Source organism: Dunckerocampus dactyliophorus, chromosome 3 (assembly GCF_027744805.1).
Source record: "Dunckerocampus dactyliophorus isolate RoL2022-P2 chromosome 3, RoL_Ddac_1.1, whole genome shotgun sequence".
NCBI classification, from domain to species: Eukaryota; Metazoa; Chordata; class Actinopteri; order Syngnathiformes; family Syngnathidae; genus Dunckerocampus; species Dunckerocampus dactyliophorus.
Window position 1 is genome coordinate 1,193,219 of NC_072821.1, and position 135,913 is coordinate 1,329,131.

The 135,913-nt window shown below is 47.2% G+C and overlaps 15 protein-coding genes across 39 annotated transcripts; 10 read left to right on the plus strand and 5 right to left on the minus strand.

Annotated features, from left to right (window-relative positions):
• The first annotated feature begins 1,698 nt into the window (after positions 1-1,698).
• Positions 1,699-4,736, plus strand: LOC129178952 (C-type isolectin Sp-CL4-like). The gene is made up of 8 exons (XM_054771661.1): positions 1,699-1,806; positions 1,907-2,155; positions 3,705-3,774; positions 3,836-3,924; positions 3,998-4,137; positions 4,213-4,344; positions 4,414-4,528; positions 4,603-4,736. Exons 4-8 carry the CDS (start codon positions 3,855-3,857, stop codon positions 4,668-4,670), a joined length of 525 nt encoding a protein of 174 aa, XP_054627636.1. The 5' UTR covers positions 1,699-1,806; positions 1,907-2,155; positions 3,705-3,774; positions 3,836-3,854; the 3' UTR covers positions 4,671-4,736.
• A 2,560-nt stretch (positions 4,737-7,296) lies between these two features.
• Positions 7,297-8,342, plus strand: LOC129178904 (C-type isolectin Sp-CL4-like). Its single transcript, XM_054771581.1, has 5 exons — positions 7,297-7,490; positions 7,565-7,704; positions 7,780-7,911; positions 7,990-8,104; positions 8,185-8,342. Exons 1-5 carry the CDS (start codon positions 7,421-7,423, stop codon positions 8,250-8,252), a joined length of 525 nt encoding a protein of 174 aa, XP_054627556.1. The 5' UTR covers positions 7,297-7,420; the 3' UTR covers positions 8,253-8,342.
• Positions 8,343-9,557: 1,215 nt separating this feature from the next.
• On the plus strand, positions 9,558-10,374 carry LOC129179075 (C-type isolectin Sp-CL4-like). The gene is made up of 4 exons (XM_054771905.1): positions 9,558-9,670; positions 9,746-9,877; positions 9,953-10,064; positions 10,140-10,374. The coding sequence occupies exons 1-4, from the start codon at positions 9,566-9,568 to the stop codon at positions 10,205-10,207; spliced, it is 417 nt and encodes a 138-aa protein (XP_054627880.1). The 5' UTR covers positions 9,558-9,565; the 3' UTR covers positions 10,208-10,374.
• Positions 10,375-12,878: 2,504 nt separating this feature from the next.
• LOC129178182 (perlucin-like protein) lies at positions 12,879-56,315 on the plus strand. Of its 5 annotated transcripts, none has more exons than XM_054770152.1 (6): positions 55,302-55,333; positions 55,395-55,483; positions 55,558-55,697; positions 55,773-55,904; positions 55,969-56,080; positions 56,151-56,315. In XM_054770152.1, exons 2-6 carry the CDS (start codon positions 55,414-55,416, stop codon positions 56,216-56,218), a joined length of 522 nt encoding a protein of 173 aa, XP_054626127.1. In that variant the 5' UTR covers positions 55,302-55,333; positions 55,395-55,413; the 3' UTR covers positions 56,219-56,315. The 5 variants fall into 5 exon arrangements, 4 of the variants coding, with proteins under 4 accessions (XP_054626130.1, XP_054626129.1, XP_054626127.1 ...); XM_054770153.1 differs by having other exon boundaries at positions 55,313-55,333; positions 55,400-55,483; XM_054770155.1 differs by lacking the exons at positions 55,302-55,333; positions 55,395-55,483; positions 55,558-55,697; ... (1 more) ...; positions 55,969-56,080; positions 56,151-56,315 and adding exons at positions 12,879-12,904; positions 12,967-13,269; positions 13,345-13,476; positions 13,555-13,669; positions 13,740-13,894.
• LOC129178183 (C-type isolectin Sp-CL4-like) lies at positions 19,576-20,472 on the plus strand. The gene is made up of 5 exons (XM_054770157.1): positions 19,576-19,658; positions 19,729-19,868; positions 19,944-20,075; positions 20,148-20,262; positions 20,337-20,472. The coding sequence occupies exons 1-5, from the start codon at positions 19,595-19,597 to the stop codon at positions 20,402-20,404; spliced, it is 519 nt and encodes a 172-aa protein (XP_054626132.1). The 5' UTR covers positions 19,576-19,594; the 3' UTR covers positions 20,405-20,472.
• Positions 38,563-39,585, minus strand: LOC129178180 (C-type isolectin Sp-CL4-like). Of its 2 annotated transcripts, XM_054770150.1 has the most exons (6): positions 39,542-39,573; positions 39,392-39,480; positions 39,178-39,317; positions 38,971-39,102; positions 38,782-38,899; positions 38,563-38,707 (listed from the first exon to the last, which is right to left on the minus strand). In XM_054770150.1, exons 2-6 carry the CDS (start codon positions 39,459-39,461, stop codon positions 38,640-38,642), a joined length of 528 nt encoding a protein of 175 aa, XP_054626125.1. In that variant the 5' UTR covers positions 39,462-39,480; positions 39,542-39,573; the 3' UTR covers positions 38,563-38,639. The 2 variants fall into 2 exon arrangements, with proteins under 2 accessions (XP_054626125.1, XP_054626126.1); XM_054770151.1 differs by having other exon boundaries at positions 39,392-39,585.
• LOC129178184 (C-type isolectin Sp-CL4-like) lies at positions 45,603-46,517 on the minus strand. The gene is made up of 5 exons (XM_054770158.1): positions 46,435-46,517; positions 46,221-46,360; positions 46,014-46,145; positions 45,825-45,942; positions 45,603-45,750 (listed from the first exon to the last, which is right to left on the minus strand). The coding sequence occupies exons 2-5, from the start codon at positions 46,335-46,337 to the stop codon at positions 45,677-45,679; spliced, it is 441 nt and encodes a 146-aa protein (XP_054626133.1). The 5' UTR covers positions 46,338-46,360; positions 46,435-46,517; the 3' UTR covers positions 45,603-45,676.
• Positions 53,862-66,146, minus strand: katnb1 (katanin p80 (WD repeat containing) subunit B 1). Of its 5 annotated transcripts, none has more exons than XM_054770147.1 (23): positions 65,931-66,146; positions 65,472-65,626; positions 65,182-65,312; positions 64,978-65,095; positions 62,830-62,930; positions 62,704-62,745; positions 62,552-62,635; positions 62,361-62,476; positions 62,202-62,273; positions 61,985-62,135; positions 61,716-61,897; positions 61,502-61,650; positions 61,382-61,432; positions 61,257-61,318; positions 60,942-61,181; positions 60,727-60,876; positions 60,588-60,664; positions 60,442-60,516; positions 60,240-60,356; positions 57,886-60,143; positions 56,530-56,607; positions 54,710-54,743; positions 53,863-54,594 (listed from the first exon to the last, which is right to left on the minus strand). In XM_054770147.1, exons 2-20 carry the CDS (start codon positions 65,509-65,511, stop codon positions 60,002-60,004), a joined length of 2,100 nt encoding a protein of 699 aa, XP_054626122.1. In that variant the 5' UTR covers positions 65,512-65,626; positions 65,931-66,146; the 3' UTR covers positions 53,863-54,594; positions 54,710-54,743; positions 56,530-56,607; positions 57,886-60,001. The 5 variants fall into 5 exon arrangements, with proteins under 5 accessions (XP_054626121.1, XP_054626119.1, XP_054626122.1 ...); XM_054770148.1 differs by lacking the exon at positions 65,931-66,146 and adding an exon at positions 65,686-65,924 and having other exon boundaries at positions 65,472-65,587; XM_054770146.1 differs by lacking the exon at positions 65,931-66,146 and adding an exon at positions 65,686-65,924 and having other exon boundaries at positions 53,862-54,594; positions 65,182-65,587.
• Positions 66,147-66,612: 466 nt separating this feature from the next.
• Positions 66,613-69,276, plus strand: cog8 (component of oligomeric golgi complex 8). Its single transcript, XM_054770149.1, has 5 exons — positions 66,613-67,123; positions 67,344-67,551; positions 67,636-68,457; positions 68,526-68,694; positions 68,811-69,276. Exons 1-5 carry the CDS (start codon positions 66,795-66,797, stop codon positions 69,062-69,064), a joined length of 1,782 nt encoding a protein of 593 aa, XP_054626124.1. The 5' UTR covers positions 66,613-66,794; the 3' UTR covers positions 69,065-69,276.
• A 441-nt stretch (positions 69,277-69,717) lies between these two features.
• nob1 (NIN1 (RPN12) binding protein 1 homolog) lies at positions 69,718-84,541 on the minus strand. Of its 7 annotated transcripts, XM_054771046.1 has the most exons (22): positions 84,380-84,541; positions 83,880-84,014; positions 83,590-83,675; positions 83,348-83,502; positions 83,188-83,285; positions 83,048-83,109; positions 82,731-82,982; positions 82,521-82,668; positions 82,346-82,422; positions 82,068-82,284; positions 81,577-81,897; positions 81,246-81,427; positions 81,047-81,174; positions 80,871-80,959; positions 80,427-80,599; positions 80,045-80,348; positions 79,887-79,964; positions 79,712-79,806; positions 79,489-79,652; positions 79,064-79,422; positions 74,913-75,119; positions 73,639-74,838 (listed from the first exon to the last, which is right to left on the minus strand). In XM_054771046.1, the coding sequence occupies exons 1-20, from the start codon at positions 84,447-84,449 to the stop codon at positions 79,395-79,397; spliced, it is 2,862 nt and encodes a 953-aa protein (XP_054627021.1). In that variant the 5' UTR covers positions 84,450-84,541; the 3' UTR covers positions 73,639-74,838; positions 74,913-75,119; positions 79,064-79,394. The 7 variants fall into 7 exon arrangements, with proteins under 7 accessions (XP_054627026.1, XP_054627025.1, XP_054627024.1 ...); XM_054771049.1 differs by having other exon boundaries at positions 73,632-74,838; positions 74,913-79,422; positions 79,489-79,649; XM_054771052.1 differs by having other exon boundaries at positions 73,633-74,838; positions 74,913-79,422; positions 79,489-79,649; positions 83,048-83,106.
• On the plus strand, positions 73,776-79,396 carry wdr59 (WD repeat domain 59). 4 transcript variants are annotated; one of them, XM_054771044.1, is made up of 25 exons: positions 73,788-73,928; positions 74,440-74,489; positions 74,567-74,702; positions 74,776-74,864; positions 74,929-75,009; positions 75,088-75,125; positions 75,212-75,300; positions 75,380-75,496; positions 75,596-75,673; positions 75,764-75,920; positions 76,002-76,081; positions 76,143-76,272; positions 76,352-76,473; positions 76,555-76,719; positions 76,797-76,892; positions 76,966-77,070; positions 77,176-77,297; positions 77,380-77,533; positions 77,710-77,843; positions 77,920-78,001; positions 78,073-78,185; positions 78,314-78,446; positions 78,530-78,687; positions 78,759-78,901; positions 78,991-79,357. In XM_054771044.1, the coding sequence occupies exons 1-25, from the start codon at positions 73,875-73,877 to the stop codon at positions 79,224-79,226; spliced, it is 2,862 nt and encodes a 953-aa protein (XP_054627019.1). In that variant the 5' UTR covers positions 73,788-73,874; the 3' UTR covers positions 79,227-79,357. The 4 variants fall into 4 exon arrangements, with proteins under 4 accessions (XP_054627015.1, XP_054627016.1, XP_054627018.1 ...); XM_054771041.1 differs by having other exon boundaries at positions 73,782-73,928; positions 75,764-76,081; positions 78,991-79,391; XM_054771043.1 differs by having other exon boundaries at positions 73,782-73,928; positions 76,352-76,719; positions 78,991-79,391.
• A 16,432-nt stretch (positions 84,542-100,973) lies between the features above and the next one.
• Positions 100,974-102,131, minus strand: cebpa (CCAAT enhancer binding protein alpha). Its single transcript, XM_054771560.1, has one exon. It carries the CDS (start codon positions 102,024-102,026, stop codon positions 101,247-101,249), a length of 780 nt encoding a protein of 259 aa, XP_054627535.1. The 5' UTR covers positions 102,027-102,131; the 3' UTR covers positions 100,974-101,246.
• A 3,006-nt stretch (positions 102,132-105,137) lies between these two features.
• cebpg (CCAAT enhancer binding protein gamma) lies at positions 105,138-108,057 on the plus strand. The gene is made up of 2 exons (XM_054771561.1): positions 105,138-105,300; positions 106,025-108,057. Exon 2 carries the CDS (start codon positions 106,090-106,092, stop codon positions 106,552-106,554), a length of 465 nt encoding a protein of 154 aa, XP_054627536.1. The 5' UTR covers positions 105,138-105,300; positions 106,025-106,089; the 3' UTR covers positions 106,555-108,057.
• Positions 108,058-110,659: 2,602 nt separating this feature from the next.
• fhod1 (formin homology 2 domain containing 1) lies at positions 110,660-124,240 on the plus strand. 6 transcript variants are annotated; one of them, XM_054770577.1, is made up of 28 exons: positions 110,791-110,941; positions 111,449-111,777; positions 112,213-112,319; positions 112,931-112,995; positions 115,386-115,453; positions 115,519-115,624; positions 115,698-115,792; positions 115,975-116,086; positions 116,214-116,452; positions 116,530-116,882; positions 117,033-117,140; positions 117,280-117,342; positions 117,447-117,467; positions 117,828-117,878; positions 119,565-119,725; positions 119,806-119,838; positions 119,903-120,046; positions 120,121-120,293; positions 120,446-121,063; positions 121,134-121,289; positions 121,362-121,544; positions 121,612-121,731; positions 121,850-122,011; positions 122,117-122,307; positions 122,419-122,611; positions 122,717-122,876; positions 123,053-123,229; positions 123,723-124,240. In XM_054770577.1, the coding sequence occupies exons 2-28, from the start codon at positions 111,538-111,540 to the stop codon at positions 123,794-123,796; spliced, it is 4,173 nt and encodes a 1,390-aa protein (XP_054626552.1). In that variant the 5' UTR covers positions 110,791-110,941; positions 111,449-111,537; the 3' UTR covers positions 123,797-124,240. The 6 variants fall into 6 exon arrangements, with proteins under 6 accessions (XP_054626555.1, XP_054626552.1, XP_054626553.1 ...); XM_054770580.1 differs by lacking the exon at positions 111,449-111,777 and having other exon boundaries at positions 110,660-110,941; positions 123,723-124,239; XM_054770578.1 differs by lacking the exon at positions 117,447-117,467.
• Positions 124,241-124,532: 292 nt separating this feature from the next.
• On the plus strand, positions 124,533-134,711 carry slc9a5 (solute carrier family 9 member A5). Of its 2 annotated transcripts, XM_054770583.1 has the most exons (16): positions 124,533-124,935; positions 126,303-126,605; positions 126,937-127,100; positions 128,773-128,851; positions 129,369-129,546; positions 129,632-129,852; positions 129,966-130,168; positions 130,432-130,521; positions 130,678-130,748; positions 132,220-132,346; positions 132,430-132,521; positions 132,701-132,827; positions 132,917-133,066; positions 133,144-133,213; positions 133,328-133,447; positions 133,556-134,711. In XM_054770583.1, the coding sequence occupies exons 1-16, from the start codon at positions 124,662-124,664 to the stop codon at positions 134,095-134,097; spliced, it is 2,811 nt and encodes a 936-aa protein (XP_054626558.1). In that variant the 5' UTR covers positions 124,533-124,661; the 3' UTR covers positions 134,098-134,711. The 2 variants fall into 2 exon arrangements, with proteins under 2 accessions (XP_054626558.1, XP_054626559.1); XM_054770584.1 differs by lacking the exon at positions 126,303-126,605 and having other exon boundaries at positions 133,556-134,705.
• The last annotated feature ends 1,202 nt before the right edge of the window (positions 134,712-135,913 follow it).

Consider the following 135,913-nt stretch of genomic DNA (forward strand, 5'->3'; position numbering starts at 1 on the left):
GCCATTTGAAGAGCTTTGCCAAAACAAAGAGTGCTGAATGTGTGCTTTCTAATCATGTTGAATTCACTTCAAGCTAAAACTCCTTTGATACACAAATCCTCCTCATCGGCTCCCTTCCACTCTTCCATATTTCAAAGAGATGAAGTGTTTGTTCATTGTTGTTTATTGTGTATGCTCATGCTGAAGGCGGAGCTGTGCCCCTGACCTCCTCAACCTCTCTTACAATGTGGAATATAATCATATCATGGGGTGGGGTTTACTGTTTTACTGGGTTTTTAATTCATGGTACCTTACCAAAGTCTATATTGTCTATTATTTTAGTGCCCATTGTGAAAAATAAAGCTGGAAAAATAAATAGTAAAGATAATTATCGTCCATTAACTCTGGCAAGTACCTTATCAAAGGTCTTGGAAAGGGCTATGTTGAATAGAATGGAGAATGTTGTAGTCACGATGCTTTACTTTACTTTACTTTACTGTTCTCCTTACTTGTCTTGCTTGCTTGCTGCTGTAACAAGTACATTTCCCCGCTGTGGGATAAATAAAGTACATACAATACAATACAATACAATAATCAGTTTGGCTTCAAATCCAAGCTTGGCACAGATATGTGCATTTTTGCCTTAAAGGAGATGATGGATCTGTACAACAGGCACAATACTACCACGTTTATTTGCTTTATTGACGCCTCAAAGGCTTTTGACCATATAAATCATGACAAGTTATTTCATAAATTGTATAATAGGGGTGTCCCAAAATATTAAATAAGAATGTTAGTTTTGGTCTGCTCAGCAGTCTGTTTTTGTTAAATGGGGAAACTTAGCATCATCTCCCTTTCATGTTGGGAATGGGGTGCGACAAGGCAGCATTTTGTCTCCCTGTCTTTTTAACACGGATATGGATGATCTATCTAAGCTGCTGAATGAATGTAGGACTGGCTGCCGTGTTGGTGATACTCCCATAAACCACCTGATGTATGCTGACCATCTGGTGATCTTCTGTCCATACAGTGCTGGTCTACAGCAGCGGTTAAGGGTTTGTTCACACTATGGCCTACGCTTTGATATTAAATATAATTCAGAAAAGAGCAATATTATGATTGTCAGGAGTAAAGAGGACATTAAATTAACTTTCCCTGACTTCTCACTGGCAGATAACATCCTAAAAGTCTATGATGAGGTGAAATATTTGGGCCATTACATATCCACTGACCTGACAGATGATAGAGACGTTTACAGAGAATGTTGTATGCAGTATGCACAAGCTAACATGCTTGTTGTAAGTTTTCTATGTGCTCAGTATCTGTTAAAACGGCACTTTTTAAAGCATATTGTACTCCTATGTATACTGCCCACTTGTGGCAGCATTATAAAAAAAGCAGTATACATAAGCTTCAGGTGGCATACAAGGATGGCATGAGGATGCTGCTTAAGGTGCCCCGCTGGACTAGTGCCAGTCAAATGTTTGTCCAGGCTGCTGTACCAACTTGTGCTGCTGTGTTACGGAACCTCATGTACAGATGAATGTGTAGGCTAACATCCTCTGCAAACAGCATCATATGTGTACTGACCAACCCTGAACAAAGGTCATTCAGGTTCTTTTCTAGTTTGTGGAAACACTGGCGCCTTAATCTATATAGCAAGAGATAGCCATTTTTAATTGTGTGGATTTTTTTGTTTGTTTGTTTTATATAGTGTATATTGTTCTATGGACAATGCATGTGTCTGAAATAAAGTTGATGATGCTATTCTGCAGGAAAAAAACAAGACAAAAAAAAGTTGGTCAAAGTCAAAGGTGGCACAAGAGAGTGAGTCATGTCTTGTTTACCTAACGTCTTGTAAACATTATTCCACAATAGCGACAAGGCTGCAAAGCTTTATACATAATATATAAACATCTTTTCACAGCGATGTGTTTACTGTGGGAGGCAGCGGCGACGGCAAACATTCGTTGACGTGAGGCCACATGTATAGCCATGAAAACAGGCTATAAAAGCCCCTTTACGCTCACGAACAAGCCAATTTAAAACAATGATTGAGGATACACAACTCCAGAGGAATGTACTTACCATCCTGGGTTTTGAAGGCGACCAATCTTCATCTCCATGTCTTAAGTGTCACGCCTGGCTAGGCACCAGCGTTACATTTTGGGTTCAGGTGATTATTTGTGGCTTATTTCCTTTCCCTTGTTCATTTTTCTGCTTTTGTGTCATCACACAGACCCAGGTGATCTCTAGTTGGGCGGAGCTACAGAACAGGCACAGCTGTGCCTCATTGTCACTCCTTTTTAGCTCACCTGTGGCAACTGGATGGCACTCGGTGATTCCTCGTGGCAGAACCCCCAAGCCAGTCCTGTCTGGTTTTTCCTCCACGGCTTTGTTCGTAGCTCCGCCTGACCAGCTTTGGTGTTCTTTTCTGTTGCATACGTTTCCATTTTTTCGCAATGCCTTTTCCCTTCCATGGCATCGTAGTTTTTTGTTTCTGAACTGTCGTGCAGTAGCATTAAAAAGACCATTTCAATCACGACTGGTGTACCTCTCTGCATACTGGGATCCAGACATATCCTCACATTAAGGCTTAAGTCCATGCGCTGCAAGTTCTCTATTTCATCTCCAAATGTTTTTTCCTCCCCGAAAACGATTGACACATCGCTGAAATCTTCGCTGTAATCACTGTAAACACCCTCTGTCTCGTACACCGCCATGTTTGTTTACCTGTGTGATAGTCCCCGATGATGTCACTTCTGGAAATGAGGCTGAACTGCGAGCACTAGTCCGTCATGGCTGGGGTCATGAACTCTGAATGTACTTTTTGCTCATTTACTGTTCGCTGAAAAAAAAAAAATTGAACAATGTAGAACATAATTATAAACAATATAAAACATATTTAAGCAAAGTTGATGTATCCTGTCAGGGACCCATTAAAGCAGTCTAATCATTATATTGGTTAGACAACAGCAGGAAGCACGCTGTCCAGAAAAAAAACAAGGACCTGCAAAGGTCTATGTTCTTCTATTTATCTTTAATTTGTCTTATTTTCTCTGATTATATCGTCTATGTTGGGTAAAACAAATGTAAAGGTAACTAAATTGGTGTTATTTCATGTCTAGAAGTCTCTAACAATGTTCAAAACTGTATTAAGAAGGTTTACTATACCATAACTACAAAAATATTTAATTTATTAATATCGAATCGTACTTCAGGGAAATGTACTTATCGCCGTCAAGTCTTGAACCAATTAACTGCGATAAACGAGTGTTACTGAAGTGTACTGACGGAAGAATTCCCATTGAGACACAGCCAGTGGCTCATCAGTGGTTGACAGACATCCTCATGCTGAATCTTCTTTCAGATTCACAATTGCATGTTTTCACCCGTAGCTAGCTCTCTGGTGTATGTTGTTCATGTTGTTTTCACCTCTAAATGTGTGTGTTCAGTGCTATTTACTGATTGAATAAGCAACACACCAGATGGTTGCGTGTAAGCTACTGGATGTTATTTTTCCTGGCCTCAAACGGAGAACTGAGTGCTTGACTCCACCAGGAAGACAAATCAGACGTTAACGTTATTTGCCTGATCAAATTTACCAAAGAGTAAAAAAAAGGTGCTGCCATGTTAATGTGACCAATCTTCAAATGCAAATGCTGGCCTGCAGGCGTCATTGAAGGTATTTTTTTTTTTTTTTTTTTTTTTTTTTTTTTTTGAAGGTATTTAAGAGCCCAGATCTTGAGGTGAGGCTGAAGACGGTGGAGCCAGATTGAAAAGGACACATCTCCGGTTAGTAGAAGAGAAACATGGCAGAGGTTGATCAGAAAAATGAGCGTCGTGCTGTTCCCAGGTCAGACTCATCCTGAGACATGCCTTCTGCTGTGACGACTGTCCTCCTGATGGGGGCGCTGATGGTCGCGTCTGCCTTTGCTCAATCTTGTGAGAAGCAAAACTCAAACAATACCGACTCTGACGAGCGCAGACAGAAAGTGACGGTGTTTGTGTGTCACAGACGACTCTCAAGGGGTGAGAGCTATGTGTGCCGACGTGGAGCTGGAAGAATGCGGTGATGAGCCGTGCGGGTTTTACCGCCTGAACGAGTTCAGCTGTGTCAAAGTATTAACCTTGGAAAGGGATTTCGAAAACGCACAGGTGAAACATCAGCAAACACAATCAGCAGAAATAAACACCTTCTGGTTGTAAACGTCTTCACTGTCCACCTATCAGATGGGGTGTGAACTCATCAATGGTAATTTGGTAAAAGTGCAAACTGAGGAGGAGCACAAGAAGCTGCTATGTATGATGATACGGGTGTTCCCGAGGCGAATCCACTACTGGATCGGTGCTGTAAGAAGAGAAGTAAGCAGCCAACACGCTGATGATGACGATAAGTTGATGAAGACATCACAACGGTTGTCTTTGTTTCAGGATGGTTATTTCTACTGGTTTGATGGAAGCGGGCCAGTGGAGTTTGCTCCATGGCGTGAAGGACAGCCCGACAACTATGAGGGCGAAGAGGACTGCGTGTGGATGAACTCTGGCAGTAAGTTGGATGAAACCTCTCGCTAGACGTCTGTCCCAGCATGACACTGAACCTTGTCTCCTGTCTTTGTCCAGCCTGGGGTGCGTGGAACGACGGCGCGTGTTATGAGGCGAGTTCTGTGGCGTGTCAGGTCCTAGTGTGATCGTCGCTCAGTTGGTCTACTTGTGAGCACAAACACACGTTTACAGTCATTGCAATAAATTTCAAGCATCAGATTTGTTCCTGCTTCTGGTGTCATTTTGTTTCACGTGCATCCAACATCAAAACCACTGCTCTTGCATGAACACTTGTTAGCTTAGCTTCATGGCCGTGTCTCCATTTGCCCATTTCCGTACTTAAACTCAGCAGTTTTAGTGTATAAGTGTGTTCACACTTGGAAGTCCAGGAGGTCAGTCCCCGGATGTTGCACCAAAAATGGTCAGTGTGCAGTGCTGGCCACTTGCCCTGCTTAAACAGGACAGTATCAAACAGTATAAATTCAGTGTCCAGGTTTATGATAGCGCAGGCGTATCAAACTTCCAACACTCTTGAAACTACGTTGACAAAAAAGAAAGAAGAGGTGAGATATTTGTGTTTTTAGATATGACGTGAGGTGCATATTAACAAAGCTAGAGACATTGTTATTATTATTAACATTGTTATGACGAACTACATTACTGGCGTATTGACACTTAGCCATACTACATCGGCTAGCGTCACCACAGACTCGCCCGTAGCGCATCAGCGTCGCGCTCTCACCGCCTCAGACACTACCGAAAGGTAAGGCTACATATTTGACATGCTGCCACCGCTGCTGTTTTTATTTGTGAGTTTGGAAAAGCTAGCGCCAGGCGTAGGCGTTCCTTTCTACGACGTTGCAACGTGAAATCAATGCGGCGAGCAAGGATGCTCCGGTAAGGCTGTGTATGTGACGAAGATGCTCGCATCTTCTTCCTCTGTGGAACACACGCGTAAACAAGAAGATGCGAGCATCTTCGTCACAAACACAAGAATGGACAGGCGACAGTGCGCAGGGGTTACAGTACGCAGGGTGATTTGTGAGGTCAGATTTTTTCCAGAAGTTCTTTTTGTGCTGCAAATGTATTACTCTTCTGATTGCATATTGCTTTGAGAAGCCAAACTCCTTACTTGTGTAACCCCAGCGACTACTGCTTTTTTTTTTCTACAGCATATGAACGTGCATTGTGTTCTGCGTCCTGAAGGGCTAAAGGACAGTAGACCATTGTCAATCAAACTCCTCCGCGCCTTCCTGTGCAGTACAGAATGTGTTGGGCTTATCAAATTTACATACTTGCCTAACATGCATGTTTTTGGAATGTGGGAGGAAACCGGAGTACCCGGAGAAAACCCACACACGCACGGGGAGAACATGCAAACTCCACACAGAAATGCCCAAGGGAGACCAGGTCTTCCCCATCTCCAGACTGTGACTGTGTGGCCAACATGCTAACCACCGTGCAGCCCACCTCGTAGGTTGATCATTAAAATTTGAACTTGTCTTGTTTAAACCAGAGACAAATGTGACAAAATGTTATTGCCTGTCTGAGAAAAGTGTATCAAGTGTATGGTGAGGGGTTTTACAGCCTTAAAACATATAGAATCATTGGAAACAAATAAAGTTGGCTGCTTCGCGGGTCTCACTTACTGCGGGCTATTTTGGGAACCCCCGCAATAAACAAGGGAACACTGTCATGCAACTTTTTTTTCCCCACCAGTTCTCTCAATATTTCCACTGAGATCCACTGTTTGGCCCTTCACTGACAAGATTAGCATACAAAAGACTACAGTAAGGCCCTGTTCACATGGAAACGTTCCTCAGATTTTATTTTGGCGGTTTGAAAACAATTTGCGTCCACCCTGTGCTGGATTAGTAAATAGTTGCATCCAGATGAGACCAGATCACTGAGTGAGAACGATGTAATACGCAAGGAACACCTGCATGTGGCGCTGTAAACACACGGACAGAACCACGCGACACACAAAACTGTAGAACAAAAAAAGAACGCGTGCACATAAATCTGCCGTCTTCCGCTTGGCCGGCTTGTCTAGACTTACGACGAAGCGGAATGACTTCTGCGAATGATTTTGTAGCGTAAGACAATATATAGATATTAGATAGATATCAGATATTATGTTGGCTTGTCGTCAAAGCTCACTTCTGGCCACGACGTCATCGTTTTCAGAAAGTAGCGGTTTGCTTGTCTACACGGAAATGACAAGCATGCGCTCTCAGATTTTCCCACTCTGGCAGCCGTTTTCCAAAAAATACAATTTCAGGTCACCCAGAATGCGGTTTCCGTGTGGCCCAAATACGATACTTTGCCGTCTTGACCTGAAAACGTTTCAGTGTGGATAGCCCCTAAGTCACACCAAGTCAGGCAAACTCCTGAATGCGGCGTCTTTGTGTGTCTTGCAGCACCTTGTTGGCACAGGGCAGACTTGCCGACTGTATGCTTTTTCTATACGAAGTCCCGTGCATATATTAACCAAATTAATACTGAGCATAGACATTCAGTGCTATTTACTGATTGATTAAGCAACACAATAGGACACATCTGATGGCCGCATGTAAGCTGCGTTATTTTTCCTGGCCTCAAACGGAGAACTGAGTCCCTGGCTCCAACGGGTAGACAAATCAGACGTTAACGGTATTTGCCTGATCAATTTAACAAAGGAAAAAAAAAGAGGTGCTACCATGTTAATGTGACAAATCAAGCGGTGGGCCTGCAGGCGTCATTGAAGGTATTTAAGAGCCCAGATCTTGAGGTGAGGCTGAAGACGGTGGAGCCAGATTGAAAAGGACACATCTCCGGTGAGTAGAAGAGAAACATGGCAGAGGTTGATCAGAAAAATGAGTGATGTGCTGTTCCCAGGTCAGACTCATCCTGAGCCATGCCTTCTGCTGTGACGACTGTCCTCCTGATGGGGGCGCTGATGGTCACGTGTGCCATTGCTCAATCTTGTAATAAGCAAAGCGTCAGCAATACCGACTCTGGCGAGCAGCAGACAAAGACTGACAGTGTTTGTGTGTCACAGACGACTTCGATGGGTTGAATACTCTGTGTACCAACATTGAGCTGGAAGAATGTGAAAGTGACGTGTGTGGGGTGTACCGCCTGAATGAAAACAGCTGCGTCAAATTATTGACCATAGAAAAGGATTTCGCCAACGCAGAGGTGAAACATCAGCAGACAAAAGCAGCAGAAATAAACATCTTCTGGTTCTAAACATGTTCGTTGTCCTTCTATCAGATGACGTGTCAAATATTCCGAGGTCATTTGGTCAAAGTGCAAAATGAGGAGGAGCACAACAAGCTGCTGTGTATGATGTTACGGGTGTACCCACGACGACTCCACTACTGGGTCGGCGCTGAAAGAGGAGCAGTAAGCAGCCAACACACTGATGATGATGTTGGTGATGATGAGCGGATGAAGAGATCCCAGTGGTTGTCTTTGTTTCAGGATGGTGGTTTCCACTGGGATGACGGAAGCGGACCAGTGGAGTTTGCTCCATGGCGTGAAGGTCAGCCCGACAGATTTAACAATGAAGAGCACTGTGTGTGGATGAACTCTGGCGGTAAGTTTGACTAAACATCTTTGGACGTCTGGACGTCTGTCTCAGCATGACACTGAATGTCTTCTCCTGTCTTTGTCCAGCCTGGGGTCCATGGAACGACACCCCGTGTGGTGCGATGGCTTCTGTGGCGTGCCAGATCGCAATGTGATTCGTTTGCTTCTCCAAGAGTCAACAAGAGCAGCCACTCAGTTTGTCTCCACGTCATCACAAACACACTTTTACAGGCATTGCAATAAACGTCAAGCTCTGATCATTTGTTCCTGCTTCTGGTTTCATTTGTTTCACGTGCGTCCAACATCAAAACCACTGCTCTTTCATGGGCATTTGTTAGCATAGCTTCACTGCTGTGTCTCCATTTGCAGATTTTCGTACTTACACTTTGCAGTTTGAGTGCATAAGTGTGTTCACACTGAGATGTTGCACTCATGATGGCCAAAATGATGAGTGTGCAGTGCTGGACACTTTCCACCCTCAAGAGTCGCCATCTTGGGTTCGCAGCGGAAGGGGAGGGATTAATTTTAAAGGCGCAACCTGTAGCGATGGAAAGCATAGGCAAACAGTATTTCTAGAGCACAATTCATGCACAAGGTCATTCAAAGTGCTTTACAGTCCTATAAATCCTATAAATTATTCCATAAAACAAAAAAAAAAGGATTTGAACATTGCCGAGGTGAGGATAGTCGCACATCTTCTGGAAGATTGTTCCAGACTTTGGTGGCCTAAAACTGAAACGCAGCCTCACCGTGTTTAGTCCTGACTATGGGCACCCACAGGACACCCCTCCCTGAACTTCTCAGAGCCCGAGGTGGTTCATGTGCCTCTAACATGTCAGAGACATACTTTGGCGCAAGACCATGAAAAGAGTTGTACACAAGGAGAGCTGTTTTAAAGTCTATTCTCTGAGCGACAGGAAGCCAGAGCAGAGACCTGAGTACTGGACTAATATGCTCATATTTCCTGGTTCTAGTCAGGACTCGATTTTGGATAGACATATTAGATGAAATACACTCAACAAAAATATAAATGCCATACTTTTGTTTTTGCTCCCATTTTGTTATGACACAGGTGTCAAACTCAAGGCCCGGGGGCCGGATTTGGCCTGTCATATCATTTTTATGTGGCCCGCGAAAGCCTTGAAATAATGCATGTCAAAAGGACAATTATTTTAATATTATTTTTAAAAATATTTCTATATACATTGTAATTTAGTTATTAATATTGATTTTGTCTACTTTTTTAATCAATATTTTTCATGATTTTACTTTTATAGTATTGTAAAATTATATTTATATGATTGCATTTTTATATGTACTCTATGTTGCGTTTGGTCGCCTCGGCCTTTGCTCAATCTTGTAATAAGCAAAGCGTCAGCAATACTGACTCTGACTAGACGCAGACAAAGACTGACGGTGTTTGTGTGTCACAGACGACATGGATGGGTTGGATACTCTGTGTTCCAACATGGAGCTGGAGGAATGTGAAAGTGACGTGTGTGGGGTGTACCGCCTGAATGAAAACAGCTGTGTCAAAGTAATGACCATGGAAAGGGATTTCATCAACGCACAGGTCATCAGCAAACAAGAGCAGCAGCAATAAATAAATGTCTTCTGGTTCTGAACTTCTTCTTTGTCCTCCCATCAGCAATTGTGTCGAACTTTCCAAGGCAAGTTGGTCAAAGTGCAAAATGAGGAAGAGCACAACAAGCTGCTGTGTATGATGTACCGGCTGTTCCCTTTCCGGCTCCACTACTGGGTCAGCGCTGTGAGGGGAGATGTAAGCAGTCAACGCACTGATGATGATGGAGATGATGAGTGGATGAAGAGATCAAAACGGTTGTCTTTGTTTCAGGATGATGTTTTCTACTGGTTTGATGGAAGCGGACCAGTGGAGTTTGCGCCGTGGCGTGAAGGTCAGCCCGACAACTTTAACAAAGAGATCTGCGTGTGGATGAACTCTGGCAGTAAGTTTGACGAAAACATCTCTCTGGACGTCTGTCTCAGCACGACATTGAATGTCGTCTCCTGTCGTTGTCCAGGCTGGGGTGCATGGTGCGACGGCACGTGTAGTACAATGAATTCTGTGGTGTGTCAGATCGCAATGTGATTCTCCAAGAGTCACCAAGAGCAGCCGCACAGTTTGTCTCCTCGATGCTTTTACAAGCATTGCAATAAACTTCAAGCACCAGATAATTTGTTCCTGCTTTTGGTTTCATTTGTTTAACGTGCATCCAACACCAAAACCACTCATTTTTCACAAGCATTTGTTAGCGTAGCTTCCCGGCTGTGTCTCAATTTGCGCATTTTCTCTACTTACACGTGGCAGTTTGAGTGCAAAAGTGTGTTCATACTGAGACGCAGCACTCACAATGGCCAAATGATGAGTGTGCAATGCTGGACACTTACAGTACCATCCTCAAGAGTCTACGTAGCGGAAGGGGAGGGACTAACTGGTAATAATGGCTATCTAAAATTGAATTTAATTAGACACATATTTACATGGGATGCTTGGGAAACAAATATTCCCATTCAAATGTATTTGATTTTTTGTTTGGTGCAAAATAACAAAATTAACAGAATAAAATAAATACCTTTCTTAAATAGACCTCAGTCCTACTTGTGTTTATGTTAATTAAACACGACTAGTGTTTTCAGGACAAGAAATAATCGTTACAATGACAACAAGAAAGCAGAGTTGTGAAATGACACTTTTAAAAAAGTGAGCCAGCATTACTGCTAACTTAGCACGTACCTGGTGAACGTGGTAGCCACTTTGAGCTTCCAAGTTGGACAAAAAAAGAGCAATGAACTAACCGGGGATTTCCCGATCCACATTTTTTGCTTCGGATCAGATCTGATTTTTTTTTTTTTATAGTCTTGCCGATCCCATCCGATAGGGTACCAATCCTTTTTTTTTTTCTTTTTTTTAAATAAGCTTTTGTTTCAAACATGAATTTGTGGAATTGAATATGGTTATGAAAATAGCTCTTCAAAGCATTAAAAATAATGCAACCAAAGCATTGGTGAATTACATTCATTTTTTTGCAAGTTCTTCCTCCTCAAAAACTATCGACACATCGCTCAAATGTTGGCTATGATCACTGTACGCATCCTCCGTGTCGAACACCACTATGTTTGTGATAGTAGTGATAGTACCCCGATGGCGTCACTTCCGGAAATGAGGCTGAACTGCAAGATCGAGCTCGTCACGACCGGCGCGATGAACTAAATAAATGTAATTTATGCAAATTTACCATTCGCTTTCAAAACTCGAACAATGCAGAACACAATTACAAACAAAATATAACATGTTTAAGCAAAGGTGATGAATCATATCAGGGACCCTTTAAGATCCAACAGTACAAAATGTACATTTTTGCAATTTTTCAACTGGTCTCAAAATTTTGATCAAGAGTGTACAACAACAGAAAATCAGAGGACAAAAATCATACGTGAAAACGGTGTTTTAAACGAAAGCAAAACGATAAAGATTGAGATGGGGCCCGGCTGTGTCCAGGCCAAAGAAGCTCACGGGCTCTCCCCTCCGCAGACCCACTAACTGCGGGGGCAAGCATAAAGGTCCGCTCAATCCGTGTTGGGTAGAGGTCGAGGGCGGGTGACTGGGCAACCTGGTCTGGTTCTTGGGACATGGAACGTCACTTCTCTGGTGGGGAAGGAGCCAAAGCTTGCGTGAGAAGTTGAGACATTCCGGCTAAACGTAGTCAGATTCACATCGACCCACAGTTTGGGTTCAGCGACCAAACTTCTTGGGAGGAGCTGAACCTTGCGCTACACTGGAGTTGCTGCAGGGAAGAGGCGGCGAGCTGGTGTGGGCTTATTAACAGCCCCCCGTCTTGGTGCCTCTGTGTTGGAGACATCCTCAGTGAACGAGAGGGTTACTTCCCTATTCCTTTGGGTTGGGGGAAGGGTCCTGACTGTCGTTTGCGCTTCCGCGCCACACGGCAGCTCAGAGTACCCATCCTTCTTGGAGTCTATCAGATGCTCTTCGGCATACCTGCTAGTGACTCTGTAGTTTTACTGTGGGACCTCAACGCCCACATGGGCAATGACAGTTTGACCTGGACGGGTGTGATTGGGAGACAGGCCCACCCCCCAATCTGAACGTGTAATGTTACTGGACTTCTGTGCGAACCACAGTTTGGATATAACGAACACCATGTTCAAACATAAGGATGTCCATAGGTGCACCTGTCACTAGGACACCCTAGGCCGCAGGTCTATGACTGACTTTGGAGTCGTATCATCAGATCTGCGTCCGCATGTTCTGTACCCAAAGAGAGGGGGCTGAGTTGCCAACTGTCACCACCTGGTGATGAGTTGGATTAGACAGCAGGGGAGGATACCAGACAGACCGGGCAGACCCAAACGTGTGGTGAGAGCGTGCTGGGAACGTCTGAAAGAATGAAAGATGTTGTTTTCACCTCTATATGCAGTCTGCACTGGCAAAACCTATCCTAACCAATTTGATATTGAGTGTAGACATTCAGTGCTACTTACTGATTAAATAAGCAACACAATAGGACACACCAGATGGCTGCAGGTAAGCTACCTTATTGTCCCTGCCTTCAAACGGAGAACTGACTCCACCAGGTAGACAAATCAGACGTTAACGTTATTTGCCTGATCAAATTTAACAAAGAAGAAAAAAAAAACAAAAGGTGCTGCCATGTTAATGTGACAAATCAAGCGGTTGGCCTGCAGGCGTCATTGAAGGTATTTAAGAGCCCAGATCTTGAGGTGAGGCTGAAGACGGTGGAGCCAGATTGAAAAGGACACATCTCCGGTGAGTAGAAGAGAAACATGGCAGAGGTTGATGCAGAAAAATGAGCGTCGTGCTGTTCCCAGGTCAGACTCATCCTGAGCCATGCCTTCTGCTGTGACAACTGTCCTCCTGATGGGGGCGCTGATGGTCGCGTCGGCCTTTGCTTAATCTTGTAATAAGCAAAGCGTCAGCAATACCGACTCTGGCGAGCAGCAGACAAAGACTGACGGTGTTTGTGTGTCACAGACGACTTTGATGGGTTGAATACTCTGTGTTCCAACATTGAGCTGGAAGAATGTGAAAGTGACGTGTGTGGGGTGTACCGCCTGAATGAAAACAGCTGCGTCAAATTATTGACCATAGAAAAGGATTTCGCCAACGCAGAGGTGAAACATCAGCAGACAAAAGCAGCAGAAATAAACATCTTCTGGTTCTAAACATGTTCGTTGTCCTTCTATCAGATGACGTGTCAAATATTCCGAGGTCATTTGGTCAAAGTGCAAAATGAGGAGGAGCACAACAAGCTGCTGTGTATGATGTTACGGGTGTACCCACGACGACTCCACTACTGGGTCGGCGCTGAAAGAGGAGCAGTAAGCAGCCAACACACTGATGATGATGTTGGTGATGATGAGCGGATGAAGAGATCCCAGTGGTTGTCTTTGTTTCAGGATGGTAGTTTCAAGAGGGCTGATGGAAGCGGAGCAGTGGAGTTTGCTCCGTGGGCTAAAGGTCAGCCCGACAACTACAACAATGGCGAGAACTGCGTGTGGATGAATTCTGGCAGTAAGTTCAACTAAACATCTGGACGTCTGTCTCAGCATGACACTGAATGTCTTCTCCTGTCTTTGTCCAGCCTGGGGTGCGTGGAACGACACCCCGTGTGGTGCGATGAGTTCTGTGGCGTGCCAGTTGGCAATGTGATTGTTTGCTTCTCCAAGAGTCAACAAGAGCAGCCACTTCGTTTGTCTCCACGTCATCACAAACACACTTTCACAGTCGTTGCAATAAATTTCAAGCATCTGATCATTTGTTCCTGCTTCTGCTTTCATTGTTTCAGAGTTGTGAGATGACACTTTTCAAAAAGTGAGCTAGCATTGCTGCTAAGTTGGCACGTATCTCGTGAATGCGGTAGCCACTTGTGGCTTCCCCGTCAGACAAAAAAAGAGAACTGAAAACTAACCCCATTGCTTCTCTTTTTAAAAGACACATTTGGTGTCTGAAGACCAGAAGCTAGGTGGATAACTCCGGCTTGCTAGCCAGCTGTCAAGACATGATCCGTATCGGAACCACCATCGGTTCTCCGAACGCGTCTACATCCATTTTGCGCAGTCACGTGTTAGGCAACTCTATTTGTACTCCGTGTGTGTAAATTATGTCATCTGTCGTTCTGTTTCATGGCAGTCACGGATCGCAAGCATCAGGCAACACGATTTGTACGATGAGCAGTAACAATCAAAGATGGCGCCCTCCGTGGCAGACGTCTCTGTGACACTCTCCCGTGTTTTTCTATTTTTTGCTATTTTATTGTTCATTTTGGACATTCAACACACTCACGCAGTACATTACAACAGGGAGACACTTTTGAACATCGGCAGGGTTCACCATGAACTTTCATTTAGCCTCTCAGACTTTGCCTTTCTTCTGCGCCGGGAGAACGCAGCAGCCTGCGGGCCTGGTGAGCTGAATACCCGGCGAGCAAAGCATCCGAGGCGTAAACGAGGCAAGCGAGCCGGCCTGCATGCTAGGCTAAAAGCTAGAGCGACTAGGCCACCGCTACCAAGCTTGCTGCTAGCCAACGTCCGCTCTCTTGAAAACAAGATGGACGAACTACGAGCAAGGATTACAGCTCAACGTGAGATCAGGGAATGCTGTGTCCTCACCTTCACAGAAACCTGGCTGACGGAGGATATACCGGACTCGGCGATCCAGTTGGAATCATTTGCTGCTTACCGGGGAGATGGGACTTTAGCGTCTGGTAAACATAGAGGTGGCGGCGTCTGTGTTTACGTAAACAAACGGTGGTGCACAGACGTACAGACGATGGAAAAGCACTGCTCGCAGGACATTGAGCTGCTGATGGTGAAATGCAGACCTTTTTATTTGCCTCGTGAGTTTAGCGCTGTGTATTTAACTGCTGTTTACATCCCACCACGAGCTAACACTGCTAATGCACTAGGCCTCCTGCATGACATCATTGATAAACACGAGACCAAACACCCAGACGCTGTATTCATTATATCTGGCGATTTCAACCACTGTAACCTCAGGACTGTCCTCCCCAAATATTACCAGCATGTGAGCTTTCCGACAAGGGAAAATAACATCCTGGACCAAGTCTACTGCAACATGAAAGGTGCTTTGAAGGCTGTTCCAAGACCCCACTTTGGAAAGGCTGACCACATCTCCATATTCCTTTATCCAACATACAGACAACTTCTTAAACAAGCTCCCCCTGTACGTACAGCAGTTAAAGTGTGGAATGAAGAAACTGATCAAATACTTCAGGACTGCTTTGGCTGCACAAACTGGGATGTGTTTAAAACTGCAGCGGGGAGGGAAGATTGTACTGTTGATTTGGATGAATATGCTTCTGCTGTTACTGGCTACATTAGCACATGTATAGAGACTGTTACCACCACCAAGTATTACAGAAAATACCCTAACCAAAAACAGTGGATGAACTGTGATGTAAGGGCTAAGCTACGTGCTCGTTCGACTGCATTTGTCATGGGCACCGCTGATGACTACAAAAAGGCCAGATATGACCTGAGGAGGTCCATACGGGAGGCCAAAAGACAGTACAGACAGAAGCTGGAGGGCTACTATTCCACCTCAGACCCTCGGCGCATGTGGGCGGGGCTCCAGCACATCACAGACTATCGACAGCAGAGTAGCGTAGCCACGTCCAGCCAAACCACACTTCCAGATGAGCTGAACGAGTTCTATGCCCGCTTTGACACCCAAACTTCTGATGAGCAGAGAGGGTGGCTGGACTTGGGGAGCACACAGGACTCACCTCTCATGGTGACATCAGCTGATGTGCGCAGGGTTCTAAACAAAACAAACCCACGAAAAGCAGCAGGCCCAGACAACATCTCAGGACGTGCACTTCGAGTTTGCTCATCAGAGCTAGCTGATGTGCTTGCTGACATATTTAACCTGTCGCTTGCACAAGCATCTGTACCGACCTGCTTTAAGTCCACCACCATAGTGCCCGTACCCAAGAAGAGCAACGTGACCTGCTTGAATGACTATCGCCCTATAGCACTCACTCCTATTGTTATGAAGTGCTTTGAAAGAATAGTCATGACCCACATCAAAAAGAGCATCCCGGCGGCAACTGTGGACCCTCTACAGTTTGCATATCGCCAGAACCGGTCCACAGATGATGCAGTCAACACTGCCATCCACACAGCCCTTTCTCACCTACAGGGCCAGGACACATACGTCAGAATGCTATTTATAGACTATAGCTCTGCTTTTAATACAGTCAGCCCCCACAAACTCACAAATAAGCTCCTCACACTTGGCCTGTCTCCCTCCCTCTGTAACTGGGTGTTTAACTTTCTCACGGGCAGACCCCAGTCGGTCAGAGTCCACAACCGCACATCCAGCTCAAGAATTGTGAGCACTGGGACCCCACAGGGGTGTGTGCTGAGTCCACTCCTCTACACGCTCTTCACCTACGATTGCGTGGCCTCCCAGAACAACACCAGCATCATTAAATTTGCGGATGACACTACAGTCATCGGACTGATCACTGGTGGTGTTGAAACATCATACAGAAGAGAGGTGGCGGACCTCATAGCTTGGTGTCGTGATAACAATCTCCTTCTCAATACAGATAAGACTAAAGAGATGATCATCGACCCAAGAACAAGGGAAAAGGAGCCGCATAGACCCCTGTTTATTGATGAGACTGAGGTGGAGAGGGTGAAAACCTTCAAGTTCCTTGGCACACACATCAGCGAGGACCTCACCTGGTCTCACAACACCCAACAAATTCTGAAGAAGTCCCAAAGGAGACTGTACTTCCTGAGAAGACTGAGGAAATTTGGCATGTCCACCACAATCCTGAGTTGCTTCTACAGATGCACTATGGAAAGTGTCCTTACCGCCTCCATCACTGTTTGGTACGGTAACTGTACAACACGTGATAGGAAGGCACTCCAGCGGGTGATCAAGACCTCACAGAACATTGTTGGGGCAGCCCTCCCCTCACTGCAAGACATTTATACATCTAGAGTCCTACGCAGAACACACAACCTCATCAAGGACAGCACACATCCACAACACTCATTATTCACACTCCTACCGTCAGGCAGACGCTACAGGAGTTTGAAGTCCAGGACCACAAGGCTGGCAAACAGCTTTTACCCACAGGCCATCAGGCTTCTCAATGAAGCACTCAGACACGCCACACGCAACACACACTCATAGCACTTTATTTATTTATTTATTTATTTGTATTATTTACTTGTATTAATGTCTCTTCTGTTGTTGTTGCTTAATTTCTTGGTATATATGTTTATGTGTTTATGTTTCTTATGTTCTTATTCTTTCTTGTGTTTTTCTTTCTTTTCTTGGGAGAATGAACAGAATAAGATTTTCATTGCATGGTATAACTGCTGTTTTACCATGCACATGACAATAAAACTCTCTTGAATCTTGAATCTTGAATAACAATTATCTCACGATATGGCGATACAGCGATTATCGATATATTGGTCAGGAAATCAATCTACGATAATCTGCGATACCACTATTAAAGAGAAAAAAAGATATTTTGAAATGTTTATTTGGCACCATCACTTTAACACTTCTTGTCTTAACAGTGAGAATATTTTCGTGCAGCATTTCTGTAAACAAATGTCTTCTTAAGACACTTTTATTGCAACATTCCTGTAAACAAATGAGTGTCTTTCTAACACAGTCACTATTGTAGTTCAGCATTTCAGTAACAAACCTACAGCTTATTTTACAAACAGTGACACCATTTCTGTGTAACACTGCTGTAAAATGCATCTGTGTAGGCTCTCAGTCGTACAGGAGTTGTCCATCGAGGAAAAGGCTTCTTGAGACGTCATCTGTACTTCTGTGAAGAAGGTGTCGGACGTTTCGCTCCTCATCCGAAGAGCTTCGTCAGCGAACTAATAAGTGCTGGTAGCCTAGGCCTTAAATACAGTAAGAGTGGGCGGAATTGGTGTGCCAACACCCTCCTCCTATTGGTTCCTTACACTAAGCCTGGGCGGAGTAGTGGTATAATCCTCTCCTGCTATTAACACCTCCGATAAAAGGGAAGTGTCGCTCCCTGAGTTGGGTATGAACAACTCTGATACTGGCTCGTTAGCATCTATTGTTCTGGCTCGGCCCTGGCTTCACCTCATTTGCAAGACTAAGAGCTGTGGGTTTTGGTCTCAGTAACCTGCTGAACACAGGGTCCAAATTAAACCTCAAACCACCGAGGTAAAGATTTTGGCCAAAGAAAACAGATGGTTTGAAAGAGGAGTAAAGGAAGCTATTTTTGTGAAACAACAGAACCCATCATTGAATCGGAATGGTGGTTTGAGGTTTGACTTTTCTGCCGCTCCCACGAGGCGGGCCCCTAGCGGACCGCCAAGGAATTGCGCAAAAGGAACTAATAATGCATGAGGCAGTTTATAGCGAACGTGTGTAAATGAAAATTATTGATACTTGGCTGGCGCATATCGATAATAACAAAATATCACGACATATCGCCTTATCGAGGTATTGTCACACTCCTAGTGTAGGGTGCAGAAAGTTACCACTGTAGGGAAAATTTTACACATGCACACGCAGGCAAATACGTGCACACAACACGCGTGTGCGGACACATAGTTGAGTTCCAAATGTGAAAATTGTGAATAGTTCATGGCATTATATTTATAAATAAATTGTTTTGATGTAAATTTAAAAAAAAAAAAAACGTTGTGTTGTTTACGTTGGTATGGTTGTTTATCTATTTAGCTGCCAGAAAAGCAAAAAATATTTGTGTGAAATAAGTGAAATTCATGCTTGAAATGTATCTTTTCACCCAAAAACGTACGTATGTTCTACTGCTGATTTAAAAAAAAAAACGTAAAATCCTTTTTTTCAGTCATTTGCGGTAATGGTAAAGCAAAACAGTGGAAACTAAATTATCAGATGTTGAATGGCTCGTTGGTCGGTGACAGACTTGCTCGTGCTGAATTGTCTTCTCTCATATTCACAATTGTTTGTTTTGAGTCGCCCCTAGATCTCTGCTTTTCATGTTGTTTTCACCTCTAGATGCAGTCTACACAGGCAAAACCTATCCTAACCAATTTGACACTGAGCATAGGCATCGAGTGCTATTTACTGACTGAATAAGCGATGCAATAAATAGGACACACCAGATGGCCGCAGGTAAACTACATTATTTTTCCTGGCTTCTGAGTCCTTGCCTCCACCAGATGCTAACATGTATTTGCCTGATCAAATTTAATAAAAAAACAGTGCTGTCATGTTAATGTGACCAATCTTCAAACGCAACGGTTCACCTGCAGGCGTCATTGAAGGTATTTAAGAGCCCAGATCTTGAAGTGAGGCTGAAGACGGTGGAGCCAGATTGAAAAGGACACATCTCCGATGAGTAGAAGAGAAAGATGGCAGAGGTTGATGCAGAAAAATGAGCGTCGTGCTGTTCCCAGGTCAGACTCATCCTGAGCCATGCCTTCTGCTGTGACGACTGTCCTCCTGATGGGGGCGCTGGTGGTCGCGTCGGCCTTTGCTTGTAATACGCAAAATGTCAGCAATACTGACTCTGTCGACAAAGACTGACAGCGTTTGTTTGTGTGTCACAGACGACACTGAAGGGGTGAAAGCTATGTGTGCCGACATCGAGCTGGAACAATGTGGTAGTGAGTCGTGTGGGTTTTACCGCCTGAATGAAAACAGCTGTGTCAAGATATTAACCATGCAAATGGATTTCGTCAGCGCGCAGGTGAAACATCAGCAAACACAATCAGCCGCAATAAACGCCTTCAAGTTGTAAACGTCTTCATTGTCCACCTATCAGATGGAGTGTGAAGGTTTAAGCGGTGAATTGGTAAAAGTGCAAAATGAGGAGGAGTACAAGAAGCTGCTGTGTATGATGTTACGGGTGTTCCCGCGGCGACTCCACTACTGGATCGGTGCTGTAAGAAGAGAAGTAAGCAGCCAACACGCTGATGATGATGATGATAAGTGGATGAAGAGATCACAACGGTTGTCTTTGTTTCAGGATGGTGATTTCTACTGGTTTGATGGAAGCGGGCCAGTGAAGTTTGCTCCATGGCGTGAATTTCAGCCCGACAACTATGACGGCGAAGAGGACTGCGTGTGGATGATCTCTGGCAGTAAGTTCAAATAAACATCTCGCTGGACGTCGCTCTCAGCATAACACTGAACGTTACCTCCTGTCGTTGTCCAGCCTGGGGTCCATGGAACGACGGCGCGTGTTATGAGGCGAGTTCTGTGGCGTGTCAGATCGCAATGTGATGGTTTGCTTCTCAGAGAGTCGACAAGAGCAGCCGCTCGGTTTGTCTACTCGTGGGCACAAACACGGGTTTACAGTCATTGCAATAAACAAGTATCAAACAATTTGGACTGTTTCTGGTTTCATTTGTTTCACGTGCATCCATCTCGAGTGGTGATTGGCCGATTATCGGCGCCAATATTCAGAATTTTCACACATATCAGCATCTGCCTTTTTTTCATCTGATGGACGAAGAGATCTTTGCTCTGATGCAGTCGAGCATCTCTGTCTGCAGTTCTGTCTTCAGCATTGTCTCACCCAAAGCACCATCTGATTGGTTACAGGCAGCGCCACGTAGCAAAAGGTGGCATATTTAGTCCAAACAAGCTGACGAGGCATTTTGCGCCAACGCTAACGAGGCTAACTAGCCCAGCAGCTAGCAAACAGCTTGGCGGCTGGAGGTAATAGGCACACAACGATATTACAATATTACCACGGTACAAACAGCGTCTGACATTAAAGGTTACTCACGTTTATAGAAGCACACTGTTGCTTAAAACGTCAAACAAGATCCGTGTGACGACAACTCCTCCCAAAGCCAAGCGGCTGCCGTGACACGTTCAGGTGCCCATCTGGCGTAGTAATTTTGAGCTACATTTAGATACACCTTAACTTGACAGAAAGACCAGAACGGGCACTACTACTAAAAACAGTCGTTTGACTGACTGATGAGTTGCATCAGTGTGGTCATGAGACATGCTGTACTTTGTGGTGACCACTACGTGTCGGTGTTGACGTATTTTGTGGGGACTTTTAACTTTCGAACAACATTTTTGTTAAAATAAAGCCTTTGTTTTATTGCAGTTGCCAGAGAGTGCTTTTTATTCCCTTCAGCGAATATGCCTATCCAATCCAATCCACTTTATCTGTATAGCACATTCTATCAACACTGTTTTCAAAGTGCTGCACACACTAGTGAAACCATAAATAATAAGTAAAAGTACAAACTACTACAATAATACCGTCTCGTGACACCCCTACTAACTATATATCACATACTGTCGATCAGTCGATCTCTAATCTTAAATCTCGGATTGTCAACATCAAAACCAAAGCTTGTTCAGGAGCATTAATTAGCCTAGCTGTTAAATTACATAATCTATGTTGCTGTACCTCGTGATGACCACTAGTTAGCAGTGTTGCCTTATCTTATGGCAAGAGCTTTTGAAGTGTTGGCGTTCCAGTTACCTAATGTCTCAGAGTGCTCATTTGTCCAATGAATATTTAAATAGAAAAGCACAAGGTCAGCGCAGACCTCCATGCTGTACCCTTAGCCAAAAGAAGTATGTAACGGATGCCAGCCTGTGAGGCTGCGCAAGTGTACGTTGGTAAACCTCACTCCCGACCGTCCGAGCTTTTGGCCGTCAGCGCTCTCGTCTCACATTACGAATGTCCTGTGCTAGAGCCCCGGTGGGGCAAGTGCCGAGCAGGGCGAGTTACAATTACGCTTATTTTATACTAAAACTGAAGACGTGTACTTGAAGTTGACTTTTTATGAACTACATTTCATATACTTAAGAATAGTACAGTGTTCCCTCGCTCTATCACGGTTCACCTTTCGTGGATTCACTGTTTCACATATTTTTTTAGTGCTTCTTTTTTGTTATGACAGTGTATGACAGGAGTCACCAACGTTTTTCCTTGTGAGAGCTACTTTTACAAAATGAAAATGGCCAAGAGCTACTCATTTTTGTAACATTTATTGTCAGAGCTTATTGTCACGTTGCGGCAGGTCCACGTTCTGGGTTCCAATATGCAGAGTTGAGACGAGTGCATACAAGAAGGGATTTATTACAAAAATGGTAATGGTACAAAAAATACAACAAAGGGTGCAAAAATGTAACAAAAATACTCAGGGCAACTGCCAAGGAAAAAACTGAAAACACTGCAAAACGGGGAAGCAGGAAAAAGGCTAGAGCTAACAAAAAATATCTGTGATGCAAAAGGTAGCAGTACAAATACTTAGCTGAGTACAAGGAGCAAGGGTAGACCAGTTGGCAGTTAGCAACCCGGAGGGACGGGAATAGCAGTAGCAAATACAGAGCACGAAGGAATAACTGGCGCTGCTTCCTTGTCTGGCAGCGTCTGATAAAGGTGTAGGTCATTGGCTACAGGTGCGCCTCATCAGCGTAATCAGGTCAGAGTGTACTGCAACACATAGCAGAGAGAGGGCAGCAGAGCGACAGACACTGAAACATGACACTTATTTTAAACCCAAACAAAGGGAATATGCTTGTTTTACCAGAACATGAACAAAATGCTGGTGTCAACAACTCACATTTTGTATTTCAGAATGCATTTCTTTCTACTGTTCTTTAATTATTAACTGAAAACCTGAATGAAAAGCAGGCGCGGGCACCTCATGTGGTCGTGGGGGCTACCTGGAGAGATTTGTACTGTGGGAAGTTGAGTATCTCTCTCTCTCTCTCTCTCTCTCTCTCTCTCTCTCTCTCTCTCGCCCCTCTCTGTCTGGACCGCCCATTGTTTTCTGCGTCCTGATTGGCTGTAGATCATTGTCAATCAATCTTCTTTGTGCTTCCCTGCTCTGTCTCCTGTGTCATGCTAGCTTGCTTGCTTGCTAGCTTGCAAATGAATCTTGGGCTCATCTGCAGCAGTATGTTTTTTTTTTTATCAGAAATATTTTTATTGAATTTTGACAAAGTAAAAAACAAATGCACACAATGTTTGCTGGTAGTTTAGGCAGAGAACGAAAGTGTGAGAAAACAAAAACAGCAAAATAACAAACAAAAAACCCCAACACAAAAACACCCACAACGTAAGCCACACACAGCCCAAAAAGACAGAGGTCCGAGTTTGGTAGGACAACCAAATGCAAAACAACCAAAGCAAATACATAAGTGAGTTAAACAACGGATGACAGCAAATAGGCCAGAGCGGGAAAGCTATTGGGGAACTCAGGTAAATTTAAAGTTGTGGAAATATACTAAGAAAGGTCCCCAGACATTTTGGAATTTTTCTTTGGCATTACAAATTGAGTAATGAATTTTCTCCAAATTTAGACAAGACATGACATCTCTCAGCCACTGAGCGTGGGTGGGCGGAGCGGCATCCTTCCCCCTAACAGAATTGCCCGTCTGGCCAAGAGGGAGGCAAAGGACAAACTTCGTTGCTGTGTGGGGGTCAAACGCAAGTCGGGTTCACCTGTGGTGCCAAACAGTGCTATTAAAGGGTTGGGTTGCAAGGGTAAATTGCTAATTACAGAAAGTGTCTGAAAGACTTCCCTCCAATACTTCTCCAGACTAGGACAAGACCAGAACATAAGTGTGGCATCCTCCCTCTTACACTTGTCACAACAGGGATCCACCTCTGGATTATACGGGCTAGTTTGGATTTTGACATATGAGTCCTGTGTACAACTTTAAATTGTAGCAAGCTATGGCGGGCACAAATAGAGGTTGAATTGATCATTTTAAAGATTGTATGCCACATGTCACCTGTCAAAGACATATTTAGGTCTTGCTCCCATGCTGTTTTGATGTTAATCAGAGAGGTCTGTCTTATGTCCAACAGTTTAACATAAACAGTAGAAATTAACCCCTTACGTGATGGTTGCAAGTCCAGAAGTGCATCAACAATGTTCGTACCAGGAATCTCAGGGAAATTTGGTAATCGACTGTAAACATAGTGCCTAACCTGGAAGTACCAAAAGAGATGGGACTTTGGAAGATTATATTGTTCCGTTAATTGCTGTAATGACATGAACGTATTATCGATAAACAGGTCTCGGAGACACAATATGCCTCGTCTACGCCACTCCCGGAACCCCAGATCCAGCAAGGAAGGTTGGAAAAGATGATTGTCTGAAATGGGGCTAAAAAGGCAGAGATCTTCAAAACCAAAATGTCTCCTAAACTGGGCCCACACCCTCAACGTATGCCAGACCACCGGATTATCAATACGTTTGCTTGACGGAAAAGGGAGTGCAGATCCAAGTAACGCTGGAATAGAAACATTTTTAGCCACATTCAACTCCATCTCCACCCATAAAGGCCGGTCTGGACGGTACTGATAGTATGACCAGAATATGACCCATCGAATATTGGCTGCCCAATAATAACAGCGAAAATTAGGCAACGCCATCCCACCCTCTAGCTTAGGTTTTTGAAGATGGATTTTATTCAACCTAGGACGCTTGCCCTTCCAAATATAGGAAGATATGACCGAGTCCAAAGTATCAAAAAAAGACTTTGGGATGAAGATTGGGATGGATTGAAAAAAATATAGAAATTTGGGAAGAATGGTCATTTTAATGGTTCGACCGGCCGAAGTAGTGGAAAGTGGCGACCACTGCGTCAGACACTGCCTCGTGTGGTTTAATAGACTCAAAAAATTTTCTTTGAAAAGACTCTTATGTTTTTTTGTAACTGTGATGCCCAAATAAGTAAATTTATTTTCCACAATCTTAAAAGGAAACAATGCGTACACTGATGCCGGCGCCCCCTCATTGACAGGTAAAATTTCAGATTTATTCAGATTAAGTTTATATCCTGAGAACTGACCGAAATTCTTCAGAAGCAGTAGCAAAGCAGGTAAAGATCTGTCTGGATGTGAAATGAAGCTTAATAAGTCATCTGCATGTAGCGCCACCTTGTGCTGTACTCCATTCCTCCAAATGCCAGATATGTTGTCACAGCTGCGAATTGCTATGGCAAGGGGTTCTATAGCCAAATCAAACAATAAGGGACTTAAAGGACACCCTTGTCTAGTTCCCCGGTAAAGATTAAATGGTTGTGACACCTGAGAATTAGTGAGGACGGAAGCAGTGGGACATAAGTAGAGTAATTTTATCCAGGTAATGAAATTTGGACCAAAGCCGAATTTGTGTAAGACCGCAAATAAATATGGCCACTCTATACGGTCAAAGGCCTTCTCCGCGTCTAAAGATAGCACACACTCCATGGACCCATCAGAAGGGAGGTACAAGATGTCAAACAACCGGCGCATATTGAAATTAGAATATCGATTTTTTACAAAGCCCGTTTGGTCATCTGATATAACCAGGGGTAAAATGTCCTCCAATCTTTTGGCCAGTATCTTGGCCAGAATTTTAGCATCCACGTTTAGTAATGAAATTGGCCTATATGAGGAGCACTCTGAAGGGTCCTTGTCTTTTTTCCCAATAAGGGTGATACATGCTTCATAAAATGAAGCTGGAAAGGTACCGCGCCTGAATGAGTCGGACAGCACAGTGCTCAACTGTACGGAGAGAGATTGGGAAAAAGCCTTAAAAAATTCTGCAGGAAAACCATCGGGACCTGGAGACTTCCCAGACTGGAGTGAGGAAATAGCTTGTGCAATCTCCTCCTTTGTTATAGGTCTGTCAAGTCTACTTTTACTATCGAAAGGAATCTTGGGGATGTCTAATTGGTTCAGAAAAACGTTCATGAGTGCCGAGTTATTTGATTCAGAGGCATAAAGCTGAGAAAAGTAATTTCTGAATGTTTGATTTATTCTTTCATAATCTGAAGTAAAATTACCATCCTCCATTTTGATCTTTACAGTGTGTCCCTTAACTTTAGCACCTCTCAACTGGTTTGCCAATAGCTTCCCTGCTTTCTCACCAAGAACATAAAACAGAGTCTTACTTGCAGAAAGTTGACGCTCAGCGATGTAAATTGAAGCCAGATTAAATTGAGTTTGGAGTTCTACACGCCTTTTGTATAAATCGGGATTCGTAGATTGAGAATACTGATGATCCAATTTCTTAATCTTATCTGCCAATTCTAGTCGCTCTTGGTGGGCCTCCTTTTTCATTTTAACAGAGTAAGAGATAATTTGACCCCTTATATAAGCCTTAAAAGTATCCCAAAGTACTAAGCTAGATATATCTGGGGAGGAATTTGTCTGGAAAAAAAACAATATTTGCTCTTCGATAAATTTCACAAAATCGCTCTCAGAAAGAAGAGTTGAATTGAAGCGCCAGTGCTTGTTAATCCAAGGGCGATTTGGGAGAGCACGGGAGAGTACAACTGGGGCATGATCTGATATCACTGTACCCTGGTAGGTACATGAGCGAACACATTGCAAAAGATCATTATCAAGGAAGAAATAGTCAATCCTGGTGAAGGTATGGTGAACGTGAGAGAAGAATGAATACTCCCTTTTGTTTGGGTGGAGGAGACGCCAGACATCAGAGACACCAGAATTTGATAAAAAGGACTGAATATATGAGGCCGATCTACTGTTTGAAACCGGGTTAGGAGAAGAACGATCCAGCACTGGATCCAAAAAACAATTAAAATCCCCACCTAGTATGAGAGCGTGTGAGCCCAGGTCCGGAAGAAAGGAAAAAAATTGTTCAAAAAAATTCACGTCATCCACATTCGGAGCATAAACATTGGCTAGCACTAACATTTTGTTATAAACCTTCCCTGAGACGATAACGAAACGACCATTCACATCTGATATAACATTGTGATGCACAAAAGGAATGTTTTGGTCAACAAGGATTGAGACCCCCCTGGCCTTTGCTTGAAATGAAGAATGAAAATGCTGGCCCCTCCACTGTGCCATTAAACGTGAACTGTCAGAACCACGAATATGAGTCTCCTGCAAAAACACAAATGCTGCTTTAAGTTGCTTTATATGTGCAAATACCCTCCTCCTTTTAACGGGATGATTTAAACCCTTGACGTTCCAGCTAACAAAATTTAGTGAACTATCCATTGTCAATCAAAGGTGCAAGGTGGTTAGTATAAAAAGTGCAATACTTGGAACATACAAGGTGAATTAAAACAAAAACTGGCTGTGTGTGGCATATGCAAGTTAACCTCTTCAAAGTAAAACAAAAATCCCACCCCACCTCCCCCAACACGGCTGCCCAAAAACAAAGCAGCAAGCTCTTCAAAACAACCATACTTATTCCAATACAATCTTCCTGTCACTCACGAATCTTCAGCTCCTCTGTAAATTATTAAACAGCACTCAACACTCCTAGGAGCCGGGTCCCTGAAAACCGTCTTGTGTACCTATAGAATTGTAGCGGTATGTAAACAAGGTAATACTGGAACTTGAGGTAGAAACTTCCAACGTGAAACAAGGCACTAAGATGTTTCCTTCATAACCAAGTGCGAAAGGGGAAATTCCCTGAAACAAAATAGTGGGACATACTCACATTACAGTGACATCAAGTATAACAAGAGCTATGAAAAAAAAAATGTCCTGTGAATAGCCCGGTAACGGTTACGTCGCTACCAATCACACGTAGGGCACCGTCCACAAAAAAAGTACATTTTAAGATGACTTAGGAAGTCCATCAAGGTATTTCTGCGCCTCGTTAACCGAAGGTAACCACTTTTTGTCTCCACCGGGAAGTGTAATACGGAGCCGTGCAGGATACAGAAGCGATGGTCTGAGGCCTCTGTTGTAGAGCTCCGCCATGACATCCCTGTACTCGGCTCGCTGGCCCAGAACTTCAGGACAGTAATCCTCCACCACTCGAATTTGCTGGCCACGGTACTCGAGCTTCCCTCTGCGTCGTGCCTCACGGACCAAAAGGTCCTTGGTTTGGTAGCGGTGTAGACGAATAATAACAGGTCGCGGCCTCTGCCCCTGAGCTGGCTTAGCCATTAGCGACCGGTGGGCTCTGTCAATCTCCGGCGAAGACGGTAGAGTCTCCTCTCCAAAGACCTCGACCAGCAAGTCAGCGAAAAAGGTTGTAGGTCGACCACCTTCCACAGACTCGGGTAAGCCCAAGATTCGAATATTTTGTCTTCTACTTCGGCCTTCGAGGTCAACGACTTTAGCCGAGAGCTTGGTATTGCTCTCCTGCAGGCCAGAGCAAATATTTTCCAATTCCCGCACACGCTGGCTCAGGTCATCTGCTGCCAACTCAAGGGAAGACAGCCGCTGGCCATGTTCACTCACGGTGGCACAAACTTGGTCAAATTTGTTTTCCAGCTGATTAAACGATTCTTTAAAGTCTCCTGCTAGCGACTGTCTGTGACGGTCAAGTAGCTCGGAGATCGCTTCCATCGTCAGGCTAGTAGGCAAGTCTTTTTTTGCCGCTAGTTTGCCCCGCTGTGATGCCATTTGAAACAAGCCCGGGTAAAGTAGATGTAAACTCTCCAAAAAAGAGCAAAAAGAAACGTCGGAATGAGGAGTGAAAGAGTGAAAATGATAAAATAGAAGTGGAGCTCTCGCTCTTGCGTCTACTCCATGCAACCGTCGACCGGAAGTCTGCAGCAGTATGTTTTAACGGCACCAGGACGAAAAGGCATGGTCACAAGAGTGAAATACGTTTGAGTGTGACGCACATAAAATGTACGGTCACTTTTGTGAGATGTATTTTATTTTGTTTGAGTACAAAAGAGATTGTAATTGTTTTGGGTCATTATTCTTAAAAGCAAAATTGCACTTCCGTTGGAGCAACTTGTTTTTGTCAAATACCTCATAATTAATGGGACATTCCTAGTTTCGTCACTAGGGGGCAGTGCAGCAATTCTCTCTCGCGCAAGGACTGACGTGACTTCCTCATTCTGCTGAGGAGGCTTAATGGAGAAGACACCGCTTGTACGTATCACTTATTTATCCCTGTTTTAACAGGTGGGTGTCCATTTAAAGTGTCACAAACGACATGTACACATTATTAATATGCTTAGGGACAACTAAGGTGTACTTTTGTGACATTTGGGAAAGATTTAAGTGGTTTTGTAGCCATCTTTGAACACTCCAGTATTTCCGTTTTTTTCTGTCTGTTCTTTGTGTAAAATGGCGGATCCCGCTCGTTGGTGTCGCTAATGAACAGAAATGATCCTTTTGGCTCCATAACACGCACATATAAGGTGCTGTTAAGCACTTTGGGAAAAAAATGTCTGTTTCTAAGCCTGCCATTTCATGCACATAGATATTCACTCAGTGCCCAATACATTAGTGGCGATATGCTAGCCTGTTTAATATATAGTTGAATATGCACTATGAAAGAAAATTTCTTTATTAATGCAATTGTCTTATTTTTACAAGAGAAATATTGAGTTTATTTTGGAGAAATTTGATATGATATGTGGTGAGGACTCAGAAGAACCCACTATTGCATGTCAATGTTTATTAATGGAATGGAAATAAATTCTGCTGAGGAGGCTTAATGGAGAAGACACCGCTTGCACGTCTCACTTATTTATCCCTGTTTTAACAGGCCATTACACCCTCCACAACCAGCGGAACTATAATCTCGTTCATGGGATCTCATACTGAGACCTGTAACAGATTTTTGGGAGCTCGTCCGGGATCGGCGCCATCTCATGGTTGGAGTGGAACGTCGATCCAGTGATTACTGAACCAGTGCGCCAACGTATTGCAGCACCAGAGCGAGGAGCTACGAGAGTCAAGGGTGTCTGACTGTTGACAGAGTGAGTGACTGCAAGGGCGTCTGGCTGGTGTTCATAATGGCAGACAATGAGAGGAAGGAGCTGACGTGGACAATCAGAAGGAAGCTGTTGCAACGATCTTCAGCAGAGCTGCTACAGCTGGTGACGGTCATCCCACACACCTCGCAGCAAGCTAAGTTGGACAAACATGATGACGAAAGCTGTACTGATTATGTATATGCACATATAGGAAGTTCTGCTTTGCTGAACTTAGAAGATGAGGGTATGTCACAGTTACTAGAACTGCAAGACATTATTGATAACATGATTGCTAAACATAACAAGTGTTATGATGTTACATCTGTTGTACCATGTTGATGGTTCACCATACTTACCACCGCAGGGTGTTCACACAGCCACCTATGGTACATTTAATGCTCAAACTGATTCTGATCAAATCGGTTCGCTAACGTTAGATGATGAGACGTTATCACAACAAGTAATCCAGGGTGCTGCTTCACGTACCTCACAAACTTCGTCTGACCAACAACACACTCACTTTTTTCAGTCCCACAGTCCACAACTAACACCCCATTCTCCCAGCAACCAGAATTCCACTTACTGTGCTGAAAGTGTATTGCTCTTAAAGACATCCCCTTTCTCCAGAAGAAGGAATTCAAGATTCACAGTGGACAGATTGGCGACAACACATCCGATATTACATATAGCAATATCAGCAAGCAGATTGATCAAGGCCTGAAAGAGATGCATAGAGAGGGCGAAATCATCTGAGCAGTGTTTCGCATTACCAAACCTGGCAGCTTCAAAGATATGCTTTCTAGCAAAGATGACATGACCATTGCAGAGATGAAGAGCTTTTTACAATCCCACCTACGAGAGAAAAGTAGCACTGAGCCGTTCCAGGAACTGATTCACGCTAAACAGCACGAGCATGAACCGCCGCAGCAGTTCCTCTACAGGATGATGGGACTCAAACAGAAAATAATATTCATGTCAGAGCAAACCGATGCTGACATCAAGTCTGAGCCGCAAACAGTTCAGAACGTTTTCCTCTGCACTGTCCCATCAGGGCTTCGATGAGAAGCATGACGACATCAGGCGGGAGCTCAAGCCCTTGCTCTCAGACCTGACCGTGACAGATGATACACTTCTAAGACAAGTGAAGAAGACAACCAGTGAGGAATGTGAAAGGAGAAGGCATTTTGGTTGTAGCACTCGTCCCAAAATGGTTGAAGCTCACAGCAATGAAGTCACCACAAGTGAGTTGAACAAAGAGAAACCTGATGCAGACACAAAGGCTAGAGATGAGCTCATACATCAGCTGAATGCTCAAGTCCAAGCACTGACAGAAGTCCTAAACTCCATGCAGACAACAAGAGCCACACCTAAAGCGACAATTCCTGCTCCAAGGCCAAACTCCCAGTCCACCTGTCAGTGTGCCAATAAACAGCGTCAGGGTCGAGAATCAAAGAATAAACGACCATATGGCCATTCTAACTGTGTTGCCCAGGCCATTACACCCTCCACAATCAGCTGAACTATAATCTCGTTCATGGGATCTCATACTGAGACCTGTAACATGAGCGACTTAATCATTTCTTGTATCCAATCTAAAGGTTGGTCATTAAAATTCAAATTAAGGTTTGGATTTTTTTGAGTGTTTAAACAAGAGAGAAATGAGAGAAAATGTTAATGGATGTCTGAGAAAAGTGTATAAAGTGTATGGTGAGGCCTTTTACAGCCCTAAAACATATAGTAGCATTGTAATTCGCGGATTTCACTTATTGCGGGTTATTTTGGGAACCTATCCCCCGCAATAAACGAGGAAACAGTGTCTTACATGATGCACCACTATTACGTAATGTGTTGTTACACACCCCGACTTGCATGGCTCATATTCACAAAGCATCCTAAGGCTAAAAATAGCCCTTGGTGACGTCACTCTTCGAAAAATCTTAGAATTTCCTGGATTGTAAAATTTTTACTTGCTAAAATAAAAGTTATTCACAAAGCGTCTGAGGCCTTAACAGAGCTCCTAAGGCGGCAAAATTTTAGGAGTGGTGAGGAGGACTTTTAAGAAGCCTAAGAGAGGCGTAAACAGACAAGATAACGGAAAGACGCAGAGAAAGGAGGGATATTCTTAATAACACGCAACCGGCTCGATCGTGCAGGGATAATGTTTGTGGCGGACCTCATAAGGGATGAGCTCACTAGTCCCACCCAGCGTGGTAACAGCACTGCCATACCTGGCCACAGGTAAAATGCAGCATCGATGACTTGGGTCTGTCAGCAGGCCCTTTCACAGCCTCATATTGTTAGCAATCACAGAAATGGCTGACAGCTGAGTCTGCGTCCACCCTTATTATCAAATATATCCATCCATCCATCCATCTTCTACCGCTTATCCGAGATCAAGTCGCGGGGGCAGCAGCCTAAGCAGGGAGGCCCAGGTTTTCCTCTCCCCGACCACTTCGTCCAGCTCCTCCCGGCGGATCCCAAGGCGTTCCCAGGCCAGTTGGGAGACATAGTCTCTCCAACGTGTCCTGGGTCTTCCCCGAGTCCTCCACCGGTCGGACTCGCCCTGAACACCTCCCCAGGAAGGCGTCCGGGAGGCATCCTGACCAGATGCCCAAGCCACCTCATCTGGCTCCTATTAATGCGGAGGAGTAGCGGTTCTACTCTGAGTTTCTCCCGGATGACAGTGGTTCTCACCTTATCTCTAAGGGAGAGCCCAGCCACCCTACGGAGAAAACTCATTTCAGCCGCTTAATATCAAATATACTTAGCAGCAAAATCACCAGCATGGACAGTAAACGTAACAATATAATGGGCATGTGAGTGATGTACGTCCAAGCTGAGTCATAGTTAATTTAATTTTGCTGTGTTTTATCATCATGGCATAAAATTTACGTCATGATTATACATTTATTAATATAGTCCGAGTTATAAGTGATGGGTTAATTTCACTGTCCATTCATTTTCTTTCTTTCTTTTTTGGTCTTTCCCCCTTTTTGTAGCAACCAATCACATCTCTTAGAAGACTGCGCCACACCTAGCAACGGGGTCAACCACCCCTGCTCACTGAGATAAAAGTTCCTGTCCCATCCTTGTTCAAAGTTGCTCCCATGAACTTCCCGAATCACTGTTACGCTAAAATTCCTTGCTCGGAATTTTCAGGCTAAGTTTGCAGCTTTCTGACAGGAAGCTTCGTGAATACGGGCCCTTGTCACTAAATTGTCAGCACGGATCTCTTGTACGGGTTATGAAATTGGTGCTAACGGTACAAAGAACGCGGTAACATGGCCAGTAGTTGTGAATTGTAGATGCCTGGGATGTTTATTGCAATTTCAAGAGCATCTGCTGCCTTAACTTCCCTTCCAGACATACTGTATACTGTATCTGTGCTACCAGTGGCGATTGCTTTAGACTGCAAGGGAAGCTCAGCTTCCCCTAAAATGTCCAGTGGTGAAATATGTACTGCTGTGTGTACATTTCATGCGCTAGAATACCTTCATCTTTTGTTCAGAATCAGCTACTTATCACAGGTAATTGACACGACTTCCTTCTCGTTCATCCCCACACAGTTTCACACAGTTGGAGGCTGAGTGTCTACTGACTTCGGGGGGGAGCGTAGAGTGGGTTGTTCCACTGCGCAAAACTGGACAGTCATTGGATAAATGCTGGGCTTTGTCCGGCCCATCGGACGCTCAGCGTCCCTGGGTAGTCTGTGGGGCGCTCGGCTTCTGCATGGTGATTGGATGATCTGTCCCATTTTGATTGACAGTGAAATGAGCGAATCAGCGATCTTCAAGTATAAACCTCCAACAGAGCATTTTCCAAGTTTTTCATTCCGCTGTTCTGAACCAATCCGGAGACTTTACCAATCCCCAGCGACTTTGTCTGTGTTAAAAACGACTAGCGTTGTGTTTGGCAACCTTCTTCCCTCACTCTCAACAAGCACTCACACTCACTGCTCATGGGAGATGCTAGAATTTACATTTCAATAAATGAACATATTTATGATGTAGGCCAGAAAAAAATGAGCTTCCCCTCCTTGAACAACCAGCAGCCGTCACTGTGCTCGACGTCTGTGAGCATCATGCATGCACAGCTTTCACTGTTGCTGGCTGGAACCAATCAGATGGCGCTGTGGGTGGGACAATGCTGGAGACCGAGAACGGCAGACAGAGATGCCACAATAACCCTGTTTTATATTGATCTCTTATCGGCTGTCGGATAAAATAAATTAAAGAAAAAAAACAGATGATGGTATGTGTCAGAATGCCTAATATCGCCTCCTATAATCGGCGATGTATTTGTATTTGTACTTTATTTATCCCACAGCGGGGAAATTCACTTGTTACAGCAGCAAGCAAGATACGCAAGTAAAGAATACAGTGTGAAGAATACATAGTGACTACAACATCGTTCAGGTGTTGTAGAACCTGACAGCGGTAGATGGATGCACGATAAACAAATAAAACCAGATGCGGACGTTCTCCCACGGGCTCCAGGCTGGACAAGGACAGGAGACAACATTCAGTGTCCAGCAAGATGTTGCATCAAAATTACAGCCGGCGTTCATCCACACACAGTTCTCTTGGCCACAAGTGTTGTGGGGCTGACCTTGGGCCCACAGAGCATAGGTCACTAATCCAGATCCAGCATTCAAGTAGAATTGATTACTATCCTGAAACAAAAGACATCCATTGTGATCTCTTCATCCACTTATCATCATCATCAGTTTGTTGGCTGCGTACTTACTCTGAAAACACCGACCCAGTAGTTGAATCGCTGCGGGGCCACCTGTTTCATAATACACAGCAGCTTCTTTTGCTCCTCGTCATTCTTCACTGTTGCAAAGTCACTGCCTGCGCGCACACTTTGACACACCGCCTGATAGGTGGACAGTGAAGTCGTTTACAACTAGAAGGTGTTCATTGCTGCTGATTGTGTTTGCTAGTGACTCACCCATGCGGCGTTTAAATCCTTTTGCGTGGTTTTGCGTGACACAGCTTGTTGGACTCAGCTGGTACGCCCCAGGTACGTTTTCACGACAAGATTCCACCGCGATGTTGGCACACACGGCTGTCAACTCTTCATCGGTGTTTGTGACACACAAAAACTGTCAGTTTTTGTCTTCCGCACGTCAGAATCAGTATCGCTGACGTTTTGCTTCTTACAAGATTGAGCAATGGCAGACGGGACCATCAGCGCCCCCATCAGGAGGACAGTCGTCACAGCAGAAGGCATGGCTCAGGATGAGTCTGACCTGGGAACAGCACATTACTCATTTTTCTGATCAACCTCTGCCATGTTTCTCTTCTACTCACCGGAGATGTGTCCTTTTCAATCTGGCACTACCGTCTTCAGCCTCACCTCAAGATCTGGGCTCTTAAATACCTTCAGTGAGGCTGAGGCCAGCATTTGCTGACTGGTCACATTAACATGGCGGCACCTTTTTTTTCTTTGGTAAATTTGATCAGGCAAATACCTGTCTGATTTGTCTGCTTGGGAAATAACATATCCTACCTGCGGCCATCTGGTGTGTCCTATTGCATTGCTTATTCACTCAGTAAATAGCACTGAATGTCTACACTCAGTATCAAATTGGTTAGGATAGGTTTTGCCTATGCAGACTGCATTTAGAGGTGAAAACAACATGAAAACCAGAGAGCTAGCTATTAGTGAAACCAAGCAATTGTGACTCTGAGAGAAAGATTCAGCATGAGAGAGTCTGTCAACCACTGACGAATTTTGATGATTAACGCCACGGTCTAGCTCGACTTGCCGCCAACTACACTGTCACTACACGATCAGTACCGGAAACACGATCGGTTCTGCACATGCGCGAGACCTACGTCACTTCCTCTATTTGCAAATATTTCCCACAGCGCTTCTGCGACGTCACATGCTGTGGTATATCTGATTATTTTTTACTTTTATGAACAGAAATGGTCCTTGAAGTTCAAATAAAAAAATAAAAACAATTCTATCACACCAATAACAGAGGTCGATTTTGCCAGCCCTGCCACCTGGGTGTCCCTTGTTTACTTTTCAGGGAGTTGGCAACCTTGTGCCCTGCCATTGGCTGGCGACCAGTCCGCCCGAAGTCAGCTGGGATAGGCTCCAGCATGCCCCCGCGCCCCTGGTAAGGATAAGCGGCATAGAAAATGGAAGGATGGATGGAGTTGACAACTTAAGATGGGTTCCAGTATTGTTCGATTCCTAGTGTGTATGGAATGGTTCAAAACAGACCCATGTATTGTTGCACTCCTCGTATACACCGAATGTCTGTACTTTCCATAGCTACAGGTTGCCGCCTTTACCGGAGATGTGTTGTTTTCAATCTGCCACCACCGTCTTCAGCCTCACCTCAAGCTCTCGAGACGCTTACAGGATAGCATTTGCATATTGGTCACATTAACATGGCGGAACTTTTTTTTTTGTTGTTGTTCAATTTGATCAGGCAAATAACTGTCTGATTTGTCCACCTGCGGCCATCTGGTGTGTCCTATTGCATTGCTTCTTCAATCAGTAAATAGCACCGAATGTCTGCACTCGGTATCAAATTGGTTAGGATAGGTTTTGCCTGTGCAGACTGCATTTAGAGGTGAAAACAACATGAAAAGCAGAGAGCGAGCAATGAGTCAAAACAAGCAGTTGCGACTCTGAGAGAAAACGATTCAGCCACTGATGAATTTTGAATTTTGTAGTGCTGTCCCACATCCTTTACTGTCATTGCACACACCGGAAATGACAATTGCAATATTTATCCTCTTCTTTATGCTCTCTTTGTATTTGTAAATTGCAACCACTTGCATTAGTCTCGTCCCGCCTGCTACATCAGAGGTCTCAAACTCGCAGGACCATATTTTGTGGCCCCCTTTCCAGCGTAGACTAAATGATTGACATGTTCCCACACGGTTGGTGAGAACGAGTGTACCTTTGCTTCCGCCTGCGTTAATGCGTAATGCGTAAGCGCAGCTGCACACCGCTCAGTCCGTCAAGTCTCAGTCTTTTGCAACGATGGTCCATCGAAAACAAAGCCAAGTGTGATCTGTGAAGTTCTTTTCATTTTTGTAGCAGGTCTTAATAATGGATCATTCATGTTCGCATTGTTTATTATTTTAATAGGCGTGTCCAAAGTGTGGTTCAGAGGCCACTTGGAGACCACAGCTGAAGTTTTTTATTGGCCGCAGAGCACCCTAAAAATCAAGAGGGCAATATTCTGGTTCTTTTGGCATATTTTTGGTTCTTTAACAAAGTTTCTTGGCATACTGGATTGGGTTTTAGTGACTCCCTGTCACTCCATCACAAAGGTGTCAAAGAGAATAAATAGTTGAGGGTGCCGAAAATGTTCAAAATGTACAAAACCAAATGTTTGTTTTGTGGGTTACGGGTTTGACTTCATGCTAGAACTGTCAAGTTTGGTGCAGTTTTGAGTGAATCTGTCTTGAACTCAGGAGGAGTTGTACAAAATTCCAAATTGCAAGAGCTCATGTTGCCATAGCAACCCCAAATTGGGAACAATGTAACGATCGGGCTCTTTTATAAAACATGCATGCATCAGCGCCCCCATCAGGAGGACAGTCGTCACAGCAGAAGGCATGGCTCAGGATGAGTCTGACCTGGGAACAGCACGACGCTCATTTTTCTGCATCAACCTCTGCCATCTTTCTCTTCTACTCACCGGAGATGTGTCCTTTTCAATCTGGCTCCACCGTCTTCAGCCTCACCTCAAGATCTCAAGACGCCGACAGGACAGCATTTGCATTTTGCTCACATTAACATGGCAGAACATTTTTTTTCGTTGATAAATTTGATCAGGCAAATTACTGTCTGATTTGTCTACCTGCAGCCATCAGGTGTGTCCTATTGCATTGCTTATTCAATCAGTAAACAGCACTGAATGTCTACACTCAGTATCAAATTGGTTAGGATAGGTTTTGCCTGTGCAGACTGCATTTAGAGGTGAAAACAACATGAAAACCAGAGAGCTAGCTATGAGTCTAAACAAGCAATTGTGACTCTGAGAGAAAGATTCAGCATGACAGAGTCTGTCAACCACTGACGAATTTTGATGATTAACGCCACGGTGCTTTTACACAGTCGGACGCTGAGCGTCTCCTGACGTCATTGGGGAAGCGTAGAGTGGATTGTTCCACTGTGCGAAACTGGACGGTCATTGGATAAATGCTGGGCTTTGTCCTGCCCATCGGACACTCAGCATCTCTGGGGGGTTTACGGGGCAGTGGGCTGGCCCGGACGCTCAGCTTCTGCATGACGATTGGATGATGTGTCGGAGGAGGAATCAATTTTTGATTGACAGGGAAATGATCTTGAATCAGCGATCTTGAAGTATAAACCTTCACTGGAGCATTTTCCAAGTTTTTCCTTCCGTTTTTCACCCCTCCTTGAATGACCAGCACCTGCCACTGTGCTCTACTGAGCTTCTGCACCCGTAAACGTTTTTCTCATTTTCCAGCGTGTCTGTGAGCATCGTGCATGGAATGGTCGCGTAATCAGATGGCGTTGTGGGTGGGACGATGCTGGAGACCGAGAACAGCAGACAGAGATGCTCGGCTGCATCAGAGCCACAATAACCCCGTTTTAAATTGATCTCTTATTGGCTGTCGGATAAAATACATTTAAAAAAAAAAAAACAGATGACGGTATGTGTCAGAATCTTATAATCGGCGGATCACCAGTTGAGATGGATGCACGATAAAACCAGAAGCAGGAACAAATTGATGCTTGAAGTTTATTGCAATGACTGTAAAAGCCTGTTTGTGCTCACGAGGAGACAAACTGAGCGGCCGCTCTTGTTGACTCTTGGAGATGCAAACAATCACACTCTAACCGCACACACCACACCAGCTGTTTCAGTACAGCGGACGTCATCCCACAGGCCCCAGGCTGGACAAGGACAGGAGACAACATTCAGTGTCAGGCTGAGACAGACGTCCAGCGAGATGTTTAGTTGAACTTACTGTCAGTGTTTATCCACACGCAGCCCTCTTGGCCGTTAGCGTTGTTGGGCTGACCTTCGGCCCATACAGCATAGGTCACTTCTTCACCTTCATCAATCCAGAAGTATCTTTTACCATCCTGAAACAAAGACATCCATTGTGATCTCTTCATCCGCTTACCACCATCATCGTCATTGGCTGCTTACTTACTTTTTTAACACCCAACCAGTAGTGGAGTCGCTGCGGGGACGCCTGTTTCATCATACACAGCAGCTTCTTTTGCTCCTCGGCATTTCTCACTACTACCAAATGACCGAGAAAGCGCCAACTCTCACACTGCGCCTGATAGGTGGACAATGAAGAAGTTTACAACTAGAAGGCGTTAATGGCTGCTGATTGTGTTTGCTGATGTTTCACCCATGCGCCTTCAAAATCCTTTTCCGTGGTTGATATCTCGACACAGGTGTTTTGATTCAGTTGGTAAGCGCCAGGTATACTTAAACGACATGGTTCCAGCACGATGTTGGCACACATGGTTGTCAACTCTTCATCGGTGTCTGTGACACACAAACACTGTCAGTCTTTGTCTGCCGCTCGTCAGAATCAGTATCGCTGACGTTTTGCTTCTTACAAGATTGAGCAATGGCAGACGTGACCATCAGCGCCCCCATCAGGAGGACAGTCGTCACAGCAGAAGGCATGGCTCAGGATGAGTCTGACCTGGGAACAGCACATCACTCATTTTTCTGATCAACCTCTGCCATGTTTCTCTTCTACTCACCGGAGATGTGTCCTTTTCAATCTGGCTCCACCGTCTTCAGCCTCACCTCAAGATCTGGGCTCTTAAATACCTTCAATGACGCCTGCAGGCCAGCATTTGCAGACTGGTCACATTAACGTGGTGTCACCTTTTTTTTCTGTGGTAAATTTGATCAGGCAAATACCTGTCTGATTTGTCTGCTTGGAAAATAACATATCCTACCTGCAGCCATCTGGTGTGTCCTATCGCATTGCTTATTCACTCAGTAAATAGCACTGAATGTCTACACTCAGTATCAAATTGGTTAGGATAGGTTTTGCGGATTGCATTTCGAGGTGAAAACAACGTGAAAACCTTGTGAATCTGACAGAAGAAGATTCAGCACGAGGAAGTCCGTCAATCACTGACCAGCCATTGGCTGTCTCAGTTGGAATACTTTTGTCAGTACACTTTGATAAGTATACTGTGTTCACTGCGCACTTAGTTGCTGAGGGTGTGAATTTTGACAGTGTAGTGCTGTCCCACATCCATTACTGTTAGTGCACACTTACCAGAAATGCCAATTGCAATATTTACCTTCTTCTTTATTGTATTGTATTGTATTTTGTATTTGTATTTGTACTTTATTTATCCCACAGCGGGGAAATTCACTTGTTACAGCAGCAAGCAAGATACGCAAGTAAAGAATACATAGTGACTACAACATGGTTCAGGTGGTGCAGGTGTTGTAGAGCCTGACAGCGGTCGGTATGAAGGACCTGCGGAACCTCTCCTTCTTACACCGTGGGTGTAACAGTCTGCTGCTGAAGGAGCTGCTAAGGGAAACCACAGTGTCATGTAGCGGGTGAGAGGTGTTGTTCATGATGGATGTCAGCTTAGCCAACATCCTTCTCTCCCCCACTTCCTCCACGGAGTCCAGAGGACCGTCCAGGACAGAGCTCGCTCTCCTGATCAGTCTATTGATCCTGCTCCTGTCCCTGTCCGTGCTGCCCCCTCTCCAGCAGCAGACAGCATAGAAGATGGCTGAGGCCACCACAGAGTCATAAAAGGTCCGTAGAAGAGTCCTGCACACACAAAAGGACCTCAGTCTCCTCAGCAGGTGGAGGCGACTCTGGCTCTTCTTGTAGAGGGCCTTATCCTCTCCTTTTTAATTGTGAATTGCAACCACTTGAGTTCGGCTCTCCTCTTCTGTGACGTCTGAGGTCTCAATCTTGCAGGACCATATTTTGTGGCCCCCTTTCCAGTGTAGACATTTACACTCCTGATCAAAATCTTAAAACCAGTTGAAAAATTGCGAGAATTTGCATTTTGCACATTTGAACCTTAATGAGGTTTTAAGTAGAGCAACAACATGCAAAAGTAAGAAGGGGGAGTGAGACAAAAAACATTTGGAATTTGTAATTTAAAGAAAACAAACAAAAAAATGCAATAGGTTGTTTATCAGCTGATCAAAAGTTTAAGACCACAGGTGATAAAAGCCAAAATGTGCTCCAAATGTTGATTTAGTGTCAGGCATTCACACTGTCATGCCCTTGTGATGGTAAAGCTAAGAAGCTTTCTCTTTTTCAACGTGGTGGGATTGTGGAGCTGCATAAGCAAGGCCTCTCGCAGCGTGCCATGGCTGCTGAGGTTGGGAGCAGTAAATCGGTCATTCTACATTGTTTGGAAGATCCTGAGCATTATGGAACAAAAAAGTCAAGTGGTAGACCCAAAAAAATCACACCTGCGCTGAGCCGGAGGATCCGATTGGCTGTCATCAAGACACAGGGCGGTCTTCCACCCACATTAAGGCCTTACTGGTGCAGACTGCAGCGCAGTAACCATCAGAAGGTATCTGCAGGAAAAGGGTTTAAAAACAAAAAAAGAAATTCAAAGACCTAGTCTCCTTCAACGCCACAAAAGTGCCCGTGTAGATTTTGCCAGGGAGCATCAAACATGGGACATTGAAAGGTGGAAAAAGTTTTATTCTCTGATGAGAAAAAATGTAACCTTGACGGTCCAGATGGCTTCCAACGTTACTGGCATGACAAGGAGATCCCACCTGAGATGTTTTCTACCCGGCACAGTGGAGGGGGGTCCATCATGATCTGGGGTGCTTTTTCATTCACCGGAGCTTCAGGTGGTGCGGGGTCGTCAAACGGCGGACGCTTACGTGCAGATGTTGCAGCGGGCATCCCTCATGACCGAGGGCCCTCGTCTGTGTGGTAACAGCTGGGTTCTTCAACAGGACAACGCTGCAGGTCACAATGCTGGCTTGACCAAGGACTTCTTCAGGGAGAATAACATCACCCTTTAGGACCATCCTGCATGTTCCCCTCATTTAAATCCCATAGAGAACATTTGGGGGTGGATGGCAAGGGAAGTGTTAAAAAATGGCCATCAGTTCCAGACAGTTGATGCCCTTGGTGAAGCCATCTTCACCACTTGGAGCAATGTTCCCACTAGCCTCCTGGAAACACTGGCATCAAGCATGCCCAAAGCCATTTTGGAAGTGATGAACAAGAACGGTGGAGCTCCTCATTATTGAGTCCTACTGAGAGCATTTTTTGTTATTTTTTGAGCGATGGCCTTCAACTTTTGATCAGCTGATAAACAGCCTATTTCAGTTTAATTGTTGTTTTCGGTAAATTACTTTTTCTAAGTGCTTTTTGTCTCACCCCCCCCTCCTTGCTTTTGCATAGCTCTACTTAAAACCTCATTAAGATCCAAATGTGCAAAATGCAAATTCTAGCAATTTTTCAACTGGTCTTAAGATTTGGACCAGGAGTGTACATGACCTCAAATGACTGAAGTATCAAAGTATTGATAGTTTCATTTGACAATCAATCTTAGAGCATGAAGCTCTGGTATCGGAGGTATGATTATTTTGGTATCGATCTGCGCGTCACTAGCTGTCACTCTAGCTCGACTTGCCGCCAACTACACTGTCACTACATGATCAGTACCGGAAACACGATCGGTTCTGCACATGCGCGAGACCTACGTCACTTCCTCTATTTGCAAATATTTCCCACAGCGCTTCTGCGACGTCACATGCTGTGGTATATCTGATTATTTTTTACTTTTATGAACAGAAATGGTCCTTGAAGTTCAAATCCAAAAATAAAAACAATTGTATCACACCAATAACAGAGGTCGATTTTGCCAGCCCTGCCACCTGGGTGTCCCTTGTTTACTTTTCAGGGAGTTGGCAACCCTGTGCCCTGCCATTGGCTGGCGACCAGTCCGCCCGAAGTCAGCTGGGATAGGGTCCAGTATGCCCCCGCGCCCCTGGTAAGGATAAGCGGCATAGAAAATGGAAGGATGGATGGAGTTGACAACCCAAGATGGGTTCCAGTATTGTTCGATTCCTAGTGTGTATGGAATGGTTCAAAACAGACCCATGTATTGTTGCACTCCTCGTATACACCGAATGTCTGTACTTTCCATAGCTACAGGTTGCCGCCTTTACCGGAGATGTGTTGTTTTCAATCTGCCACCACCGTCTTCAGCCTCACCTCAAGCTCTCGAGACGCTTACAGGATAGCATTTGCATATTGGTCACATTAACATGGCGGAACTTTTTTTGTTGTTGTTGTTCAATTTGATCAGGCAAATAACTGTCTGATTTGTCCACCTGCGGCCATCTGGTGTGTCCTATTGCATTGCTTCTTCAATCAGTAAATAGCACCGAATGTCTGCACTCGGTATCAAATTGGTTAGGATAGGTTTTGCCTGTGCAGACTGCATTTAGAGGTGAAAACAACATGAAAAGCAGAGAGCGAGCAATGAGTCAAAACAAGCAGTTGCGACTCTGAGAGAAAACGATTCAGCCACTGATGAATTTTGAATTTTGTAGTGCTGTCCCACATCCTTTACTGTCATTGCACACACCGGAAATGACAATTGCAATATTTATCCTCTTCTTTATGCTCTCTTTTTATTTGTAAATTGCATCCACTTGCATTAGTCTCGTCCCGCCTGCTGCATCAGAGGTCTCAAACTCGCAGGACCATATTTTGTGGCCCCCTTTCCAGTGTAGTGCTGTCCCACATCCTTTACTGTCATTGCACACACCGGAAATGACAATTGCAATATTTATCCTCTTCTTTATGCTCTCTTTTTATTTGTAAATTGCATCCACTTGCATTAGTCTCGTCCCGCCTGCTGCATCAGAGGTCTCAAACTCGCAGGACCATATTTTGTGGCCCCCTTTCCAGTGTAGACTAAATGATTGACATGTTCCCACACGGTTGGTGGGAACGAGTGTACCTTTGCTTCCGCCTGCGTTAATGCATAATGCGTAAGCACAGCTGCACACCGCTCAGTCCGTCAAGTCTCAGTCTTTTGCAACGATGGTCCATCGGAAACAAAGCCAAATGTGAACTGTGAAGTTTTTTTCATTCTTGTAGCAGGCCTTAATAATGGATCATTCATGTTCTCATTGTTTATTATTTTACTAGGCGTGTCCAAAGTGTGGTTCAGAGGCCACTTGGAGACCACAGCTGAAGTTTTTTATTGGCCGCAGAGCACCCTAAAAATCAAGAGGGCAATATTCTGGTTCTTTTGGCATATTTTGGTTCTTTAACAAAGTTTCTTGGCATACTGGATTGGGTTTTAGTGACTCCCTGTCACTCCATCACAAAGGTGTCAAAGAGAATAAATAGTTGAGGTTGCCGAAAATGTTCAAAATGTACAAAACCAAATGTTTGTTTTGTGGGTTACGGGTTTGACTTCATGCTAGAACTGTCAAGTTTGGTGCAGTTTTGAGTGAATCTGTCTTGAACGCAGGAGGAGTTGTACAAAATTCCAAATTGCAAGAGCTCATGTTGCCATAGCAACCCCAAATTGGGAACAATGTAACGATCGGGCTCTTTTATAAAACATGCATGCATCAGCGCCCCCATCAGGAGGACAGTCGTCACAGCAGAAGGCATGGCTCAGGATGAGTCTGACCTGGGAACAGCACGACGCTCATTTTTCTGCATCAACCTCTGCCATCTTTCTCTTCTACTCACCGGAGATGTGTCCTTTTCAATCTGGCTCCACCGTCTTCAGCCTCACCTCAAGATCTCAAGACGCCGACAGGACAGCATTTGCATTTTGCTCACATTAACATGGCAGAACATTTTTTTTTCGTTGATAAATTTGATCAGGCAAATTACTGTCTGATTTGTCTACCTGCAGCCATCAGGTGTGTCCTATTGCATTGCTTATTCAATCAGTAAACAGCACTGAATGTCTACACTCAGTATCAAATTGGTTAGGATAGGTTTTGCCTGTGCAGACTGCATTTAGAGCTGAAAACAACATGAAAACCAGAGAGCTAGCTATGAGTCTAAACAAGCAATTGTGACTCTGAGAGAAAGATTCAGCATGACAGAGTCTGTCAACCACTGACGAATTTTGATGATTAACGCCACGGTGCTTTTACACAGTCGGACGCTGAGCGTCTCCTGACGTCATTGGGGAAGCGCAGAGTGGATTGTTCCACTGTGCGAAACTGGACGGTCATTGGATAAATGCTGGGCTATGTCCTGCCCATCGGACACTCAGCGTCTCTGGGGGGTTTATGGGGCAGTGGGCTGGCCCGGACGCTCAGCTTCTGCATGACGATTGGATGATGTGTCGGAGGAGGAATCAATTTTTGATTGACAGGGAAATGATCTTGAATCAGCGATCTTGAAGTATAAACCTTCACCGGAGCATTTTCCAAGTTTTTCCTTCCGTTTTTCACCCCTCCTTGAATGACCAGCACCTGCCACTGTGCTCTACTGAGCTTCTGCACCCGTAAACGTTTTTCTCATTTTCCAGCGTGTCTGTGAGCATCGTGCATGGAATGGTCGCGTAATCAGATGGCGCTGTGGGCGGGACGATGCTGGAGACCGAGAACAGCAGACAGAGATGCTCGGCTGCATCAGAGCCACAATAACCCCGTTTTAAATTGATCTCTTATTGGCTGTCGGATAAAATACATTTAAAAAAAAAAAAACAGATGACGGTATGTGTCAGAATCTTATAATCGGCGGATCACCAGTTGAGATGGATGCACGATAAAACCAGAAGCAGGAACAAATTGATGCTTCAAGTTTATTGCAATGACTGTAAAAGCCTGTTTGTGCTCACGAGGAGACAAACTGAGCGGCCGCTCTTGTTGACTCTTGGAGATGCAAACAATCACACTCTAACTCTAACCGCACACACCACACCAGCTGTTTCAGTACAGCGGACGTCATCCCACAGGCCCCAGGCTGGACAAGGACAGGAGACAACATTCAGTGTCAGGCTGAGACAGACGTCCAGCGAGATGTTTAGTTGAACTTACTGTCAGTGTTTATCCACACGCAGCCCTCTTGGCCGTTAGCGTTGTTGGGCTGACCTTCGGCCCATACAGCATAGGTCACTTCTTCACTTCCATCAATCCAGAAGTATCTTTTACCATCCTGAAACAAAGACATCCATTGTGATCTCTTCATCCGCTTACCACCATCATCGTCATTGGCTGCTTACTTACTCTTCTAAGACCCAACCAGTAGTGGAGTCGCTGTGGGGACACCTGTTTTATCATACACAGCAGCTTCTTTTGCTCCTCGGCATTTTTCACTACTACCAAATGACCGAGAAAGCGCCAACTCTCACACTGCGCCTGATAGGTGGACAATGAAGAAGTTTACTACTAGAAGGCGTTAATGGCTGCTGATTGTGTTTGCTGATGTTTCACCAGTGCGCCTTCATAATCCTTTTCCGTGGTTGATATCTTGACACAGGTGTTTTGATTCAGGTGGTAACCGCCAGGTAGCCTTAAACGACATGGTTCCGGCACGTTGTTGGCACACATGGTTGTCAACTCTTCATCGGTGTCTGTGACACACAAACACTGTCAGTCTTTGTCTGCCGCTCGTCAGAATCAGTATTGCTGACGCTTTGCTTATTACAAGATTAAGCAAAGGCCGACGCGACCATCAGCGCCCCCATCAGGAGGACAGTTGTCACAGCAGAAGGCATGGCTCAGGATGAGTCTGACCTGGGAACAGCACGACGCTCATTTTTCTGCATCAACCTCTGCCATGTTTCTCTTCTACTCACCGGAGATGTGTCCTTTTCAATCTGGCTCCACCGTCTTCAGCCTCACCTCAAGATCTGGGCTCTTAAATACCTTCAATGACGCCTGCAGGCCAGCATTTGCAGACTGGTCACATTAACGTGGCGGCACCTTTTTTTCTGTGGTAAATTTGATCAGGCAAATACCTGTCTGATTTGTCTGCTTGGAAAATAACATATCCTACCTGCGGCCATCTGGTGTGTCCTATTGCATTGCTTATTCACTCAGTAAATAGCACTGAATGTCTACACTCAGTATCAAATCGGTTAGGATAGTTTTTGCGGATTGCATTTCGAGGTGAAAACAACGTGAAAACCTTGTGAATCTGACAGAAGAAGATTCAGCACGAGGAAGTCCGTCAATCATTGACCAGCCGTTGGCTGTCTCAGTTGGAATACTTTTGTCAGTACGCTTTGATAAGTATACTGTGTTCACTGCGCACTTAGTTGCTGAGGGTGTGAATTTTGACAGTGTAGTGCTGTCCCACATCCATTACTGTTAGTGCACACTTACCAGAAATGCCGATTGCAATATTTACCTTCTTCTTTATCCTCTCCTTTTTAATTGTGAATTGCAACCACTTGAGTTCGTCTCTCCTCTACTGTGACGCCTGAGGTCTCAAACTTGCAGGACCATATTTTGTGGCCCCCTTTCCAGTGTAGACATGCTGTATATACTTAGACGTTGCATGGAGCACTGAGTCGTACGTTGGCGTCGCCGCCATCATGAATGTGGCAAGAGCGAACGGAGAAGACGTCAAAGTTAAAGTGCTCACACTAAAAAAGTTTGAAAAAAACAATATTACTTAAGTTCAGCAACACCACAGGAATAGTTGAAACGGGCAAAACTACTTCATTGTGCAAATCATCGTAAGCACGGCGTTTGATGAGGGTTTGATGATACGGGCCAACTAAATGCTATTTTCCAAACAGTAAAATGATGTGGCGGGCACAACATGCGAGTGAGTAAGGACACCGTGCGTGAGCAGCACGTAGTACGGCCTCCGTACGATAACGTCAGATCGTACGTTGGTCGTACCACTTGCCCAGCGTACGATGCACGCAACCGCTCACGGCCAGGCGTGGCGTGCGGGCCACGTACTCGCTCACCTCGCGCCACCGTGCCCTTGCCACTCTCTCCCCATGTTTTCAGAAAAACGTGGCGGCTGTGGCCCCCCCCAAAAAAAATATACGGAATATAAAAACAGGCATGGTGGGTTGTGGTCGAGGGTTAATGCACAAGGCACCAACGCCGGACAGTCGCCAAAGGCTAAACTACAGAGACTACAAACTACAAACACACAGCCTGACAACCTTCATACAGTATTTTTCCAGCGCCTTCCGGTCTTTGATGACCATCACCCTGGCCTCCTCAGGCAAACACTTTAGTTGAATGAATACTTTGCTATATTACAAAAGTGTTTTGGTGTCATAAAACTTGGTGAAGCAATGAGACCGAGCCCTGCCAATAGCAAATAAAACTAAATCAACTCCTGACAGAGTCTCACCATGTTGAGAGTTTTTATTTCCCAACACAGGCATTGCTTCTGGCATTTCACGCGCGTCCAACATCAAAACCACTGCTCCTTCATGAGCATTTGTTAGCTTAGCTTCACGGCTGTGTCTCTCTTTGCCAATTTGTGTACTTAGACTTGGCAGTTTGAGTGCACACTGCAAGTGCATTCACACTGACATGTTGTACTCACAATGGCCAAAATGGTGAGTGTGCATTGTTGGACACTTACCACACTCAAAAGTCGCCATGTTGGCTACGTAGCAGAAGGGGCGGGATTAACTTAAAATAACAGTGGCTGACGAGCAACCCGTAGCGATGGAAAGTACTCGGGATTCCATTCCATTTTCCTCCGCTTATCCGGGTCCGGGTCGCAGGGGCAGCAGTCTTAGTAGGGAAGCCCAGACTCCCCGGTCCCCAACCACCTCCTCCAGCTCCACCGGGAGGACACCAAGCCGTTCCCAGGCCAGCTGTGAGACATAATCCCTCCAGTGTGTCCTAGGTCTTCCCTGGGGCCTTCTCCCGGCTGGGCATGCCTGAAGCACCTCACCAGAGAGGCGTCCGGAAGGCATCCGGACTAGATGCCTGAGCCACCTCAACTGGCTCCTCTCGATGTGAAGGAGCAGCGGCTCTACTCTGCTCTCCTCCTGGATAACCGAGCTCCTCATCCTGTCTCTTAGGGTGAGTCCCGCTACCCTAGGAAGAAAACTAATTTCAGCCGCTTGTATCCGCGATCTCGTTCTTTCGGTCACGACCCAAAGCTCATGACCATAGGTGAGGGTGGGAACATAGATCGAATGGTAAATTGAGAGCTTTGTCTTCCGGCTCAGCTCTCTCTTCACCACGACGGTCCGGTACAGCGACCGCATTACTGCAGACGCTGCGCCGATCCGCCTATCGACCTCACGTGCCAACCTTCCCTCACTCAGGATACTATAGTACTCGGGATATGAACGATAAACCCATGCGACCGGATACCAGAACATGAACAAAATGCTGGTGTCCACAACTCACATGTATTTCACAATGCATTTCTTTCTACTGTTCTTTCATTATTAACTGAACACCTGAATGAAAAGCAGGCTTGCGGGCACCTCATGTGGTCGTGGGGGCTACCTGGTGCCCGCGGGCACCACGTTGGTGACCCCTGCTTGAGATGAATCGATGGTGGGGACATGCACCGGGTATCACAAGAGAAGCTATCGGTTGCTACTGTCTTATCAACGTGGGAGGATTGTCGCGCATGCTCCATAACTTGCCATGGCTGAAGATGAGAATGCTAACCACCGGCCAGCTAGCTAAACTAACCAACTAAGTTGTCTCACGACGGTCTAGTCCCACTGACGTTTGTACATTTTTTGGATTAATTTCAAGAAGGGTGCAAACTTGACCAACCGGACCAACAGAGGCGAGTATGGTAACTTCTCTGCTTTGTAAGTTGATTACTTTGAAATGTTGCCTCTGGAGTGTTGAACACACAATGTTCGGTCTGAAATGTTGTACTATTACCATTGCTATTGTCATGATTCAGTGTTGTCGCTTTGCTGCCGCCTGTCTGTTTTCTGTTGCAGTGCATACCATACCCCAAATTACTCATGTGAATCACCTGTGACCAATTACCTGGGCCTTTATCAGCTGCTGCCAGACCACAACCAGTTGCCAGTTATTCCTTTGCCTACCCTGCTTCCTGCACCTTCCTTCCCTGGCTCCCAACTGGTCTTTATTACTCTTTGCCTAGCTGCCATTGTGATTCCTAGTATCGTGTATTTTCCTGCTCTGTATGCCGTTTTTGCTACAGCTTCCTTAGTTATTGTGTGTGTTTTTTCTTCCTGCCTTGCAGTGTTTTTTGTTAGAGTTTTTGGCCTTAGCCCTGAAGCTTCTTAGTTGAGTTTTTGTACTTTTGTTGTATTTTTGTATATTTATTACCTTTGGTAATAAAACGTATATTTTTTCACCCAGCGCATTTTCCTTCTGCATTTTGGGTTCCAACACTTGGCTTTCAGCCAATCGTGACAGCTATGACATTTTCAGGATGGGATTGTTTACTTTTCTAAGCTAAAACAGCATTTTCATTGCACCCGTGTGACAAATACTTCTGTTTGCTTGGCTGTGCTTGCAAGAGACGTGCAATTATGTAAAGGGCTTTGCACTTTTTATTTATTGTGTATTATAAATTGGACTGAAGGTTAACACCAGGGATGTCCGATATTGGCTTTTTTTTTGCCGATGACCGATATGCCGAAATTGCCCAACTCTGTTTCTGATAGCGATACCGATATGTGTAACATGACATATCCTCTCATGGTGGAATGAACACATACTGTATCTGTTGTGAAGCTCATGGACACAGCATCAGCAGTTAGCTTCTCAACGTGGCTGTAAACAACATTGTACAACATCTGACCAACACCTGCCATTACGTTTTAAAAGTCAACAGAGTAGCCATTTACACTCTTTTGACCATCAAAAAGTCCAGGGAAGAAAATCAAGTGTGGCAATGTTCATGTAAGCCTAGCACTGGTAGTGCAGCAGCTGCTGCGGAGCCAGAATGTTTTTATTTGCATGGCCATCCATCAAAGCCGTCACATGACTGGAGGTGTCTAACGCTCAGCGTAGATCCGATGTGAAAGTGAAAAGGAAAAGTAATCTGCCTACCATGTGTATGAATGAAAACACACTCGATATCATACGAAAAAGAAACATGTTCACAGACGTCCCCACGGACTCTCCTAATCGAGCGCGCGCACACAGCGTCAGATTTTACCGTCGCTTGCTTCCGGGAATTGTTACATTCCTACTGAGGATGGACGGCGTATCTAGAAGATGGAAGGCGCAAGATAGTTTGCTGCTCACCACCACATTTGTTTACATGCTTGAGAGGCGGCTTGATGAGGTCATCTTTGGCCCGCCGGCAAATACGGGAGCCCATTTTTGCAGAGCTGCTGGAAATGTGAATTTCTCTTGGAGAGTAATAAAGTATCTATCTATGTATGTCGTGGAATTAACACTGTGACTGCCTTTCTGTTTGTTTATTCAAGCACATTTTTATGTGTCATGAGAGTCCGGTGGGCCGTTAATATTGGACGTCCCTAATGGTAACATGTAAGACTTACAGTATCTTGCTGTATTTTGATGCGAGAGCAGCTTGATGGAGCTCCAGCAGGACCCCCAGGCAGTTTGGCAAAACCGGTTTCCTCCAGTCCGACGGATCCAATCGCTTTTCAGGCCATCCGATTGCCAAACTGCCAAACACTGTAAGCTACGCATATATCTGGGGTGTGGATGAAAGTTTATAGACAATTTATCTGCAAATGTTCAATATTGGTGTTAACTTATAAGCTCATGTAATACAATTTTATACTTTTTGTGCTGTTACACTGTAGCCTTCACTTTCATGAATTCCTGTCTGTCCTGTGCACATGTTCTTGTGTGTACAAGCTCACGTTGCTATTGCATAGCCTTGCTATTATATAGCCTGCACAGCAGCGGCTCTCCACCTCTTACCACCACCACCACTTTTGCTGAGAGTATGGGTGAGTGTTTTTAAAGTTGCAGTATACTGCATACAGTGTATTTAATATATTCTCTAATGTGCCAATCTCACTCCTCTTGCCTCTGATAGCCCCAGCTGCGCTGCCTCCGAGGGTACCTTTTCCACGGGAGTTGATGTTTCTGCCACCAGACAAGACAGACCACAGAAGAGACCCCAGGGCCTGCGCCATGTAAGTTATTTGTCTTTCTGTGTGACTGCAGCTGATATTAATCAACACAGTGTACATGTCATTTTAGAGACTGTATGCTCTCCCGGGAGAAATTACAAAATGACACATTCCCCAATACATAAAACACATTAGTAAATTGCTTAACACATCCTCTTCACTGAATACCAGCCCAAAAAAGCTGCAACAAACACAGCAGCTCTGGCAGTCGCTAAGCACCACCACTACTGTGCCTGTATTGACACTGCCTGCAGCCACGGTTATTCCTCCATCACCACCTGCTCATACCCTGATGGGGCAGCAGCAACCACCCCCCTTGTCCAAAAAAACTCATACAAAGAAATGTCTGGCCTGTGGCCAACGCAAATCTAAATATGAAGGTGATGGGACATCCATTCATGCAGCTGAAGCAGGGCCCGAATAGCCCCCACATCCACATAGGCTTTCCAGGACAGCCAGGGGGTGTTCTCCATCTACAGAGAGCAGGGGATGGAAAAAGAGAAGAGCTGGAGGGAGTTCCAGGACTCTCCTTTCTATGAAAAGGAGAAACAACGGCGGGAAAGTCAATGAACAATATATTATTCATAGCCGTTTATAACATATGAATAATATTTTACATTTGAGAGTGTTTTCGAGTGTGATGATAAATAAATATTCTTTGTTACCTTGCACTGATTTTGTATTTTATTTCAAGCGCTGATATTAATAGAATCCTGATGTGAATAATTTGTTTGTAGTGATATAGAGAACATTGGAAATAATATATTTATTATACACCCTGTTGGAGAAGAATAATCAGCAGATTTCCTCGTGGGGTGGAGAAGAAGGTGAGTCGACTGATGTTTTGGCCGGATTCGAGCACCCAAACTCATTTCTCTGAAGGCTCTGCATTCTGATTGGCTGGAAGTAAATGCCAACTACACGCGCCTGGGAGACTGGGAGAGCGCTGACCACACGGCTAAAACTCCGGACTGTCAACCGCGTGTCCAGCTCAGCTCTTAGAGCAGAGGGAGTGAGGTTATACCAACACTGCGTGGCTTCACAGGCTGGCATCCGTTACGTCCAGCATTGTCCCACCAAGGGCGCCACATGATTGGTTACCCGCAGAGCCACGTCACAGGGAACAGCCAATCAGTGCATGATTCCAAAGACATCGAGTCCACATTTTTGCCATAAGTTTGGCTTTTAAAGGCTGTGGTCTTAAACTTTTGATCAGCCTATTTCACTTTAAATGCTTGTTTGTTTTCGTGTCACTCCCTTTTCTCCTTTTGGCATTTTGAAGCTCTACTTAGAACCTCCTAAAGAGCCAACCGTGAAAAATGTACATTCTTGTCATTTTTCAACGATTCTTAAAATTATGATCAGCGGTGTATAATTAATGAACATTTTCCAAATTATTCAACACAGAATTATGTAAATGAATGAAGGGCAAACTCTGTTCCATAATTCATTGAACATTTAGATGTTACTCATCGTCACGCTCTGCTGGAAGTGCTCTGCTGCCACCTGTCTGCTGTCTCTTGCAGTGCACTGCTGGTCCTGCCGGGGCGGAGCCACGAGCACACACCTGAGAGTGAGCTTAATCAGGCCTTCCTAAGCCGTGCTGGGACACTCCTCACTCATTGCCAGATGGTTTCATGGACTTCACTCTCTCCCCGGTCGACCATGACCTCGTGTTGTGGTTCTCGTGTGTAGCTACTTTCTCCGAGCATTCTTTAAGTACAGTAGTTGGTCATTGATGATCGCTTTGTTCTATATTTGTGTTTTTTATGCTTAATATCATGTATAATATTTACATAAGAATCCATATTGCATGTATGTATGTCTTCCAACTGGCATTTTTTTTTCCAAAAAAAGTGCAGCATTTGGCGGTCATTTTTGGAACACGTAACAAACGTTTATTACAAAATGCGGCATTATTACATAATGTGTTATTACAAGGTGCGCATTAAAAGTGAAGGACAGGAAGAGTGTTTTTGCGTCATGCATTTATTCGGTAATTAAACAAAGGTGAAGTAGTGGAGCTCCACCCTCATACTGTACCACCGTGCAATGCCAGTCTGAAAGCGGCATACACCCCTCCACAATGCAACCCAACCCAACACCGCCAAGAAGGCAGAGCTTAGACACACTCCTCCATTGCCTGGCAACACCTCCCCTTGCTGGTAAAACACGCATAGGTGTCCAGAGTGTGGTGCGGGATCTGTGGAACGTGGCTCAGTGCAGAAATAAAACAAAACAAAGCCTAAATTCTCCCAACGTAGATATAAACGGTGGTTATCAACTTTGTCAAATCCAGTTCTCAGGTTTGTGCTGCTACTTGTCCTCCAAAATGGAGCCATCACGGCCGGTGTAGTTGACACAAAATGAGCAAGTAATTGTTGTGGAGCGTTAGGAAGAGTTATCACTGCCAAAAATGTACACTGCTGCCGTCAGAGAGAGCAAGCGAGGACAACTGTCTTTTTTCATTTTTGACTGATGTCTACATTGTTTTCATATTTTACTGATCTCAATAGTAGAATGCGTGTGTGTGTGTTTTTTTTGTTTGTTTACTGCAGGCTATAATGTGGTTTTTTTTGTTGTTGTTTTTTTTACTCTGTCGGGATGACCGACACGTTCCCGCAAATACAATGAATGCATTTTGATTTTTTTATTTTTTTAATAAAATAGGAGCAGTGTGACAACCCACACCCTTGTTTGTTCTTCAACTGGCTGGATGTTACTCAAGTCATTCAGAGGCAGATTCTGTGGGGACGTTTTCCCTGTTGGAAATTACATAATCATCTCCTTGGTTGAATACTTTGACTTGGGACACATTTAGTCAACAAACTTGGAAGTTATATTTACACAATGTGACACATAATTGCATATACTTACACTGCCGGTCAAACGTTTTAGATCACTCCAATTTCTGTGATGGAAAAAAACACATTTTTTAGTGTTAAGTTGGTCTCTCTTCCATTGTTAACTCCCTTTTGTCTTGCCATTTTTGTGTCAACTAAGGACTTTCTCCAGTACGATGCTGTTCAACTGATGCTCACGAGGATATAGTACCGCCGTGTACTGCAAACACTGTTTTTATGCAGACAGAGGAGGTAGTAAGTCCTCCGGAACTTGGAACAACCGTAGGAATAAGTTGCACCGACCGCCAAGGCTTGATCTGCACAGGCAAAACCTATCCTAACCAATCTGATATTGAGTGTAGACGTTCAGTGCTGTTTACTGATTGATTAAGCAACACAATAGGACACACCTGATGGCCGCAGGTAAGCTACGTTATTTTTCCTGGCCTCCTTGACTCCACCATGAAGACAAATCAGACGTTAACGTTATTTGCCTGCTCAAATTTACCAAAGAGTAAAAAAAAGGTGCTGCCATGTTAATGTGACCAATCTTCAAATGCAACGGTTGGCCTGCAGGCGTCATTGAAGGTATTTAAGAGCCCAGATCTTGAGGTGAGGCTGAAGACGGTGGAGCCAGATTGAAAAGGACACATCTCCGGTGAGTAGAAGAGAAACATGGCAGAGGTTGATCAGAAAAATGAGTGATGTGCTGTTCCCAGGTCAGACTCATCCTGAGCCATGCCTTCTGCTGTGACGACTGTCCTCCTGATGGGGGCGCTGATGGTCGTGTCGGCCTTTGCTCAATCTTGTAAGAAGCAAAGCGTCAGCGATACCGACTCTGGCGAGCAGCAGACAAAGACTGACAGTGTTTGTGTGTCACAGACGACTTTGATGGGTTGGATACTCTGTGTTCCAACATTGAGCTGGAAGAATGTGAAAGTGACGTGTGTGGGGTGTACCGCCTGAATGAAAACAGCTGTGTCAAAGTATTGACCATAGAAAAGGATTTCGCCAACGCAGAGGTGAAACATCAGCAGACAAAAGCAGCAGAAATAAACATCTTCTGGTTCTAAACTTCTTCGTTGTCCTCCTACCAGCAAACGTGTCGAATTTTCCAAGGCAATTTGGTGAAAGTGCAAAATGCGGACGAGCACAAGAAGCTGCTGTGTATGATGTTACGGCTGTTCCCGTTCCGGCTCCACTACTGGATCGGTGCTCTAAGAGAAAACGTAAGCAGCCAACACTGATGATGAAGCGTGGATGAAGAGCTCGAAATGGTTGTCTTTGTTTCAGGATGATTTCTACTGGGCTGATGGAAGTGGAAAAGTGGAGTTTGCTCCATGGCGTCCAGGTCAGCCTGACAGATTTAACAATGAAGAGAACTGCGTGTGGATGAACTCTGGCAGTAAGTTCGACTAAACATCTGAACGTCTGTCTCGGCATGACACTGAATGTCGTCTCCTGTCTTTGTCCAGCCTGGGGTCCATGGAACGACGTCTCGTGTGGTTGCAAGGCTTCTGTGGCGTGCGAGATCGCAATGTGATTGTTTTCTTCTCCAAGAGTCGACAAGAGCAGCCGCTCAGCCTGTCTACTCACAAACACCACTTTTACAGGAGTCGCAATAAACTTCAAGCATCTCATCATTTGTTCCTGCTTCTGCTTTCATTCATTTCACGTGCGTCAAAACCACTGCTCTTTCATGAGCACGTGTTAGCTTAGCTTCACTGCTGCGTCTCCATTTGCCAATTTCTTATTTTAGACTTAGCTGTTTGAGTGCATACTGTAAGTGTGTTCACACTGAGATGTTGCACTCACAATGGCCAAAATGTTGTGTGTGCATTGCTGGACACTTACCAACCTCAAGAGTCGCCATCTTGGCTACGTAGCGGAAGGGGAGGGGTTAACTTGAAATGATGCCGCCTGAGGAGCAACCTGTAGCGATGGAAAGCATAGACATAAAGAATCTACAAGCAGGGCAGCAACACATGTATCTATATCAGACCGTTCAATTGGCACTATGAATTGAACTTACTGTAACCCAACAAAGTAATAAGGGACGCCTGCATTAGATGACAGGGCAGGTAGAACTGGCCTTTGTTATATCTGTCATACAATTTTTTTACTCTTTGATTCAAACCTGAATTTAATTTGACACATATTTACCTTGGAAACAAATGTTTTTATTATTTATTTGATTTTTTTGGTGGCAAATAACAAAAAGAACAGAATAAAATAAATACCTTTCTTAAACAGCCCTCTGCCTAATTAACACACCACGTGGAAAAGGCTTCTTGAGACGTCATCTGTACTTCTGTGAAGAAGGTGTCGGACGTTTCGCTCCTCATCCGAAGAGCTTCGTCAGCGAACTAATAAGTGCTGGTAGCCTAGGCCTTAAATACAGTAAGAGTGGGCGGAATTGGTGTGCCAACACCCTCCTCCTATTGGTTCCTTACACTAAGCCTGGGCGGCGTTGTGGTCTAATCCTCTCCTGTTATTCACACCTCCGATAAAAGGGAAGTGTCGCTCCCTGAGTTGGGTATGAACGACTCTGATACTGGCTCGTTAGCATCTATTGTTCTGGCTCGGCCCTGGCTTCACCTCATTTGCAAGACTAAGAGCTGTGGGTTTTGGTCTCAGTAACCTGCTGAACACAGGGTCCAAATTAAACCTCAAACCACCATTCCGATTCAATGATGGGTTCTGTTGTTTGACAAAAATAGCTTCCTTTACTCCTCTTTCAAACCATCTGTTTTCTTTGGCCAAAATCTTTACCTCGCTGTCCTCAAAAGAGTGATTGGTAGCTTTAAGGTGTAGATGTACTGCTGATTGAGGCCCACTAGCATTGTCCCTGCGATGTTGATAAAGCCTTTTTTGGAGCATTTGCTTAGTTTCCCCAATGTAGTGCTCTTTGCATTCCTCATCTTTGCAGTGGATGGAATAGACCACATTGCTCTGTTTCTGGTTTGGAGCCTTGTCTTTAGGATGCACTCATTTTTGTCTCAGGGTATTTACTGGTTTGAAATAGGTAGGAATTTTGTGTTGCCATAAGATCCTCTGGAGTTTTTCGGAGACCCCCGCTACACCACGTGTTGATGTTCATTAAACAACTTTGACACACGACATAATTATTACTATGACAACAGAGCAGAGTTGTGAAATGACTTTTTTTTTTTTAACCTGAGCTAGCATTACTGCTAACTTAGCACATACCTCGTGAATGCGGTAGCCACTTGTAGCTTCAACGTCGGACAAAAAAAAGAGCACTGAACTAAACCCATTGCTTCGTTTTCTTTTTTTTTTTTTTTTTAAACACACGGAGTCTGAAGACCTTAAGTTAGGTGGGTAACTCCAGCTTGTTAGCTAGCTGCCGCCAAGTTGAGGCTGAGTCCCTGCTAACACATAACCAATAAAAGAACATTAGCTTATGGTTCTCCAATGGATAGTTAGAACCAAACCAAGGGAGAACGTTGGCTAAACATTCTCTCTTGTTTACGTAGCAAACTAACAAGGTTTAACGTTGCCTGAATGTTAGGGGACCAACCAACAGAAACGTCGCCCTGTGTGTCTGTCGCGAATGAATGGGCTCTAAGAGCCGGTTCGCGTCGCCGGGAGCCAATTGGGAGCCGATTAGTTTTTTCCTCGTCTTTTTTTTCTGTGAAAGGCGAATGTCATTGATCAAGATGTGTGGCGGCGTCTCTGTGTCTACTCTGAGCACGGGGAAGGGCCGGGTTAAACACCCTGTGGTGCTCTTAGAGCCGATTTGTTCGTCAGAAATTTGCATGAAGAGATTCGACCTATTTTGGTCTTTGTTTTGTTTTTTATATTTAAAAATATATATATTTTAAACATACATTATAATATATTTTGCAGCTGTTCATTGAGGTTTAAATAAATCCATTTCAATAATAAACATTTGATATCATGTATTTTTTTGACATTAGTATTTGATTTTACATAATACACATCATTTGGTAATAAATTAAGACAAGCAAAAAATCTGAGGAGCCACCTGCGAGCCAACCAAAAGAACTGGCTCTCTAAAAAGAGACAAAATTTCTACCACTTGTTACCTCCACACAGCATTGGTTTGGTTTTTTGGTTGCTTCGAGGAAGGTTGGATTGCACTGGTTTATAAAAGCACAAAGCGCTTAATGTGCACTTCCACTTCCATATTACTGCATTATCATTCACAGCGATGCCATAGTTCGCAGTCTGGTTGGCTTCTGGCTGCTCTGCTCTCGAGGGACAGCTTTTCTCTCAACGACAAATATCACCTTTTCATCTCGCGAGGTGACATCTCGTGACACCCCTGGTAATTACAAGAACATACAAGTTCTAAAAGTATCGCTGCACCCCTAATGTATACGTTGACGCCTCATTGAGCGGGTTCGTCCGTCACATCGGACGTGGCAGATGTGCCCCGTGACGTAATGGAAGGAAATGGACCAAACTTCAGGAAGCACGTGTCCCTGTTGTTTGGAGGCTGGTGTCCCCACAGGTATCCACGGTATCATGCACAGGGCTTGGTAGTATCCGCCACAAAGTCAGCAAATTCCATTTGGAAAATGATGTCATCGCGGCCAAACACAATTCAAAGTATTTGTTTCCGTCTCACCTGTGAAAGGTAATCCAGTGAGACCTGGTTTGGACTGTAAACCGTTTGGTACAATCCTACGCAGCGCATGAATGATGCATTTTCTCCGTTTGCTCTTGCCACATCCAATATGGCAGCGCGTTGACGGATGGTTCAGCGCTCAGTGTGGCGTCCACATATACTGTATAAGCAGTGAACACAAGTAGTAGAAGCAGGTAAACACTGCGATCGTCATTTCCGGTAAGAGCGTGACGATTTCATGTATTTGGGACAGCACTACACTGTCAAAACTCGGGTTCCCAGTATTTCCTCACCATCCTTGAATCAACACCTTGATGTGGTGGTGAACACCTGGGAGATTTGGAGTCAGGGTTGTGTTCGTGTAGTCCGAGAGCGATTCAACAGACTTCGGTGAAGAACAGCACCTCGTCCAGACGAGGGCCACCAGCACCTCTCACGTGGGACCACCCCCACACAGATGCAGGAGTCTGAGCTTGTGGGTGAGGCAGAGGTTCTTCCCTGGTGTAGAAGATGACTCAGGAGGTGAAATCTGGTGGCACCACCTTCAAGTCCTCGGCTGGTTTTACAAAGAACACGACGTTCTCGTTTTGATCCCAGGCGAGGACTTTAGTCCAAGGACAAAAGTCGTCTTCAGGCTGGAAGAAACAATCCTGGTCTCCAAATATTTGTAACTTTATTGAAAGTATGAAAAGCTCTTAAGAGTCCGTCTTCTCAAAGGGCGTCGTCCAGCGGTGCCATCAGCAGCTGCAACTCTCTGAAGGCGCAACCATGGCGACCGACCTGCGACGCCTTGTTCTTCACCACGTTGTTGACATTCTTCAGCTGCTTGCAGCACATCCTGCACTTGTGGTGTCTGCAGGGTCACATGGCTCATCATCATCATCATCATCATCATCATCAGGGTGATTGAGGTGACGGCAATCAAGGTGGACAGCAGGGGGCAGCTCACCGCTCCTCGCGTGTGATGTCCACGCCTACCGATGGCGCCGCTCTGAGCGTGTCGGAGATGAGCGGCCAGAAATACTTCATGATGATCTTGAGTGACGTGCAGCCGCACTGTATGTAGCTGCCCAACCACACACACACACACACACACACACACACACACACGTCAGCAACAACGCACAACCTCTGTCCTGTGCTTCACTCACCTCTCGTATTTACTCTGCAGCAGTTTGTCAATCTGAGGAAGACTCGTCATGCACACGTCCAGTTTCCATAGCGACCTGAACACAACATCCACACATTCACTACACTACACTTTGTGTGTGTTCATGTGCGTGTGCGTGACACTGACGGCTGCATGTTGACAATGTTGAGGACATCCACGACGATGGAAAGGTCGTTTATGGAGACAGCGGCGTCCAGGGCGCACTGTGCGGACAAAAAAAGAAGAAGCGGTCACAACCGTGCAGGAAGCGGGCGAGCAGCGTTACCTTGATGCCCTCGCGGGCCCACACGGCTCGCACGGTGTCCAGGTTCTTGTGTCGGCTGCTGAGCATCACGCACATGGTGTCGTGACCTTTGCGGATCTGACTGAGCGCCTCATCGTCGCTCAGAACCGCCGGCCTCTTGTCGGGCGACGACTGCGGAAAATGAGACGTCGTAAACGCGCACGCACACGCACAACAGATAAAGGGTAGAGACTCACAGGGAGGAAGTCAGCCACGTTGAGGCCGATCGGCTCGTTCCTGGCGATGGGGAAGATTTTAGGATGCGGTTTGCCGGAAGTCTGAGGAAGCGGCGGCAGCAGTGGCGGCGGTGGCAGTGGCTCGCTGAGGGGGAGGGCGGGGAACACTTGGCCTGCGGCGGAGGGGGGGGGGTGTTTGGCGCAGGTGACCACTGTTGGCTCCACCCTCTGGACGGGTGTGGACGAGGCTAGCAGAGACGCCTGTCACACACGCACGTACGCACACACACAATCGTCACCAACACATTTGATGATGACGGTGATGCCTTCACTGACCTGCTGCTGGTCGGGAATAACGGGCGCGTTGTGGACATGTCGCCCAAACAATGAAGAAAGTTCTGAAAAGCGGAAAGAACAGCGAAGATTATGTCATCAGACAACATCACGGCCGCTCGACTCACCGTCCTCTGGGGGGGCGGGGAAAGGCTCCAGCACCTTGGGAGGGGTCCGAGCTGTGGACACAAGTGTTCTGTGTGGGAATTTGACCATTTGACCGTAAAGGAGCGTGACCTTTTACCTACAGATGGCGTTCTTGGGCTGGAATATTTCCTTGTAGTCTTCGGCGTTGTGGATTTCCGCCGAGGAAACTTTCTCATCCGCCTCATCCTCGCTGGGGCTCCGCCTCTCGACTTCGGGACTCCGCCTATCAGCGTCTGAGCTGCACTTGACCCTGATGACGTTGCAAACATTGGAACGCCAAGTCAGCAAACATCCCCCGCCCCGCCCCACTCGCACCCTTGAGAGCGGCAGGCGGTCGCAGGTCGCTCGTAGCTGCGGCGTAGCGCGCCTCCTTTGGGCTCGGCCGATGGCTGCTGGCTCTGGACGATTCCCGGGAGCGCGGGGGAGGCGCTCGTCTTGACGCGCTTCAGGTCGACCACGTAGGACGCCACGCTGCTCAGCTGGTGAGACGCGCCGATCTGGCGGCGGAGGAGACGGCGTGACGCGTCTACAATCATATCCATAAAAGTCGGGCTTTGAGGGGGGAAAGGGGCGGAGCTACGCACCAGCTGCTCGTTGCAGACGGCGAGGTCGCACACTCGGCCCCACCCCACCGCCACCGAGTCCAAGCAGCAGTCAGGCTCCCAGCCGTAAACTCGTAGAAAGTCCGTGGAGCCGCTAAACAGGCAGCTTCCGTCTGGACTGAAGAGGATGCACCTGTGGCGTCACAGGTCAGAAATCAGGTCCCTCATCGTCTCATCCGACATTCTCATCAGGACTCACCTGACTGGACTGGCGTCTCCCTCCAGCGAGGCCACCATGGAAAACTTCTCCAGGTCCCACAGCTTCACAGACCTGCAGCACACACACACACACACACACACAATGGCTGGCATGTTCGAATTTGTGGTCTTCTGATGAAGAACGCAAAAATGAACGTACCTGTCAGAGCTGCCGGATGCCAGGAGGTACTCATTGGGATGAAACTGGATGGCGTTGACGGCGCCGCCGTGTGCAGTGAACTCGCTGATGGTCTTGGCCTGCATCAGGTCCCATAGCTGCGGCGCAAAACACGTCAACGCGTCAACTTTCCGTGCTCACCTCAGCCCCCCCGCCGCCTTCAGGACGCCTACCTTGACGGTGTGGTCGTCGCCCGCTGACGCCAGCCACTTCCCGTCGGGGCTGAAGGCCAGGCTTCTGACGGCCTGCGTGTGACCCTGCGAGACGGCACACGACGGTCACGTGACGCCGAAAGAGCGAGAGGACTTGGCGGCGCGCATCTTACCTTGTAACTGTACAGGTGGCCTTTCCTCCGCACGTCCCACAGCTGACAGCGTACGTCACATGGTGTGGAATATCACATGGTCAAATCAGTACACACACACACACGCACACACACACACGCACACACCTTAATGTTTGTGTCCGTGGAGCTGGAGGCCAAAAAGTCTCCAAAAGGATGAAATCCCAAACTGGTGATGTTAGCTTTGTGTCCCGTCAGGGTGCGCAACACTGGACAGAAAGGGAGGGGTCAAGTATAGCACAAGTGTGTAAAAAGTGCGGCCCGGGGGCCATTTGTGGCCCATAGTGGGTTTTTTTCTGGCCTGCGGCACATTCTAAAAATAGAATTTAACAAGAAAACTACAAAAAATTTTTTTACAAGAATAAAGTCAAACTATTAATGAAAAAATTTGTAATACAAGTCATCATTTTATAAGAATAACAATATTATGAGCAAATATGTAATTTTAGTAGATTGTTGAAATATTTTTGTAATTTTTTTATATTTTTATATTTATTTTCAATATTTTTTTCATGTTGCAATATGAAAAATAAAACAACGAATGAAGTTGTAATGTTGTGAAAAACAAGTTACTGAAAACGTTATCATGTATCAAGATAAAAAGAAGTTGCAATTTTCTAAGAATAGAATAATAATAAAATGGGAAAAGAGAGTTGAAATAAAATATGTGTGTTTTTTTAAGTCATAACATTATAAGAAACAAACAAAACTAAATAAAGTTGTCATTTTGGAAAGTTGGAAAATTAGGTAGAGAATAAAGTGAAAATATTTTGGGAATAAAATCATAATGTTATGAGGAAAAAAAACGAAAATTATGTAAGAAGTTTAAATAGGTGGATTTTTTTTTTTTTTTAAACAGCGAAAATGGGGGAGAGAAAGAGCAATGACCAAAGTTCATGCCAATAATAGATGCAGTTTTTTCTTGACATATAGAGAGGTGGGAAAAGGTGTTTGGCCCCTTCCTACTTTATTGTTTTGCATGTTTGTCACACTGAAATGTTTCAGATCATCAAAGAAATGTAAATATTAGTCAATGACTACAGAACTCAACACTTTATGCACTTCTTAAATGTAACGTTTTATTATGAAGGAAGAAAAAACATCCAAAGCTGCATGTCCCTGTGTGGAAAAGTGATTGCCCCCTAAAGCTAATAAGTGGTTGGCCCCCCTTAGCAGCAACAACTGCAATCAAGCGTTTGTGATAACTTGCAATGAGTCTCTTCCAGCGCTGGGGAGGAATTTAGCAGAATTGTTGTCATTCAGCCACATTGGAGGCTTTTCCTTTTTAAGGTCATGCCACAGCATCTCAATAGGATTCAGGTCAGGACTTGGACTAGACCGCTCCAAAGTCTTCATCCATTCAGAGGTGGACTTGCTGGTGTGTTTTGGATCATTGTCCTGCTGCACAACCCAAGTTGCTTTCAGCTTGAGGTCACCAACATTCTCCTTCAGCACAATTCATGCTTCCATTCATCACAGCAAGTCTTCCAGTCCTGAAGACCATCACACTACCACCACCATATTTTATTGTTGCTATGATTATTTTTCTGTAACGCGGCGTTACTTTTACGCCAGATGTAATGGTGTAAAAAAAGTTCCAAAAAGTTCAACTTTTGTCTCGTCAGACCACAGAGTATTTTCCCAAAGGTCTTGAGGATCATCAAGATGTTTTCTGGCTAAATGGAGACGAGCCTTAATGTTGTTTTTGTTCAGCAGTGGTTTTGGTCTTGGAACTCTGCCATGCAGGCCGTTTTTGCCCAGCGTCTTTCTTATGGTGGAGTCATGAACACTGACCTTAACTGAGGCAAGTGAGGCCTGCAGTTCTTTGGATGTTGTTGTGGGGTCTTTTGTGACCTCTCGGATGAGTCGTGGCTGCGCTCTTGGGGTCATTTTGGTTGGCCGGCCCCTCCTGCATTTTGTGTGTTCAATTGTGTTGTCATTGACTAATATTTAAATTTGTTTTATGATCTGAAACATTTAAGTGTGACAAACATGCAAAAAATAAGAAATCGGGAAGGCGGCAAATACTTTTTCACACCACTGTAAATATCAAAGCGGCCCTTACATCCGTTTGTTTTTCGCTAAAAGGTTTGGACACCCCTGGATCAGCATGTTCAAGATCAGGAAGTGTGATGTTCACACGTGTCACGTTTGCTTGAGCAGCTCTGCTTGTGCGGTTCCTTTTGGTCAGAGTGTGAACGCTGTCACCAGAACCCTGGCGCCTTCAAGAGGCAGCCTGATGGCGGCTAGACTCACTCTTGGCGGCCTCCAGGTCCCACACTCGTATGGCTCCAGACTGAGAACCCGTGGCCAGCAGCTCCTCAGACATGTTGAAGTGAAGACACTCGACTGGCTTCTTGTGACCGCTCAGACTCTGAACACACACGGGCGCGCGCACACACTTGAAGATGTGATGTCATGGACAGCGGGTAGCGTTAGAGAGCGTGAGTGATGGAATACCATGATGCAGTTGGCCTTGCTCACAGACCAGATGTTGACTCTGCAGTCTTCGCCACCGCTGGCCAGTAAACGACCAGAACTTTTTCCCAAAGACACGCAGGAGACTCGACTGGTGTGAGCCTCAAACTCCTCTGCGCACGCACGCGCACGCACGCGCGCACACACACACACACACACACACACACACACACACATCAGCTGAAGGTGTAAACAACACATGTGTGATAACAAAGAATGGAGGCATGTTTATGAACTTCATCTTGTCATCACAAACAGGAAGTGACACTCACGTAGTCGCCATGAGATCTTAGTGGCGCTTGCGGCAGCCATGACGGTCCCGGCGGCTCAGACTAATGACTGGAACACACTGGAACTCAATGGGACGCCAGACATCAGCCTGGTCCACCTGGAAAGACAAGTCCTCTGCCACTGAAGCTAATCGTGCCTGTCAACACAAACACACTCTGCTCTCACATTCACTTCAAATGACAGCAGCATACTTACGTGAAGTTGAATAAAAAGACAACAATCATCAAACCGAACGTGAATACAAAACACAAAGTACAATTGATTGAAAGTGTCGACTAATGATTGGCGTTGAAATGATTTGACAGTAAAAACACAGAAAACAAGTAGCTTGTTTCCAGCAAAAACTCAACAGTTCAAGCTAATTCACACAGATAGTCTGTAAAGAAGAGGTTCAACTCTTTTCCACTACAACCAGCTAGCTAGCTAATTAGCGTTCTTACTTAGGCCAGCTGGCAAAGAAGCTACATGAAGGAAGTAGCAGTCGGTGAGTGCTCGCCGGTTCCACTGCGGGCCAGGTGAGGCAAAGGCGAGGTCAAAGTTCACCAGCTAGACGCTTGATGACGACTTGTTTACAACAACAACAACAAAAAGTTGTGGCTGCTGCACAACCGCATCTTAGCAACTGGACACTTCCGCTGACGTCACATGTCAACGGAAACGATCGCCCTCCAACTTTTATTCACTTGCAAATTTGCAATGCAAATTTATTCTTGTTTTATTTAATAGTCCTGAAATGAAAAACACTACATACTCGAACGTACAAGCTTACGAAACTGTCGTAATCCGATCATCAACAAAGTCAGTAAATGTGCAATTGTCATTACAACTCATCAAGGAACAATATTAGAAATGTTTTTATTTACTCACTTTATTTTTTCACATTTACAGCTTTGCTTGAGTTAGCATATGACCTCCTGTATACACTTTATGTGTCGCTGTCTTTCAACTTCAAATTCATAAATTCCCCAAAATATTCTAGCTTTTTTTAACAAAAGACATTTCTTCTAAAATGTTGTCTCTTCTTAAATAAATTAATTTGTTGCGAAAAAACATAATAGCTTGTCGTTGGTGCTGTTGTTCCTGCACGGGCCACTAAGCGGCGGTGGCGGATCCGTCTGCGAGCTGGTCCGCGCCAAGTGAGCGAAGGAAAAGGAGGAAGAATGAAAAGAGGAAGAAGAAGACGAAAAGAGTTGACGTTATAACGACATCTGTGCTGGTTTTATTCTTAACCTTCCCCCACGTCGTCTTCCTGACCGTTGACGCGGTCAATCGAGACTTCTAGTTGTAACGAGAAGCCGTCCAGTATGGCGGCGGTCGACGTGGAAGACGAGAGTATTTTAGCGTCCATGTTCCAGGATTCATTCCCGGACAGCTGGAGGGACAAGCCGGACTTGGCGGCCTACTTGTCCGAACTCAGCTCCTTCGGTGTGGACAAGCTGAATCGAGAGGAGGAGCGCCTGGCCGAGGAGCGGGCTCACATCCTGCAGCAGACCCGGGAATTAGCCTTCTCCAACTACCAGACCTTTATCAGGACCGCCGACTGCACGGAGCACATCTACCGAGACTTTGGCCGCGTCGAGGCCAGCGTGTCCCGCCTCCTGGATAAGCTACCCGCCTTGGGACAGAGATGCAGGTGCGACTTCTCACCTTTATGTCCAATAAGTCCAACGCGACGTCATCAAAAGTCCTCAAAGGAGGACACCTTTTTGTTTTTGTCACCTTGACAGCCGTGGTACTCAACACGGAACCTGTACAAGAAATCGTGACGCACATGCGACTGGTGGTCAGCCATGTTTGTTGTTTACCTCCTGCTTCCCAGCCTGAAAAGTGACGTCATGACGATGTGCCTGTAGGGTGTTCGTGAAGGAGGCGGAGCAGATGGCAGCCAGTCGCCGCATGAACAGTCTGACGTTGAACCGACACACGGAGATCTTGGAGATCCTGGAGATCCCGCAGCTCATGGACACGTGTGTTCGGAACGCTTACTACGAGGAGGCTCTGGAGCTGACTGCCTACGTTAAGAGGCTGGAGAAGAAGCACTCGGAACTTCCTGTCATCCAGGTGATATTCTTCTCATTCTCACCCTGATCTTACGATCATTCCAAGCTGAAACATTCTGTGGTGTGCGTGCATGTGTGTGTGCAGGGAATCGTGCAGGAAGTGCGTCAGTCAGCCCAGCTGATGCTGGGGGGCCTGCTGCAGCAGCTGCGGAGCAACACGCAGCTTCCCACGTGTCTCCGAGTGGTGGGCTACCTGCGGCGCATGGACGTATTCACGGAGGCGGAGCTTCGTGTCAAGTTCCTGCAGGCCCGCGGCGCCTGGCTGCGCTCTGTGCTGGACGCCATTCCCGAGGATGATCCATATACGCATGCGAGCAAGAGCGTGGAGGCGTGCAGGGTGCACCTCTTCGACATCATCACGCAGTACCGCGCCATCTTCTCCGACGACGACGACGACGACGCTCCTTCGGGCCGGGTGGCGGTGAACGAAGCGGCCATCTTCCACGGCTGGGTGCTCCAGAAGGTTTCAGACTTCTTAGAAACTTTGGAGCGGGACCTGCAGCGCGGAGTCGGCGGGCGCTTGGACTCCCTGCTGGGACAGTGCATGTATTTCGGCCTGTCCTTCAGCCGGGTGGGGGCGGACTTCCGGGGGCAGCTGGCGGCCATGTTCCAGAAGGTGGCAGCCGAGGCGTTCCAGAAAGCCACGTGGGAGGCGGTGGAGGAGTTCCGGGAGAACATGAGCGCTTACACTCTGGTGGCACTGCCCTCCGTGCTGGGCGGTACTGCGCCCCCTGCCGCTCCCGGGGTCCAGCCCGGAACACTGCAGCCCCCAATGAGCCTCCTGGACTTCCACCCTCTGGCCCACTTCCTGAACAACATCCTGACTTCCTTCAATGAGCTCCGCCTCTGCTGTCCTCTCGGCCTCGCCCACCATGTCACCACCCACCTGCAAGACGCCCTTCACACGGTAAGGTGGCTGCGGGGGTGGGGGTGGGGCATGACCACAAGAAATAACCACATCTCACTTCCGGTCAGGTGACGCAGCAGCTTTTGGCGTTCCATCGTGCCGAGGAGTCGGCCTTCAGCGAGCGCGAACGGGAGCTCTTCATGCACATGTGCCGTGTCTACGCCCATGACCTTTTGCCATTCATCAACCGCTGCCTGCAGACGCTCTTTCCACCCCAGCAGATGGCGCTCGTCCTCGGTTAGCACGCACACAACACACAGCTTCCTCTTATTCTGAATCAAGAGCTGACCATTTCCAACTTCGCGCTTTCTGGAGACACGTACATCGTTTGTCAGCGTGTGTTTTGCGTGCAGGCGTTCCGGCCTCCCAGCTGCACACTTTGGAATGCTTGGGCCGAGTGGACGTGAAGGAGCTGGTGGAGCCGCTGGGATTCTTGTTGCCGGACGAAGACTTTAACGCAGAGCGGGGCGACTCTCTGCCGCCAGAACCGACAAGTGACCCGGATCCCGCCGCAGAGACGGAGAAGAACGCCGAAGTGACCGAGCAGACTTCCGAGGAAGGAATGAAGGAACTGAATGAAGCGTTGTCATGGAAACCGGAACTCTGAGCTTGTTCCTCTGCAAGCTGGAAGGACTCATTTCTGCCACCTAGTGGTCCTTGCTGTTGCTAACTGTGATAACAGACAGGCTTCAATGAATAAATACAATAGCTGCAGTGTTTCCCATACAGTCTCGCCGCTTTGCGGTTCCAATTTTGCAGCTTCACTCTATCACACTTTTTCAAAAATATATGAATAAATGATGCTGTTTCATGCTTGAATACGACCTGTTATTGGCAGAAATAAATTCATATTTTATGTATTTTTTACACAAATTCCCCACTGGCCATCTAGACAATCCAGGTATCAACTTATTGGCACCCCATGTGAGTAATGGTCTCACTTTGGCCACCCCAATGAAAAATGTCCCACTGTTCACACGGGAAGTGCTGCTCTAACCGCTGGTTTATACTAGGGACCGTCAATAAATTACTATTGCGCTGAAGAGTTTGTTAAAAAAAAAAGTAATTCTTGTTCACACCACAAATGGATCTATAACCATGTCACATGATTAGGCCTACCCGAAAAGGTATTTTGCATGCCCATTCTTTCAAATTTTGTCTTTTGTTGGATGGACTTTTATTGGATTAGGGACCTGACTTGCAGAGGTGTTTTTGTGTAACAAAAAAGTCAATTCAGCAGTACTTTGGTTGCATTATTTTTAATGATTTGAAGAGCTATTTTCATAACCATATTCAGTTCCACAAATGCTTGTAACAAAAGCTGATTTAAAATAGAGAATCGGTATCGGATCGGCAAGACTCTAAAAAAAAAAAAATCAGATTGGGACACCCCTAGTGACTCTAATGTTCGGCAAGACACACAAGCACCAGACTTGATCACCAGAACAACAGGCTTTTATTGCAGGTTTGAATTCTCACAACAGGCACAACTGTAATAACCATAATAATAATAATATGCGCTACTGGTGCGGCCGTAACCCACCACAAACTAAAAGTCAACTCACTGAACCCCCGACATCACTTCCTGTCCAACACCGAAACATATTTATCACAAAATCGGTGTAAAGGTGACGATAGGGGTGTTATTTCATGTGTAAAATCCGTATTTAGAAGGTCGTAAACAGGCTTTCTATGTCTGGGCTATAAAAATATTCCGTTTGAATGAGGAATGTTGTTTAATTCACTTATCACTGTCGGGTGTGGAACCAATCAACCGCGATAAACGAGGGATGACTGTACATTTATTTGTGGTGGCCCCTTGGCATAAACCAAAAAGCTCAGTTTAAGCCGCCCACACAAAAACACTCAGGTTTTACATCTCCACTCAGCTTTACATCACTGACAATTATGCAGAATCGTTGACACAATCTCTCCCCCCTAAACCAACACCACGGATAGATTGCAGTCCTCTGGGTGTCTTCAATAAATCAAAGGATGTCTTCTCTTTCATAGTTATGGCTTTTGGGGGAGAGCGCCCTCCTCACTTCTTGACAAACTTCCTGCGGGCGCAGTTGGGGTTGGCACGCCGTCGGCCCGCCCCACACTGAACGTCTCGGATGTGCAGGTTGGCGGCTCGACTGTACACGTCGTTCTCGCAGAAGGGCGAGGCTCCACCGGCGTAGTCCTTGTTAAACACGTCGGTTTTCTGGCGCGCCTTCCGCGACAAACGCTGCTGAGGGAAGCGCTGGTCTTCCGTCAGGCGGGGATTGTTGCTGTGCTTGCCCCCTTGAGGCAACGGCAACGAGTGCTGCCACGACGAAGACACACATCATATTTATTGTTAGCATGCTAGCTTAGGTGTGAGCTTATCTGTGTGCGTGCACTCACCCTGAGGCCGCGGGGGTTGAGCACTTTGGGGTTTTTGGAGAAGTGCATGTGCATGCTGCCGTCCTCGCTGACCGTCAGAGCGATCTTCTTCAGTGTTTTGTTGCCGCACTTCGGACAAAACTCTTTGCTCATGTTGCTGGTGGTCCTGAAAAAGCAATGACTAGATGATTTTTTGTATGTGTATGTCCGATAACTTGTTTGTTAGCACCCGTTCATGTTCGACGTAATCAAAAGCGAAACCAGTCTTTGCTTGCACATTTACTTCATCCGCAGGATGGAGGGAGGATTTTTCAACCTATAGCAATTTGTTGACATGGTTTTCCTCCCTTTGTGCATATTTTTTTAATATTCTTCTTTTCATATGATATTTTATACGCCTCCTATCTCTGTTCTATAATCTTTCAGTTGCTAACAGTCTAAAAAAAAATTTACTTGTGATAGCTACTGCCAGCGGTGGAGGAAACCGGGTTTGCCTGGAGGTCGTTCAAGTATCACGTAAGGATTGTGGATGACAGCCAAAATTCCCCAAAAAAGTGCACTTTTAGTAATTAGAAGAATATATATGTATATTTATTTCACAATAAAGCTTCCATTGCGCCTCCATTTCAAACAAACGTAGCCTCACAGCGCCTCTAGTGGCCATCAGGCGCAAAGCACCTGCTGCTTGATCACACTCGGGTACTCACTGGAAGCAGGCGTGACATCGCAGGATGTAGTTCCTGGTCTGTTTGATCAACATTCCGTTGACGGACACAACATGGAGGCCCATCTGGATCAGAACATTCTACAAAGACAAGTCCACCAGTCAAAATGTGTGCTTGTCTGAGGCCTCGGTTGCCACGGTAACCCCACTCACCTGCATGGCAAAGTCCGTGGTCAGGCATCCCACTTTGACCTCGGTTGCTGCCGTCCAATCAGGCGAGTCCATCTTCACCTGGCGGATGTTGCTCGGTGTGATCCAACCCCCTCCATCTCCATCCTCATCCTCATCCTCATCCTCTGGCTCGTTTTCTTTGTCTTCTTCCAATTGGTTCTCCTCTGAGCTCCCGTCAGCTTCCTGGACGCCATCTTCCTTCTTGGACGTCACAACATCTCCTTAAGATCATCGCAAAGACGGAACTAACTTGCGTCCACCCACCAGTAAAGCCAAGAGGTCGTCAACAGGGGGCAGCGTTTCCCTCCAGAAGAGGAAGCTGTTAAAGTTGTCGTCCTGGTCGCAGGTGGACACGCAAGGCGGCGCGTGCATGTTTGTGACTTCCTGTTTGCCATCTGCTTCCGAAAGCTGCGGTGGACTCAGAGACAGAGACAGAGACAGAGACAGAGAGAGAGAGACAGAGAGAGAGACAGAGAGAGAGAGAGAGAGAGAGACAGAGACAGAGACAGAGAGAGAGAGAACACAGCGTGAGACACTCCCGTCCCAAATAATGAGGCCGTTTTCAAACCTCACCAGCAAATTCAGCAGGTCAGCCTCGATGTTTGGGAGAGGTTCTCTCCAGAACTGGAACGTGTTAAACTCCTCTGACACGCGCCGCGCGTCACATGACACGTCCCTGGAAGACTCTTTGGACGTGTCACGTGGCTTGTCAGCGTCTCTGGAAGACGCGTGTTTGGACTTCTGCGGGTCACACAGCAAAGACAACGTTTGTTTGGGGAGAAAGCACCAAGAGGTGACCTCAGGAGATGACCTCTGACCTTTGAGGGGAAGTGGAATCCTGCCACGTTGACGAGCGTCTCCGGGTGGCGCTGCGTGCTGGTGACACGGACCTGGTAAGAGAAGATGAAGCAGTAATAGAAAAAGAAGCCAGGCAGGTGACTGGTTTGGGGGGTGCATGGGGGTAGGTGGCACAGACCTGAGCTTGTGGTTCTGTTCTGAGGTTCTGCGTTCCAACGTGTTCTTGTTCCAGCTGGAAGGTCAGAGCCAGCACTTTGATGTCCGTGGACGACAGGCTAGGATAGTCTCCCGTCTTCTTGGAAAACTCCGTCACTGAGCGACAACAGTGTCGACGTCAAGGTCAAGCAAGCCCCGCCACCTCCTCATGTGACCTTACCCAGTCTGACCACGTCCGCACGCGGCTCTTTGAAGGTGAGCTGGTAGGGAAGGAAGGCCAAACTTCTCCTAGTGGCTTTGTCTCGGATCTCGTCCACTACGGCTTTCAGCGTGTAGATGTTCTTCCCGATGTCCTATCATCATCATCATCATCACCCCCATTATCACATTATCCTCAATTTCATCACATCACCATCGCTCATTGTACTTCTCTTAAACGTATATATTTCTTTATTAAATGTTATATAGTCCCCCATCATTGTCAAGCTGAGTGTGTATGTCGCTATCAACATGTCATTGAATGACTCAGATCACAGTATTTGTTCTATATATAGACAGAAATGCGCACGCAGACAACTTCAAATACAGCGCTCCCTGTAGTCAATCCACAATGTAAAAAGGTATTCTGAACGCGGTAGTTTAAGTTTAACTGTAGTAAAAAACGATTAATTTTCATTTAACTAACAGGACTAATCAAGTCGGTCGTGTGTCACGAAGTTGTTGTTGCGTGGAAACAAGACGAGACTCGACGCCCAGGCCGTCGTCGAAAATAAGGTTACATGCGGCCCTCAGTACTTAATAAACAGCCAACACCCGAAATGCTGTCTTCACAATGAGTATTTTCATGGTTCAACAATATCAAAATGTCACCTGGAGAGGCGCTTTCTTCAAAAAAGCACCTGCGTCTGCGACAACATGCTCCACCAGGGGCTGCGCCATCTTGGATTTATGACACACTCGTGACCGACCAATCAGAGAAGACCTCGCTGCCACGTGTAACTGTCATGCTATCACAGCCGAAATATAGCACACATTGCTAAATATAGAACACACTGTAATGATGAAAAGTGTTAATAGTCAAGCATAACAGTGAATGTATGAGTAAGTTTAAATTCAGTGGTTGGGGAGAGGCGTGTGTGTGACGTCATTGACTGGCATGTGTCATGTGACTCTTTGTTGACATCGAGGCAGCAGAATCAAGATGGCGGCGCGGTGGAGCAGCGAGAATGTGGTGTTGGAGTTTCGCGACGCACAGGTGTGCGGTTTCTAAAGATCGTTTCTTTGTTATAAGACTCTTATTTCACATGGGGTGCAGCTGCTGGCCGCCTAAGTCAACTTTCAATACTTTCTCAGACTCTTTGGTCCAGAGGCGAATCAAGAACGATATGTCAGTCTTAAGACTGTAGTAGTAGTCAGGAAAGTTCAGAATGAGTAATCGCATACTACTTCTTTTGTACGGTGGCCGACAGAGGCAAGTGCGCATCAAAGTCCAAAATTTCACAAAAAAACACGCTAGTAACTTTTAGCGAGGTAACCTTTGAGTTTAAAAGGGTGGAACGACTTCACAATTTGGTTGAACATTTTTGGTCCCTTTACAAAAGCAAGTCACGTGACAGGAACAAACTTCATTTTTACAAAGACGCCATGACACAGATGCTTCTAGTGTTACCATGGTTACGGGCCACACGCTACACTCAGAAGGATGTCGCAGCTCGTCATCGTTCATCCCACCCGTCTCCTGCTGACCATGTTGTTTGTGTTGCCAGGCAACCACCATGTCTGTGGACTGTCTGGGCTCCCATGCTGTGCTGTCTGGGTAAGTCACTGTATAAACAGGCTGCTCTGAGTTCAAAGGTTACTTCCTGTAACCCTCTTATCTATCCTCCCCATTAGGCGGCGTTTCCTGTACATGGTCAACTTGGAGGCGCCGTGTGAGCTGGCGAGGAAGATGGCTCGCCACAGTAAGTGGGACGTGGGCACGGTCCAGTGGAACCCTCACAAGTCCCACTCGCATATCTTCGCCGCCTCGGTAAGTTTTCCTCCCCACGTCCTCATGTAGACTCACTTCCCGTCTGACTCGTCTCACTGGGTGTGACTTCCAGAGCAACCAGCGTGTGGACTTATATTCATGGAAGGATGGCAGTGCCGGAGATGTCCACACGTCCCTGCAAGGACACACGAGAGTAATCAGGTAATGACTTAATCAAGATGTCCGCCAGTCAGGTCCACATGGACTCACTGTGTGTGTGCCGCAGTGATCTGGACTGGTCGTGCTTTGAAGCGGAGTTCCTGGTCACCAGCTCCGTGGACACATACATGTACATCTGGGACACCAGGTAGTAGAGAAGGACGCGCTAAGGTCTGGACAGCTGCTGACCCTACGGTTTTGACATGAATGATGTTCTTCTCCACAGAGACACGCGGAAGCCCGCTGTGGCTCTGTCTGCTGTTGGTGAGAACACGTAACAACACTCAGAACTTGATCACAGAAATTATGACTACAGGCGAAAGCGGATGTTCTTGTGTGTCATGTTTCAGCGGGTGCGTCTCAGGTGAAATGGAACCGCAGGAACCAGAACCTGCTGGCGTCCAGTCACGATGGTGATGTTCGCATCTGGGACAGAAGGGTGAGAACCACAGTGGCGCATGTTGACTCACACGTGATCTCGTGTGTGGTCGCAGTGTGTATTGTTGTTCTCCGCGCAGAAGCCCAACACGGCTGCCGAGTACGTGGCGGCCCACTTGTCCAAGATCCACGGTCTGGACTGGCACCCGGACAACGAGTTCATCCTGGCCACGAGCAGCCAGGACAACTCAGTAAGGGTGAGGGTGAACACAAGAACTGAAGCTACCACATTCCCAGCATTCCCAGTCATCACGTGGATGGTGTGTGTGTGCGTGCATGTGCGCGTGTGCATGTAGTTTTGGGATTACAGACAGCCCAGGAAGTACCTGAACATCCTTTCGTGTCAGGTGCCAGTCTGGAAGGCTCGCTATACGGTGAGAACTTTGGTGATGATCTACAATCAACAACAACAAACTGCAATTTAGTGTGTGTGTGTGTGCCTGTGTGTGTGTGCGTGCGTGCAGCCGTTCTCCAATGGCCTGGTCACAGTGATGGTCCCTCAGCTGAGACGCGAGAACAGCCTTCTTCTGTGGTCCACGTTGGACCTCAACAGTCCAGTCCATGCCTTTGTGGGACACGACGACGTCGTTCTTGAGTTCCAATGGAGGCCGCAGAAGGAAGGTCAGTGCACGCTAAGGTCGAGGCTCCACCTCTTTTCGCGACTGGGTCAGTGCACTTCCTTGTTTGTGTCCTGTGTCTCAGGTACTAAAGACTACCAACTGGTCACATGGTCCAGAGATCAGACTCTGAGGATCTGGCGGGTGGACCCTCAGCTGCAAAAGGTGATTTGTGGTGATCCTGGTCACACGTGTGACACGTAACTTGTGACTTCTTGTCATGCAGCTGTGTGTCAGCGACTTGGCAGACGACTTGATGGAGGGAATGTCTCTCAACATGGATACGGACAAGTCGCTGACGTCCAATGACCCTGACGGACAACACACCAGAATTCCTGCTGGACAACACCTGCACGGTGACACGCACGTCTGTCCACCTGTCCACTCTCCCTCTGTATCTCACTGTCCCTACTCCACCTGCGCTCTGCCAATCAGATCAAGATGGCGTGGCAGGCTCGGGTGGTCGCCTGGACTCAGCTGCGTCGTCAAGTCTCCCTCAGACGCTACAGCAGGAATTCTCTCTGGTCAACCTGCAGATCAGGAACGTCAACGTGGAGGTGAGCCGTGGACAGACCGAGATGAAACAATTTGGAGGACGTGGAGATTCCAACGTTATTTTTTGGGGGTGGCGGGGACAGATGGACGCGATGAACTGCAGCTGTGTGGTGTCGGCTCATTTTGGGAGTCATCAGGTTCGACTGCTGATGAAATTCCCAGGACAATATCCCAACAACTGCGCCCCTACCTTCCAGTTTGTCTCCCCGACGACCATCTCCACCGCAATGAAGAGCAAGATCCACAAAGTACGACACAAACGGATGCTCCTGAGTCTTCACGTTGACATCTTTGGGTGCATCTCATGTATCCTCTCGTCTTTCAGATCCTCACCGACATGTCCCTGCAGAAGGTCAAAAGGAACCAGAACTGTCTAGAACCTTGTGTCCGACAGCTCGTGTCCTGTCTCGAGTCGGACATGGTGAGAACGTCCCCATCACGCGTCTTCAACGACCTTAATGTTACACACAAAAGGACCTCCATTTCTTCCTCAGACGCAGGATGACAGTCCGTCCTCAGGCCCCTTCGTCCTGTCCAATCCTGTCGCTCCAGCGCTGCAGGCGTTTCCTCGAGTCACCAACACATATGGATCATACCAGGTATGTGACTCAAAGCACTTCCTCTTGGTACCAGTCACTGGAAATACTCTGACACACGACCGCCACTGACGCGCACACACACACACACACACACACGTTTTGCAGGACGCCAACATTCCCTTCCCCCGCACATCAGGGGCTCGGTTCTGTGGAACCGGCTGTCTGGTTTACTTTACACGACCGATCACCATGCACCGCTCAGCCCCACCCACTGAGCCCACTCCAAGGTAACAGTCACTGATCATTTCCGTTTTCGCAGGTTTTGTGCTAAGCTAAGCTAACACCTGTGTGTGTGTGTGTGTGTCTCAGGTCCCTGTCAGCTCTGTCGGCCTATCACAGCGGTGTGTTGACCCCCATGAAGATCCGCTCGGAGTCTCAGAGCGCTCTGCGTCTATACAGCAGCAGTCCAACTCGCTCGGACAAAGACACCGTGTCCATCTCGTCCTTCTACTACAAAGAGCGGGTGACGCACACACACGCGCACGAGCTGAGCTGTTTGCCATTGCAATGACAAATCAGATATTTCAGTGGTCACATGGTCTTTTACAAAACCACTCGGGCTGCTGCTGGTTCGTTTAGGGGCTCTGGGAGAACAGAGCGATACAAGCTAGCAAAACTAAGTCAAGCCGTGTCCTCTAGAAATCTCGCCGCTTTAAGACCAAGAGGGACGGGGCAGACTACGGTAGTCGGTCCATCAAGTTGGCAGGGAAGGTGATCATCCAGGAAATCTCCTGCCTGCTTCCTGTCCACAAAGTCCTTGGAGAGAATTACATGTCAGTGAACGCCTCATTCCTTGTTGTCAGTTGCCAACATTCCTTGTTGTCACCCGATGTCTTACCCTCGCCTTAGTCTGAACATGCGTGACATCCAGGACACGTGTCAGAAGAATGCAGCCGCCGCGCTGGCAGCCGGACGTAGAGATGTAGCCAAGGTAGGTCGTCGCCATAGCAACTGATGTAACTTAATGAATGTCAACAAGTGTGTGTGTGTGCGCGCGCGCAGGTGTGGGCTTTGGCATCTGCAGCAACAAGTCGTGACCTGAGTCCAGACTCAGACCCCGACACGAACGCTCCTTGGGCGAGTCATCCGTTTGGTCGCCACCTGCTGGACACTCTGTGAGTTGTTTTCAAACCTCCATGAGCCAGTAAGAATCATGTTTAGTGTCATGCAACACAGTTTAGTGTAATCGAGGCAGCAACTATGACAAGGGGGTTTAACGTGGTGTGGTGGGTTTCACCCTCAGTGTGGACCACTACAGTCACATGAGTGACGTTCAGACTCTCGCCATGCTGTGCAGCGTCTTCACAGACTGTCACCCGCCACACGGTCCGTCACAGTCTCGCTCCCCCGTGTTCCTGCCCCCTCACTCACGCTACGTAAGTCGTCACACGCCCTAAGCACCATCCTGGCTTGCAAGACAATCTTGTACAGGACGTGATGTCATGTGACCGTTGCTCAGCCCAGCTTCACCTCCGAGCTGACGTTCCCGTCCGTGTCTCGGGACTCTGAGCACGCCAACTCCTGGAGCGAGTCCTCCCCCGAAGACGGTCGCTATAGCAACCAGGGTTGCGCTGACCCACGCGAACGCGAGAGCGAGCAGCACGACATGAACAAGAGGTGGCTTCCCCGCTTCCACACGCAGTGTTATGTTCCGATGGCGCTGTGATGTCACTTCCTGTCACCCGCAGACTTCTGGACCCCACCAACACGCTGCAGTTTGACGACTTCAAGAAGTGTTACAGTGAAATCTTGTACCGCTGGGGCCTCCGAGACAAACGAGCCGATGTTCTCAAGTTTGCTTCCTGTCCGCCGGAACCGCACCAAGGCGTCGGTAGGTCGCTGGCCCGAGTTGCCGCGCCGGCTTCCTTCCCGTTCTGCATCGACGCTAATTTCCTGTGTGTCTCGACTCCGTGCTCGCAGAGTTTGGCGTGTTCTGCTGCCACTGTCGCAGTCAGGCGCGGGGGACGCAGTGCGCCGTGTGCAAGCGCCTCACCTTCCAGTGCGCCGTGTGCCATGTGGCCGTGCGGGGCTCCTCCCACTTCTGTCTCAGCTGCGGTCACGGCGGGCACACGGGTCACATGATGGACTGGTTCCGCCACCAGGACGAGTGCCCGGCGGGCTGCGGATGCCGCTGCCTGCAGCAGAGTGTCTTCTGATGAGCCTTGCATTGTTGATGATACTGTTGTTTATTTACCGCTGTCAAACAATAAAAAACAAACTTTCTTCAAATGATGATGTCATCAGTTCAGTTTTTCCCTAGGACACGTGAAAACAGTGCTCAGAAAGTTCCAATGTGATGGGGTCACAGGTCACTTTGCTGCCATTTATGATGATGATGTGACGCTCTTCAGCCTGCAAGTATAATTAGTATTAGTAAGAGGCCATGGCCTACTCGCAGGATTGTCAGGGACCTCTGACCTCTTCAGTAGCTCCTCTGTGGACACCATCTCTCCATCACCATCACCATCACTTTGCTCTGAGCTGCTGGAGGACGTCTCCTCTTTCTTCTTCTTCTTCTTCATCTTCTTCTCCTGCTGCTGCTGCTGCTTCACTTTGTGTTTGTGCTTCTTAGCTTTCTTCTTCTGGGGAACAAACTCATGTCAGCTCTCCAAAAAAATGACTTTTCACAATAAAAGTGTACCTTTTTGTCTTTCTTGTGTTTGTGTTGCTTCTTGTTGTTATGTTTCCTGTCTTTGCTCTTCTCGCACTCACGCGGCGAGGTGGCGCGTCCCCTGCCTGCATGGGAACAACAACAAGATGATCGATCAGCCAACGAGATGGAACGTGTGAAAGGGGGCGGCGCCTGTGGGGCTCACCGGGACCGAACCACGGAGGCGGGAGCTTGGGACCAAACTCGAGCACTTCCTCTGACGGCATGTGAGGGAAAACTGCCGCTAAAAAATATTCTCAATATCAAACATCGGATCGGCGACTGACAATGAATGTTTTCATGCCCAGGCGAAAAGGACATTACCAGTCTGCTGCAAGGAATTTGACCCTGACGTCGTCACAGTGTTTGCCACGCTGCTCGTCACGACCGAAGACAATGATATGTTGAAGAGGTTCGTCGCTTCCGACTTAACTCCTTCCTCTTTTGGCTCCTCCTCCTCACTGTCTTCATTTGACGAAGAGGAGGACTTGTCGTCGGAGGAGCTGGCAAAGATGGCCTTGAACAGGTCCATGGGGGGCCGGCTCTCCTCCTCCGCCTCCTCTTCCTCCTCATCTTCTTCCTCCTCCGTATCCTCATCCTCAACATCATCCGCATTCCCATTCCCGTCCTGTGGGAAGTCCTGGGATGAGTTGTGCTCACTTCCTGCTCCAAAGAGGAGAAAGTCCTCACATGAACGAACATGTACCTCCTTTCTGTCTTTAGCTGTCGGCTCAGGAGTTCTACTGGACGACGCTTCCGTTGCTTGGTCCACTTTGGTGTCACTTGTTTGCTCTGTGGCCTCGCTTATGAGTGGGTCGCTCTTATCCCCCTCCTGGTCCCATCTGGACTTCTTGCTGGTCTGCAGAGCCTTTGCTGGGGCTGAATGAACATGGACAAGGAAGCATGTCAGATGACTACAGACATGGACCAGGAAGTGTGTCACATGACTACTGAAACGGACCAGGAACTGCGTTACATGACTACCACCGCCACGTTATTACGGATATGGACCAGGAAGTACATCACATGACAATGGCCTTGTACCAGAAAGTAAGTCACATGACTACCGACATGGACCAGGAATTATGTCACATGATTACTGCCATCACATGACTACAGACACAGACCAGAAAGTCACATGATTGCTTACCTGTACGTTCGCTGCTCTCTGTCACCGACAGGAAGTTGAAGACAGAAAACTTGTCTCGCTTCACTTTGGGAAGACCAACTATGGACGAGCTGCAATGACAGTCACATGACATGTGACATGAAACGGTCCAATCAAAGAGCTACTTTGTGTGTGTGTGTGTGTGTGTGTGTGTGTACCCAGGGTAGGGGTCAGGCACATTGAATCTCCTGCACATAATTCTGTCGGGATGCCATTCAAACGTTTCTCTGGTGAGTTGTCCAAACATTTTCATCTTGACAGCCGCTTGTTTGTCATCCAGGTCACCCTGACGACCGCACACACACATCACTACACATCTTAGACAATCAAAAGCATGGCACCGCTCAGTGGTCATACCTCCTCGTCACGATCCACTTCCACGTGGTCGTCATCGTCTTCCTGATTTTTGGCTCGAGTGAAGCGACTCGACAGCACGGACGAAGTGGGCCGGTACAAGATTGAGGCTCGGACAAACTCCTCCCCTTCCCGGCTGCGCTCCCACTCCGTCATGGCTGGATCCAAACTTTGGTTCAGGGCGTCTGAACACACACAAACACGTCACATATAACATTTTTAAGTTCTGAGATGTTAAAAAAAAAAAGAAAACAAGTGATGTTCACACACAGTTGGGGCAGTCATGTGTGAGAGGGGAGGAGCTTGAAGGTGAAATGCATGATGGGGGTGGCACCTTTGTCTCCCAGCTGGAGGCGACTCAGGTACGAGTCGTAGCGAGCTTGCTTGCTGGCATTCTTCTCGAAGGGCTTGAACGTGTGCAAGGAGGTGTGTCCTTTCCACGCCGCCATGGCCTGCTGCTGCTGCTGCAAACTGGAGGATGAGGCGATGCCACCGCCGCCGCTTTGGGGCATTGAGGCCGCTGGCCGCATGGGATTGTGGGCCGGGGCGGTTGCCGGTGCAGGGGTGGTTGCTGGGGCGGCCCCAGATGAGTTGCGGAGGCGGAGCAGTCGCTCTCGGTCTTCCGGCCTCAGCAGCTCCATGACTGAAGTGGCACCTGGAGAGGAAGAAGAGGGTCATCACTTGAGAACCAATCGTATCTCACCTATGCCAAACAATGACATCATTATCATCATATATTTGAGAAGGTCCTGGCTGTGATGCCACTGGACACTCACTGTCATCACGTCAGCCTCCACTAGGGGCAGCGCAGTGCTCTTTTCCTACCTTTCAAGGAGTCCTCTCCTAGCAGCGTCCCCCTCTGGCTGGAAACCATCTGATGGCGTCCTCCTTGTGCAGGCTCCTCTTGGACCATGTGACCCCTGGATGTCTTCAGAGCTTTGGCCAGTGCCGCACTGATACCGGTCACGTGTGAAACCTCCACTGGGGGGCGAAAATGATGTACGGGACGATAGTTGGCAGGCAGCACTGGAGGACGGAAGATCTGCAGGCAGATAAAGAAAGGTTAATTTGTCGACGCTCAGACGTTCAAAGATGTCACTCACAGTTTTGTCTTCTTCAGGATTCTGTGCCAGCGTGAAACCTTCCAAGATTTTGCCAACGTAGGACGCTTCCTTGTGGTCTGAAAACACAACACATGTACCACCAGGATGCCACGTAACGATATGCTGCTCTTCTTCTTCTTCGTTAGTTGCAGAGAGATCTTTAAAAGTTTCTAACTTGGTTTTCGGGCCTTGTGCTGAGGTGCCGTCCATCCATAGAGCCCGTCTCCAGGCTCCTCCCCCTCCAGCACTGTGTCATATTTGGACATGGAGTCTCTGTGGTACACATCTTCATCCTCATCCTCCAGCGCCCCTACACCAAAAGCCTGTGAGCAGCATTTAGAGCGGTGAGCGTCCTCCTTTTAAAAACGCACACCACACCTCTCACCTGGCCAGCAACGCCCCCTCGCCGTGAGCTGCTCAAAGCTTCTCCAAAGAGTCGACTCCTCAAGTCCGAGTGTGGCTTGAACAAGTCGATGTGTTCATTGGCTCCCCTGGCTTGCAGCGCCAGGGCCGGGTCCAAACCGCTGTAGCCCAGACCCTGAAGCCCGGTCCTGGGGGTGAAGTCCACCGCGCTTACATCTTTGGGGGCGAAGGTCACATTGTCAGGAGCAAACTCCTCATCATCATCCTCCTCCTCCTGTTGGACACAGTGCCAATCAGAACTCGACTGGTCCGGCCCCAAACCTCCGGTAGCCCACTCACCTCTGAACCCTCTGAGCCCGTGGGGGGCGGAGCACAGCTGTACACTCTGGCGGTGCTGTCTGCTGGCATGAGAGACAACACTCTTGTGCTTTCTTGTCAAACGTCCATCATGGCGGCACGGCAGCTCGTCCATACATTACCTGTGTGCTGGCGGCGAGCCCTCCTCTTCACACGAGGCCCCACCCCCTGTCCCGGTTTCCAGCCCATCTTCGTCAGGATCTCGACGCCCACCGAAGACCTGCCACATGAGAGCACAATCGATTTGAGTTGGTTCTTTCTCAGTCAATCTACGGCAGCTACCTGGCGGGGGCAATCAGTTCCTCCAACATAGTGTCTCCTGGGATGAGCGCCGCCTGAGCGTTCACCGCCCTCGCCTTGTCCCCCACGCTGCGGCCGGAAGCAAACGGCTGTGTAGTGGTGATTTGGGAAGGGGCGATGCCATGCTCGCCCATATCCTGAGAGCAACAACAGTAACAACATTGCATCAGCGTCGGCACCGCTAGGAGAATTCCAGCTGGTTAAAAAGGAGATGGGGATTGAACCTCCTCATCCATGAAGTCTTCTGGCGTGGCATGATGCTTCTCCGCCTTCTGTTGTCGTGACGACACAAAGGTTGACGGTGTCCATCCTGAAGTCACAACAGCACATGAAGCACACAAGTGAAAGATGGAAGCTGTCGACTCGAATCAGTCAGCGCAATGCCGCACATTCACATGAACGTCACGCCATTTGTAAGAAGTTGACTAAAGCACATGACGACCAATGACGGCTGTTAGTCGTCCATCGGCCTCGTGGGTTCTTAGAAAGTGTCTTCAAAAGGAAGTAAGCAGACCTTCTTTGGAGCCCACAGTGTTGAAATAACCAGCAGAAAATCCTCCCGTGAAGGCGCCATGAAACCTCTGGTACCGCCCCTTTTCATCCTTGACCGTCTGCTCGTGGAGGGGGACTGGCTTCCTCGGGGCCTCGTCTGAAACCCACACGCACGTGTCAGTGTAACACAAACACAGACACAGACGCCTCAGTCTTAACGCGAATAGCTTAGTGGAAGGCAAACAAAAACTTTAGTGGGCGCAATGTCTGTCGCCAAGGGATCTTCTTTCTATTCAGTTTATACATTCGTAATTGATAACTATCTATGTGTTTGTCGTCAGCACATCGTGCGCATGTATCACGTTTATCTTCGCATGAACGTAAAAACAAAACAAAGCTCTGCCTGAAGTTAAGCTAACATGTACAAGCCCGAAGCTGTTCTTTCTCGCGGCATCATTTTGAGGACTCCCTGCCACACAAATAACTACAACATGCAGAATAAATGCCCCAAACATTATTTACCTTCTTCCAGAGGTTCCAGGGGTGTCCCGTAAGTCACAAAATCCTGGCTCTTGTCACCGTCACCCGCCATGTTGCTAGCACTCGTACGGCGGCCGCATAAGGACAAAACACTCCTGAGACAAGCCGAGCGACATCTAGCGTTGATTTCTTAAAGCTTCACGGTTTTAACGCATGTAACGAGGGAGGTTTAAGTACATGATTAAACAAACAAAACTGCACCTATCTGCCCATTTAGTCGTCTATCTATCTATCTATCTATCTATCTATCTATCTATCTATCTATCTATCTATCTATCTATCTATCTATCTATCTATCTAACTGTTGGAACTGAAGCGGGAACGATGTCCGCTCCCTAATTACCCACTAGACGGCGCTGTCTGCACAGGATTAAGAAAGGTTTCTTTCTTCCTCCCAAAGTTCAGTATTTGTGCTCAAGACCAAACCAAACCCCACTCAACAAACTAAAACAAACATTTGTCAAAAAGTTAGACAATATTATACACCTTTGTTTTTATTTGGCTTTGTGACAAGTCGTCTCTTAAAAGGACCAACGCAATGAGGCTCATACTATCCTCAGTTGACCTTTGACCTCCTTTTGTCCAGACTGTAAAAAAGGAGGCGAGGATGTCTTCTCTGCATGGCAAGCGTGCATGGCTGATGCACATCTACAAGACGAGTGAAGTAGCTGAAAAGTCGGGACGTCTTTCCTCTTGGATGCTCCTCTGTCCTCTAGAAGTGTAAAGTCACATGACCCGGGTCCAGCCTCAGGTCACGTGACCCGGGTCTGTTCCTGGTCAAAGTCTTCCAGCGTTCCAGAGTAAATACTCAGCAGCAGAGGAGAGAAAGGGAAAAAAAGAGCAGAACATTCCCCACAATGCTGAGAGCTGCCAGCTCACATCTGCGGGGGATGAGGGAAGGACTGTTGGGGGCGATTTGGACAGAGGCCGAGCCCCAATATGGACTCTTGGGGGTGGTTCATGATTGGGAAAGACTTTGAACTTTTGCATCTTTAAATGTGTGTCTGTCATTTCAGATCATGTGACATGTGTGCACATGTAGAAGGAGTCTAAAGTGTCAAATATGTCCAACGTGTCCACCTTTCACGCGTCCAACGTGTCCACCTTTCACGCGTCCAACGTGTCCACCTTTCACGCATCCAACGTGTCCACCTTTCACGCATCCAATGTGTCCACCTTTCACGCATCCAACGTGTCCACCTTTCACGCGTCCAACGTGTCCACCTTTCACGCATCCAACGTGTCCACCTTTCACGCATCCAATGTGTCCACCTTTCACGCGTCCAACGTGTCCACCTTTCACGCGTCCAACGTGTCCACCTTTCACGCATCCAACGTGTCCACCTTTCACGCATCCAATGTGTCCACCTTTCAATGTCCCGTTGACGAGCAACACGCAAAGATGATCTGCAATCAAACACAATCTGATGAAACGATTGTCTGTATCCTTTTCACTCTCATGTCCACACAACCTCAGCAAAGTCCACACGGACTGACTAACTAACTAAAGGACTAACCAAATGACTAACTCATTAAAGCACTAACAAACTGACAATAGGACTAATTAAATGACTGCCTGACTGACTAGCTGATTGAATATCTAAATGACTGACTAATTGACTAAAGAACTAACCAAATGACTGACTGACTACCTAAAAAACTGACTAACTACCCAAATGGCTAACTTCCTGAAAGACTAACTAAATGACTGACTACCTAAAGGTCTAATTACCTGACTAACTACCTAACAAAACTTGACTAACTCGACTAACTAATGACTAACTCATTACCTAACTGAAGGATTAGCTACATGACTAACTAAATGACTGACTAAACAACTGACTAAAAGACTAAGTAAATGATTAAGCAAATGACTGACCACCTAAATAACTGACTAACTACCCAAAGGACTTACTAAATGACTAACTAAGTAATGAACTAACTGCTGACTAATGCACTGAAGAACTAACTTAATGGCTGAATAACTGACTAGACAACTAACTAAATTGTTGAGTAACTGACCAAAGGACTAACTAAATGACTAACTAATCAACTAACTAACTAATGGCCATCTAACTGACTAAAGGAATAAGGCTAATTGACTGACTGACTAACTGACCAAAGGACTAAATAAATGACTGACTGACTGACTAACAAACTGAAGAACTAACTCAATGGCTGAATAACTGACTAGAGAACTAACCACTGACTAACTAAGTATCTAACTAAATGACCGACTAACTGACTATAGGATTGACCAAAACGACTGACCAACTAACTGACCAACTGACTAAATAAATGATTGACAACATAATTGACTGACTGACAAACGAACTAACTGACTGACGGATCAAAGCACAAAATGAATGACATACTAATTCACTAACTGACTGACTAAGGAACTGAAAAACTAACAAAATGGCTGAATAACTGACTAAAGAACTAACTAAATGACCAACTAACTGACTCAAGGACTCACCAAAACAACTGACTAACTGACCAACTGAATAAATGATTGCCAACATAATTGACTGACTGACTGACTAACTGACCGATTAAATGACCAAAGGACTAAATAAATGACTTACTAACCAATTGATTAAGTGACTGACTGACTGACTGACTTAACTAAAAGATTACCTAAATCACTACCTAAATAATTGACTAAGTACCCAAACGACTGACTAAAGGACTAACTAAATAACTGTCTAAGTACCTAAATAACTTACTAGCCATCTAAATGACTACCTACACGACTAAAATGACTAATTGGCTAATTAAAGGACTGACTAGCTAAGTAGCAAAGGGACTAACTAACAAGTTTAGCTCATCTTCTCCGATAGGCACTATCTCACTCTTGTTAGCTTAGCTAAAGCACAGAGATGTAGCGGCACTGTTAGCTGGGCATCAGCTCTGGCAGCCAAAGTTGAGGTTTCCTGCTGCCTCTTCATAATAAAACTTTTACTTTGACAAGCACTGCCGTGTGGTGAGATCCGAGAGCATCAACCTCACCAGGAGAGCTGTTGTACAATGACCCCTGAATGACCTCTGGTTGACCATCTGACGCTAACTAGCGGCGGTGTTAGCACGTCACATGCTGAGGCTAAAGGTAAACGTAAAGGTCGAGCTGACAAATGCGGCACTGTTGCTTTCTAATCGCACGGTCGTTAGCCGCACGTTAGCGCGGCTTAAAATGGCCGCCGGGATTATCGCCGCCTTCCAAAGTGTGACGACGTGCACGAGGACGACGTGAGCCGATCTGCTGAGGAATGTATCCTCTGAGCTCATGACCTCTCATTCAACTCTTCACCTTCAGTCATTAGCGATACGCCAAATGTCAAAAGTTCACGCCGGAGGACAAATGAAGGAAGTCATGTGACATGTTCAACTACATGTATATACCACGTACAGTCATACAGAGTGTACTCGACGGACGTACACGTAGCTCAAGGGGACATGACTATGACTCAGCACAATAAAAGAAAAACAGGAAGTGGTTTCTCCAGCTTCCTCTCGTCCACAGACTCGTGATGACAGCGATCTTAACGAACATCATCCGCCATGCTAACGACAACGTGGACATGGAAGGAGCCACCGCAGGGACGTCAAGTCCCTAGTGAGCTTCACCGACCGGACAACTGAAAGTCACACAATGTCCCCAGTGGACAGGACAGAAGGACATGATGGGCAAGCAACTTGTGGACGTTGCTTCAGTGCGTGGTGATGAAAAGTTTCTTCTTCTTCTCTTTCTTCTGCGGTCCGCCAGTTGTGTGTAAATTGTTGTTGGTCCAACGGGAAGTTGCAGGTTAGCAAACGGAGTTCGTTAAGACCTGCGGTGGGAGGAGCCTGTGATTACCTAAGAGGGCGCAGTGGGAAACAAAGCGTGTTACATCAGCAGCTCTTTGTTTGTTGGCCATCAACATGCTAATAGCATTAGCCTCAAGCTTCTGTCATGTCGCGTTTCCAAGGCCGAATTAAAGGTCCAAAGTCCAAAGCCGACGTCACACTTCAACGAGCGCAATCAAGACATTTTATCCACCTAGTAGCGCTCCCTTTTTCTTTTCCCAACGACAACAACACCTCACTCTTAAATGTTTCTACATTTGGGATGTCACCTATGATGACAGTGATCGGTTGGAGCAAATGACCTGTTACCTTTGTACAAATTGTGCTTTTATTGTGAAAGATTGCTTTCAGTGTGCTGATGAACGAGGTGAAGGATTCTTCATGTTGTGTTATTCAGTTTCCACGGTAACGAGTGTTCGCTAAAGCCTCTTTAAATGGATTTCACCTGTGCAAAGGCTAGCTCAAGCTAAAACGGGCTAACACATGCTAACTCATGCTAATGCAGGCTAACTCAAGCTAGCACGGCTGTGTTTTATGTGTGTTAACTGTGTACTTCCTGTGTATGAAAGTGCACAAACTGAAACACAGCCACGCAGAAGCTAACAGAAGCTAATCCAGGCAAACACATGCTAAATCATGCTAAATACAAGCTAACGCAGGCTAACAGAAGTCGAGAAGGCTAACACAAGCTCATACAAGCTAACGTAAGTTAACATGAGCATGACCTCACACCATCATGCTTTGTCAGGGTCATGCCTGGCAACATTTGCATTATAAAATAAGGGAAATGTTCTGGGAAAACAAGAGGAAATGAATGCAAATGAACGGGCTTGTCATTGTGTTATCATGTTATTTTACTGCCGTGCGTCTTTTTATTTTGAAGGCCTTACGGCAATCTTGCCCGAAGGTTTACCAGCGGACCAGAAGCTGTTCCGGCAGGACCGCAGAGGTTTTTTTTTCATAATAGTTCAAATAAGCAGAACCAGTAAAACGGGAGGCCACTGGAAAAGCACCCGGAGAAAAGGAGATTGGTGACAGGTGAGCTAGCTTGCTAGTGAGCTAGCCTTGTGTTTTTGAACTTTTGGAAGCTTGACGATGGAAGGTGAAGTATCAGAGCCAGGCTCGCAGGTGCGGATCACAGCATTTTCTTTCAAATCCGCATCACGTTTGCCATAAAAAGTGGGCGTGTCCGCAGGTGGCGGCATAGAGGAGGACTCGGCGGGCGAGTGTCTGACCAGCTCAAACGGGAAGAGAAGCTGCTGCTCCTCTGTCAGCGTTTTTCACTTCCCTTTTCTCCTCACAGCGATGCCGTGACTCACCCTCTGACCTCTGACGTCTAACCTCTGAACCTTCACAAGCTTCTTAGAACAACATAACAGTTAGCAGGACTGGCACCGGCACCTGCAGCCGACCCCACCTCCTGTGACGATCTGGCGGCTGACACATGGCAAATGCCATGCCTGGCGGAGCTTCAAAGTCACGTGACACTTCAATCCGGAAGTAGGTAGCGATGGAAGCCAGGTGCTGAGTCGGCCATCTTGTTTTTCTTTTAAACATGGACAAGCTGCGCAATGAAAGAAGCGAAGGGTGTGATCAGGTCGTCATCAGCTGAGACTTGAATCTGGGATTTGCTTTTTAACCCCCCCCCCCTCCACACACACACACACATAGACACACACACACACCTCCCCAAAGAATGTGTGGTTACACCCTAAAAACCTCCCGCAAACTCGCTGACAATCACTACAAGATGCTTTGGAATATTTATCTCCCGCCTCTAACCGCCCCCCTCCCCCCAAGCCCCAACATCCCGCGCTCACACAGTAAAAACCTCTGCCTCCGCAACACCCTCAACCCCACTCCCAGGTGGGATTTAGTGATTTACGATAATTACGCAAATTAAACTCTGCGACTGACACACACCAACACCACATGTCTGTTCTCACAAGCGTGCGCGTGCACGTGTGTGTGTGTGTGTGTGTGTGTGTGTGTGTGTGTGTGTGTGTGTGTGTGTGTGTGTGTCCACACTTTGGACCAGGACCAACGACACTCTTTTCTTCTTCTCTCTCCAATACAGTCACCATTCAAATTGTCCAGCAGGAGGCGCACCACATGTTGTTGTTGTTGTTGTTGTTTACCACTCTGTACCACACACACACACACACACACACACTGACAGGGGATGATTGAGGACTCTGCAGGTCCAGGACTGGATGAGGACGTCCAACATGTACATTTGGACGTTTGTTTACTGTGAGGACAACCACTGAATGGGTGAATGGGAGCACATGAGAGGACGTCAGGACTATTGAGGGGACAGACGAGGACATACAGGGGGAGGGGTCAGAGTGGAGTGACAGTAGCGTCTCTGTTGGAAAGAGGAAGTGTGTTGTTGTGCTGCGGTGTTCACACGCTTCCTGTGGACGTCCACGCAACAGAGAAGAGGGGGAGGCGACGGGGGACGGGGGTCTGCGGTTGTCTTCGCCCTCTTCTCCTGTCAGCCTCACGTGAGGTCACGTGATCTAATCTGGCAACACATCTGTGCTGCCGGCACCGCAGAGCCCGTTGTGCGCATGGCGTCGGTTGGCCGTCAGCCGCTTGACTTCCTGTGGAGGAGGAAGTGATGTCAGCACTGGTCTTCCCACTGAGAAGACTCCGCCCCCTCCAAGTCAAGCAGGCTGGGCCTCCAGGTGTGCTCCAGGTCAATAGGAATAGGTAGCCCCGCCCACGCTGCGTGACACAAAACGCACCTGTGATGTCACGTGGTCAGGAAGTCGTGGGGGAAGACGAAGGCTCACGTCAGGGCGCCGCCATCATCTGACGACAACTTCCAACTTCACGCGTTTGTCGTTACAGAAACAGCTGATGTGAGCTAAGCGGCTCCGCCCACTCGAGACAAACCACCAATCCCGGGCACAACTCATCGCTCCCACGCACAGGCCAGCCTCCATCCAGGAGCGTCTAGGTGGCGCTAACCGGTGTGGCGCCGCGCCGCATCCAGACCAAGACGAGCGCAGACGAGGTTTTTGTGGCATGTGAGGCAAGAGCAGCAATGCTGGGGCGCCGCCTGCGAGACTGTAGTCCGACACGTCTCCAAGTTGGACCCACAAAGCTTCCTGGGAGAACGCGCAACAATGGGAGCGCCATTTAACGGCAAGGGATCAGGAATTCCTCAGGCATCGTGTGGCTTCGCGGACGCCTTGTTTAGATTTGTCACGACCACAATGTCTACACAACCACACACGCACACACAATTAGACATCTTTGGCCCTGACTTGTGTCAGCAGGACGACGCCTAACAACCATAATGTGGAGAAACTGAAAGGCTTCAGGCCTTGTTGCCATGGTGACCACACCTTATGTCTTCACAGGTGCTGGTCCCTCTCTCTTTCTTATCTATTTCACATGAATAACACCGCGTGTTTATGTAAGACAGCAATGGAAGTAGCTTCTTCCTCTTCCTTGTTCTCCCATCTCTGGAGCTTCCTGCTGTGCGTGTGTGTGTGTGTGTGTGTGTGTGTGCGTGTGTGTGTGTGTGTGTGTGTGTGCGGATAAGATAGTGTTGTAGCTGCACGAGGATGATGAGGATGAAGATAGCAAAGGTCAGCTGAGTCTTGGACTTCTTCTTCTTGTGGGACGCAACACTAACCTCGTTTCTTGGTTAGCATTAGCATCAAGTGTCCAAAGTGAAAGACTGTTAGCGTGCCTGACAGGACAGCGTCATGTTGATGAGTAACGTGCTGGAGCGGCGGCGAGGTGAAAGTCTGCGCTGATAAATCTGCTTAGCGGCTGCACTCGGACTTTATCCCGCTGAGCCGCCCTGCCGCTGCCGTCTCGCCGCTTTGAGCCGCCGCTTACGTCTACATCCAGTCTGCACTGGGAGTCCTTTCGCTTATGTAAGGCGCCGCCAGCATCAGGAAGTCAGCACGGCGAGCAGCTGATTGGTTGATTGGCTGCCCGCACGGCAAACGCAACGTGACGCACACTGACTTGTCAACATGGACAATGCAGAAGATGACAGGAGAGACAACATAAAGGACAGTGTAGAATACAATAGGGAACACAATGTCAAAAACAAGGTGAAAGACATCATGGAGGACAACATGACAATGTGGAAGCCAAACATGAGAGACAACATAAAAGACAACATAGAAGACAATGTGGAGGACAACATGGACAACATGAACAACAACGTGGCGGAAACTATAAAGAACTCATGAACAATGACGTGACAGAAAACAGTAGACACGACGCAGAACACGCATGGAGACATGAGAGGCAATGTGGAGGACAACATGAGAGACAATGTGGACATGAGAGGCAATGTGGAGGACAACATGAGAGGCAATGTGGAGGACAAAGTGGAAGACAACATGAAGATAATGTCAAAGACATCTTGAAAGACAACATGAAGACAACATGTGCAATAAAGTGGAAGACAACATCAAGACAATGTCAAAGACATCATGAAAGACAACATGGGGGACAACATGACAGACAATGTGGAGGACATCATGAGAGACAATGTGGAGGACAACATGAGAGGCAATGTGGAGGACAACATGAGAGACAATGTGGAGGACAACATGAGAGGCAATGTGGAGGACAACATGAGAGACAATGTGGAGGACAACATGAGAGACAATGTGGAGGACAACATGAGAGGCAATGTGGAGGACAAAATGAGAGACAATGTGGAGGACAATGTGAGAGGCAATGTGGAGGACAACATGAGAGGCAATGTGGAGGACAAAGTGGAAGACAACATGAAGATAATGTCAAAGACATCTTGAAAGACAACATGAAGACAACATGTGCAATAAAGTGGAAGACAACATCAAGACAATGTCAAAGACATCATGAAAGACAACATGGGGGACAACATGAGAGGCAATGTGGAGGACAACATGAGAGACAATGTGGAGGACAACATGAGAGGCAATGTGGAGGACAACATGAGAGACAATGTGGACATGAGAGGCAATGTGGAGGACAAAATGAGAGACAATGTGAAGGACAAAATGAGAGACAATGTGGAGGACAACGTGAGAGGCAATGTGGAGGACAACATGAGAGGCAATGTGGAGGACAAAGTGGAAGACAACATGAAGATAATGTCAAAGACATCTTGAAAGACAACATGAAGACAACATGTGCAATAAAGTGGAAGACAACATCAAGACAATGTCAAAGACATCATGAAAGACAACATGGGGGACAACATGACAGGCAATGTGGAGGACATCATGAGAGACAATGTGGACATGAGAGGCAATATGGAGGACAACATGAGAGGCAATGTGGAGGACAAAGTGGAAGACAACATGAAGACAATGTCAAAGACATCTTGAAAGACAACAAGGGGGACAACATGAAGACAACATGTGCAACAAAGTGGAAAACAACATCAAGATAATGTCAAAGACATCATGAAAGACAACATGGGGGACAACATGAGACAACGTGGAAGACAACTTGGGTGACAACACATGAAGACAATGTGGAGGACAACATGAAAGACAACACGGAGGACAATGTGGAGGACAACATGAAGATAATGAGGGGGACAACATGAAGACAATGTGGAGGACAACATGAAGATAAGGTGAGACAACGGGAAAGACAACATGAGAGACAATGTGGAGGACAACATGATGGACAATGTGAAAGACAATGTAGGGGACAACATGAAAGACAACATGGAGGATGACATGAGAGACAATGTGGAGGACAACATGAAAATGACGTGAGACAATGTGGAGGACAACATGAGAGACAATGTGGGGGACAACATCGAGACCACGTGGAGGACAACATGGGAGACAATGTGAAAGACGTGTGTGACAACATAAGAGACAATGTGAAAGACGTGTGTGACAACATAAGAGACAATGTGGAGGACAACATGGGGGACAACATGAAAGACAAGACAACATGGAGGACAACATGAGAGACAACATGAGAGACAACATGGAGGACAACATGGGGGGACAGTGTGGAGGACAACATGAAAGACAACATGAGAGACAACATGGAAGACAACATGAAAGACAATGTTGAGAGACAACATGAGTGACAGTGTGGAGGACAACATGAAAGACAACATTGAGAGACAACATGAAGGACAACATGAGAGACAACATGGAGGACAACATGAAAGACAGTATGGAGGACAACATGAAAGACAACATGAGAGACAACATGGAGGACAACATGAAAGACAATGTTGAGAGACAACATGAGTGACAGTGTGGAGGACAACATGAAAGACAACATTGAGAGACAACATGAAGGACAACATTGAGAGACAACATGAAGGACAACATGAGAGACAACATGGAGGACAACATGAAAGACAGTATGGAGGACAACATGAGAGACAACATGGAGGACAACATGAAAGACAATGTTGAGAGACAACATGGAGGACAACATGAAAGACAACCTGAGAGACAACATGGAGGACAACATTAAGGACAGTGTGGAGGACAACATGAAAGACAACATTGAGAGACAACATGGAGGACAACATGAGAGACAACATGGAGGACAACATGAAAGACAACATGAGAGACAACATGGAGGACAACATGAAGGACAGTGTGGAGGACAACATGGAGGACAACATGAAGGACAGTGTGGAGGACAACATGGAGGACAGTGTGGAGGACAACATGGAAGACAACATGAAGGACAGTGTGGAGGACAACATGAAAGACAACATGAGAGACAACATGGAGGACAACATGAAGGACAGTGTGGAGGACAACATGAAAGACAACATGAGAGACAACATGGAGGACAACAAGAAGGACAGTGTGGAGGACAACATGAAAGACAACATGAGAGACAGTGTGGAGGACAACATGAAAGACAAAACATGAGACAACATGGAGGACAACAAGAAGGACAGTGTGGAGGACAACATGAAAGACAACATGGAGGACAACATGAAGGACAGTGTGGAGGACAACATGGGAGACAACATGAGTGACAGTATGGAGGACAACATGAAAGACAACGTTGAGAGACAACATGGAGGACAACATGAAAGACAACATGAGAGACAACATGGAGGACAACATGAAGGACAGTGTGGAGGACAACATGAAAGACAACATGAGAGACAACATGAAAGACAACATGAAAGACAACATGAAGGACAGTGTGGAGGACAACATGAAGGACAGTGTGGAGGACAACATGAAAGACAACATGAGAGACAACATGAAGGACAGTATGGAGGACAACATGGAGGACAACATGAAGGACAGTGTGGAGGACAACATGGGAGACAACATGAAGACAACGTGGGGGGCAGCATGAGGAAGAGTCTGGCAGTGTGACGAGTGGGAGTGGGGCGGATGAGCGAAAGAATGGAAAGAGTCACCGTGATTGGACGGTGACGGTGACGGTGATGATGATGGACTTTCACTTCCTCATTGGTGATGCGAGTCAGCAGAAGAGCAACGTTGATCTTTTTAACAACAGGAAGTACGAGTCACCCGCCTCATTAATATTCATCAGTTATGCTAATGACCCTGTGATGATGACACTATCACATGATGACTGCCCATGCAATCGGGGCTGGTGGTCATGCCCGCTTTGGTCACATGACAAGTAGAGAGGCTGTAGCCATCAGTCTGGCCCCGCCCACTTCGACTTGCCAGGCATGTCAATCATCTTGAAATTCAGAAGCATGAATGAGCTAATATTGCTAACCTGATGAAGCGCACGCACACACACACACACACACACAGGGGGAGAGATGTGTGCATGAGGAGGAGATCCACGTGTCCACATGACCGTCCAACACAAACACAAGTGTGGTCAGTTGTGGACAATAAAACAACACAACAGCCCAGTCTTGACCCCTCCCTGCCTGGGGGGGGGCATGCTGAGATTTGATGATGAAGATCATGTGTGTTCTTAGTGCCCCACTAAAAATACAACACTGCAGGAAGTCACAATCAGTAGACAGAAAACTTTCAAAATAAAACGCTACACGTGTTTGTGTGTGTGTAAGGAGAGAGGGCGGGGCCAATGTGTTTACGCTTGACACGCGGTGATACCAGATGATATCTACCAGCTGATTTGTCCCAGGTGACACCAGGTGATAGCAGATAAAACCAGGCGATACTGAGTGAACAGTCATCGGCCTGATCACTGGTGGTGTTGAAACATCATACAGAAGAGAGGTGGCGGACCTCATAGCTTGGTGTCGTGATAACAATCTCCTTCTCAATACAGATAAGACTAAAGAGATGATCATCGACCCAAGAACAAGGGAAAAGGAGCCGCATAGACCCCTGTTTATTGATGAGACTGAGGTGGAGAGGGTGAAAACCTTCAAGTTCCTTGGCACACACATCAGCGAGGACCTCACCTGGTCTCACAACACCCAACAAATTATGAAGAAGTCCCAAAGGAGACTGTACTTCCTGAGAAGACTGAGGAAATCTGGCATGTCCACCACAATCCTGAGTTGCTTCTACAGATGCACTATGGAAAGTGTCCTTACCGCCTCCATCACTGTTTGGTACGGTAACTGTACAACACGTGATAGGAAGGCACTCCAGCGGGTGATCAAGACCTCACAGAACATTGTTGGGGCAGCCCTCCCCTCACTGCAAGACATTTATACATCTAGAGTCCTACGCAGAACACACAACCTCATCAAGGACAGCACACATCCACAACACTCATTCTTCACACTCCTACCGTCAGGCAGACGCTACAGGAGTTTGAAGTCCAGGACCACAAGGCTGGCAAACAGCTTTTACCCACAGGCCATCAGGCTTCTCAACAAAGCACTCACACACGCCGCACGCAACACACGCACACACTCATAGCACTTTATTCATTTATTTATTTGTATTATTTACTTGTATTAATGTCTCTTCTGTTGTTGTTGCTTAATTTATTGGTATTTATGTTTCTTATGTTCTTATTCTTTCTTGTGTTTTCTTTCTTTTCTTGGGAGAATGAACAGAATAAGAATTTCATTGCATAGTATACAGTAACTGCCTCTTTTACGATGCATATGACAATAAAACTCTTGAATTTTGAAGAGCTCATATTTTGAGACACTTGTCCGTGGCCACCGCTGTTAGTGCTAGGCTAGGCTAATATGTGCTATGCTAAGCTAGGCTAGCTCTGGTAGTGATGACATCCAAAGTGTGTCGGTGTGCTCAGCTACTGGACTTGTTCGAGTTTAGAGCACATCAACGTTTGAACACATGAAAAGTCACGGTGGCTTCCAGCACTTCATGCTCGTCGACGCTCTTCTTCTGCACTTGAATGAGTGAGCTCTTCAAGCGCCATTTCCATCACCTTGTGTACAAAGAAATTCCATCTCCAAGAACCAGCACGGCCACTGATATAGCGTGACTGCTACAGGTGAGCACTTCCTGTTTGCCCATTCCACTTAGCAATTAGCCGTATGCTAACTATGGCTCAAGTCGACTGCCCCTCTGTTCTATAGCAACCATGAGGACTCCTCCGCTCCTGGATACATACCCTCCACACACACTCGAAACCAGACTGTGGGCGGTGCCTAAATTCACCACTTAGTCACCTGACTCCATGTGCTTCACGAGGCTACCTGCTAGACTTCCTATTAGTTGTTAGCTTAGTGAGGGCTTTAGGCTTCTTTTCATTTTACAAGCTGAGGGAGGAGCTTGTTGGAGGCCAGCCTTCACCATCTCCTAGACGTTGTCCTCCCTGAGAGTGGTGACTGTACGTATCGGACCACCGAGTGAGTGCGGCCATGTTTGTGTAAAACATTCCCAGCGGCGTGGCGGGAATGTTGTGCTTGTGTTGGTGCAGAGAGAACAACGGTCCAGAGAGAGAAGAAGAGCCTGGCTGCACGCCATGTTTGTGTCTTTGCTCTCCAGTTGGCTGCGGTCTGCTTGACGGGGGTCTGGGGGAGTTGTTGGACTTGTAGTTTGCATGACGCAGCACTTTTGAGACTCAAGGAGGACAAACTTTTTGTTTTCTTCTGCTGGCTCCGCCTCTCCCTCCTGTCTTCTGGCCTGACTGCACAGTCAATAAGTCACAACGCTATTGTTGGCGCGCACGGCCATGTCCTCGCCAAGAGCTGCAACAATAGCACCCCCCTCCCCCCCGCCTTTAAACAAGACCATCAATCACACACACACACACACACACACACGCAAAGTAAAGTTTAACTCTTCAGCAGCACGACACAACAAAAACTCAAACAAGCTGCTCAGCCTGATGCTTGTGTGTGTGTGCGTGTGCGCGTGTGTGTGCGTGCTGCATCACACACCACCTCCACCAAATGTTGTGAGGTGGGCGTGGCCATGATGTCACACGTGTAGTTAAACGTGCTTAACATCCGCAAGCTTGTGTTAGCATGCGGCTAGCTCTGTTGCAGGGGGTGCTGTGTTTCTTTCCAACACGTATTTTGTATTTCATACAGAGCGGCCATTTCCTTACTGTCCAGAGGGGACGCTGTCAGCGCCCGGCATTCCCCCTGTTCGCGTACAGTTCATTGGCTGGTGGGATGTTTCTGATCGAGCCCTCTGAACTCTGCCTAGCAACAAGCGGCTGCAAACTGTGTAGTGTAGTGAAGTTAACTGTGTAGTTTCTATATTTGCTCACTGAAAATGAGATAGCTGCAGGTCATCCTGGCCCCGCCTATCCACACAGGTAACAAGACCTGGACTATAACCCCCGCCACCCCCCCAATGTGGTGGTCTGCTATGTCATCACCATTGAAAGCAAACAGCTCTGATCACGACTTTGACCTGTGACTTTGTGTGTGTGTGTGTGTGTGTGTGTGTGTGTGTGTGTGTGTGTGTGTGTGTGTGTGAGCCCCCTCCCTCAGCAAACTAACATGAACTCTGATCACCTCACACACACACACGCGCACATAGTCTCTGGTTGCTAGAGAAATCTAGTTGCTTTACATCTACTTACACTACATCCAGTTATAGTTCTAGAACAGGGGTGTCCAAACCTTTTCCAGCGAGGGCCACATAGTGAAAAGTGAAAGGACGCAAGGACGCAACACGTATATGAGACATGCTAAGAAGCTACAGTACCTGCAGCTCAAGGAAACGTTGCATTTCACCTCGGGAACGCACGTGAAACGCTACAAAAAATGACATCATAATACCAGTTTACTCTTGGAAAATTAGACTTTGGTTCTTCATTTGATTACGGCTTTTTTTCTTCATATTTGGACTTTATTCCCCTAAAATTAAAGTTTTTTTTCCCCATTTCAAGTGTTTTTTTACATTTTAATTTTCCAACGATTGCATTGTGGCTTTCCTCTTTAAATGTTCTTCTTGTAATTATAACTTTAATCCCAGAATATGTTTTATCTTTTAAAACGGTGTATTTCTTTTTCTTTGTTTCTTTTTCTTTGTTTTCTTTTCTTGCTTTTCTTTTGTTTCTTGTTACTAAAATGATATTTTTCCTCATTTTATGCATAAAATTGCAACTTTTTTCTCATTACAAAAGTATTTTTTTCTCTTCATATTTTGACTTTTTAAAACAGTGTATTTTTTCTTTATTTCAACATTGTTACTAAAATGATATTTTTCCTCATTTTACAAGTTTATTCTCATAAAATTGCAACTTTATTCTCATTAGAAAACTATTTTTTTTCTCTTCATATTTTGACTTTACTCTGGTAAACATTTCTGATGTTGATTTAAAAAAAATAAGTTTTCAACTTTCTTCTCTTTATTCATTGTTTCTGACAATACAACTTTTTTCTTGAATATTTCCACGTCACGCTCCTAGAATGAAATCTTTCCTCACACTGTGACTTTATCCTTGTGAAACGAGGGCTTTCTTTTCTTGCTAGATGACAACTCTTTTCTTAATATTTTGACTTTTGATTGATTTTCCCATTTTTACAGCTGCTGTTTTTTTAATTAAGTTTCCTTGTTAACTGACATTTTTAGACTGTGGTGCAGGTCGATAAAATCGCCTCCGTGGGCCAAAAATGGCCCCCGGGCCGCACTTTGGACAAGCCTGTTGTAGAATGTTAGGTGAAGCTAACTGCTGCTACATACTAACACTTCCTGCTTTGCCCCGAGGTCAGCATGAGGGGGGTTGGTGGGGGGCGGGGGGGTCGCACCTGACAGGCCTCACAAGTCATCGTGCGCACGGTGTGCACGCCAGCTCTTATCAGTGTTTACTGAGCACGCCATCCACTTCTCCGTGTTGACTTTGTCAGATTGACTGCGGCGTGGGATCAGCGCCAACTTGGCCGCCGGCGCTGCGACGTGACGGATGCAAGGAGAATTCCTTGAGATGTGATCCAGTGTTGTGCTTGGCTCAGAAGACGAGGAACCGGCAAGCAGAACCTTTAGTTATGTTTGAGAGTGCGCACGCACACACACACACACACACACACAGTCAGTCACGTTGGGAACATGGCCGACCTCATGGTGGCGACTCCTGACCAGTGAGGCGGGGCTTGTTCGCCTGTCACAAGTCGTGCCCTTCTTTGGGGTCGCCATGGTAACTGATATTTGTAGTCATGTGACCCAGAGACACTACATGAACATAACCTCCCTGTTGAGTCATGGCCATGTCAGCCCCGCGGCATGCTGGGACGCCAGCGTTTACTTCCCCTTTTCAGAGGGCACGTTACGGAGCACTCCCCCGCCATGGCGTCATGATGACACCATCCGGTCGGTCTAGTCCTGAGTCCAAGCCCAATTTAGCCAGAGTCTAAACTCTGCTTGGCAGTGAGCAGACGAGAGTGTAAAACAAGCTGCTTTATTCATATTTATCATATACATTTATACACATTTGATATTGGAACCTTTACTGTCAACAAATGTAGAAAAAGTCCTTTCTGCCTGATTCATGTGTTCATGAGCTCATGTCAACCCAGGGGCACGAGGTGAAAGGTCACAGGACCAGAAGGCATCATGTGTTGCATAGAGACATGTCTTGGGGTCATCGCTGGACGGCAGCAGCGGTGATGGCGAGAACATCGCTCACACCGTGAGCCGCCTCAGCGGCTTCCGTCGGGGGGGTGCTGCCTGAAGATGCCCCTCAGGGCGTCCAGTTCGCGGCTCAGGTGGTCTACGCGGCGCCGCAGCCGCTCGTTGTCGCTGCTCAGTTCCAGAACCTTCTGCTGGGTCTCCATGTTGCGCAGCTTGGCCTTGTCGCGGCTCTTGCGCACGGCCACGTTGTTGCGTTCGCGCCTCAGGCGGTACTCTGGACTGTTCTTGTCCATGTGCTTCTTGGGCTTCCCCCCCCTTTGTTGCTGCTGATGCTGATGCTGCGCGTGGCCTTGCGCGTGCGGGAGGTGGTGCGGGCTGGGCGCCGGGGTGGGCGGCGGGGTCGGCTGCCCTGGATGTTGGAGGTGCACGGCGGTCTGCGCGCAGTGCGCCACCTGGTACTGCAGGTGCGGCGGCGGTGCGGGGGGGTAGTGGTGCAAGTAGGCAGGGAGCAGCGCGTCCTCGTCGCGAGGCTCCTGCTTGATGGCCACGGGGCGAGCACGCGCGGGCGCATGGTCATAAAAGGGTTCCAGCTTGGTCTCCGCCGCGTACAAGTGTGTGGGGGCGTGCTCGTAGTCGCCGTTCACGAGCCGGAGTCTGTCGTGGCGGGAAGTGTTCTGGAACAAGTCGGCCAGGAATTCGTCGTTCAAAGCGGAAGTGTCGATGTAGGCACTAAGGTCCATGGACGTCTCCGTGTCCCCGATGTCCCCGCCCGGGTCTACCGAGGGGGCGTGCTGGCTCGCCGGGAGCCGGGGGTGCGCTACCTCGTACAGGTTGGATAGCTCCATCATGGGTTAGACCTGCGCGTCCTGCATGGCGACCAGCTCCGGAGATCCGTACTGGACCGGTACCGCGTGGTACTGTTCGCCGAGTGAGGGGGGAACTGTCAAAGTACTCTTTTATAGCGCGAGGCGGAGAGGGTTGGGGTAGACGGGGGCGGTGTTCCTCTGCTCGTCGGGACCCGCCCCCTCGCATGAACCTTGTGCAGCAACGAGGGGGTGAGCTAGACACAACCTTTGACCTCTGGTCTTCCCCCTAGACGCTGTCACAACAACAGCTAACATTAGCATTTTGGTTTTAAAAACAACCGAAGCTCCACAGAAGGCGCGTGATGACGTCACACAGGTCAAGAAATGTTATCAGAAAAGAACAATGAGACATGGCAACATGCATGTCATAGGTCATAGGTCCTGTATGTAAACATGCAGGTCATGGGACACGTGTGGTGACGTGGTACCAATTAGCTGGGCTGCAGCACCCTTTTGTGGCTGACTGTGGAAATGACTGAAATGTCCTCATCAGATCATTGTAGTCACTCATTCATTCCTTACAGCACGTTACTCATTCACTCACTGACATTTGCATTCATTCCTTCACTGGGTTCATCCATTCACTGCTACTTTATTCATCCATTCACCTACACGCCATCCAATCATTCATTCAGTGACATTTATATTCATCCCTTCACTGACATTTGTATTCACCAGAGGTGTGGTTTCGAGTCACCCGACAAGGACTCGAATCACAAGTTTTCATGACTGTAGACTCGGCTAGACAATACCGGGACTTGACTCGCACTTTGGTCTGGTGACTTGGGAATACTTGAGATTTACTTTATTATGTCAGTAAAAAACGTATTTCCCCTGATTGATTGCGCCTGTTAATGTCCAATCGGGTTTAAGGACAGACAATGAACGTGTGGATTACATAAATCCTGGATGCTGTCAGCACTCTTTTTCTGCAGCTAAGTCTTGTCACACTGGTTTTATTTATTTGGAAAACAAAACAATTCAAAAGGCATTCATCGTGTTTGTCAAATTGTTAAAATGGCCTTTTGTTTGGTCAACACTAAGCAGCGCGAATGACTCGTAAGGAGTCAACAATGTCAAGTCAATGACTTCGGATTTAACTTGGACTTGCATGTCTTTATTCAAGACTTGAGATTAAAGACTTGAGACTTACTTGAGACTCGCAAATCACTGACTTGCTCCCACCTCTGGTGTTCACTCACTGACATATTATTCATTCATTCACTGGCATTTGTATTCACTCACTCACTCAGTTTCATGGTGACATGAATGTCACACATGGACATGTGGGCATCAATAACTTTACTTGTCACTGACATCAGATTCATCCAGTAATTAACATGAATGTGATCGTTATGTGGTGAAAAGTCTTGTTGTTGATTGGCAGTCAACTCACCTGTGCGGTCAGCTGACAGGCAGACCACGCCCCCTTACACTAGCAACAAATACCAAACATGTTTCATCTTGTCACACCTCATTCCCTTCCACGTTACTACTCATGCTTCTTCTTCTTCTTCGTGTGTCGCCAGGCTCTCATCTAAAAAGGAATCAAACCTGTGGCTTTTTAGCCAACTTTTTTTGTCCACAAAGCAAGACTCTGGACCTCCTGCTAATTGTCTTGGTCTATTTGGACTCTCGACTTGTCAAGTCGTGAACACATACATTTTGGGTAACAGAACATGTCATCATGTGGTCCAGCAGGTTATTCAGTTGTTGCCATCAATGTAAAGCGTCTGTGTAGGCTCTCAGTCGTACAGGAGTTGTCCATCGAAGGAAAGGCTTCTTGAGACGTCATCTGTACTTCTGTGAAGAAGGTGTCGGACGTTTCGCTCCTCATCCGAAGAGCTTCGTCAGCGAACTAATAAGTGCTGGTAGCCTAGGCCTTAAATACAGTAAGAGTGGGCGGAATTGGTGTATGGATGGAAAGAAACCCAAACGCCCACAGAAGCAAAAAGGAGAGGAGTGGTAGTCCCTTATGTAGCGGGGGTCTCCGAAAAACTCCAGAGGATCTTATGGCAACACAAAATTCCAACCTATTTCAAACCAGTAAATACCCTGAGACAAAAATGAGTGCATCCTAAAGACAAGGCTCCAAACCAGAAACAGAGCAATGTGGTCTATTCCATCCACTGCAAAGATGAGGAATGCAAAGAGCACTACATTGGGGAAACTAAGCAAATGCTCCAAAAAAGGCTTTATCAACATCGCAGGGACAATGCTAGTGGTCCTCAATCAGCAGTACATCTACACCTTAAAGCAACCAATCACTCTTTTGAGGACAGCGAGGTAAAGATTTTGGCCAAAGAAAACAGATGGTTTGAAAGAGGAGTAAAGGAAGCTATTTTTGTCAAACAACAGAACCCATCATTGAATCGGAATGGTGGTTTGAGGTTTCATTTGGACCCTGTGTTCAGCAGGTTACTGAGACCAAAACCCACAGCTCTTAGTCTTGCAAATGAGGTGAAGGCAGGGCCGAGCCAGAACAATAGATGCTAACAAGCCAGTATCAGAGTCGTTCATACCCAACTTTTATCAGAGGTGTTAATAGCAGGATAGGATTATACCACTACTCCGCCCAGGCTTAGTGTAAGGAACCAATAGGAGGAGGGTGTTGGCACACCAATTCCGCCCACTCTTACAGTATTTAAGGCCTAGGCTACCAGCACTTATTAGTTCGCTGACGAAGCTCTTTGGATGAGGAGTGAAACGTCCGACACCTTCTTCACAGAAGTACAGATGACGTCTCAAGAAGCCTTTCCCTCCATCAATGTAAAGTTACATGTTAATACGTGTTAATCATAAAGTAATAAGAAAGTCCTGCAAACACACATAGCAATTTATTTCTTAGGTTGAAATATTAAAGAGTTTGTTTTCAAGTAATAAAATGCCCCCATCAATCACTGTTTTCTATCAGTGTTGATGAGGTCATGCATGTGTCAAGTCATTACATAAACTGAGGCGGCAGGAAAACAATGCTCACCTATTGGGTCGGTGACACGTCAATCATATTCGAATTGCGTCATGTCGGGCATCCTCAATTGTGATTGGTGGATGTGACGCTTCGTCGTGTGGTCGTGCCACCTGATTGGCTCGTCTAGGAAATTGCCGTACATGGCAAGAGAGATTTCGCAATCGGCTCCCCTCCATGTTCCAAACAAAAACACCAGGAGCTTCGACAGGCGGAATTAAAGTACTAACTTTTGCCTCCACATCGTCACTTCTGACCGACACGTCTCCCCTGTGTCGCCTCGTCAAGGTAAGTTATCTTTGAAGCGCCGTGGGCGTTCAAATGACAGCGTTAGCCGTGGAATTCGCCGCTAGCGGGAATGCTAACTAGCTAAACCATCAGCGTCAACACTGAACAAACAACGCTTCCTTTATGTTTTAGTTTCGTGGATCAAGTAAAGAGGAGGGAGAGTGAATGTCAGTTTTGGTGGCATTTAATGTTAGTTTAACGTCAAACAAAAGTTTGATGAAGTGGCCGGAAATTAAAAATTGACACGATTACTTTTGACTTGTTAGCCGTGTTAGGATGTTTATGCTGTTTTCTGTTAAAAGTCACTTGTTCTAAGTCACCTTAAAAGTGAACGTGGAGTTCCCCCACTTAGGGCACAAAGACACTCGATGATGATGATGATGGTGGTGGTGATGATGCAACACCAGGCAAGCGTCGGCGCTCCTGGTTTCCGCCCGGAACGGTGACGCCTGCGCACTACCGGCTGGTTGCAAGGACCGACTGGCTGCATGGCAACGCGCCAACAAATCACAGCTCACATGCTAATTGGCTGTCCACAATTCTAATTAAAGCTTCAAGTGGGCGGAGTTTAAATCCAAGAAGAACATATTTGATGTTATTGAATATACATAAATAAACAAATAAATATATTATCAGAATCTAAGTCTCGTTGCCGTGGTTAATGGTTACACGCACCAAGCGTCTTTTGTTTCATTTGTTTACATCATGTCTTGCCGTCTTGCAGGCGCCGTCTTCCACTTTCTGTCGGCACTCGGATACGAGAAGAGACTCGAGTCAGCGAGTATCCAAATGAGCCGGCCGTCGCAGCCGAAAGTCACATCATCGGACCACAACGGCGTGAGCGTCATTCAAAGTCAGGCCCACGCCGCTGCCACCGCGCTGCTACAGCAGGTCCCCCAGCTAGTCCCCGCCCACCCATCATCCGCAGGCGGCAAGGCGGCCGCACCCAGCAAGATGAAGAAGGCGACGGCGGACAAGGACAGCGAGGAGTACCGTCAGCGGCGCGAGCGCAACAACCTGGCGGTGAAGAAGAGTCGCATGCGCAGCAAGCAGAAGGCCATGGACACGCAGCAGCGCGTCAACCAGCTCAAAGAGGAGAACGAGCGTCTGGAGGCCAAGATCAAGCTGCTCAGCAAGGAACTGAGCGTGCTCAAAGACCTCTTCTTGGAACACGCCCACAACCTGGCCGACAACGTCCAACCCCCCGCCTCCGCCCCAGATGACACTAGCCCCGCCCCCAACGGTGGCCAGTGAGGCACTTTGATTGGACCAGCATCGCCCTCCCCCCTCTTTTGACTCATACAGTTGCGTGACATGAGGTCAAACAGATGCTGACATTGGCCAGTCATGTGCCACTGATTCGTCCAATAGGATGAGACACTGGAGCAGGAGGGCGGGGCCTCACCTGACAATTTGTACACCTTTTCCAAACCAGTCGTCGCAAGATACTTTTTTTTTTTTACGACGCCGCTGTGTGATTGGACGCAGGCGTCACCTGACACTCAAACATTCTAGTCTTCTACTTCCCGTGTTGTTAGCATGGCTGTTGCTCGATGTTTCGTACCATTGTTTACCACCTGCGCTAACTTTATGAGCATGTGTTCAAACGTTATTCGTTTATTAGCATGTTGAAAATCACAGCTCATGTTGTTTATGATATTGACGTTTCCAAGCATGTTCCCCCCGACATCGTATGTTTTTTGTTTTTGTTTTTTTGTCGCAACATGACTCACGCCGCTAGCGTCTAGTCGACTTTGGGTGTGCTAGTGCGTGACAGCGCCCCCCGCAGCAGCATGATTAACGAATGACATGAAAGCTAGTTAGCTGCCGGCTAATTAGCATTGTGGGACCAACATAGTCAAAGCCTGTTCATCTTATTTATTTACTGAATTGAAAAGTGACTTTTTAATAATTGCTTTTACTTGATATTTTCTGTGCTCTGAATGAACAAATGTTGGGTGCATTTGATTTTCGTATCTCCAAAGAACACGGCGCCACCATGTGGTCAGTCATTGAGGACATTTCTGCATATATTGATAAAATGTCGGTTGCGTCTCTGATTGGCGTCCATATTGTGTTGACTTTTTACGGGTGGGGAGTGTTAAACTGTCCAGCGGATCAGTGAGTGCTGTTTTTTTTCCCGAATGGACGTTGTAGTTGCTGTGTATGTTTGTTAGCATGTAATAATAATAACAACAGATTGACTGCTGAGCCCATTAGTCAATCAGTGGCCCGAGGGTAGACTGACAAACATGGCTGCCAGTTCACGCCAACCACCAAAAATGTATTCACTGGAGGGATGGGGTTGAGTGTCTCGAGGACATGTCGTCAGGGTCATCAGGGTCATCCCCCCCCCCCCCCGGTTACCGGACGACTGGCTCCACCTCCCGACCCACTGCCGCCCCATGTTCGGCTAACGTTACTGTTGTGTATATATCACAGAAAGTCCCAAAATGGAAGGATTACAATGACAATTGTATCCTAGCCAGTGTGTGTGGGGGGCTTCCTGTGGTTACAAGATGCCGTCAGGACCCTAGTGACTATGGCTCGCTTGCCAATTTTACAAAATAAAAAAAAACGTAAGCCTCTTTTTTTGACTCATGCAAGGTCATCATCATCATCATTTAGTGGATGTTCCAGTTTCATTATTTCCAAGTTTGCTTATTAGCAACATGCTAATTTTAATCATGCAAATATGAAATAGCTAAAGACATTTGTCAGATGCAAAAATGAAATAAAGGCTGATGACTGACTGCATGTGTGACTACGCGTCTCAGTATTTTCAGCTGCAACGTCTAGCGGCATACAGCGGAACCTCGGTTAGCGTGTTTTTTATTTCACATCGAAAATGTACGCCACAGATTTGTCTCGGTTTGCGTGTTGGTATGGTTTTACATGCATGAAACAATTGTAAATTCATATAAGTGATGAATGAACGACTGTTCCCAAAGACTGATGTGGCTGCGAGACGCCCCACGGACGCCGTTTTCCTGTTTTGCCAGGAGTTATTTCTTGAATTCAGTCGTGTTTCACAGCTTCTTTATCAAAATGCTGGCACTTGCGGCTTTCTTTGGCTCATTCTGGGTTCCGGTATTGAAGTGAGAAACACTGTTGAATTCAAGAGAACTGGTGTCAAAGCAGGAAGGTAACGGTGGCTGATCTCGCTGCCACGAGGTGTCTTTGGGGACGGTCGTGGAGAATGACGTCTTCGACGAAGGTGAAAGTCACCTTAAATGTTCATTTATAATTGCGAAACTCTAAAAACGTGTTTTGTGTTAACGTTTTTTGGTTAGCGTCCGTTTTGGTTAGAGGCACACTTTCTGGAGCTGACTAAGGTTCCACTGCACTCCTTTGTCAAAGTGTCCCGCTTTGGACAGAACCGGACCCGAGCCCAGAACCACGTTCATTTGACCCGCTCTTGACCCGATCAGCTCTTAGTCGGACAGCAGCATGAAACAGTCGACTTCCTGTCACATGTCACTGCCGCCCCTTCACAATAAAAGCTTGACAATCATTAATGGGAGTCAACAGCTGCTTGAGTCAATATTAACCCTCCTGATTGGCTCCAAAGGGGAGGGGGCGGGGCTTCTCTTTGTGCCTCTGTGTGCTCTATCGCTCGTGTTTGCCCTCTGATAGCACGATGACGACTTTGCACACACGCTGCCCTCCGTTGTGCAAGGTCACAGGGTCGCAAGGTCAACAAGTCCAATCATCAGTAAGACGTGGACAGCAGGACTGTAGGACACGGACAGTGAGGCAAGGAGTGTGTGTGTGTTTTTTTAATGTGCGTCTAGGGAGCTTTGAGCAACACACACACGTCCTCCTCCTTGTCTGTCTGACTGTCTCGTTGTTGGCACAAAAATGGAGGCAAATGTCGCCGCCTTGTTGATGAGTCAGCAGACTGAAGCTGCTGCCGCCCTCCGATTGGCTCACCACCTGACTGACCATCGCCTTCCAGTACGGCAGAGTCAAAGGTCGTCATCCTTGGCAAGGTTGGAAAATCACCTTGACGGGTGCGACCTTTGACCCCAGGTTGCTGCGCTGCTCTGGAATCGTCATCTTCATCATCATGTGACTTTTATTGACAGCACACACTCATACGTGTGTGTGTGCTCGTCCACCGTGTGGTGTTTGAGACAAAGTGCCGACACAGCATCGATGTTGTTTCCTCAGTGGCAGCCGTCACCGTCACCTGCGACCTTTGACCTGGAATTAAATGACAATGATATTAACATGATTAAAAAAAAAGTGATTTTATTTTTAAGAAATAAAATGTGTCGTAAGACGCATCGTCTACTGCTGAGCTATGCTTGTGTTTGTGTTTGCGTGTGCGCGTGTCACCATGTAGTTCAGACTTTAGAGCAACGTCACCCCCTGCTGGATAAAAGACATAGGGTCTTTTTTTTGTTTTCTCCAGCTTTTCCTGTTTACATTGACACGCATGTTTATGGATAAACATAAGTCCATAAGTATACTGCATATATACTGCGTATATACTGTGTGTATATATACATACATATATACACACACATATATATATATATATATATATATATATACACACACACACATATATATATATATATATATATATACATATATACATACACACATATATATATATACATATATATATACATATACATATATATATATATATATATATATATATATATATATATATATATATATATATATATATATATATATATATATATATATATGTGTGTGTGTGTGTATGTTTTTATTTACATGTATTTTGTTTTCTCACCCACCCAGGTGGTTTCTCCTTCAAGCTCGGGTCCTCCACCAGAGGCTTTGGAGGTTGAGGGTTCTGCGCAGGAGTTTAGCTGCTGCGAGTGTCTCGCTCTTATCCTAACCCTGTGATGTGCTGATGGATACCAACCAGCAGATCGACAGATCGATAGATGCAACTTACCAACAGCAGAAACGCAGCAGCAGCTGTCGCCGCCAGAGTGCGCGCTTTCATCACGTCGCAAACAACCGCGCCACACACCTTGATGACGTCATAATCGTGCACCTCACCTGACGCTCTCTGTGGGCGCAGCAACACGGAGTCAAAAATCCGATCGCTTTCAAAATAAGTCAAACGTGCAATTTGAAACTGACGTGAAAAGCAAAGAAACACGGTGATTTTAATTTGCGGCTAATAATAACAAATAATAAACAATGCTCTTTTTGATTAATTTTGTTATATTTGAAGTCCGTAACAGACATCAGTAGCCTACAGCTGCATTGTCGGGTACAGTCTGGGCCAACAGGGAGCTAAGCCACCGAAACCTTCACTCTGTGCTTGTGTTAGTGTTTACGGTGACGGTCTTATTTTGAAGGGCTGAAGCGGAAGCTAATAAAAGTATAAAAAGACAACTTCACAACGCGTTGTTTAAGTCATTTTATAGGCCGGTCCAGTCCGGTCGACTTGGCCCTCAGAGACGCTGTTTAGGCTGAAACGGACATGGCTTTTGTGACCTGCCGGGTCCAGTTCCTGCTGGACTCGGATCCTTTCATCTGTACGAACTTTCCCGAACCTCGCAGACCTCCTACGGTAGACGTGGAGGAGAACCTGCCGCTGAGCGAGGTGGTTCCGACAATCCACAAGCTGCTGGACGCGCCACTCAAGGTGAGACCGGTATTGACGTCAACAAACAGGTGGCCCAGTTCAAAAGTCCGTTTTAGAAGTGACGTACTTCGCCGTAGTCAGGCAGTTTAGTCGGACAATCGTTGCAGGGTTCAGCCGTAGTCCTGAATCAGGTCCTTTTTTGTTGTTTTTATTTCTTTATTTTTACATTCAAAGACAGACCGAACTCATTAAAATAGGACGTTTTTTTTAACGGAGTCTGGTGTCGCTGTCATCCATTAGTCTCTGTACGAACTGAAGAATCGTTCCAGACAGAAATGAAGTTGAGTAATTTAGATGAGTTTCATTGTTATTTTATAGTGGAACTTGTGTGTAACACGACCTAATCATTCACTTCACGATGTCATGACCTTTTGCCATTCATGCCAGTTAGCATGCGCGCTAGCAAGATTCATTAAGCAACGTTCACGCGTGCTAGCGTCACATTTGCAGACATTCACAGTGTTGCTGACGTATGCATGTTAAAGGTGACGTCACTTTGTCTTATAGCATCGCATGTAGTTTGATGGCAGCGAGATTCGGGCTTCCCAGGGGCGTCTGGAGACCCTGGCCCACGCATCACGCCCACCCTTCCCATCATGCAGCCGTGCCGCCTGGGGCAACAATGGGAGCTGCTGATAGGACGCTTCATGCGGAGACTTGCGTTTCATTCCCAGCGCGTTCCCTACTTCCTTGTGGTTTTGGAGAAGGAAGGGGGCGGAGCCCGGGAAAAGCAGCAGACTGTTGATAAGAACTTCCTCCTTCCTGTCATGGCGGCGACAGGAAGGACATTCATTGTCACCGCCGCGTCCGCTCAGAGGAGCCCTCACGCTTGGCAGGTTTGTTTGTAAACGTGACACGCGCCGCCAAGATGGCCGCATTCGTCGCTGAACGACAGGGCTTTTATTGTGAAAGGGTGTGGAAGCTCCTGTGTCCTTTGCCGAAGAATGTGGAAGGACCGGTAGTGTCACACTTAATGGCTCGCACCATGGCGCCACCCATTGGGCCACCGCCACCTGTGTGTTTTTGAGTTTGTGTGTGGGCGGAGCCTCACAGCGTGCTGGGAAAGGGCCACAGAATAGTCTGATCGACAGGTGACGTGGTTTCCATGGCGACTACTGATGTAGATGGTGTGCGTTGAAGCGGTGCGATGTTCTTCTAACGGGGGTGTGTGTGTGTGTGTGTGTGTGTGTGTGTGTGTGTGTGTGTGTGTGTGTGTGTGTGTGTGTGTGTGTGTGTGTGTGTGTGTGTGTGTGCGCGCGAGCACATTGCAGCTGGAGGAGTGCACGTTGCAGGTATCGCCACACGGGAACTACTTGGACTTGGACGCCTCGCTGTCGGAGCAGAGAGACGAGCTGGACAACTTCTACCAAGACGTGGCGTAAGGAGTCATGTGACCTGTTCAAGTTTGATTGACACACATTGAAAAGCTCCTCCCACTAGCACCATGGTGAACGACTACACTACCCACAAGCTCCCTGCTGCTTCCATGACTCTGTAGAGGCAGCATCATGAGAGCTCAGCTCAGCGAGACTCCTTCTGCTTTTTCTTCGGCTTTTTCTGTCTGTCCTTGCAACACTCTGTCCACATGTACGTTTATTCCAGCATGCAGCATCCCATGAAATGACATTCTGGAATGTTCCAATGCCGCTGTGTGCGTAATGTGATGATGTCACCGAGAAAATGTGCTGACTTCCTTTTTTAGCTCTGAAACAAACGTTCCTTCTTTCTTGGCTTCCTGTCGCCGCCCCCACCCCCACCCCGTTCCCCTCCGCCTCACCCCCGTTTCCACATTTCCATGCCCTCATCCTGGCACACTGGTGTCATGTGACATTTTTAGAACTTGGATCAGCGCACACAGACTCTAAAGATCATTCTCGTTCATAGTGCACACATTCTCGTCATTGTCATTATCGTCAACATTATATCATCGCCCTCCTACTTTCACAATTGTGTGTGTGTGTGTGTGTGTGTGTGTGTGTGTGTTGACAGGAAAGGGAGAAAGCCCGTCTTGGTCCTGAGGACACAACTGTCAGTGCGAGTCCACGCCATCCTAGGTAAGTAGTAGTCCGTGTTGACTTGGAGTCCACGTGCACATGCATGTCCAACTTTATAAATCCTATCTTAAGGTCACTTGCTGAAGAAAAAGTAGAAGTCAAGTCACGATGAGTCGTCAACTTGGGTTTCTTTTCTTGCCGTCATTAAGTTCCAAACATGTTTATTCTTTTTCTTCCCTCCTTTTGGCACTAACAGGAAATACCAGGCTAACTTTATCTGCACCACTTCCTGTCTCTGCACGACCAACACCACTTTGTGTGCGTGCGTGTGTCTCACATTGGCTGGGAAGAGTCTCATCATGCTGTGACACACACACACACACACACACACACACACACACACACACTCAAGCAGCTGGTGTGTTGGTGTCATCACACCGGTGTGGAAGTTATGCGTCACATTGATGACTTGGTCACAGCTGCATGTCAGTGTGTGTGTGTGTGTGTGTGTGTGTGTGTGTGTGTGTGTTTTTGCAAGCTAGGATTAAGGGAAGCAACATGAGTAGGCGTCCAAATTTTTTCCAGCAAGGGCTGCATACAGAAAATTAAAGGATGGGGGAGGCCACCTAATGCAGGTCAATATACAGTGCCCTCCAAAAGTACTGGAACAGTGAGGCCAATTCCTTTTATTTTTGCTGTAGACTAAAAACATTTGGGTTTGACATAGGCCTGTCACGATAAATCAGTGACTCAAACGCTAAAAACAAAACAAGGTTTATAATTTTGACGCTAAATGGACTTTTCCTCGTCTTGCTGTTCCACACAGGGCTGGATAACGAGAGGGTTCACTCTGCATGTGTCTGTGCGCATTGGTTCTATAGTGGAATGAACGGAGAGAGTGAGCCCTCGTCTCATTCAGCCTCTTTGTGGAGGCGGGGCTACTAGCGAGTGGATACGCAGACAGTGTGCTAGCGGTTGGCAAACACACTAATATATAGTATAGTATAGTATAGTAGTACTTTATTAATCCCACAGCAGGGAAATTCATCTGTTACAGCAGCAAGCAAGATACACAAGTAAAGAATGCATAGTGACATAGTGAATACAAAATGGTTCAGGTGTTGTAGAGCCTGACAGCAGTCGGTATGAAGGACCTGCGGAACCTCTCCTTCTTACACCGTGGGTGTAACAGTCTGCTGCTGAAGGAGCTGCTAAGGGAACCCACAGTGTCATGTAGCGGGTGAGAGGTGTTGTCCATGATGGATGTCAGCTTAGCCAACATCCTTCTCTCCCCCACTTCCTCCACGGAGTCCAAAGGCTATATAATAGTTTAGATTTAGATAGATAGTTTCTAAGCCGAATGCCACAGCGCAAGCGTGGATGTGCAGCAGAGCCTTCGTCCCAACAGTCTACGCTTACGGAGGAGTAAATATTAAACGAAGCGGCGCAGAATGGTGCGTGCTCACAGATGGTGACGCTCTCGTCATTGCAAAAGAAATGCAGCCTTTCAAAACGGTTGAAAAGCCAACATTTTGGGATAAGTAAGACATTTTTGACAGTACCAATTGCCTGGGAGAACGTACATGTATAACTCGTCACAAACCGCAATTCCTGAACTGTATAACCGAGTGAAAGAGGACGTGTTGAAGGACAATCGGCAACGTTGCGTTTTACTCGCTACTACAGATATGTGGTCCAGTTCAAATATGACCCCTGCATTAGTTACACCACATAAGTGCGTGTGTGTGTGTGTGTGGTTTTTATTGGTGTGTTTTTTTTGACACAGGGTCTATACAGGCAGATAATGTGGCTCACATGGGTACACTACATGAGTACCATCTAGTGGTTCAAATGTGAATTACACTTACGACAATGAAAAAATTGTCTCAAAATACATCGATAATATCCATTATCGGCGATAATTTGTAGCACAATGATCGACCAGGAAGATTTGTTACATCAGTCATTTCAACTTTTATTTCCAGGTAGTTACATCTGGATCGGATTCACAGTTTCGAAGATGGCACCTCCTTTTTTTTTTTTTTTCTCTTCCAAACCCACCCATTTCTCATGTGAGCAAAAGTATTAGTCCTACTGCATTGCTTATTCAGTCAATAAATAGCACCGAGTGGGTAGGATCGGTTTTACCTTTTTGAGGTGAAAACAAGCTCAGCAGAGATTGAAAATGAATCAGAACCATTGCATCATTGGTCAGAGCCACCACAAGCTGTAAAGCAGTGGTTCTCAACTGGCTGTGGGACCCACCCTGACCCCTCATTGACAAGCGGCGACCCAAACTTGACGTCGCCCATAAACATGGTACACACCTCATGGCGGCGTAGCGAGCAAATAGCACAGACAAGAGCGTCGGGTGCATTCATGAATGTCTGGTCCGTTTGCTTGTCATGTTTCCGTGGTGACGACCCTTGCCCTGTCCGGGTGTCTTTCAGAGAAGCTGTACAACTGTCACGGCCCTGAGCTGCGCCGCTCGCTCTTCTCGCTCAAACAGCTCTTCCAGGTAAGCAGCAACGCCTCCCCCACGCTGCTGCCCGCTTGTACGTGACGCCACGTGACCTTGTGCAGGACGATAAGGACCTGGTCCCCGAGTTCGTGGCGTCCGAGGGCTTGACCTGTTTCGTTAAAGTTGGCGCGGAGGCCGACCACAACTACCAGAACTACATCCTCAGAGGTGAGGCGCGCGCTGCAGGTTGCCACGGTAACCAGGTCTTTGTCATCCTGTCTGCGTTTGTGTCCGTCCCCAGCGCTCAGTCAGATCATGTTGTTTGTGGACGGCATGAACGGCGTGATCAACCACAGCGAGACGGTGCAGTGGCTCTACACCTTGACAGGAAGCCAGGTCAGTCATGTGACTGCTGTGGTGTTTTTCCTAAAAGTGTCATTATCCTTTTCTTCATTTCCCGCCTTCCGACGTACTGTAGTACATCCAAGCAAAAAAGTGATAACGCTGGCGTGCAAGTGAGTGTGAATGAATCGCTGCCCCCTGGTGGGGAAACACTGAACGTGTTCATGTCTCTCCAGTCTCGACTGCTGGTCAAAACGTCCATGAAGCTGCTCATCGTCTTTGTGGAGTATTCAGAATCCAACAGTCCTTTGCTCATCGACGCTGTCAACGCTGTGGACGAACGGAGAGGTACGCACGCCAACACGCACACGCACAGGTGTGTCAAACATTGTGGTTTGACACAATCCATGAGCACACGTTTATTTATTTTGGGTTCCATTGCAATGGTGTGTGTGTGTGTGTGTGTGTGTGTCAGGTGTGAAGCCGTGGTCGTACATGATGGACGTCCTGCACGAGAGAAACGGCGCCGACAGTGAGCTGCTGGTGTTCGCCATGACGCTCATCAACAAGACGCTGGCGGCGCTCCCGGACCAGGACTCTTTCTACGACGTGACTGACTGTCTGGAGCAGCTGGCCATGGAGGCTGTGGTCCACAAGCACATGAGCAGCATGGCCGTTGAGCCCGACCTCCGAACGCAGTTTGCCATTTACGAGGTAACGGTGGCAGACCCTCACCGGCGCCGCTAGATGCCCTTCTTGAACGAAACGTCTCCGTCTACGCGTGTGTGCAGACAGCTTTGAGGTTCGAGGACGGCGACATAAACGACCCCTCCCCTCACCTGCGTAAAGAGCGTCGAAAGACGGCTGCCAGCGAGCAGGAAGGTCGGCGTAGTCGTCGATCGTCCAGTCAAAACATTCCGGACCTTTTGGCGTCTTCTGCGGGCTCCTCCCCTTGCACCTCCCCCATCCCATCAGCCTCCCTCACCGCCACCAGCAGCCCTCTTTCACCTTCCCCGTTAACCTCTGAACCCAGCAGCCCTGCCTCCAGCCCCTCTGGATCCCTGAGAGGGTCACCTCTGCCCTCCAATGGTGACTCCAACGACACTCTGATGGCGGAGCACGAGCCGAAGACGCCGTCCAGCCCGTGAGTTATCTCTTGACTCCACCCCTTTGGTGGTGGTTTTCACTCTCAACAGTTTTTGTCTGCTTCTGGTCGTCACCTCTGGTGTCACACCCCCCACCGGACCCTGTCCTCTGTTGCTCTGTCTCTGTGGTGACCCCTGTCGGCCACCAGGAGTCGCTCTTTCCTCAGCCACCACATGTCCGCTCTGGGTTTGAGCAGGAAGTCCAGACTCTTTTCCAAAGCCAGCTCCATTTGTGAGGACCCCTCCACCCCCTGCAGGTCCGTCACATGCATGAACACAGAGCCACACTGTGGGGCGAGGCCTACTGTTGGAAAGATAGCGTAATTGCTTATCAGTGTGTGGCAGCTTTGTAAACACATGCACACTCATACTGTGTGTGTCGTCTTCTTCTTCCAGCTCGTTACCCTCTAGCACGGAGAAATGTCCAGAACATCAGAGCAGCACCAAGATGACTTTCAAGTGAGTTGCATCTTAACTGACGTCATGGCAAGTTGCCACGGTAGCCACCAAATTGTCCTGCTTCCTTTTGTTAAACCTCTTTCTCTCTGTGGCCCCTCCCCCAGCGAGGATGACCTGTTGCAGTGGTGAGTACGTGCCCCCCAGCCCCTTTTTTTTTTTTTTTTTTTTTTTTTTTTTGTCCTGTGTGGTTCCCAAACTCCTTGTCAAGCATTTGTTTGTGGCAGAGCGTCGCTGCCACCTGTTGCTTGGTGGTGGTATTGCAGAAACTGTCCCGTTACCGTGGTAACTCCTGTAAGGCTCGGGCCTTATTGCTGAGACAGTGTTGCACAAAGTGAGAACTCCTGAGAGCACACCTGTTGATGAAGCTTGTTCACACACATGCTAACATCACGCTCATGACAGTTTGCTGGTAGTCCTTTGAGTGTTGCGCCCCCTGGAGACTAGGAAGTGACCCTTGGGGTGTGTGCATGCGTGTGTCTCTGCAGCCCAGACGACTGTAACAGAAATGTGGAGAAGCCAGTTCTGAGGAAGTTTGAGTAAGTAGATGCTGGGTAGCTGGTGAGCGCATTATGCCAGACACTGATGCTCGTGTGTGTGTGTGTGTGTGTTTGTGTTTGTGTGTGTCCTGCTCCGAGACCCAATAAAAGACATGGGCTTGAACCCCAGGACAAGGTCGTTGGGGGTATACTGCGAAGCGAGTTTAATGGGTTAGCGAGGTGTGTTGAGTTTAAAGCCGGGCTTGCCTGTTCAACGGAGGTAACGCAGCTACAGTATATCACCATGGTAACTGACACTAAACACTAAACCACTAAACTTGGTGCTGAGCAGCACTACGACGGGAGCGGCTACTATCGGCTACTATCTCTATAAGAGATGTAGGTTTTCAGCCCAGGGAATACACTACATTTGCTTTTTTTTTTTTTTTTTTAAGGATTCTTTGACATTGCGAGAGAGAGCCATTTTCAACATTTGTGCATATAACACCACAAAAAATGTTCAGAGCACTTGGGGAGGGGGAATACAGGACAAGTTTCCAACATGTTCTACAAAATCTCAAACTGATCCAAAAAATGTAGGATTATTATTTTGATGTGAATCGCAGTAGGAGGAGAGAAAGAAACTACGGTGCTGTCTGCGCTCTCCAAGTGCTTCCCTGGTATTCAAATATTTGCTGGAGGAATAAGCACTCTCAGGCATCAATCAACTGCAGCAAAACACTTTTTATAAAAAAAATTCTAACCGAAAGGAAATAATTGTCTCAAAGCAAAAAGATCGCCATCAACACTGCCACCTAGTGGTCACAGCGAGGTACAGCATTTCATAATTTAGAGCAATAAAAGTATGGACATACTAGAAAGATGAAAAAAGACAGTTGTTGCTCTTATTTATTTATTGAAATGGATATGTGTTAATGTCAGAGTTGTGCAATGTTGATAAATGAAGACTAGTAGGTTATAGTTGGTATCATAATCGGTGTTAACTCAGGCATTTACTCGCTCGGCGTTATTCTGCCAGCGGTCCTCCCTCGCTCGTTTGGCGGCGGCAGTGTTGCTTTTGGCAGTAACAATCTTTCTCAACTCCTCATAACGCTCCATAATAATCACATGCGCATCTTGTGTAACACAGAGCCGAGAACCGGACAAAGTACGTTGATAACCACCGTTGCAGTACCATGTAACTTTGTTTGGGGAACTTTTTAGGTTTTCTTGAGCCGCATCTTGAACACAAAGCCCGGGTTTGTTAAGCCACTTTCGCAGAATACCTCCTTTGTCTCCGCTGGTGTGCATGCGTGTGTTATGCGTGCGTGTGTGTGTGTCCTGCTGTGAGACCCAATGAACAACATGAATTTGGACTCCAGAATATGATGTGTGTGTGGTGATGCTGGTGGTGGTGGGAGTAGCCTGGTGGTGTCTAATTGCTGCAGTTGATTTGGGTTTGTATACATTGATTCAAAATGGACCAATCAGGTGACGTGTACTGTTCCCATTTTTCGGTGACTCCTCCCTCTGCTGGACAGTCCACCAATAAATAAAATAAATAAATAAAATAAATATATATATATATATATATATATATATATATATATATATAGTGAATGTGAAAATGGGGATGTGGGAGGAGTCATTGATCGTATGACGAGCGCTGACTCGTCATGGCAACGGCATCAGCTCCGCCTGCCTGCCTCACTTCTGCCTTTTTAAAACCCGACTTCGCCCCTTCAGAGACAACTTCCTGCGCAGTCTGGCCGCCACCCAGTTAGAGAAGAAGAGGCGGAGTAAACACCTGAGCCGCTCCAAGCTGTCCTCATCTGATGATGTCATCACCCTGAACCCACAGCCAGTGGAGCACAGTGGCGGCGGTGACGGAGGACTTCCTACTAATGGTAGATCTTCACATTTCGCAATAAAAACGGAGTGATTGGGACAAGATGAGAAGTATTTATTGATGTGTGTTTGTACACAGGTGTGACATCCGTTCCCGCCCAGCACAACACGGGTGAGAGCGGTTACCCACAAGCCACGTCAGTTGCTCAACTCCAGCTGACCGTATGACCTTGCAGGGGCCGTGCAGAGACAGTGCAGCACGCTGTCCAATGACAAGAAGTTCCTGCTGGACATGCTCTTCTCTAAGGCCTCTGACCAAGCTCCTCCCAGTCCGACCGCTGCCCCGGACGATGCTCTTGAGGATGGCAACTTCCTGCCTGGTTAGAAGACGTGAATGTACCTTTGACCCCTGTACTGCTGGCCCTTTTAAATGTATCGCGATCTTTCTCCTCAGCTGATGGAGGTCTTGGGGGGCGGGGCCGGGTGTTGGAGCGCCTCTCCAGCCTCCGAGCGCGCTCAGAGGAGGCGGTCAGCCCCAGTGAGAGCAGCGCCTCCCGCAGGGCGGAGCTTGAAGGACTGGAAGGCTCTGCTCAGGTGGCACTGGCCCGCCTGGCAGAAGAGCAGCAGGTCAGAATTCTGAACATCACAACATGTCATGTGACTTCTAAAACCGGTTCACCTGTTTGGGATGTCTCCGCCCCGACTGGTCATGCGATCAAAACAAAGTGGTAATGGGGACGGGTCCAATACGCTGTCCATCATGTTGTGTGCCCGTGTAGAATCGTTACCTGCGGCAGCAGAGCAGCATCGACGTCGAGAGCCACGCCCACCGCCTGGAGACCACCCAGATGATGCCGATGGGTGCCGGGGGGCCCGCCGACGCTTGGGACCAGCTCCAGCCGAGCAGCGCCACCCTGCGCATCAAAGATCTGGACTTCTCTGACCTCCTGGACGAGGAAGACATTGACGTGTTGGACATGGACACCTACGACTCCTCCTCCTCTGCTCCGCTTCTGTTAGGTTGTCCTCCTCCACCTCCTCCACCCCCTGGCGGCCGAGCACCTCCTCCACCGCCTCCCCCTGGCGGTCCAGTGCCTCCTCCACCTCCTCCCCCGCTTCCCCCTGGTGGTCCGGCTCCCCCTCCCCCTCCTCCTCTACCTGGTGCCCCCCCTTTGCCTCCGTCCTCCCTAACGGCAACAGCAGCAGTGGCGGCGACCTTCCCGAGGAAGAAGAAAACTGTCAAGTTGTTTTGGAGGGAGCTGAAGCAGGCCGACGGGCCCAAACAGTGTCGCTTTGGCCGCGGGACAGTGTGGGCATCTTTGGACAAGGTGCAAGTGGACACTGCCCGGCTGGAGCATCTGTTTGAGTCCAAAGCCAAAGAGCTGCCGGTCGCCAAGGTAACCCCCCCCCAGTGATGTCACTGTCCGCCACGACAGCCGCAGCAGCTGATGTGACTACTGTACGCAGAAAGCAGCTGAGACCAAGAAGTCGGAGATCCTGGTCCTGGATCCAAAGCGCAGTAACACCATCAACATCGGGATGACCGTCCTTCCCGCCGTCCACGTCATCAAGACTGCCATCCTCAACTTTGATGAGTTTGCCATCAGCAAGGAGGGAATTGAGGTGCGCCCCGCTTCCTGTTTGTCCCACAACTGGGCCACAGAAAATCCAAACTGTCTTCTGTGTGTCGAGCAGAAGATCCTGACCATGACGCCCACAGACGAGGAGAAGCAGAAGATCCAGGAGGCCCAGTTGGCCCATCCGGACATTCCTTTGGGGACAGCAGAGCACTTCCTTTCCAGCCTGGCCTCCATCAGTGCCTTGACCCCCCGCCTGCAGCTGTGGTCCTTCAAACTCAACTACGAGTCTCTGGAGAAGGTCAGCCGCGCACGCACGCACACTGGTCTGGAGTTCTCTCAAGTGACATCTGTGTCGCCCCCTGCAGGAGATCGCAGAGCCACTCTTCGACCTAAAGCTGGGCATGGAGCAGCTGGCGTCCAATCGGACCTTCAAAAAAATCCTTGCCACACTTCTCGCCATCGGAAACTTCCTCAACAGCTCCAACGTGAGCACGTGTGCACTCTTTCACACCGAGTTGAACTTGCAGCTCATACTGTGTGTGTGTGTGTGTGTGTGTGTGTGTGTGTGTGTGTGCGCGCGTGCGTGCGTGCGCGCACACGTAGGCTAAAGGTTTTGAGCTGCCGTACCTGGAGAAGGTGGTGGAGGTGAAGGACACGGTCCACAGACAGTCTCTGCTGCATCACACGTGCACTCTCATCACTGACAATGACCCGCAGTCCTCTGACGTCTACTCCGAGATCCCCGCCATCACCCGCTCTGCCAAGGTCCATCCATGTCCCGTGTCCAACTGAACCTGAACCCAGTCCAGTTTGTCTCAGTCCAGTCCTGTCGAGTTGTTTTGAGTCTCTGCCGGGTTCTTTTCTCCTTAGGTGGACTTTGAGCTTCTCTCTGAGAATCTGGTCCAGCTGGAGAGACGCTGCAAGGCATCGTGGGAAAGCTTAAAGGTGGTGTCCAAACACGAGACAAAGACATTGCTGAAGAACAAGATGGCTGACTTCCTGAAGGACTGCACACACAGGATCGTTATCCTCAAGGTCGTCCACAGGAGAGTCATCAACAGGTAGCCTGGACATGCTAACATTAGAGATGATCGATTTTTCAAGATGGCCTCGGGTTGTAACTGGAACAAAATGTGCTAATACGACAGCGCTAACGAGGTTCTCCGGCGCAGGTTCCACTCCTTTCTGCTGTTTCTGGGTCAGCCGTCATCGTCGGTGCGTGACACCAAAGTAACGGACTTCTGCCGCATCATCAGCGAGTTCTCGCTGGAGTACCGCACGACGCGAGAGAGGGCGCTCACGCTCAAACGCAAGCGGGCCGCCCACCGAGAGAGAACCAAAACCCGTGGCAAGATGATCACCGAGGTGAAGCCCCGCCCTCTTTGACGATTCATTAATCATTCAGTTTTGACGAGCGCAAGCGGGAGGGTGGGCGAGGTCTGGCGATGTCATCATTGTCTCTGCTCGCAGACGGAGAAGTTTTCAGGGGCGGTGCCCCCTTCCGACAGCCATGCCACCATGGAGGTGGAGCCCAGCGTGGAAGTGGAGCATGAGAGCATGACTCACATGCTGACCAGCGGCATCCTGAGCGAGGAGCAGCGAGGTGTCAGGCGCTCCCGAGCTGTCCGCAGTAAGCCCCACCCCCTTTGTGCCTGAAAATGACCGTGAGGGGGCTGCGAAAGACAAATTAGAATGTTAATGAGACGTGATATTAGCAATACATCATAAGACAAAAGGAATAAGTCATAGTAATGACCCGTGGAGGACATTTGAGAAGACAAATGCAGTTTTATTTGGACTCCGCAGGTCTCGGCAGGCTGAGTCCGTCTCCCATGTCGACGCCTCAGGATGCCGAAAGCGTCTCCCAGAACGACCCCACAGACGAAATCATGGACCGACTCGTCAAGTCGGTGACCCAGAACCCCTCGGCCAGAGTGCCCAGTCCCAAAACTCGCAAACGCTCCCGTCTGAACAGGAAATCCAGTAAGTGTGCTTATGGTTCTCCTGTGAAGGTCATCAGCAGCAGCTGCAGCGTCGCTGTGTCCAAAACACGGACGACTGTAATCCGTCTTCGCGAGATAACAATCATCATGGCTGCTGCGTGGCGTGCAGCTTAGCGATTCATTCTTCAGGGAGGTTCTGAGTCCGTCCCACTCCTTTTTTGTTTGTTTGACAACACACGCTATCGAGTCCATCTGGCTTTGTCCACATGACGGGAACCTTCTATCGGCTCAGATTAGCCACGTCTTAAACTCTCGTCCTGCACGTCAGCACATGCGGAAACCAACATTACAGAGTAATCAGAACATGGACCTGGCTGGTCAATCATGACTAGAAACCGAAACATTTAGACGGCGTTTGATGACAAGCATTGTTTACTAATGTTGGCCTGTTTTCCGTTTGTTAGCATTTGTGCTAACACACGTTTAGCCTGTTTTCCTTTTGTTAGCATGTTGGGCTCTTGTTTGTCTTTCAGTGAGGAGGACTCTGAAGAGCGGCCTCAGCGTGGATGTGGTGCAGGCTCTGGGACTCGACAAGAACCCCGTCTGACCTCACACTGGCTCGCATGGACACGATGGAGATATCGTCAGTGAGCGATCTTAGGGGGACCTTGACAAGAGCCAAAGTCCAGTGTGGTCGCGACGTCCATCTTTGAGCTTTTCAGAGTTACATTTATTGTAACTTTGGAAAGTTCTGTTTTTAGTTAAACTTGCCAAAACTTGAACTATTTTAAAAGCGGAATTCGAAATTAGAAAATGGGTGTTTTTTTGCTTCACTGTCAGCTTTGAACTGATATTTCTTTCACTAAGTGTGTGTGTGTGTGTGCGCGTGCGTGCACCTGTGAGAGTTGTTGTTGCACGTGTGCACTTGCTTTTTGGCTAATGTATTTTTGCACTTTTCAGCACGAAAGCTTTTTTTTCAGGTTTTTAACTTAAATGAGTTAAACGTTATTGTAAAATGTTTATTGGGTGAACACTTTTAATAAACGACCATGGCCATTTCATATGCAAATAAAATTGGAGACGTAGATCATTTCTTACCAGGGGTGTCCAAACTTGGGGTTGAATCGAGGCAACTGGACTCCAAGTGCATGTTGGCCACAATGGGGGAGACGGCGAGCCTTGTTTTTGCTTCTAATGGATGTACAGTACAATATTGTCACACAGGAAAACAATGTACTTCCTTAATGCGCTCCTTATTGTAGCAACAGGTAACTTCCGGTTTGTGAGTGACGTGTGACGCCATCACTACGACAGCCACTTTTACAGTAATGGTCACGTGAGAAGGTGGTCGCGGAGGATCACGTGTGCCCAGTGTCCCGCCTCCTTGTGTCGCCCGAACGTCAGCGTGCGTGAGCGTTCCGCGTTTATAAACTGCAGCAAGACGTGAGGCGGCTGAGCCCGAGCGCGGGAAGATGCTGACGCTCGTGCTCGTCTTGCTGACGGCCTCAGTCGCCGCCGACCGCACCGGAACCGTCGGACCGCCGCCTGGAGCTGGCCGGCTCCAACTCCCTCACACGGGAGATGAGTACGCGGGGCCCGCCGAACCTGTGGCCCGGCCCGCCTCTGCCGGGAAGGAGGACCAGCACCACGGTGGGGGATACCGGGTGGTCCAGTGGGAGTGGACCTACGTCCAGACTCCTTACGTCATCGCCGTGTGGCTCCTGGTGGCCAGCGTGGCCAAGATCTGTGAGTACACACACACACATACACACACACACAGACGATTGCTGTTTGAACTGCTCAAAGTTTGTCTTTAGTTTAGAAAATACATCATCTATCTTCTATATGTGCCCACCAAAGTCACCTTTGACCCTGAACATGAATGAATGAGTGAGTTAATGAGTGAATGTGTACATTCAATGCAGTCAGGACTTGCTGAGTCATTTTTTTTTTTTTTTTTTAGCAGCTCAGCCACTTCATTAGGTACACACTCGCTGCTTGCTGTTCCTAATATTTGGATGAGCTGGCGTCACTGTACATGACACGGGGGAAATATGAAGACTCTTTCATGAAACCAAGTTGCAAAATGTTCGTCATCAGCATAGAAGACACTATTGTCTGATGGGGACAATTGCTTTAACACAACAGGGCAGCAGAAATGTTCACCTTCACAGTTCTGTCTGGATGACAAGAGGGTTCACTCTGCATCTGTCTCTGTGCATTGGTTCCATAGTGGAATGAGCAGAGAGAATTGGCCCTCATCTCATTGGGCCTCTTTGTGGAGGCGGGGCTACTAGTACGCTAACATGAATGAAGGAGCAGCAGCGATGGGAAGAAAAGGACAGATGAAGCTGCCTCAGGCAGCAGAACCTTCATCCATCCCGACAGTCAACGCTTACTGAGGCGTTTGGTCGGCAAATAGAAACAAAACAGTGCAAAACGACAGCGTCGCTGACTACATTGCAAACGTACTGTACATGCAGGCAACTTCTGTGTCAAGCTAATGTCTCACACAGGTACACCGTACACTATACTTGATTACCATCTAGTGGTTCAAATGTGAATTACACTTTGTGACAATGAAAAAAATGGTCTCAAACAATGCCGATAAAATCAATTATCGCCGATAATTTGTGGCACAGTTATCGACCAGCAAAGTTTGTTATCGTGACGGACATACGTGTGGGTGTCTTGTCATGCGAGCGCCAAAAAAAGTTAAGTCTAAGAAAAAGTTAATTTTTTGAGGCTCACTGCTCTCACCTGACCTCCGCGGTGACGTCATTGAAGGTGTACCTAATGAAGCGACCCGTGAGCGGACGCCGAATCTTTGCTAAAGACGCTCGTGCACGCACGTGCCTAGACGTGCGTGGTGATGAGTGACACAGTGGTGGTGTTGTGCGGCGGCACAATCAGTGTGTTGTTGCTGTGCACAGGGTTCACTAGCAATGACAGGCACGTGGGGCACACTGATGACTTGTGTCACTTTGCTGTGTGTGTGTGAACGTAGAACCTGACCTGTTGAAGTTGTGACTTTGCACTGACCTTGAAGGTGGAGTGTGTATAGTGTGAAATAATCGTGTTACTAGTAATGCCAATCATTGTTGTCATGGCAGTGTTCCACTTGTCCCAGCGCTTCACCACAGTGGTTCCGGAGAGTTGCATGCTGATCCTGCTCGGTCTGGTTCTGGGCGGCCTGGTGCTCTTGGCCAATAAGAAGCAGCTATACCAGCTAGAGCCCGCCCTTTTCTTCCTCTTCCTGCTGCCCACCATCGTGGGCGACGCCGGGTACTTCATGCCGGCCCGGCTCTTCTTCGACAACCTGGGGGCCATCCTCATGTACGCCGTGGTGGGAACGCTTTGGAACGCGTTCTGCACGGGCTTCGGCCTCCACGCCGCCAAGCTGCTGGGGGTCATAGGTCAGACAAATGTAGCTCCAAACTTCCCACTCGGAAATAGTTTGCTAATGCTGTGGCTAGCAACATTAGTTTGTAGGTTATGGGTGTCCAAAGTGCAGCCCGCTGGCCATTTTCAGCCTGCGGTTAATTTTTTTTTATTGAGCCTTGGTATATTGTAAAAATCATTTGATTTTTTTTGTATGCAGCAAAAAGCTTGGATGCCCTTGTTGTTGTTGCTAATGACTGTAAAAATGCTAATGGTTAGCTTACATTAGCAAGAAAACAACATATTTGACTAATATCTGTGTGTGTGTGTGTGTGTGTGTGTGTGCGCGCTCACGCATGCACACAGATGAGCGTGTGCAGGCCAGCCTGATGGACTTCCTGTTGTTCGGCGCTTTGATCTCCGCTGTGGACCCCGTGGCGGTTCTGGCCGTTTTTGAGGAAGTACACGTCAACGACATGCTCTTCATCATCGTCTTCGGAGAGTCGCTTCTCAATGACGCCGTCACAGTGGTGAAACGCAAACACACACACACAGTTCTGAGCCAGACCGGGTCAGAACCATTAGACTTCATGTTGAAGTTTTGTCACCAAAAGATTCAAAGCAAATCAAATCCGACTTGATTTATAAAGCGTTTTTCACACATGCTGTATAAATGCAAACCAAAGTGCTGAACAGATTTAAAAACAATGCCCTCGATAACCCCCCCCACACACTCCAACCGTGACATAGTCTCATCCACACGGAAGCGGATCACTAGGTGAAAACGACGTAATACCTAAGGGAAACACCAAAACTCTAGAAGAAGAAATAACGCCGTCGTCCTCTGCTTGTCCCGCTTGTCTAGACGAATGACGAAGTGGAATGACTTCTGCCAGCCGCTTTGGAGGATAAGACAAAAAAATACCTGGAGAATGTTGACTGTCAGTCGAAATATTACAGCAGATGTTATGTTGCCGTTTCCGGAAGCGGTCAGAAAAAAACATTGTTTTAGTAGCATAAAGTTGAAATATTGAAGAGAAAATGTTTTTTAGAAGTTGTAATATTATGAGAAACCAAAAGTTACATTATGGGAATAAAAACATATTATGACAAGAAAATCGACAAGAAAAAAGTTGAAATTGAAAATGAAAACAACAGAAATTGAATTTTAATGAGAATAACTTCAAAATATGAAAGGAAAATGCTAAATATTTTATTTGAATTTGTGTTTATTAATTAATTAGTTACGTTTAATTTAACAACTAAAAAAACTTCAGCAAAAATGGAAAAATTAGCAGTAATTTTACAAGTCAACATTAAGAGAAACAAGTTGTAATGTAACGAGAAAAATGTCGTATTACTAGCGTAAAGTTTAAATATTAAAGAGTACGTGGTAACTAGGTTGGGGAAAAAGTTATAATATTATGGGAAAGGAATCAAATAAGATGGGAATGAAGCCATAATATAATTCATGAAGATTACTTAAGAAGAAAGTTGAAATATTTGAAGAGAGTGACGTTCATGCTAATCATGGCCTTTTTCAACTTTTATCACAAAGCTGAGATGCATTTTCTCCTTGAAATATCAAAGTGGCTTTCGCATCCTTTCTTTTTTCACTGTGGCCCTCGGTGGAAAACCGTTTCCACCTGAAATGCTCCCGTGTAGGCCGGCCCTGAGGCCTTCCCAGGCCAGCTGTGAGGCACAGTCCGCCCTACGTCTGCCCTGAGGTCTCCTCCCGGTTGGACATCAGCGCCTCACCAAGGAGACGTGGGAAAAATGTCCAATCCGCCTCGACAATGCCCTCTCCCTGTGGAGTCCAGATTTAGAGGTGCTGATTTTTCACACTGCCAGTAAAGGTTGAAGTCCTCAGGAAGACAATGCCTGCATGTAGGACAGATGAGATCCAAAGACCACCAAACTGGACCCCCTCTACGCTTTCTGCCTAAAAAGAAATATATTGGCTGTTCATGGGAGTTTCAAGATTAAACTTGTTGGAGCAGATTAACCACCTTTCCTAATCCTCATCAGCACTCCGAATATGAGCTAATCCCGCCAACGAATGGATCAATCCGCCATGACCCGCTCTGACACCTGCACGTGCACGCCTCGCATCCCGATCTCTCGTGCACGAGCACGCGAGCGTTAACTGTTGTTTGTCTGTCAGCTAGTCGCTAACAAGTTGCGTCCCTCTGTGTCTTCCAGGTGTTGTACAAGGTCTACATTTCCTTTGTGGAAGTAGGAGCGGAGAACGTGCAGACAGCAGATTACTTCAAAGGAGTGGGTAAGCGATGAAGCGTCATTAACTGATGACACAACAAAAGAAAATCAGCACCTCCAAGTCCGAGTCCATGGTTCTCGCCTGCAAAAAGGTGGAGTGCCATCTCCGCTGCCCCCAGTGGAGGAGCTAAAGTACCTCAGGGTCTTGTTCTGGAGTGCGGGAAGGCCGGAACCGGCGTGATGCGGACTCTGCATCGGTCCGTTGTGGTGAAGACGGAGCTGAGCCGAAAGGCAAAGCTCTCAATTTACTGGTGGATCTACGTTCCTACCCTCACCTGTGCCTCCCGGACGCCTCCCCGAGGAGGTGTCCAGGGTACGTCCGACCGGTAGGAGGCCTCGGGGAAGACCCAGGACACGTTGGAGAGACCATGTCTCTCCACTGGCCTGGGAACGCCTCAGGGTCCGCAGGGGGAGCTGGACGAAGTAGCCGGGAAGAGGGAAGTCGCTGCTTCCCCCTCGACCGGACCTCGGGTGTTAGAAGATGGATGAACAAAAGACACTTTTTTTCTCTTCTTCCGTAGCCTCCTTCTTCATCGTCAGCGTGGGCGGGACTTTGGTGGGTTTGGTCTTCGCCGTCGTCCTGGGCTTCATTACGCGCTTCACCAAGAAGGTTCGCATCATCGAGCCTCTTTTCGTGTTCCTCCTTGTCTACCTCGCGTACCTGACCGCCGAGCTCTTCTCGCTGTCGGCCATCTTGTCGTAAGCCCGCCGCACAAGTCCTTCGAAAAGAGCCGGAAGGGCGAATCAGAACGCAGCGTTCTGCTGTGGTGTTTCTTCTCGCCAGAATGACCTTTTGCGGCATCAGCGCCAACAAGTACGTGGAGGCCAACATTTCCCAAAAGTCTCGGACCACCGTCAAGTACACCATGAAGACCCTGGCCAGCATTGCCGAGACCATCATCTTCATCTTCCTCGGAATCTCCGCCGTGGACAAGTCCAAGTGGGCCTGGGACACAGGCCTGGTGTCCTGCACGCTGGTCTTCATCTTCATCTTCAGAGCCTTGGGTCTGTCGCCGTAGCAACACGATGATGATGACGCATGCTCTCGTTGTGATTGTGACGTAAACGAGCAAAGAGAAAAGAAACCTTGGTGACCTTTGGTGAACCTCCCTCTGCAGGCGTCGTGGGTCAGACGTGGGTGCTGAACCGCTTCCGTCTGGTCCCGCTGGAGAAGATTGACCAGGTGGTGATGTCATACGGCGGCCTGCGGGGGGCGGTGGCGTTCGCGTTGGTGGTGCTGCTGGACGACGAGCGAGTCAAAGCCAAAGATTACTTTGTGGCCACCACCATCGTGGTGGTCTTCTTCACTGTCATGTTCCAGGTAGGTTCGCCTGTTGTGTGTTAGCATCACGCCGCTGACGCCAACAGGCTTTGGATTGACTTTGTAATTATTTAGTAGCTGCTCTCGTAAACATGTCATCATCTCCAGTAGACCAGCAGACTGAGTCTCAGTACGAGGAATGTGTTTATTCCAACAGCACTCAGTCTCAACATCCTCTTGCTGTGGATAGCTTGACCTTTCCTCGTGAGTGCTGAGTCATCTTACATCACGTGTGTGTGTGTGTGTGTGTGTGCTTGTGGTAGGGTCTGACCATCAAGCCGCTGGTCGAGTGGCTCAAAGTTCCTCGCTCCACCAGCAGGAAGCCCACCATCAACGAGGAGATCCACGAGAGGGTCAACCTTCCTCCTTCTTTCACTGCTTTACATCATGAATCGCTACAAGTCATCACATGACAGCCACGCACGCACTCCTCACAAGGTCCTCTTATACGTCAGAGCATGTGAAAGGTCAAAGATCAAGTGAGTGTGTGTGTGCATGTGTGTGCGCAGGCGTTCGACCACATCCTGACGGCGGTGGAGGACATTGCAGGACTTCAAGGGTATCATCACTGGAGAGACAAGTAAGTGATGAAGGAGACCACGTGGTGATAACGACGACGTGATGATGATTATGTTCGCGGAGAAGACGATAGTGACACTCAGGATGATGACCGTGACGATGATCATGATGATCATTATTGTCATGTGACCATGATAGTGATTGTGACAATTACGGTGATGACTGATGATGGTGATCAAGGTCATGATGATGATGACAATGATGACAACGACTTTCAAGGTGATGATCATGATGTCGATCATTGTGATTATGATAACGATGATGATCGTGATGACGATAACGATGATGACGACGATCACGATGACAACAATGGCGATGAGGATGATGACAAGAATGCTGATCAAGGTCATGATCGTGATAATAACAATGGTGATGACAGTGACAATGATAATGACAACGACGATGATGGTCGCAATCATGCTGATGACGATGATGATGATGATCAAGCGCATGTGATCATGATGATAATGACGGTGATTATGATTCTGATGACAGCTATAGTGATGATGACGATGAGAACGATGGTTACAAACATGATGGTGGTGTAGATGCTGATTACAATTACAACGAAAATTATCATGATTCAAGATTCAAGAGTTTTATTGTCATATGCATCGTAAAACAGGCAGTTCTACTATGCAATGAAATTCTTATTCTGTTCAGAAAAGAAAGAAAACATCAGAAACATATATACCAATAAATTAAGCAACAACAACAGAAGAGACATTAATACAAATAAATAAATAAAGTGCTATGAGTGTGTGCGTGTGTTGCGTGCGGCGTGTGTGAGTGCTTCGTTGAGAAGCCTGATGGCCTGTGGGTAAAAGCTGTTTGCCAGCCTTGTGGTCCTGGACTTCAAACTCCTGTAGCGTCTGCCTGACGGTAGGAGTGTGAATAATGAGTGTTGTGGATGTGTGCTGTCCTTGATGAGGTTGTGTGTTCTTCGTAGGACTCTAGTTTTATAAATGTCTTGCAGTGAGGGGAGGGCTGCCCCAACAATGTTCTGTGAGGTCTTGATCACCCGCTGGAGTGCCTTCCTATCACGTGTTGTACAGTTACCGTACCAAACAGTGATGGAGGCGGTAAGGACACTTTCCATAGTGCATCTGTAGAAGCAACTCAGGATTGTGGTGGACATGCCAAATTTCCTCAGTCTTCTCAGGAAGTACAGTCTCCTTTGGGACTTCTTCAGAATTTGTTGGGTGTTGTGAGACCAGGTGAGGTCCTTGCTGATGTGTGTGCCAAGGAACTTGAAGGTTTTCACCCTCTCCACCTCAGTCTCATGATGATGATAATGATGACCGTGATGATAGTGATAATGACAGTGATGACAATGACGATGAGGATGATGGTTACAAACATGATGATGCTAATGATATTAGCAACTACAATGGTAATGATCATCACGACCATATCATGATCTTGACGATGACAGTAGTGATGATGATGAGGATAATGCCGATTGTGCTCAGGTGGGAGCAGTTTGACAGGAAGTACCTGAGCAAGCTGCTGCTCAGGAAGTCGGTGTACAGGAAGAGCGAGCTGTGGGAGGCTTATCAGAAGATCAACATCCGCGACGCCATCAGTGTCATCGACCAGGTAGGAAGCAGGCGGAACCGAGCCGCTGCTAATCGCCTCGCAGTCGTTGCCCTGTGGCCTTTGACCTGCGTGTGTCCATGAAGGGTGGCAACCTGCTGACTTCAGCCAGACTGTCGCTGCCTTCCATGGCTAGCAGGACCTCCTTTCCAGAGACCACCAACGTCACCAACTACCTGTGAGTCACATGACCGTTCTTGTCTGTTACCCAGCAGCCAACATGACTTCTCTTTGGGCAAATGTACAACTTGGAAACAGTCTGGATTGTTTTGCCTCGGATGCTCGCTAACCCACAGGGTGCCACACAGGGGCACCACCCGGGGGGCAGTGCCCAACTAACAATGTTTGTGGCTGCAGGCGTGAGAACGGCAGCGGTGTGTGTTTGGACCTGCAGGTGATTGACAACGTTCCCGGGGCTAAAGTGGAGGAGGACATGGAGACGCACCACGTTCTCGCTGAAAACCTCTACAAACCCAGAAGACGGGTAACGCACACACACAACACGTATATGCGTGTGTGTGTGTTTCACACACTGTGGTGTGTGTGTGTGTGTGTGTGTGTGTGTGTGTGTAGTACCAGTCACACTACAGTCGTCACTTCATTCCGGTGGGCGAGAAGGAGCGTCAGGACCGCGAAGTGTTCCAGAGGAACATGAGGAGCCGCATGGAGACGTTTAAATCAGGACGACACAAACGTCACAAGAAGGAGCGCAGTCTCAAGAAGGTCTTGCTTCTCCGTCCCACCTTGTCTCTCCATGCTCATTATTGACCAACCGACTAACTACAATTTTTAACATGCAGCGACGGGGATCTGACGTCAAGGAGGACGCTGGAGACAAACCCAAAAGAAACATCAGCTGGCAGGACAAAGGTAAACACAAACTGCGCTTCCTGCGGCATTGACCACGAGGACAACACGCTGATAGCTGTTAGCATTAGCATGAATAAAAAATCATCTTCTGTGTGTGTGTTCGTGTGTGTGCAGATCCTGTGGTGGTTCCTATGGAGTCAGAGGAGGAGAAAGGCGACGCTGACAAGGAGGAGGACGTTGGTATCACTTTCATAGCTGGAAAAGTTGAAACTCCCAAACAGCGCCCTTCCTCAGGTACGCACGCACGCACGCACGCACGCACGCACACACTAAAACACAAACACTAAAGTGGCCTCAGACTTCTTCATCACATGATAGAAAATGACGCATGTCCTCCCTCAGTCTCAGTGTCCCCGCCCACCAGCGGAGACAGCCATTTGCCATGGAAAGGGGGTGTGTCCTCGCCCCCTCCCTGCGTGTCCCTGGAGGCCACTAAAGTGATCCCGGTGGACCTCCAGCAGGCTTGGAATCAGAGCATCTCCTCCCTGGAGAGCATCTCCTCGCCACCCGCCCCCGCCGAGCCCGTCCACCCTCGGGTCAGCGTCCTCTCCAGACCGGGAGCCCCCCGTCCCGCCTCCTACACTCCGCCAAGCAGCACATGTGGCGGCCCCACCCCCAAGGCGCCCCTGCTGGCCTCTTTCCAGTTTCCGGACAAAAACAGAGAGGAGGAAGAAGAGGATGGTGAAGATGTAGTGTCACAGGAGATGAGGCCGCTCATGTCTTCTCTGAGACCTCCTGGCATGCTGCCGCCCCCACCAGCCTTAACCGGTACCGCCCCCGGCTCAGGGAGGCGGAGGAAGCCCTGCGTGTATCTGAGGAGCCTGGTGACAGCGCCGCCTACTGGCAGCGATGAGCCGCACAACCGAGGCCCCACCCAGCTTTAAGCACACATAACCCTCAGCCAATCAGAACATTGAAACACAATCATAAAGCAGTTTTGTGTGTGTGCGCGCACTTATTTGCTCAAATAGGGGAACCTCCTTCTGTCACGTGATCACCTTTACTATGACCACTTGTTTGACCACGTGTCAGTCATGTGACAAGTGACCAGTGAATCAATACAACTGTTAGCGTGTCTCTTGTATTGCTGTCAAATAAACATGTGAGAGTGTGCGTCTGTGTGTGAGCTAACGTCAACATGATAACTGACACTTGCAGGCTACCTCTGCTGGTCTACACAGTCCAGTCTGGTAGTTCCAGTGAAGGCAAATCAAGGTGGCAAAAAAGCAAAATAAGATGATAAGCCTACTTAACATTCTGCGAGTGTAACGGGTTCTGTTTCACAAATCAGGATTAGCCAGCTAACCTCGTATTTAACCTGGATTGGAGCGTTTACCAAGACCACCCAAGCCAGACCAAACTCTGTTGCCATGGTAACTGACACCTTTTATGACATCTTTTAAAAACACAGCACACTAATTAACACAATGGTGAAATTAACACATTTGTGCAATCAACATGCTATCATGCGTTGAAATGCTGTTAACAAAACTTACCTGTTGGAACATTTCTTACTTACAATATATTATTGATATGATTTATTTCTATAGAAACGACTGCTTAAATATGTATATAAGTAATATGTATATATACACTGCTCAAAAAAATTAAAGGAACACTTCAAAAACACATCAGATCTAAACTGGGGGAAAAATGATGTTGAATATGTTTCCTGATAATAAGTGGGTGATGTATTAGTAACAAAATGATGCCACATCATTTGATAGAAATGAAAATGATCACCCTATAGAGGGGGGAAATCAAAGACACCCCAAAAATGAAAGTGAAAAAATGATGCAGCACACTGGTCCATTTAGCTAAAATGTCATTGTAGCAACTCAAAATGATTCTCAGTAGTTTGTGTGGCCCCCACGGGGCATGCTCCTAATGAGACTACGGATGGTGTCCTGGGGGATCTCCTCCCAGATCTGGACCAGGGCATCACTGCGGTACCTGGACGCATGGAGGAGATTCCAGGAGACAGGTAGTTACTCCAGGAGAGCTGGACAGGGCCGTAGAAGGTCCTTCAACCCTCAGCAGGATCAGTATCTGCTCCTTTGTGCAAGGAGGAACAGGATGAGCACTGCCAGAGCCCTACAAAATGACCTCCAGCAGGCCACTGGTGTGAATGTTTCTGACTAAACAATCAGAAACAGGCTCCATGAGTCCATGAGGGTGGCCTGAGGGCCCGACGTCCTGTAGTGGGCCCTGTGCTCACCGCCCAGCACCGTAGAGCTCGATTGGCATTTGCCATAGACCACCAGAATTGGCAACTACACCACTGGTGCCCTGTGCTCTTCCCTGATGAGAGCAAGTTCAACCTGAGCACATGCGACAGACGTGAAAGGGTCTGGAGATGCCGTGGAGAACGTTATGCTGCCTGCAACATCATTCAGCATGACCGCTTTGGTGGTGGGTCAGTGATGGTCTGGGGAGGCATATCCCTGGAAGGACGCACAGACCTCTACAGGTTAGATAACGGCACCCTGACTGCTATTAGGTATCGGGATGAAATCCTTGGACCCATTGTCAGAACCTACGCTGGTGCAGTGGGACCTGGGTTCCTCCTGATCCACGACAATGCCCGACCTCATGTGGCTAGTGTATGCAGGTAGTTCCTGGAGGATGAAGGAATTGGTACCATTGACTGGCCCCCACGTTCACCTGACCTAAACCCAATAGAACACCTCTGGGACATTA

Excerpts from the sequence above, each read along its gene's own strand:
- LOC129178952 (XM_054771661.1), top strand. The coding sequence starts at position 3,855 with ATGCCTTCTGCTGTGACGACTGTCCTCCTGATGGGGGCGCTGATGGTC. Across the intron at positions 3,925-3,997 it reads GTCTGCCTTTGCTCAATCTT|ACGACTCTCAAGGGGTGAGA; the intron begins GTGAGAAGCAAA and ends TGTGTGTCACAG. Across the intron at positions 4,138-4,212 it reads GGGATTTCGAAAACGCACAG|ATGGGGTGTGAACTCATCAA; the intron begins GTGAAACATCAG and ends TCCACCTATCAG.
- LOC129178180 (XM_054770151.1), bottom strand. The coding sequence starts at position 39,461 with ATGCCTTCTGCTGTGACGACTGTCCTCCTGATGGGGGCGCTGATGGTC. Across the intron at positions 39,318-39,391 it reads GTCTGCCATTGCTCAATCTT|ACACCGATGAAGAGTTGACA; the intron begins GTAAGAAGCAAA and ends TGTGTGTCACAG. Across the intron at positions 39,103-39,177 it reads AGGATTTTGAAGGCGCATGG|GCGCAGTGTGAGAGTTGGCG; the intron begins GTGAAACATCAG and ends TCCACCTATCAG.
- LOC129179075 (XM_054771905.1), top strand. The coding sequence starts at position 9,566 with ATGGAGCTGGAGGAATGTGAAAGTGACGTGTGTGGGGTGTACCGCCTG. Across the intron at positions 9,878-9,952 it reads TCAGCGCTGTGAGGGGAGAT|GATGATGTTTTCTACTGGTT; the intron begins GTAAGCAGTCAA and ends TCTTTGTTTCAG. Across the intron at positions 10,065-10,139 it reads CGTGTGGATGAACTCTGGCA|GCTGGGGTGCATGGTGCGAC; the intron begins GTAAGTTTGACG and ends GTCGTTGTCCAG.
- cebpg (XM_054771561.1), top strand. The coding sequence starts at position 106,090 with ATGAGCCGGCCGTCGCAGCCGAAAGTCACATCATCGGACCACAACGGC.
- LOC129178184 (XM_054770158.1), bottom strand. The coding sequence starts at position 46,337 with ATGTGTGCCAACAACGTGCCGGAACCATGTCGTTTAAGGCTACCTGGC. Across the intron at positions 46,146-46,220 it reads AGGATTATGAAGGCGCACTG|GCGCAGTGTGAGAGTTGGCG; the intron begins GTGAAACATCAG and ends TCCACCTATCAG. Across the intron at positions 45,751-45,824 it reads CGTGTGGATAAACACTGACA|CCTGGGGCCTGTGGGATGAC; the intron begins GTAAGTTCAACT and ends GTCCTTGTCCAG.
- nob1 (XM_054771045.1), bottom strand. The coding sequence starts at position 84,449 with ATGGCGGGTGACGGTGACAAGAGCCAGGATTTTGTGACTTACGGGACA. Across the intron at positions 83,676-83,879 it reads CACTGTGGGCTCCAAAGAAG|GATGGACACCGTCAACCTTT; the intron begins GTCTGCTTACTT and ends TTGTGACTTCAG. Across the intron at positions 81,898-82,067 it reads AGGAGAGGACTCCTTGAAAG|GTGCCACTTCAGTCATGGAG; the intron begins GTAGGAAAAGAG and ends CTTCCTCTCCAG.
- cebpa (XM_054771560.1), bottom strand. The coding sequence starts at position 102,026 with ATGATGGAGCTATCCAACCTGTACGAGGTAGCGCACCCCCGGCTCCCG.
- fhod1 (XM_054770577.1), top strand. The coding sequence starts at position 111,538 with ATGCAGCCGTGCCGCCTGGGGCAACAATGGGAGCTGCTGATAGGACGC. Across the intron at positions 115,793-115,974 it reads ACACCTTGACAGGAAGCCAG|TCTCGACTGCTGGTCAAAAC; the intron begins GTCAGTCATGTG and ends ATGTCTCTCCAG. Across the intron at positions 117,879-119,564 it reads CCAGTTCTGAGGAAGTTTGA|AGACAACTTCCTGCGCAGTC; the intron begins GTAAGTAGATGC and ends TCGCCCCTTCAG.
- LOC129178182 (XM_054770152.1), top strand. The coding sequence starts at position 55,414 with ATGCCTTCTGCTGTGACGACTGTCCTCCTGATGGGGGCGCTGATGGTC. Across the intron at positions 55,905-55,968 it reads TCGGTGCTCTAAGAGAAAAC|GATGATTTCTACTGGGCTGA; the intron begins GTAAGCAGCCAA and ends TCTTTGTTTCAG. Across the intron at positions 56,081-56,150 it reads CGTGTGGATGAACTCTGGCA|CCTGGGGTCCATGGAACGAC; the intron begins GTAAGTTCGACT and ends GTCTTTGTCCAG.
- LOC129178183 (XM_054770157.1), top strand. The coding sequence starts at position 19,595 with ATGCCTTCTGCTGTGACGACTGTCCTCCTGATGGGGGCGCTGGTGGTC. Across the intron at positions 19,659-19,728 it reads GGTCGCGTCGGCCTTTGCTT|ACGACACTGAAGGGGTGAAA; the intron begins GTAATACGCAAA and ends TGTGTGTCACAG. Across the intron at positions 20,076-20,147 it reads TCGGTGCTGTAAGAAGAGAA|GATGGTGATTTCTACTGGTT; the intron begins GTAAGCAGCCAA and ends TCTTTGTTTCAG.
- katnb1 (XM_054770146.1), bottom strand. The coding sequence starts at position 65,400 with ATGTGTTGTTTACACCTTCAGCTGATGTGTGTGTGTGTGTGTGTGTGT. Across the intron at positions 62,136-62,201 it reads GGAGACGCCAGTCCAGTCAG|GTGCATCCTCTTCAGTCCAG; the intron begins GTGAGTCCTGAT and ends GTGACGCCACAG. Across the intron at positions 60,877-60,941 it reads ACGTGGCTGACTTCCTCCCT|TCGTCGCCCGACAAGAGGCC; the intron begins GTGAGTCTCTAC and ends CATTTTCCGCAG.
- wdr59 (XM_054771040.1), top strand. The coding sequence starts at position 73,875 with ATGGCGGCGCGGTGGAGCAGCGAGAATGTGGTGTTGGAGTTTCGCGAC. Across the intron at positions 74,703-74,775 it reads CGCATATCTTCGCCGCCTCG|AGCAACCAGCGTGTGGACTT; the intron begins GTAAGTTTTCCT and ends TGTGACTTCCAG. Across the intron at positions 78,002-78,072 it reads GACGTAGAGATGTAGCCAAG|GTGTGGGCTTTGGCATCTGC; the intron begins GTAGGTCGTCGC and ends GCGCGCGCGCAG.
- cog8 (XM_054770149.1), top strand. The coding sequence starts at position 66,795 with ATGGCGGCGGTCGACGTGGAAGACGAGAGTATTTTAGCGTCCATGTTC. Across the intron at positions 67,552-67,635 it reads CGGAACTTCCTGTCATCCAG|GGAATCGTGCAGGAAGTGCG; the intron begins GTGATATTCTTC and ends GTGTGTGTGCAG. Across the intron at positions 68,458-68,525 it reads TGCAAGACGCCCTTCACACG|GTGACGCAGCAGCTTTTGGC; the intron begins GTAAGGTGGCTG and ends ACTTCCGGTCAG.
- slc9a5 (XM_054770583.1), top strand. The coding sequence starts at position 124,662 with ATGCTGACGCTCGTGCTCGTCTTGCTGACGGCCTCAGTCGCCGCCGAC. Across the intron at positions 126,606-126,936 it reads CAAGCTGCTGGGGGTCATAG|ATGAGCGTGTGCAGGCCAGC; the intron begins GTCAGACAAATG and ends GCATGCACACAG. Across the intron at positions 130,749-132,219 it reads TATCATCACTGGAGAGACAA|GTGGGAGCAGTTTGACAGGA; the intron begins GTAAGTGATGAA and ends GATTGTGCTCAG.
- LOC129178904 (XM_054771581.1), top strand. The coding sequence starts at position 7,421 with ATGCCTTCTGCTGTGACGACTGTCCTCCTGATGGGGGCGCTGATGGTC. Across the intron at positions 7,491-7,564 it reads GTGTGCCATTGCTCAATCTT|ACGACTTCGATGGGTTGAAT; the intron begins GTAATAAGCAAA and ends TGTGTGTCACAG. Across the intron at positions 7,705-7,779 it reads AGGATTTCGCCAACGCAGAG|ATGACGTGTCAAATATTCCG; the intron begins GTGAAACATCAG and ends TCCTTCTATCAG.